Below are 118,550 nucleotides of genomic sequence, written 5' to 3'. Positions count from 1 at the left end.
TGAATAACAGCTATTTGGGAAAATGTCAGAGGTGAAATTCAGCAGGCTCTGACAGGTTCTGGAGAACCAGTAGCAGAAATTTTGAGTAGTTCGGAGAACTGGCAAATACCACCTCTGGCTGGCCCCAGAGTGGAGTGGAAATGGAGATGTTGCAATATCCTTCCCCCAGAAGAGGGAATGGGGATTTTGCAGTATCCTTCACCAAGCCACATGCCCACCAAGCCACATCCACAGAACTGGTAGTAAAAAAAATTGAATTCCATCACTGGAAAAAAATCTGGGCAAAAATTATGCTTCTATTTTTCAACCCCACCCCGAGGAAACATGCTTTATTTCATAAAATGCAGAATAATTTTACTTTAGAGCCAGTTTGATGTGTGGCAAGGCAATCAGGCTAAGAACAGGGAAACTGTGAGTTCTAGTCCTGCCTTGGGCATGAAACCAGCTGTTGGTTCTTGAGCTATTCACTTTCTCTCAGCCTAAGAAACAGACAGTGGCAAACCATTTCTAAAAAACTTGCTAAGAAAATGGCCAGGGTTTGTCCAGGCAGTCTGTGATAATTAGACATGGCTGAATGGAAGTAAAACATGTTTTTACTTTACAATAAAATATGGATTATCCTGAGCATAGGCAAACTGAAGAACAAAGTTGCTGAAGTGGAAAGAGACAGATCTTAGTTGATATATTATTGGGAATTTCATTGTAACAAAGAACAATACAAACTGCAATATGCATTTTCTTTAGTCTTGCAGTTATATTGCATAAATTCTTGTTTACCAACGTAAAACCTATTTTGTTTAAGAAGACTGATAGTTGAACTTATTTCTACCTTACATAAATTCAGCAATCAGTCATCTCTGCTTAGCTTGTGAATTCACTTAACGGCTGAATCTGTACAGCATATTAAGTGAACTATAGATCATTTTATAAATGGTTTACTGAAGGAGTAGACTGGTTCACACAACACTGTCATAACCTTAACTGTGCAGAAGAGAACAGTTGGGGTCACTGTTCTAAACTAAACTAAACCAAAATTGAAAGATGCCTTGGATGTGCAATTTCCTAGTTCATTCTGGCTACCTTTCTTGTTAAGAGAAGAAATAATTGTGAATGAGGGAAAGGCTACACAAGTCATGAAAGAGAATTTCCTATGATACAAAGGTATAGTTCTGTTCATTTGCCATCATTGTTGTTATGTGATATTCACATCTGCATTGTCTATTCAGGTCAGTTTATCTAAAATACCAAATTTAGAAATCTTTTTGGCCATATCCCCAAATTTACATTCAGCATTTTATTCTAACTAATTTTGGTAAATATTTTTGTTGCCTTTAAACGGAAATTATGTAAATATATTATCACTGAAATCCAGCCAATCTTGGCTTACCTCCCTCCAATAAGTCACTAGAAATGGGTCCAATTAATACTTCGATGGGAGACCCAATGTAAATTACTTGTCCTGTCCACTTTTCTCTTTCAATAAGCTATTGCAACAGGCCCATAATCCTGAAATAAGTTCTCGCCTACTATTTATCACACTGACTTAATTCACCGCTTTAAATAATATAAGCATTTCAAACGATGGGAACTAAATGTCTTTTTAATTGGGATATTTTTAAAAAAATCAACGATAGGACAAAGAAGGAATAAATCGAAAAAGACGACCCCGAAAATAATCCTCTGGAGCGGCCGCAGAAACCTTCCGTTCAGGCTGAGCCACCCAAGGCCGAAAGGCAGGGAGCCCGCGCGCGGACTTCTCCGCGACGGTAGCACCAAGCGCATGCGTGAAACATCCCAGGAGCCCCACCTTTCTGTACCGATTGGTCGTAGTCGCTCGATCGTTTCACGGGTGGTGGGACGGCAGATATTTCCGTCGCGGCCTTGTGACGTATTAGGTGGGTGCCAAGGGATCCGGCGGTCGGCCGGGCCGGGCAGGTTGGGAGAGATGGCGGAGTATCTGGCCTCCATCTTCGGTACCGAAAAAGACAAGTAAGTGCCCCCTCCGAGATTTTCCCCCCTCCGTGGTCCCCGAAGTGCCTGGGATTTAGCGGGTGGGGGTGGGCACGAGGCTTGTGACGGCGCTCTGGCAAAGATCCTTCATAGCAATGGATTCCCACGAGGAGCTCTTATTCTTTCTTTCGGTCTGAGATTCGCGCGTGCGCGCTCTTCACCTCTAGGAACCCCAAGCGCGCGAAACCGGTGGCTCTTTCACAACTTGCTGTTGCTTGAATGCCTCGTGCAGACTGGAGGAGCGCTCCAGATTGCAATTCGGCAGCGCGCGCGCGCCCTCTCTTCCTCTTTCTGGGAGGAGGAGCGCGTGGCATAATCGCCCGCGCGTTCTTCCGGAAGAGCCACTCATGGCGGGCTGCTGACTGCGAGGGCTTCCTCCGTCCGGTTCTCGTCTTTGCTTTCCCGTGACCCTAACGGTCCTTTTTTTTTTTTTATGGCGGCGGAAGCACACGTGAGAAGACTTTGTCAGAAAGAAGACAACACTAAAGGCCTCAGGCGGCCCTTTTCAGTATTTTCACTGCAAATAGTTCGGGCGGGAAGTCTTCCCATAAATCAAAAGCTCTTGCTGCTAACATCCCTGGAGAAAAAACCCCCTGCTTTTAGCTAGACATCCCGTCTCAGTTCGGCCGAAGACATTCAAGGGAAGAGGGATTGAAAAGTTTCGCCTGGCCACCATTTTTTTATTTATAATGCGAAGTGAACACTTTAAAGCTTTCTCATAGCCTTTTGAGATCCTCTGAGATTTTAAAGAAATTTTGGCTTGTTAAAACTATATGCTATGCACATTTTATTTATTTGTGGAGGGTTTCTCTCCTTTACTCCCCCCAATATCAAAATATCCCCAAGATAAACACATGCAATTGATACATAGCAACGAAACCATTAACAAACTTATTTGTAATTCAAGCAGTGATTATTACAGTTCTGTTTTATCTATCTTCCTGACCACTAGAACGGATGCCATCCAGAGGTTGGCTGTTCCAGAATTATATCCCAGTGATAAAAAAATAATTATTTTAAATGCACCACATCACATAATAGGTAGAAACTTCAATATTCCCTCTTAAGACAAATGGACCAGATCAGTTTGTTTTACTTGAAAAAGATAGCTTGGAAAAATATAGAAGCCAAACAATAAACAGGTTTATAGATTAAAAGTGTCTTTTTAAATGATACTTAGAAACTTATTGAGAGACATTTCAGTTCCTGTAAATGAGTACTACACAGCTGGAGTAAATTATTTGCCAGTAGACAAGTTGATCTGCCTTTTGATCATTTACATTTTCTGGATAGCTTTAAAAAGCAGTTCCATGGAGAGTACATTCAAGTAATCCGTTTTGGAAATGGTAAATGGATAAGTTACGGTCACCAGGTCCTCCTGTTTTCCATCAAATAAAGCTGGACAGAGGCTTCTGACTGGCTGCCATATCCATACTTGTCTCTAATGCTCTTCATCTAAGTAGAGTACTCTGCATTTGCAGCCTCATATTTTCTATAATCTTCCCTATAGTTGTAGAAAACAGAGATCCAGGAATGCCGCTTCATTACCATCTCCCCTATAGAAGAGCTTATATACCAGATTCATACCCCAGCCCTTGTGGCTTGGAAAAGCCAAGTAGGGTATGAATCACCTAGCAAGTGATGGAGTTCATATAACCAAAATGAATCCTAGGCAATATATTGCAGAAGTTATCCCATCCATGCAAAGTTCAAACCTGAGTGAATGAGCAATTTTATCAGCAAAGTGTGGCAAAACATTCCACAGTGGCCTGTCGAAAGAACTATTTTTTTTCCAAAGGGGAATGGTTCACTAAACAAGGCTTCTAAGGCATATTCTGCCAGTGCAATAAAAGCAACAAAATATGCTTTTTTAATACTTATCTTTACAAAGTAAGCTGAAACATAAATTCATATGTATGTTTGGTCAAGTTCTAGTCTTCCAACTGTTTCAGTTGATTTATTTCCTACAGCTCCCTGAATAACTAGATCTGTAAAAAAGGGAAATGCCTCAGGGCACTTTTATCAACTGCTATGGCCATCTCTGGAGATACTGAGCTTAAACCACAGGTTCAGCAAAATGGTGTGGCAATTTACTGGGAAAATGCTCAATCTCCCACTTTACTGTAGATTGGCAATATTTTATTTATTTATTTTATTTTATTCAATTTTTATACCGCCCTTCTCCCGAAGGACTCAGGGCGGTGTACAGCCAAGTAAAAAAATCACAGTATCAATATTAAAAGAAATTAAAACAAACATATTATAAAGTGGCCAGATTTAAAACGAATTAAAATATTAAAATATAAATAACCCAATAAAATTTTAACCCAATAAAATTTTAGGCCAGTCCCGCTTGAATAAATAAGTGCGTTTTCAGCTCACGGCGAAAGGTCCGAAGATCAGGCACTTGACGTAAACCAGGGGGAAGCTCATTCCAGAGCGTGGGAGCTCCCACAGAGAAGGCCCTGCCCTGGGGCCGCCAGCCGACATTGTTTGGCGGACGGCACCTGAGAAGGCCCTCTCTGTGAGAGCGTCTGGTCGGTGGGAGGCAACGGTAACAGCAGGCGGTCCCGTAAGTACCCGGGTCCTAAGCCATGGAGCGCTTTAAAGGTGGTGACCAAAATCTTAAAGCGCACCCAGAAGACCACAGGAAGCCAGTGCAGACTGCGCAGGAGTGGTGTTACATGGGAGCAACGAGTTGCTCCCACTATTACCCGCGCAGCTGCATTCTGGACTAACTGCAGCCTCCGGGTGCACTTCAAGGGCAGCCCCATGTAGAGAGCATTGCAATAATCCAGGCGGGAAGTTACGAGGGCATGAGTGACCGTGCATAAGGCATCCCGGTCAAGGAAGGGGCGCAACTGGCGCACCAAGCGTACTTGGTGGAAGGCCCTCTTGGAGACGGCCGCCAAATGATCGTCAAACGACAGCCACCCATCCAAGAGGACACCCAAGTTGCGCACCCTCTCCGTTGGGGCCAATAACTCGCCTCCCACAGCCAGCTGCGGCTGCAGCTGGCTGAACCGGGGTGCCGGCATCCACAGCCACTCCGTCTTGGAGGGATTGAGCTTGAGTCTGTTTCTCCCCATCCAGACCCGTACGGCTTCCAGACACTGGGACAGCACTTCGACAGCTTCGTTGGGGTGGTCCGGGGTGGAAAAGTACAGCTGCGTATCGTCAGCGTACAGATGATAACTCACCCCAAAACCACTGATGACTTCACCCAGCGGCTTCATGTAGATGTTGAACAGGAGGGGCGAGAGAATCGACCCCTGAGGCACCCAACAAGTGAGGCGCCTCGCGGTCGACCTCTGCCCCCCTGTCAACACCGTCTGCGACCGGTCGGAGAGATAGGAGGAGAACCACCGATAAACGGTGCCTCCCACTCCCAATCCCTCCAACCGGTGAAGCAGGATACCATGATTGATGGTATCGAAAGCCGCTGAGAGATCTAATAGGACCAGGGCAGAGGAACACCCCCTGTCCCTGTCCCTCCAGAGGTCATCCACCAACGCGACCAAAGCTGTCTCCGTGCTATGACCAGACCGGAAGCCGGACTGGAATGGGTCTAGATAGACAGCTTCATCCAGGTACTGGGGAAGCTGCCATGCAACCACACTCTCTACAACCTTCGCCACAAAGCGAAGGTTGGAGACTGGACGATAGTTACCCAAAATAGCTGGGTCCAGGGAAGGCTTCTTGAGGAGGGGTCTCACCACCGCCTCTTTCAAGGCGGCGGGGAAAACTCCTTCCAACAATGAAGCATTTATAATTCCCTGGAGCCAGCCTCGTGTCACTTCCTGAGTAGCCAGCACCAGCCAGGAAGGACACGGGTCCAGTAAACGTGGTTGCATGTAACCTTCCCAGTTATTTCAATAGTTATGAGTCTTATCTAGATTAGGAAGTACAGTATAGGATCATGAAAAATAACTATATAATATTGCCCATTTCCCGATCATTCTTCTTCAGTGAAGACTCGATTAAAAATACAGCTGCTTCTTGGAGTCTGGCCAAGGATTTATTTTATTTATTTATTAAATGTATGTGTCACTCCTCTCACTGAAAGTGATTCTGATTACTTGGGACATGTATGATGTCCTGAGTCTTTGTAGAGTTCTTTCATCCCAATCTTCCAGTGATTTTGAAATCGACTTGGTTTGCAATGTCATGGATTTTTGGTTCATGGTTGTTTAACATCTAGAGATCTAACAGTAGATCTGTTTCACATCTATTATCAATCAGCATTATGCTATAATATTTAAAGTTGACAATTTCTGATGTACAACAAGCACTTCTGTTATGAAGTAGTATATGTTCACTATATAACTCTTGAAATTAAAAAGTAATTCTTAACTCAGGCCTAATTTGTCAAATACTTGTGCTAGTTTTACATGTCATAATCATCCGTCGTTTGCTTTTATGAATATTGTGCTGTGTCAGGTAAAATCTCTAAATGTTTTTTTCCCAAAAGAAATAACTAGTAACAACATAGGAGTATGGAAGTAGGAGTAGAAGTATAGAAAAGCTTTTTCATTACTCTAAAGGAAGATTCCATTTCTTAGTTATACTAAATGAAATTGAAAACAGCGGCTTGAATATTTATAATGTTTCCTAATATTACCTAGTTTTAATTTACAAGATGTACTATCCATATTTATTGCCCTGAAAATGCTTTATTTGGCTTTCCTGTTATTTTTATTGACAGGAAATAACTTGCATAGATAGATTCAGGAAATTATCATGAAATATTTCCACATAATGTACGGTCAGATTTTTTTCTACTTTATATATTCTGAGAATCTCAAGATCAAATTTGAAATAATAAGGTTCTTCTATAGATCTTCACTGATTTAAATTGTTGTATGAAGCTATATCTAAATTACATTCCAGTTCAACCATATAGTAGTTGGGAATAAGCTTAACTTTGTTTGTGGAACTTTCAAGGAAACCAACCTAAAACTAGATTGTTAAACTAAGACAATAAATTTTGAGAAGTTTTGTTTTATATATAAGTTTATTTTGTTTATATATATCCTGCCTTTATTATTTTTAGTAAGTAAATCAAGGCAGTGAACATACTTAAATTCCTTCCTCTTATTTTCCCCACCACAACAACTCTGAGGTAGGTTGGGCTGAGAAAGAGTGACTGGCCCAGAGTCATCCAGGCTTTTGTGCCTAAGGCAGCACTAAAATTCATAATCTTCTGGTTTTTAGCCTGAGAATGTCCTGTCTACTTGATTTATTATTTCTCTGTATACTGATTTTACTGATTGCTAACTTTCAAAAATTTCTTTATTTTTATTTGATTTCAGAGTCAACTGTTCTTTTTATTTCAAAATTGGAGCATGTCGCCATGGAGATCGATGTTCTCGGTTGCACAATAAACCAACATTTAGTCAGGTTTGTGTATTTTCTTTTTACAGATCCTCACATCTTTTTATGCAGCTGTAACTTCTAAAACTTGAGTTTTATAAATAATTTCTAATTTGTTGAAAGTTCTTTTAATAAGAAATTAACTTTTCTAAAACCTGCCCTTTTAAATTATTTTATTCTGTAGCAGATAAAAATAATATTTCTTTGACTGTGATATGTTAGAAGCCAGTCAGTGATAACCTTTTGGGTCATATTTGGCATAGTAAATAAATGCCTTTTTTAACTGAAGAAATCTAATTTGACTAAAACCACCTTTGATAGTTTTTCTGATAAGTAGTTCTGTAAAATTGCAAATCTGTGTAAATTTGTGCACTTCAAAAAAAAGCTGGCATGAAAATGAAAGGGAAATATAGGTGAAATAATAGTAGGCCTTGCTGAATGGGTTTTTATGTAGCACAACATAGATTTCAGTTTTTCATCTTAACTCTTAAATGTATAACATCTATTCTGACATAGTTGTGAATTATCAAGATAGCTTTGTTACTAGGAGTATACAAATCCTTTAATGCACACATTGTCTTATTTTATTAAACAGCAAACTTTTTAATGTATTAATTTCCATATATTTCAGCTTTTTATCTCTTAAAAATGCTGAAGATTAAAATAATAAACATTTGTTATGAAAACAAGACATCAGGTATTTGTGATGCAAAATTTGCCATACTCAAACACTGCTTAGTAAAGCTAGCTAGGATAAAAGTTGAGACTGCAGTGCTTTTGCTCCCCCCCGTCTGCCCGCCCCCAATATATTTGTGAACCAATGACACCAATGATAAAGGGAAAATATTTCAGCTCCCAGATTGGATAATTTTGCTCATGAAAAGCCTATAGATAACATGACTAGAAAAATCTTCCCTGTTAGTATTGCATTCTTACATATATCTATATCTCATTAAGTTTACAAGAATGTACTCGTTGCTGTTTACTGTTTTTGTATTCCATTTCTAGTGGATTTCTGAGTGGATAACAACATTGTTATCTACTTAGCTTAGAATTAAAAGTTATAACATTGCTTCATGATGGTTTTCAATATTGCAGTCTAGTTTGTATTCCAAGTTAGTCTGCTATCCAAATATTAACAAAGCCAATCTGCTTAGCTTCCAACCCAAGGCGAGATTATTAGGTGTTGCTAAAACTTTCAGTAATCAGACGTTGGGCTGATCACAACTAATTTAACAGAAATATTTAGCCAAGTGATTCAAATAATGTATGATTAGATACATATGGGAGAAGAAATTACTTCAGATTACCTGGCAATAAATTGATTAGTAAATGCTAAAATTTTAAATTGTACCTGGAAAAATGGGAGGCTGTTTGCAGATGACAACTTACTGGCACAACATGATCATAATGATTGGTCCTTGTTAACAAACCTGCTGCTTTATTTATACCTTTTCTGTCTACCAGTAGCATACTTAAGAACTTTATAGAGTGTAAAATAAGATATAAAAAATATCAGTAAAAAAGTAATAAATATTAGCGCAAATCAAAAGGCTTAGCTAAAGAAGATCTTGATTCCTTTCCTGAAAGCTGTAGTAGTTGAAAGGAGGCTACATGGTACTCCAAAAAAAACACACTGTGTAATCTAGAAACAATTTAGCAAATGTTGTTCGTTGATGGGCCTTTGAAAGCATAGAGATCTTGTAGATGATTTCCCCTATATGTTTAATATCCAGATAGATTCATAACTTATTTAGTTTTGGAGCCCTTTACAGGAATATATATTTTTGTTTTCCAACTTTGATCTGCCCTAATGCTTTTAAGATCTTTAATAATCAATAAAATGCATTGTTTAATGCAATGGCCTCCAACCTTTTGGGCACCAGGGATTGGTTCAATGGAAAGAGGTTTTTCCGTAGACCGGAAGGGGAGTGGTTTCGTAAGCTGCCTGCATCCCACGGATGGGGCTTCTGCTTGTTTGCGTGGCCGAGTTGCTGGCATGCCGTGGCCCAGTGCTGGTCCATGGACCTGGAGACCCATGGTTTAATGCTCTACTAGTGCAAGGAATGTAAACATACTGTTTAAAATTTAATACCACTATAGATTATAAAAGATATCAGGTTTCTGTGGCATTACAATTCAGTGACTGTAAATTTAATTTTTAAAAATTGCCTTTTATTGCAGACTAGTTGCAATAGCATTTTGCTAAAAATTGTATTATTACATATTGTATTATTTACATACATGAATTTTCCAACAGCTTTTAACACCAGTAGCTGTTAGATGTAGAACAGAGTACTAGTTTTATATATTGTACAGTGGCACCTTGGTAATCAACTTATTGAATTTTGATGCAAAAATTTTGTCCCGGTACTCATACCCAACTTGTTTGTTGGGTATTCAACACACAAGCTAGAACCTGTAGTGGTTTTCTGCCTCTTGACTCACTACATTATTTGTTATGGGAAAAATGTGTTTAGTGGTCATCATTTTTTATATTCATCACATCTCCTGGAACTAATTAACAATGAGTACTGAGATACCACTGTATAGTAATTAGGTTATCTCTTATAGATACGCTGAAAGGTCAGTTAGCCTGAATTGAGAACTATAAAATAAGGAGTAAATTAATTTAATTTGAATTACTCTGTCTTGGGTGTTTTCCAGTTTTCTGTGACAAGTTAGATATGTAACAAGCAATAGCTCTAACTTACATTATTATGGTTATTGCAGAGGTATATTATTAAAGAATATGATTTTTTTTAAATCATGCAGAATCATGCCAGCTTGCATAAAAACAGGATTAGCAATTAGAATCAATCAGTACAGAAACATCAACAATTGATAAAACAATTATTTTACTGTGGCTAAGGGCCACAGGTTAACACTGGCTGGTTTTATAAAAAGAAATATGCTCTGAAAACAATTTTGTAAATACAGTGGTTTATATCAGCTCAAATAAAAGCTCATGTAAACTAACATTTTTATTAAGTAACGTTGAGCAACTTAAACTAATATGGACAATTCAATTCTGAGATATTAGATTACTAACTTAAACATGGTTTGTTTTTTCAGACAACTTGATATTAAGAAGAACGGTACAAATGTAAGGTTTCAAGTCTGCCTGGGCAAATTCTTCAAGTAGAAAAGTACAAAGGCTGAAAGGAAAATCTTTCTTTAAAGATCTGCAAAAAGTGAACATTTAGAAACTCATATTATTTAAACAGAAACTCCACCAAGAAAAATCTCGATAAGACTGGAGACTGTATGGCAATCATCTTGATATATTGACATATTGTGGGCATTAAGCTGTCATTTTATATCTAAACTGAATGGGTTTAATTTTAAATGAAAAGATGTTCACAGATTGGCTAATGAGTTACTAAAGATGCTGTTCCACTTCTAAGTAGTTGCTTCTTGGTGAATTTAGTAACTGTTTTCATAATATGAATACTTGAATGGTACTTTAAAAACATGGTACAAATACAAAAGAAAATAGCATACAACTTGAAAAAAAATTTAAGCAATTCACAAAAAGTTGTCTCTTTGCAATTGTCTGTTATATGCACAGCAGCCAGTAGAATTCCCCTTTTTATTTTTTTTTCCCCGCAGACCATCTTGATTCAAAACATCTATCGTAATCCCCAAAACAGTGCACAGACGGCTGACGGCTCACACTGTAAGTCCCACAGTTGGAGAAATTTTTTTTAAAGAATGGTGTTAAAGAGCCCATTCCTAAATATGAAAAAATCATGTTGGCTTCTGAGCTGCTGACATAAAGCTGTTGCAAACAGGACAAGTGATGGAACTCTTAACGATCAAGAATTTGTTAAATGCCTAGGATTATGCAAAAAAGAATGGCCTTTAACAAACAAATTGATTAGAATTTTATTTTCTTTAGGAGAATGTGAAACATTGCTTTTGTATTGTTAAGAATAAGCATTAGGCATTTATCAAAAGTCTTGGTCTTTTTGTCTGATATATTTTTTTTTTGCAATTAACGGTAAGTGAAACTTAGAATTTGTTTCACCTTAACGCTCTTAGACAATAGAGATTTCAGGACAACCTTATTATTGTGTGTTAAGACAACCAGTTTCAGACATTTTAACATGATTTTTATGGCATCAAGGATCAATTATTAAAATAGAATTGTTGCATTTGAAATTAATACAATAGTAAAGTGTTGTGAGATCTCTATTTTTTAATGTTAGGGTGGTTCAAAAGGGACACATATTTTTCTCGTGGGAGAAAATAACATTCTCTCTTTCAGCACTGAGACTCAACTAAAAGTGATCACCAGACGGAAATCAGTTTGTTAAACTTATTTTCCATAATATAAAGTTGTTGCGTTTTGTATTTCAGACCATTGCCCTCTTGAACATTTACCGTAACCCTCAAAACTCTTCCCAGTCTGCTGACGGTTTGCGCTGTAAGTTCATACAAGTTCCTTCACTGGTTCCCTGGGCTTGATTGTCAGAGCTCAGTGTCAACTGAAGCTGATCTACCATTTTTAGTTTAACAAAGCAAACTGACCACATTTTGTAAATGTGTCTGAAAATTTTTGTCCTCAAAACTCAGCCTCCCACCCCAAATTTTGGCTACCCACTTATTTTAAATATATACATGTATTGCTTTTTTTAAGGAACAAGTTAAAAGCCTTGAGTCATTGTTCTGCTTCTCGGTCCTTGTCCCTAGAACCAGTCTTTTCAGTGTATTTTTGATACTTGCTGTTATTCAGTGATTAGATCAACAGCATGTTAATTTAATTTAAAGTGTTCCATCTATATTTAGATGTTTAAATCACTTTAATTTGACCTCTCTGTGTAGGTACACTTAAAATTTATTTCTTAATTTGAAAACTGAAATTTAGTAAGTAATGGGAACATGTGGAAATTAATTTGAACTAACTGAATACCTATATAGTTATGAAATATGAAAGTCTTATTTGTCTACTGTATACCAGTAGAAATAAATGATTTAAAAGGGTAAATAATTAAGCCAGTCTATGATTTGCTCTTGAAGCAGTTAAACAATGCAATGATCAAGAATAGTTAAGCACAATCTACAAATTATGGTTCTGTCTCCGTTTCCCACTGCTAAATAATATGCAGTGATATATCATTATCTGAACATATGTTAAAATTTCCTTCAGCTTAAAAATTAATTCATATTTAAGCTATGTGGTTTGCTGTGAAGTTGTTACAATTTTATTGGCCCCATATCTGCTAGCTGAACATTCAGCAGCAGGTATATTTCAAAATAATGTAATAAACATTCAGATATAGTGTTTAAAATTTAGTGTTATTAAAATAATCAACAGCATTTTGCTGTTAAGGAGTTGCATGGTTTGTTAGAAGACAGTTTGGTTATTAAATGTTTACATTGTTTAACTACTGTGCTCCCCTTTGCTGTAGTACAATGGCATCAATAGCATCTAGTAATAGTACTCTGATGTTATATTCATTCAGTCCGGAGTACTATTTTGTAATTTGATTTATTTAGGATTATCTTTTACAAGAAAATATTTTTATTAAATTTAGGAAAATCACAAATGGCAACAATTGATGTACTGAGAGAATCTAAGCAAGTAGATAGCCATTAAGTTACAATATAAATAGCATATTTCAGAACTTTGCTGAGACTCTTTTAATGCATTTTAAAACCTCAAAAAATTTAAATGAGTAGATATATTTATTAGTGTTTAGTATCCAATTTTATATGTGTTGTTTTAATTTAAGTGTAAATGTAGCCATTAACCAGTTTTCCTGAACTGGTTGTCAAACATATATATTGGACTATAGTCCCCACACTTTCAGCATACTGTTAGCAGTTATAGAAGTTATACCACAATATATCTTGAAGGCACTGGACTGTCTGTTATACATTGCTGTTACCTTTATTGAAATAGATCTAAAGTTGATCATAGATAAAAAAAAATTGTGAAGCGTTTGGGAAACAACTGCTTGAATTTTCCCAGACATTATTATTTCAGACTCTTGTTTGTAAAGCTTGTTATTTGAAAGTATAAAATACTTTCAGTGAACTAGAATCTTTTAAGCTATTCCATTGTATTTAAAATTGGATTAAATGGATATAAACAGCATTAATATCTGTTTAGTAAAGGACTTTTGTGCCATCAATTTTTGCCATACTCTTTCACTTGAATTAAGTATATTTAAAACATTTGCATTTAATAGGTGGCCTAATTGCCTATAAAGTGTTCAACTTAAGGCATGGAAATAATATTGCACGGCTTGCTTTAACTGTTATGAAATTTGCAAGATATTTGGAACAAAATTCCTCCTCCAATCAGTAAATGCAATTAAAATGGAGGGCTTATTGAAGGAATGTCATATATGTTGTGTTAATAGCTGTGTTCAATTGTAGGATTGTGAGCAGTTTTATTTGTATCACCCAAAAAAATTTTTTTTTGCTTTTAGGAATAATTTTAATATGATATTCCCTTAGAATTTTTAATATCTTTTCTTATTTTAGTCCTACAAATTATATTTGAAAGATTCTTACAAAAACTGTAATGTTGGAGCCTTTAACATCAGATTAGTTTCCTTAGTTATCACTCAGCTATTATGAAAGTATGCATTTGGGTTGTTGATTGAAACTATAAAAATTGCTGTTTTTTTTTTAGGGACTTGCAGAACTGCTCATGGTCTACATCTAATTTTTAGCTATATTTATTATATATTTTTTACTCCAGTAGACGGCTTCTACTGTCATTTCACTAAAAATAATAAACAGTATGCTCAAAAGATCTTTGTATTGTTACAGTACAAAACAGGTTCTAATTAATGTGACTTGATATTTACAGGTGCTGTGAGTGATGTTGAAATGCAGGAACATTATGATGAATTCTTTGAGGTATGTTATACTGAATAAAGTTTTAGACATTTTTATAAATGTGGAAGATTAAGAACTACTGTAGTTAAAACTATACTTTCTGATATTTATAATGGAGTAAAATATTGAAAAAATTAAATTTCTGCCCAATGCTTTTTAGGCTACACGTTGTGTGCAAACCTGAATGAGTAATTAAGTTTGAATTTATTATGGTTGATCACACAGTCAGCCAGATGTTTAAACTGGATTTGGCACCTCCATTTACCCATTGAACCATTCCCAAGGACATGGAATAGGCAGATGTTACTTTTTGATGGTATGAAAGATACCATTTCAGGATGTAAGCTGTTCCAAGTAAAGCTGCCTTTTGAGTTTATTCTTATTATTTGCAAACCACCAAAGCCATTTGGTAACTGGTTAAAAAAATATAAAATAAAGTTTAAATAAAATAATTATTGTAATGGCTCTTTATGTATTTAATAGTTTTCTTTTTGTGTCATATTGAAAATAATCCAGTGACACTAAGGTTTTTGTCTGTCTAGGAGGTCTTCACAGAAATGGAAGAAAAATATGGTGAAGTAGAAGAAATGAATGTCTGTGATAACCTTGGAGATCATTTGGTTGGAAACGTATATGTAAAGGTAAGATGTAGAAATGAATATAGATATAAATTAGAGAGGCATACTAAATGGAGTATGTGATTTATTTTGAACCTAAACCATGCTGCATTTGCTAGATTATTGCAGATGAGACTATGATTGGTCAGAAGAAAAATATAGGAAGCTTTTGTTATTTCAAGTCTATAACAAAACCCAGAAAAATTGCAGAGTGTTTTACCCAAAGTAGAGAAAGCTTGTTGTACTTTGTCCTTTTTCAGCAGCATAGCATATCCCACTACCTTTTCCCCAGTTTCCCAACACCTTCCATTCCTCCACCTCCAAAAATGCCCTTAGCCATCAAAATTCCTGATAATTTTTTTCCACTCATCTCTACTGCCCTGAAGATATTTTGGCCTCCTTTTTCTCTATGTCTGGAAGAAAACAATCCCAATTTATTTTGTCTCTGAACCAAATCCATATTTCAATATAGGCACAAGTCACCCTAAAATAGCTGTTCTGTGCACAACCCTAATCTACATGAACAACAGGTAAATATCCATGCCTGCTGGTTAAAATGTAAATATCTTTAAATGTACTGCTTTGAATGTCCGTGAAATACCATACTTTTTGAAGTGTAAGATGCAGCTTAGTTTGGGGAGGAAACTAGGGGGAAATAAATAAATAAATAAATTAAATAAAGTATGGTATTCATCTGGCTAGCGTCCTTAGTCTGGTCAACTTCAACACATTAGTTTGCTGGTTTTGTGTGCGCCTTTTTATCCCCTGCTTGGGGATAAAAATAGCTTTTAAACACAGCTGAGAGAGAGCAGCAATGAGAAAAGCAGGCAAAGCAAGAAGATCTCTTCACTCGCTAGCTCCTCGTTAGGACTGAAAATAAAGCTTCTAAAGCACAGCTGAGCATCAGATGCTTCATTTGCTGAAAAAAAGCTACATTTGGAGTATAAGACGCACCCAAATTTTCAGCCTCTTTTAGGGGGGGAAGTGCGTCTTATACTCTGAAAAATACAGTAATAACATTCTTACAAAGTGTAAGAGACTGCACAGTACTCAAAGACAGTTGGAAAAATGATCTTCAGAGTGCCTGAGAAGGTTTCATTGTAAAGCCAGTGATTCTCAATCTATAGATGGTGGGAAATAAGACCAACATAGAGGTGGGTCACATTAAGAAAAGTCTTGTCAGGCTTGCTGAAGCAGTGGGAATCCTGTTGGAAATTGTTCAAGGTTTTGCTCTTTTTGTCTCCACAAGCCTGCAGTGGTGGGCAGCTGCCGTGCCACAAAATTTGAGAAGCCCTGTGATTAAAAAATTATATATCAAATAGTCCTGTCCTTCTGACATATATTTTTGCCCAACTGTAACATTAATTTTATTCATAGGGCAGGCAGGGGGCACACAAATTTATACTTTTCAGAAATTGCAGTACCACAGAGTTCGAGAGTTACTAGCATAATCAGTACATTTCAGGGCCCAAGTTCTTTATCAATAATGCAGAAAGCTCCATATCTATACCTGGATATGTTTTCATTGCCCTTTATAAAGAACTTGGAATCTGAAATACATTCGATTAAACAATAAAAAAGCATTGTTTAAGAATTTCTGGATCACTTCTCTGTCATAAGTACAGTAAAATATACGTCTTCACAGTAACATGTCTTAACTCCAGGCAAAGTCCACTATAAATGACTGATACATTATGCATCAAGTTTTTGTTACAAATTCTCTTTTGAAGAGAATGTTGTTTTTCTAAATTCTGGTTAGAATACAGAAACGTTCTAGAATAATTAGGTTCCAATGAAACTTTGTCTTGGTAACACTGTTGAAACTAAGCAAGCAAAATAAATAATATTCTGTTTTATTTGATACTTTATCCCAGAGGTATTTTTTTCAAGAGGCAACCTGACTTTCTGGTTTTTCTTTGAAAAAACATCTTCAAAGAAAAACCAGAAAGTCCAATTGCTTCTTGAAAAAGATAAAAAAGCACCTTTGGGACAACCGTGACCTAGATGACTGAGAATCTCCATAGACATTTGATACTTTAGTTCTGTTAAAACTCTAGATGCTATTAAAAGATTATATACTTTCTAAAACAGCAATTTCTGACATTCATTCAAAAAGACTATTATCAAAATCTTATTACAGTAGACAATTAAGATTAGAAAAAAAATATTTTCCTCTCCCTTTTGAAGCCTCTAGTTTGAGCTAATTTTCATGATCCCTTTTATTTGTTTAATTTTTGTTATTAGTATTGTCACAAAATATTGTCAGGTAGTTTACTTTAACAAGTCACTTTACATGTATAGAATTAACTGATTTTTATAGTGATAAGATGACATTTAAAAAAAATTCATACTAAGGCTACATTTTCAAAATGTTTTTGAAAACTTCTATTTTGTTAATATTCTGCTATTGATTATTCGGCTAAAACAAGGAGCAGAAAAAATTCGGGATAACAAAAACCATGCCCTAGATTGCAAGAGAAAAATGTCGTATAAACTATAAAATATGCTGCAATCGAAGAGCATGTCAGCTGCAGAGAACCTCTTCTTTTTCACCCTAACTAAATGTACCTTTGCAACACGCACACAATAAGTGTATTGATATATGGACAAAACATTATTTTAATTGTTATGTTTTCAAAAATGCCTAGAATTTTATGATTGGCTTAAATATAAGTATTAGAAATAAATACATGCTTTCCCAATGTCTCATAATATTGGAAAATGCAGGTGTTAAACATTCCAGAGGAAATGTGCTTGATTTAAATTATTATTTTAATTATTATTGATTTAATATATCAATTTATAATATGATATTTGTTATAATGCCTTATGTCTAGGGAGTTTTCAGGAAGTCATATCAAATATTTCTAAATAAACATTAATAAAAGGAATGGAGAAGATACGCTGACCTTGCTCCCATTATGTAGTGTCTTCTATTCCTGTTTCCATAAGTGACATTATTTTAAGACAGCCAAGGTTCTTCTTGTGTTTAAATAGCTATACTCTTTCAGATCCTTACTATTAAATATCCAAGATCAAGGCCCAAAGCGACAGGGACAATTTTTAATCCCATCCAGTCAGAAAGCTCAGAGCAATACTACTTGAAATAGCCAAATTTTGCCGAAATAATTTTCCTTTCTCTTGGAGACAAAGGTGTGAAACCTAAATGTTTTATAGGAGCATCATGCAAAATGCTATGCCTAAATGTTTCAAGGATAAAGTTAAAACATCCTACCAAAAAATATTATGGTATTTTAACATACACTATATGGAAACAACATTGGATAGAAAGTCTCTCCCCCCCCCTTCCACCCCCCCGCCTTCAGTGTGAAAGTTTGCTTTGCATCTTGGAAAAGCCAGCCCCTGTGATATAGGCAACACTGAATTGAATTTTCACTGGCCATGGTAGATGCGCAGACGGGTGGGGCAAAATACCATCAACAAATTATGACTGTGGGGCTGAAAAACAAACTATTCAGCGTATAATGACAGAGTGCCAAAATAGAGCCTATAATGGAGACTTTGTTGATTTCTTATCTGTGACCAATGAAGCAAAATTATATTTAATCTAGATATACATTTATAATATTCTAGATTTTATATTTCATATTTTGCATTAATGTCTCGTATTTTTTATTGAAATGTGATGTGCCACGTGATAATCAAGCAACACTAACATTGTGACTTGAAACACTTTTAGAATGTTTGGGAAAGCTTACTTCATGCTAAAACTATTCTGAAACAAATATTTTGCACACCTCTATTTCTTGCTTTTCCCTCTGATTCAGTTAAATTAAATAGAACCTTTTGTAAAACATTATTTCAGTTTCGACGTGAAGAAGATGCAGAAAAGGCTGTGATTGATCTGAACAATCGGTGGTTTAATGGACAACCAATTCATGCTGAGCTTTCCCCCGTGACAGATTTCAGAGAAGCTTGTTGCCGTCAGTATGAAATGGGGTAATAAACCTGTCTTTATGATTGTTTTATGTTAGAAATTATCTTATGTGACTAACAGTAATTAATAAAATCAGAGAGAAAGTTCTTCATTAATGTTCTTCATTAATCAGTTTATTTTATTTTTAATCCCAGAGAGTGTACAAGAGGAGGTTTCTGTAACTTTATGCATTTGAAGCCTATTTCTCGAGAATTGCGACGTGAGCTGTACGGCCGCCGCCGCAAGAAGTAAGTATTTCTGTATTGTGAACTTTCAAAAGTATTTTTAAAAAGCATGTTATTTAAAAATAATTGTCAAATTGTGCAAAGAAGCAGAACAAACAATAAATAATACACTCAGCTTGTACAAGACGATTGCAGAAACTGATTATAAACAATGACATAACACAGTTGCCCAAATGAGTCACTAAAACATCTGTAAAAATTATCAAGTGCCAGTAATAAAAAATTGATGGGAACATAGAGCAGAAAATGTAGTTGAAAATGAGTGGGTTGAAATATTGTGGGATTTCCAAATAGAAGGTAAAATCTTGGCACATAACATACCAGACTAATGGAGATTGAAAAGAAGAAAGGGCGAACAATTGATGTGGCAATGCTAGAGGATAGTAGAACAGAAGACAGAATTGGAGGTCACAAAGTGTCAAGATCTGAAAGTTGAAATTTAAAGTTTATGGCATAAACCAACTGTGGTGGTCTAGTGGTCATCTTCGGAGGGGCTGTAGAAAAAAATGCTTTGAAAGGGTTCTGATGATCCCAGCTGAGTTGCCTGATCCCCAGAAGCATTTTTTAACAGCCTCTTCCGCCGAAGAGAAAAAATGCTTTTAAAGGGTTCTGATGATCCCAGCTGAGCCACGCAATCTTCATAGTCTTTTTTTTTTTTACTCTTTTTTTTCGGCCGGAGAAAAAATGCTTTTAAAAGTAAAAAAAAAAAAAAAACTTCTGATGATCATGCAGCTCAGCTGGGCATGGGGGTGGGGGGGCAGGGATTTTTGTTACCAGTTCTCTGAACCACCTGCCACCGTCGCTACCGGATCAGGCGATCTGGTCCGAACCGGGAGCATTTCACCCCTGGTTCAGTGGTAATGAGATTTTGTCTGACAGTTCCTTCAGAACCTTGGGATGTAATCCATCTGGTCCTGGTGATCTGATCTCATCTAGGGTAGATAGGTGCTCACTTACGATTTTCTTCCCTATTTTAACTTGGGTTCTTAATCTGTTTTTTGTGGTGCTGTTTTTGATAGGTTGGACTGTTTTTTTTCCCTTTGTGTAAAGACAGGTGCAAAAAAACAAGTTAAGTAGTTCTGCTTTCTCCCTGTTGTTTGTCACCTTCTTGGCACTTTCTCCCAGCAATGGACCAATTGTTTCCTTACCTTTTCTCTTGTTTTTAACATATTGGAAAAAGCTTTTTTTGTTATTTTTTACTTTTGTCACAAGCCTTTGTTTGTTGTGAGCCTTAGCTTTCCTCACTTCATCTTTATAGGCTCAGGCTACTTGCTGATATTCTGTCTTAGTTATTTGCCCCTCTTTCCACTTTTTATACTTGTCCCTTTTGTCTTTCAATTTGTCAGAGAGTTCTTTATACAGCCATGCTGGTTTCTTTTGAGAGCTGTTATTTTTCTTCTTCATTGGTATTGTGCTAGACTGGGCTTTTATAATCTCACTTTTCAAAATTTCCCAAGCTTCTTGAGTTGTTTTCCCCTTGAGGATTCTCATCCATGTAATCCTTCCCAAGCTCTCTCTAAGTTTATTGAAATTAGCTCTCTTAAAGTCCAAGACTCTAGTTTGACTTTGTTGTATTGCTTGTGCTTGCGTAATGTTGAATTCCAATATTGCATGATCACTCCCCCCCCCCAAGGTTCCTGTAGCTTCAACACTTATCATTTCATCTCTGTTAGTGAGAATTAAGTCCAATATGGCTGATCCCCTTGTTCCCTTCTCTACTTTTTGGGAAACAAAGTTGTCTGCTAGGTTTGTCAGGAACCTGTTTGATCTTCCATTTGGTGCAGAGTTTGTCTCCCAGTTGATGTCAGGATAGTTAAAATCCCCCATTACTATTGTGGTGTGCTTCCTACATACCTTAGTTAACTGACTAGCAAAAAGTTCATGTATTTCCTCTGTTTGGTTGGGTGGCCTATAGTATACACCTATGGCAATGCCATTTCCCCCCCCCCTTTTTTTTTTTTTACATTGACCCAAATGCATTCCAGGCAATTTTCATCATTGTTGTGCTCTATTTCTGTAGAGATGTAGTTATTTCTTATATAAGGGCAACTCCACCTCCTCTTTTATTTGGTCTATTTCTTTTAAATAATTTAAATTCCTCTAGCTGTACATTTCATTTGTGGGTTTCATCCCACCAAGTTTCCGTAATTCACCCTGTTTGTTCCTCACACTCTGCATCGGTGTATAGATATTTGAGTCCATTTTGACTGACCCTGTGTTTACTTTCTACATAACCTGTGTTGTCCCCTGCTGCCTTACCACCTATTTGGTTAGTGCGCAGGGTATGGCATTCACTATTAAATTCTTGTTTTTGCTTGACAGCAAGGTTGATATTCTTACCTGCCTTAATATCTGTGTTACATGCACTGATAACCCTATTAATTTTAGATTGCTGGGGACAGAAATGTTCTGTATTAATTAATTCTCTGTCCCTGCTGTTCAGTTTAAATGTTTAACTAGAAAATCTGTGAATTTAATGCCAAGTAACTCAGTCCCTTTCTTTGATAGATGTAAACTATCTCTTTCGTACAGTTTTTCATTGGTCCAGGTGCAGATATCATGACTAATATAATCCAAGCCTTCCTTTTTACACCATTCCTTTAGCCACTCATTAAACTCCGCTATACACCGGCCTTTTCCTTTTTATTCCTTATATACTGGTAATACCTCTGAAAAGGTAAGCCTACAACCTATACTATTAAATTCATACCCCAAGCTCTGGAAATCATTCAAAAGTACATCTTTTTGGGACAGATCATTTGTGCCAAGATGTATAATAGTATCAACATCACAGTTCTTGCTGGCATTCTTGACTGTCTTAAAGATATGCCTCTTGTCTCTGTTGGCAGTAGCACCTGGCAGACACCTGGCCTCTTTCAAAACTTCTGTATCATTACCTAAATTTACATCCCTTACTATTGAATCACCAACCAGAAGGTGACTTCTCTTTTTGGATACCTTGCTCTTCTTGCATGACAGATGTGTAATACCTGATTCACACTTTCCCCTATCCAAAGCAAGTTTTTCAACTTGGACCACGACCCCCTGCTTATTTGAGTTATCATCAATACAACAACCTTGACCTGTCACTTTAGTGTTGCTATTAAGGTCAGCATGGGGACTGTTTTTGTTATGCTGGGACATAGCAAAAGCTTTGTGTTTATGCTTCACAGCTCTCACCCTGCCAGATCCCACAGTGGTCCATACTGCCCTTCTTCTGCAGGATCTTTGTGGTAGAGGGGGCTGATAGCATGGCAGCTCAATAGAATAGAATGGCTGAATTGGATGCCTAATTTCTGCTTGGAGAGCAGAGATTAGAGAATCTAGATAGGTAATCTGTCCATGCAGATTAGTAATCTGTTTACTAGTTACAGTATCCAATTTAAATTTCTGTTCTCACAGAGTGGTTTTTTTTAGCAGCATAGGGTGCTGCTGTAACTGGATAGCTTTTACATGTACCAAAATGAAATAGGTAATTTTTAATAAGACTTAAATATAAACAAAGGTTAAAACAACAAATGAGTATTATGGCTTATGATGATGGCTTATAAGGCCACATTCATGTATATTTAAATATTGCTATTCTTAATCTATTATTTATTTTATGGTTTCATAAAACTAATATTTAATAATAATAAATGATTTGTTTATATAGGCATTAGATTGAGCAGCTCTTTTTACATAATATCTATTTCTATAAAATATTGCTGGAAAAAATTAAGTTTGCAAAGCTTGAATTCTGCCATTTCCTTATCAAAGGAAATATGTGTAGTACACATGTAGTACTGTGATTTGAATGTCCAGCCAGTATCAAATTCCATGTGAACAAAAGTAATCTTGCCTATAGAATATTTAGGGAGGAAAAAGTCACAATAACTGTCTGGAAGATCTTTAATCTCATCTTTCCCAATAAAGTCCAGGACACTTTACTGATTTCAAAAATGTTATTAAGTTTATCACAATATAAAATTAAAAAGAAAATGAAATTAATAGGAAAATGAGAGGGGAAAGGGGAAAAGAAAAAAGTGTAGGCTAAAGGGAAAAGAAAGAAAAGCATTGACTTTTAACACAGAATAAGGTAATATTGCAGTGTCAACTTATTTTTACATAAAAGTCCATGGCACTTTAAAACAATTGCCTCTGGATCTGGAATTTGACATGGTGCATGAACTAACGGCTGCTAAATTGCTGGGGATTCTTCAGAGTGCCTGCTGAAAATTAGGCAAATCCATAAGGAATAATGTCCTAATGGCTCCTACTTCCCTAGGGATGGCGATTGTGGCACCTAAAACATGGTCTGATATAATACCTTACAATTGTTCCAAAATAAATACTAGATCAAGAATATAGCCTCTTCATGTCTTGGGCCCATGCTGATATGGGACAAGCCCACAATATTTATGAAATACCAAATCCACTCTGACCCCAACCCCAGAGAAGAAAGGCTAATATCTCCTCACACAAACCACCCTGGAGAATCAACCATAAATCTTTTGGTGAGATCAAGCAGTTCAGAAAAAAGATGATGTTGAGCAACCAGATAAGCAATTCAACAAGAAGTCTCCCAAAGGATTATTGCCAGGATCTTTCTCTTTCTTACTATTCATTGAGAGTGTAGCAATAGAAGCCAGAGCCAATTTCAGATGGGAAATCCTTGCCCACTCAGAGTTTGATCATATATGACAGAAAAATGGTTTGCATGTTTAATAAGATTGCTGCTATAGATTATATACAGGTGTTGCTGATATTATAATACAATAAATGGAACATCAGATGCAGGCCTAGGCTTCTGTAGCACAGTCAACACACCCAGAAGCAGCTTCTTGTAGTACCCAGTTCCATAAAGTAAAGGGAATTGAAATCACAATGCATTACTTTTCAATTATGGAGCCTGTACTTTGAAAGAGCCTCTTTCTGGAAGTTACAATGGCCCTCCAGAAGGTAGCAAATAATTTGCTTCTTGAGGACATTGGGAAATGATTGTGTGCCATTGAAACAGGATTTTCATAAACAATATATTTGGCTTTATGTCTTTATTAAATTTCTAGGCTGCCTATAAAAACATTTGTGACATTTCATTGATTTAGATAAATGTATTTATTTTATAATTGGCATTTTAACTTATTTAATTCTGTTGTAAGCCGGGTAATCTTAATGTATTAATTTTAAAGATATCAAAAAAGCAAGAAGCCTAAATTGTACTATTGCTATAGGAATTATAATTCATTCAATTCCATTAGTTTTATATCTGGGTATTTAAAGCAAAATACTAAGATTTGTTAAGGCTGCCTTGATATAATTTCCTAATATAAATATTTCTGACTGGAACTGTCATGACCAATTTTAAACAGTATAGCCTCGGACAGAATATTTTTATTTGCACTATCTGCAAAGAGCTGAATAAGAGAACAGTCATTTCCCAGCAAAAGGTCATTGATCTCTGCACATTATAAAGAATACAGGTAAACAGCCTTCAATATTTATGTAGTTATGTAATGATGCAAATTATATTATGTAGAATCCTTGAATTACATTTAATATTTTGCACTTATTCCTTGTATATTAGTTTATGCATAGGCCAAAGTGAAGTAGTTACACACTGCTTATTTTTATTTAATAGGCATAGATCCAGGTCAAGATCTCGTGAACGTCGCTCTAGATCCAGAGATCGTGGTCGTGGAGGAGGAGGCGGTGGAGGAGGAGGAGGCGGTGGAGGAGGGGGCCGAGAACGTGATAGAAGGCGGTCAAGAGATCGTGAAAGATCTGGACGATTCTGAGCCATGCCATTTCTACCTTCTCTGTTAGAAAGTGTTGTAGTTGATTGACCAAACAAGTTCATAATGAAACTTTTTTAAAAAGATGGGCTTCTGAATAAAAATTTGTAGTGATAACAGTTTTCTTTGCGTAACTGATTTCTTATAGAAAAACTTTTATCAGTTTTGACCCTGATGAATGATTGGGGTAATTGCAATGTACTGCAAATACCTGATTTTTACATTTAGATATGGATGAAACTATTGTGTATAATATTAAAGTATTATATACATTAAAATACAGTTAAACAGTTTTAATTTTTTCCTCTTCTGTTTCTGCTTTCTGCTTATTTAGGTTAGCCTAGGCACATCTAAACTAAAGCTGTGCAAGGAGCATTTCTTTACTCAGTCAAAATGCTTAGTTGCATTAATCTGTATGTTTCTTTGTTACTAAGAAAATTGTGCTCTGTGGATGTGGCATTTACAATAAATCCAATTTTTTGATTTAAAAATTTAAAGCCTATTCTCTAAGCATTCCTGAGTAGTTGCTACTCCCAAGTATGCCTCCCCAAACAACCCAATAAAATTATTTTTAGTTACTCTGTTTTGTCATAAGTGCCATAGTAAAGCTAAACCTGTTGGGATAGGGTTATCTTATAAAAGGATAGCAAGAAGTTCTTTGTTGCAATTTGGTTGTAGGGATAAAAGTGACTTGCATTGTTTAGAATATAGATTCGTAATCCAGATTTTTAGGAACTCAGTAATCAAGAGTTACTAGTTAACCCTAGTTGATACCATATTTATATGCTTTCAGTTTATTAATTTTTACAGTGTATCTTCCTACAATTGATTCCAAAAACTGCTAATAATATGAATAATTACACAGAACAGTGGCAATATAGATATTGACAATTTCTGGCCATCATTAAAAACAACAATTTTTCCTGTAAATTCCCAGAAGTTTTCCCGAGCCACTGAGATGCCAAAGAGAGTGAGACTCCACTAGGCTTGCAAAAAATAACAGGTTTTTATTTATGGCCAAAGTAAAAAAAGGTCGGGTGACAAAAATATATTTAAAAAATACAGACAAAATGCATGTAAGGAATAGCTACACTCCTGTGAGAGTGGCTCAAAGTATTATATACATTTTATACCATTAGAAAGAAAGTTTACCCAATCAGAGACAAAGGTTCATTACCAACGTGGTCTTTAAAGCATTCTTTGTTCAGGCCCGTGTGTCCACCTTATCTATGGAGCATTCCTATAGCCTTATGTAGGGGCAGTTTGCTTCCCTGGCCAAGTTGTCTACTCAGCAGAATGCTTTCAAGATTCAGAATTTATGAGGCAGGAAAACTCCCTACTCTGGTTCCTTTATCTATGGGGCCTGATATTCCTGGGTAACAGTTTCTTCTATATTTTCAAGGATGTGCCTAGCTTTGAAGCCAAGAATAGAAGCAAGACACAGAAGCAAGATAACAAACTTTGTACTAATGCTAACCAGTATCAAGGCTACAATTTACTAAGCTAGTATTAGTTCCTAACAAATAATTTATGACAGTATATTATAATATAAGCAGAAGAAAAAAACAAAGCTCAATTCCTAATAAATGATTTCTGGCAGTATATCGTTTCGGAAGCTAACAGCAAATATTGCTTTGATCACTATGCTCCTTCACTAGTAACGTTTAGTGGTACAAGTTTATCTTCATTATAGAAACTTTACATCAGTGAGACACATTGAAATCTTGAATGCTGTTTTTGGAAACTATCTCATTTTAGCTAGTTCGGAAATGAATGGAACAAAATCCTTCCAAATTATCAAAGCTTGCCTAAGCTTTGTTAGTTGATGAAAGATAAGCTGTCAAAGGCAGATTCCTATAGAAAGAAATATGCAGTTGATTGCTCCCAGTCCAGAGCATCCTGTAAGTTACTTTTTGTTAGATTTATACAGTAGTGGCCAAAATTGTGGAAACCTTTGGGGAAAAGTGTATTTTCTAAAACATAACGCCACCTTTTTTTGGAGTGGTACCATAAAATTATGTATCAATGGAAAGATAATTTAATCAAGAATGTAATGCAATAGCTTTTATGAAGGATTTGTACCCTATGACTATTAAGTGTTGTACCTTATGATTCTTGACAAATGTATCTTTTCTTTTATGTACACTGAGAGCATATGCACCAAGACAAATTCCTTGTGTGTCCAATCACACTTTGCCAATAAACAATTCTATTCTATTTGCTATTAGAACAGCAGTTACAGTATAAAGAAAAGTGAAACACGTAGAAAAAACAAGATTAACAAAAATTATCACCATAGAAAAAATGAGCTATACAAAAATTATCACCTCAGTTAATACTTAGTTGGGTAACCTTTAGCATGAAGTAAGGCCTTACAATGTCTTCCCATTGGAGTGAAGCAAGTTCTGCAGCTGTTATAATGTGAAACCAAGATTGAATGATTGCTTCTATTAACTGGGTTTTATTGCTGGGTTGCTTCTGATTATCAAGTTTCTTTAGTCGACTCCATAGATTTTCAATTGGGTTAAGGTCTGGGCTATTCCCAGGCCATTCCAGCAATGGAATATGATTGTCTTGAAACTCCAAAAAAAGTGGTGTTATTAGCCATCAAACCTCAAAAATACATTTCCCAAAAGGTTTCCATAATTTTGACCACCACTGTGTATTTCTTATAGGACTCTTAAGGCAGCAAACACCTTTGGGAGATAGATTGGATTGAAACTAAACCAAACCTTTCCTAGATTTTAGAGAATTATTTTCTAAAAACAAGACTAAGATACTTATAAACCTGGGCTACCTTATTGGGAGTGCAAAAATCTGGGATAAGATTATGCTGCAGCAATGATAAGTCTGTTTTTCCTTGTTGCCATCTGGTGGTATTTCACAAAACTATTACGGATTACTACGCAATAGCAGATTGCCTATTCTGTGGTTTGTGAAATGGAGCACAAGGAAAGGTGGGAACAGTTACGGTGTTAACGACGTACATTTAAAGAAACGGTTGCTTGAACTGCGTCCAAGGATGAATCAGCAAAGGAAGAAACGGGTCAGGTTTTCGTGAAGAAATTAAGGAACCCGTCATGAGTCAGCACAGGCTGACTAGCGAATCGCCGGACAGGAAGGGTGGTTCCGTGTGTAAACGTAATTGTAGACGGAGGTCACTCTTCGCTCTTGCGCAAAAACTCCGCTTCCTCCTCCCTCGAAAAACGTGCCAGAGGCTTAGATAGCCCAGTCTTTTCAGAGAAGCCGAACTGGACGCCTTAAAATAAACCCTTAGGGGCGTCTTCTGATTGGAAGAAGACAACAAAAAACCCCTACAACCTGCATTCCTCGCTGCTGGTGGAAATTTTTTTTGAAAAAAGTATAGAGGAACACGCCTGAAAATGTTAATAGCAAGCCTGACGCTCTGATGTTTAAGAATCAAACCTCTTTCTCTCAGCAGACTTTTGAGGCTACCACACTGGAGACTTAATAAAATATACTAAAATTGCTATATCTGAAAAAAAATTGGCAAATAGGTGGAACACTGTAAATGATGGAATTTGCTACTTCAAGATGAGGTAAAGACTGTCAGCTTGGATGCCTTTAAAAGGAGATTTAGACAAATATCTTAAATCAATGGCTACTAATTATCATAGGTACATATTAGGTACATAAGGCCTCGAATATTAGTTGCTGTAACATCCAAATTGTAGAGCGCCAAAGCATTTGATTAGATGGGTTTTGATCCAGCAGAAGCGAGCTCTCCTAATATTTTTATGCTTGTATGTAACATTTAACCAAATATTTAACAAAGTGTTTAAAACGCCGTTCAAATAATATTTAAATATTTCTATTTTGTCTCTCAAGGTTCTCGAAATGCCTAGCACTTGTACACAAAAATAATCTAAACAGGTAAAGAAGTGCATCAACCATATCCTTTAAATCAAATATAAGATGGTGCCAATACCTGTCTTCTAAGACCCTGGTGATATCTGATGCATTAATGAAAGTGTATAGATGACGCAAGACATTATGAATTCCGACATTCAAGTTCAGTCGGGAACTTCTGAGCACAGGGCATCCGAGAAAAATCTCCCCGTTAGGACCAGTATTCAAAATCAACAGAGGAAAAGGCATATGTAGAGTTATTTAAACGTTAATGATTGCCTGTTGTTTGGCTTGGAGGCGGCGTGGAAAAATGCGATAAATTCAGAGTAACTATAAAGTTCTGAGTTCCACTCTGTCTCAATATTGTCTCGTTTTAAAACCCTGACGAGAAAGCTCTATAAGCCCACCCCACACCCAACAGAAAATCCAATCCCCGTCAACCACTGCCACTCTACCATTTTCATGAGTTTATACATGCACGCTGTGCAGCACGAACAAACCATATGCGCACATTGCTGCACTGAGGCAGTACCTTCTCATTGGTTATTCTCATGGGTTATTGCCCCTCACGCCCTCCTTTCAACCAATCACGGCTTACCCTTTCCCTAAAAGATAAGGTGGGTTGGGAAAGAGGTTCGCACACGCTGAGCTCGCGGTTGGCGGTCGGCCGGCGAATATCTTCTGGCCGGGGAGCGGTTTCCATCTACAGCGTGGAGTCTGTAATCCCTTTTCTCATTTTAATAAAGCAAGTAAGTATTAGTGGTGCAGTACTATTAGAAGGAAACACATTTATGTAATAATTGAGTTTAGGATGTGGCTGCTGTGTTTATTAGGGCACTAATAAAATACAATCCCTATCCCTAGTTCAGCTGATAATTCCTATTCTTGCCGGTGCTGCCTAAGGCTGATAGAAATGGGGAGTATATCAACAGCTAGAAGGCGCGTTTCCCTACCTGTAGTAAAGTACCAGTTCAGGAGCTTATTTCATCTAATAAGGGGAGGGAGGAGAGAAGTAGTGAGATGGGGCAACTGCAGTTCTAAATTTACAGAGCTGGAAAGTGGAGAAGAGTTCTTTGTTCATGAAATGCTTGTGAGAGACCCCTGTTTCTTCTCCTCCACCTTGTGGTTGCATCAACCTGTAGTAGGACAGGTGACCTAGAAGCAGAATCTCGAGGAAAATGTGGCATTCAATAAATGTTTTAATTCTCCTTTTAGTGTTTCCTAAACATTAATTCTTAATGAGCTGTGAAGGCTATAGCATGTTGGAAGATGAAGTTCTACTTTTCTTGATGAGTCCTATATTTCTGCTGCTCTTTTTAAAATAAAACAGGCATGTAAATTGAGAGCTAGAGCTGTGTAATGATGCATAACTCAAATGCCCTGTTTGTGCATTTCCCAGGGTGTGTTTGAGGGACCTCTAGCTGTGAAACAAGATTTCGTAGGTTGATACTACATGGTTATATTTACTCAGAACTAAGTTCTGAGTTCCTTGAGTTAATTCTTAGTTAGCTATATGTAGTTTGGGATACATACCTACAGTTTAAAGATTAGGCTTTAGTTCAGATTTAAAACATGTGGGATTAAGTTACAGTCACCTGTCTCCAATGATTTAGCTCACCCTACTGGAACCAACAATAGTAGCATACTCCAGGTGCTCTTTATTAGGCAGGGTCATCTTGTGGGACCTAAGAATAATGCCTTCTTTGTCATGGGGCCTCCTTATGGAATAGGCCTTTTAGCATGATCTTGTTTCTTCCCATATATCTAGAGAAAGTGAGATCTGCCTTTTTTTAATAATATGAATTTATCAATCAGATGCAGAATTTAATGGTGGTATTGAGTTATATAATCTAATATTAATTTGGATATATAGTACTTGTAAAATTGGGGGCATATTTAGGGATTCTTAATCTTCAAACAATACCAAAATAAAATATGGTGGAATTTTTTGTCAAGTGGAGCCACATAGTATAAGATAATAAGACTTACCTATACTTGACATGTGCTGAGTACATTTCTTACATTTTTAAATTCCTGTGAAGCAAAATAAAAACAGATCCCTCCTTGGATTCCTTTTAAACCAAAAGAGCAAATCCCAACATGAGTGGAACAGGTAATAGAGATGTTGCATGGGATTGCAGGGACATGTTTTAAAATGATTAAGAAGATTTTGGAAGATAATTTACAAAATGTTTAATATAAAGGGATTTAATAGCATCTACCAATTTAATAGCATCTACCAATTTGGTGTTGCAAGGGGTTGCATGCCATACCCACCCTTCAGGCGAAATGTCAGTTAATTCTCAGCTAATATGCCAATGGTGTGGTTTTGTTCCCTACTTTCTGCCAAGAATTTAACATCTGTCACTCTGCCAAGGAGTAGTAAAGTGTAGAAGCTAGTAAAATACAATTCTTTCAAGTTATAAAGATAACGTAATTATGCATAGTCCATTTATTTGTATATAAAATGTTATAAATATACTGTTCTACACAACTGGTTTCAGTAATTGGGAATCTTTAATGAGCATAGTATAGCATTCTTTACCGCTTATTTATTTTTATTAGTTGGATAAAATCACACAGGTCAATGAAATCCATTTTCTGCTCTTTGATAGCAACATGATGCTGTTGTATGATCTGTCCATATTAAGTTTATGACCCTGCCTGCATGTATTTGTTTTATCCTGCCTTTTTATTAATTTAAGGAAGCATGAATACCAAATACTTTTGTCTCCTATTTTTCCCATAACAACAAATCTGTAAAGTGGATTAGGCTGAGAAAAACTGAGAATTGGTCCAAAGTCTCCCTGTGGGCTTTCATATCTAAGGGAAGACTAGAACTTGGTCTTCTAGTTTCTAGCCTAGTAGCTTAATCACCACTCCCAACTGGCTATCTCTTTTAAATCTTTTTACAGTTAAAGCAACTTTGGGTTGAATTATAGTAGTTTTAATTTTAGGATGAATGAAAGTATACCATAGATACCAGAGTTCTTTTTACTCTTCCAGTATGTTATAAAAGTAACTTCTAGTTCTGACCTCCTATTAGTATTTTTGGAGGAAACCTACTGACTTCCATTCTCCAAACATAACCATCAAATAAATACTGATGAATATTGTACATACTCCATTGCATCTGCCTGTTTTCTCTCATCTACACATAAAAATTGTCTCTCCCCCAAATATGCCTAGCTAGAGTGGTGGGTTAGGAACAGAGAATCTCACGTTGTAAATCCATCACAACCACGGAAACATAGTGAGTGATGTTAGATTATTCACTTTCTCTCAGCCCAGTATATCTTATAGATTCCACATGATGTAAAACACTAGTTGAATTTGTTAATACCTCACCATTTGTGATGTTTTACTGTATTCCTTAGATCAGTATGTCTGTTGCAAACCATGTTGTGTAAACATGCAATTCTTACCCATAAAAGTTCTAATTCTACTCTAGAAATTTATTGAACTATTACCGAAATGTGTAAATGAGCAGCATTCAGGGTAGTAAGAAATTTAAAAATGCAAATACATAAAAACATGCCAGTACTGTGGTCTGGATATCTCTTGTCAGTGAATGTGGGAAGTGGAAAATGAATCCTTTATTTTGAATCTATCTCTGTCTGAAGTTTATCTAAGTCTGAGAACCCAAGATGGTTATCATTTGGTGACAGTGCTCTAGGACTAATAAATACATTTTGGGAGCTGTGAAGAAGAAACCCTTTTACATTGAAAATACTAATTTCATGTTCATATGCACAATTCATTTGCATTTGCAAAATGACCTTGTAGCATTAAAGATACAGAGAAGAATTATGTATCTTTATGTTTCTCATCTCTGCAGACTCTGCATTTTGTTCTGGGTCACTTATTAAATTGCGTGGACTTCCCATATATTGAAATGCTGATTGGAAAATTCTGGAAGTCCCCACATCTTAATGTTGTCAAGTTTGATAAGCACTGATTTAGTGGTTTTTCATGGTTTAATAATGATTTCTTTGATTTTAATCTTTTTTAGTGTTAGTGTATTTGCATGGTTTAAAATTAAAATATAAAACTGCCTGGTACGTTTAGAAAGAGTGATACGAAATGGAAAAAAATATAATATTACAGTAATGTAATAATCATGGAATTTATCACAATAATGTAATAGAATATGGAAAGATAACAGTTTTTCTAACTTCTGTTATGGTATAAGGTAACTAAGGCTTCCTCCCCAAAATATTTTTGGCACCTGACTTCAGTTTCTCTTTTCATCTCCAGAGCTCACTAGTTCCGCCCTGTTTTGCCCTCTAGACAAATCAATTCCATCTTCTGTCAGTTAAGAATTTCTCCTTGCACAACATTAGACTGTTTTACCCATTGAGTGCCTTAAGCGTTTTGTTTTGATTTTTTGGGGTGTGTGTGTGTGTGTGTGTGTTATTTATAATTGGAAATCAGACACTGAATTAGAAAAATGTGAAAAAGAAACAAAAAGTTTCATTTACACCAGGGGTCTCCAACCTTGGTAACTTTAAGACTTGTGGACTTCGACTTCCAGAATTCCTCAGCCAGCAAAGCTTGTGGACTTCTGGGAGTTGAAGTCCACAAGTCTTAAAATTGCCACGGTTGGAGACCCCTGATTTACATTATGTACACAGACCAATGATTTCTGGTTATTAATAGAATTGAATAAACACGTTCTTTCTATATTTTTGCTCCCATCTGCCTGTGGATGAATATTTACCATAATCCTGTTTCTGAAGCTATGCTAGTTTTTTCTAATTACTAAAATGCCTGTAGTTTAACTGTTTATTCCATAGATCCATCATTTCATCATAAAAATGCTGCATTACTTGGGGCAAGGAGAGGAGGGAGAAGATGCTTTAGATACAGGCTTTTGATTTTCTGTAACTTAAAAATGCCTTCTTATTTTTATATCCTTTACTTGTTAACAAGTATGTATTTTATTACTGGAAATACTTGCTGAAAATTCTTCCCCCCCCCACAAATAATAATTTCAAGAATTTCAAGGCCACTCCCCTCCCCTTTCAGGAAGGCACAGAAAACAAATATTAATTTGCTTTTCAGTTAAATTATAAACTTTATTTACCCTTTAAAAACATGAAATGTATAAATCCTGGACATACAGCATATATAGTACATAGAAGGAAGCTATATGCCATGAGATGAAGGATTAATTGATTGATTAGCTTTTTAGAATGCTGTAATCTTAAGACTCCCGGTAGTTTTGAAGAATAAAATATCCTTTTAATATATTTAAAACATAGTCCATGAAACAACATAACCATTAATTAAAATCATCCAGCAATCCTAAACAAAATAACTAGCCAGTAGCCTGCTAATACCAGTCATAGGCAAGTCATCTTTACATATCAGGACCATCCTTTCTCTCTTGCTGTGGCATTATGATTGAAGAAAAGAACTTAAAACCCTTCCAAGCAAATTTTTGAAAAGGGAATGACAGTTCCCTTCCCCTAGAATGGCCTACCTCTGTTCCCCCAATGTATTTTACTTAATCTCAATCACTGAGATCTACTCTTTATTTATTTGTTAATCAAATGTATATGGCTCCCCATTTCATGGAAAGTAACCCTGGCTGATGTACAACAATCCAGTACTATTTTGTCCTACTACCACCTCCCATCCTACATCATAAGCCAACAGCCCATTATAGTTAACTTATTCAGAAACTGTAACAACAGAAAAATATGGAGACCAGTGCTCTGGTGACAACATTCAAATTGACACTCCATGTAAGTTTACTACCCCTTGCCTTCTATGCAACCAGTATTCTGAAAGCCTTTGGGCAGTCTCTTCATCTCAGATTGGGAGAGTCTATTCTATACTCCATATTAGCCCCACTAAATAGTGCAAATCAGTGGTGGGTTGGTAGTGGCAGCGGGAGGATCTGCCCACTTGGACGCTTCTGCATATGTGCAGAAGCATTACAGGTGCGAGCGCCCATGAGCCAACCGATAGCAATGGGTTTTGAAACCTACCCCTGGTGCAAATCAGAACATTAATTCCACTGGAAGACTAGAACTGTGCTCTATTAATGTAGACTACATAACAGAATCTTCTAATTATCCTTTACCTCCTCTCCTTATAACCCAGTGAATCAGAGAGATGTATGCCTCAGCTGCTTCTGAATGTCATCTTGCTTTCCTGGTCTTAAAGAGTGTTTCAGTCCTCTTTGCCTAAATAATAATTCTTGAATACTTCTGAGGATTCTGGGGATAGCCATAAGAGCCATAATCTGAACAGGTTATCCATAGTGCTTCAAATATATAGACTCCAAGTAACTTGAGAGGAGAGGAATATCAGCCACCTAATTTTTGAACCATCTTCTCTCTGTTTGGTGCAGTGAAGCATGTAGTATAGTGCCACATAGTCACCAGCTTTGCCTTCCTTGTTCTGAATCTGTTGGAAAGAAGAAATAATTTTTAAAGTCCCCACAAATTCAACCAACCAGTCCAAATGTCTCCTGTCATCACCTCTGATCACTGATTCAGCAAAATCCATTCTGTTGGTGATGGGCCTTCTAGTTGGTAGATCAATGCTCAGAACTCACTGTCCATGCTGCAGTGGATCCCTCCATGTTAATCACTTCATAAGAATTTTGAGGTCTTTGTAGTAATAAATTATTTAAACTTGCTTCCAATCATACGTTTGCAGCCTATTTTGGTCCATAATCTGCCCAAGTTCTTTGTACATTTTCTAATCTCATAACTAAATATATTCCTTAATAGCAACAGATAAGCTTATTCTGATCATACCATAGCCAAAACCCTTACATCCTTAACTAAACTGACCAGTCACCAAACAAAATGGGAAAACATTGTACATAACATTTGATGACCTATATGGCCCGTTCCAATTTTATGATTGTTACATAGGTTTTGAACATAACACTGTCAAATGTATGTTGAACTAAAATCAGAGTTACTCAGTACATTTATTAATCTGTGGTAGAAAGCCAATTCACCTAAATAATTAACTGTAGACTGAAGTAGTCAGTTTTATGGTTAATATGTGAAAGGTACAAATAATTTCAGACTTCAAACCTTGAGAAAAGTCTGACTGGATACTCACCCACTTTGTAATAGAAAAGCAGAACTTTTTTAACTTCTCTGTTTAGCCTTCTTGCATCATGTCCATCCTGTTTTGTTTTACAAATTTTCTTTTCTTCCTTTCCTAGTGTACACCCCTGCTTCCCCTTATTCTAGCTCAATCCTTTCTTTCTTTTCTTCCTCCCTTCCTCTTCCCGTTTTAACATAAAGTGAACAATTAATTATGTGAGATATTTTATTTTACTAATCAACTTTAGTCAATTTTATAATTTTATTTAACTACTTTGTTTTGGCCAGGCCTTATCCTCTTTTGGCATGTGGCTTCTGGCATGATATATATATGTATTGTGTGTGATACTTGCTTATATGCACATGTGTGTCAGATGCATATAATTATGCAAAGGAGAAAATCTCCAAGATTTGTTGCAGCTGAAATTGGCAACCAAGGTTGACAAGTTATAGAAGCTGAGTATTGTGAAGAATTTCTGCCAAAATTTAAAAATGTATTTGGGATGAAATCATTTTCAACACAGAGTTATCTTTATGTAAATACAATATAAATTATTTCCTCTATACAGTATTACAAAATACCTGGAAATGGTGCCAGTATTAATGTAGGAATGATAAGATAAAGGTAAATAAAAAGGAATAGCCAGATTTCTTTTAGTTTAATCAATGAACCGTATCTAGTAAATTAAGGTGCTTTATAACTTATAGTATCTGTGTTTACAGCTAGTGTTTGAAGAGCAACAAAAGCTTGTTCAGAAATTTGTTAACAGTTCAGAAGTTTGTTAACCTCATGGAACTGAAATGGCTCATTTAAGTCATCAGGCCCTGCCTTTACTTAATGTAGAATACAAATACAAATGTTTATCTAACCTCTGCTTGAATATATTTAACAAAGGAACTCAAGAACTCTGTTTAATTATTTCCTCTTCCTGCCCTCTCATATCATGACGATTTTTAATGGGAATGTTTTTCTGAGCATTCCGTTGAAATTTCCATGTAAGACAAGTTATGGCTTGCTTCTCTGGCAAGATTCTCAATTAGAACTGAGAAGTACTGTATCCATCCTAGCCCTCCATAGCTGCTGAATGAGTGGTCATTAAACAAGACCACTTGTCTAGATACAGTAACTATTGGCAGTCTGCAATTACACCTGGAAGCAAACTGTTAACCAGTGCATCTTAATGATACCCAGTTATAAATATCTAGGCTACCAGGTGATGCTATGAAGATTACTTTTTCAGTGTCTGGAGGCAGTGTGGGTCTGGCTAGAGAAAAAGAGGCTTTGGTTCAAACTGAGCAAGATCAAGTGGTTGTGGACTTTTTGATTCTCTGATAAATGGATGTGATTGTATTCCCTTAGACAGATTTGGTGTGTAATTTGGTGGTCCTCTTGGACTCTCAGGTCCTACAGGAGGAGCAAATGGTAGCCATGACCAGGAGAGCTTTTGCCCAAATCCATATTATACATCAGTCTGCTAGTTCCTAAATTGGGTGGCCTTGTTCATAGATACTCGTGTCCTGTGCACCTCCTGTATGGACTAGTACAATATAATGTATATAGGGCTGTCCTTCAAAACCACCTGGAAACTGCATTTGATTCAGAATGTACTATAATGGTACAAATGGTTATAAGTCCACTTTGGTATAACCCTGCAACACCACTGCTTTACAAGCTGAACTGGTTAGTTTCAGCATCTGCACTCCATATTTTTGGCAGATATGTTAATCAAAGAGGATTTGATATAATCCCTTTGTTTATATCTAAAACAGTTGGTATCCAACATAGAAGTCAGATTCTTACTTCAAGCAATGAAAGTATGACAAGATAATTTTGTTACCCAACCCCCACCAAAAAAAAAAGGATTGTAATGCATTTTCACTCTTAACTGCCTTGGATTCTGGTTGGCAAGAATTCTGATGCAAGACTGATGGTCATTCATCTTAATACTTCAGAGGAAAATCCACATGGCTGTCATGGTGCTGCAGATCACCCTTCCCAACTTGACCCTCTTCAGATGTATTGGGGCTGAGTCTGTGGGCGATCAAAGGCTGTATAATTCTAAATAACATCTACTTTGTTATAATACACTGTATACATCAGCTACTGTTTTAGTACCTGCATTTACCTAGATGTATAAAAGTAAGAATGGAATTACCAAGCAGAAATAACTAACAAAACGCTTATAGTGCTCATGAAAGTCCTAAAAACAATTACTACCAACCTGCCTTCTATTGAAGACCTGTATACGGCATGAGTCAAGAAGAGGGCTGTGAAAATATTTACAGACCCCTCATATCCTGACCATAAACTGTTTCAACTCTTACCCTCAAAATGACGCTATAGAGCACACTGCACACCAGAACAACTAGACACAAGAACAGTTTCTTCCTGAACACCATCACTCTGCTAAACAAATAATTCCCTCAACACTGTCAAACTATTTACGCTGCACTACTATTAATCTTCTCATCATCCCCATCACTTATCTCCTTCCACTTATGACTGTATGACTAACCTTGTTGCTGGTATCCTTATGATTTATATTGACTGTTTCCTAATATGATTTCATTGCTTGTTTGTACCCTAAGACTATCATTGAGTATTGTACCTTAGGATTCTTGACTAATGTATCCTTTCTTTTATGTACACTGAGAGCATATGCACCGACAAATTCCTTATGTGTCCAATCATACTTGGCCAATAAAGAATTCTATTCTATTCCATTCTATTCTAAGAAGCCTGCATCAATGTTTACATTTAGCCTGAGAAATAGATAATGCCACAAATACAGGAAAGCTGCTTACAATAGCAGTTAGAGGAAATAAATTGATGAGTTTCAAAAGTCCAGATTCCTCTTTCTCTCCCTGCCCCACCCCCAATTTCCATCGGATATGTTCTAAAACTAGGACTGATATTGTGTGAGGTGGATGGTAGGAAGAAGTAGAGATTATTTACCAGCCTTCTGGGATTATAGCCAACAGACACTGACAAGCACTCTGCTGGGGTGGGAGCTACAGGCTTGAAAGAGATTGGACCAGATGAAAAGGCTTCTGGGGCCAATTTTTCCATAGAGAGCTAACAAAGCAGGATTAGAAAAAACTGATTTCTTCACAAATAAGCAGCTGGGGGGAGGAGGGATCTTTGATGCTGGATTGTATTCCCTTAGTTGGTTTTTTCTTCACCACTACCTCCCCAAAAGGTGGCTAAATAAATATATGGTTTTTTTAAAAAGCATGAATATATAGTATGTGTTTCTGCAGATGCATTTCTGTATGAAAAATTGTGTGTGTGTGTGTGTGTTTTCTTAGATGTCTTTTTTGGGATGCCCAATGGCCAAAGTTAAGCTGTTCCCCTTAAATTTGATAATAGCCTGGAGGGCTTCCAGCAGGTATAAAGTGAAGAGAGGGAAGAAGGGTGTTATTAGCATAGCCCTCAGCAATCCACAGTATCCTTCATAGATCTTAGCTGTTGATCAAAACATTGCTCTGCAACAGGCTTCCCTATGATGGAATCCCCCAGAATCATGCTTGGCACAACCTTGTCTTTTTGAATCAAAGTAATGTCAGTTTTATCCTTCTGAAACTTTTAATAAACCCTGTTTATGCAACAAAGGGGTTTTTAAATTAATCTCATTTCTGATATTATAGTTTCTACTAAACTTTGGCTGTTCAGTTATTTGTCCAATCTATTGAAGTTTTACTGGATAAGACTGAGACTGATCTGAAAGTGGATTTAAAAGTAACAGGTTACAAGAATGGTAAAAGATGCTACACTGGACATGCAAAGGAAACTGCCTGATGTTTTAATAATTAAAAAAGATGTACAAATAACAAAGAGTGACCTTGATAACTTTCCTATATTGGATTTACAAATGAGACTTGTCAAAGTCTTGAAGAGTTGTATGGGAACATAGAAATCAACAGGACATTATTTAAAGAGACTAAAAATAAGGTTTATTAAAAGTAAAAGAAAGGAATGTAAAATTGGTTTACTTTTTTTAAGAGTAGATATGTTATCTCTGATAACCCTTTAAAGGACTTTTGTTGATTAGGACTGAACAGTGAGGCTTCAAGGATTTCTTTACACAGGAAATCCTTGACTTGCAATCTTTTGTTTAGTGATCGAAGTTACAACAGCACTGAAAAAAGTGACTTACAAACCCTCCTCGCACTTACCACCATCACAACATCTCCACAGCCACATGATCAAAATTTAGGAGCTTAGCAACTGGCATGTATTTTGGATGGTTGTAACCTCCCGAAGTCACACAATCGCCATTCCCAGCTGTCTTCCATCAAGCAATGGTGAAGCTGGATTCACTTAATGACTGCCTAACACAGTGATTCGCTTAACAACTGTGGCAAAAAATAATGTAAAATTGGGCCTGATCCACTTGTTTAACAATGGAAATTCTGGTCCCAACTATGATCGTAAGTCAAGTACATAATTGTACATAATAGTTGGGATATGAGGAAATAATAGTTGGGATATGAGGAAAAAAGATCATTAGCTGTATTTTAAGAGCAGTTATTAAAATTGTTTATACTTTGATGAAGGAGAAGGTCATTTATGCACAACACACACACACACACACACTATATTCTTATTTTTTCTTCCTATTTTTTCTTTTTTCCACATTCTATTTTTAGTTTGTATTTGTATATTTTTAATTGTAATTTTTAATAAAATTACTACTTTAAAAAGCACACACATGCTGACATGTCAGCTCTTTCCATTTGTTGTCAAGTGAAACATTCTGAGTGAGAAATAGATTTGTTTAAATGTTTGTGTGCCTGTAAATCTTAGTTGTTAAATTTTTCTCATATCTCAAAACGCAAACAATTTTACGTCTTTCCATCCCAGATGTTATCACAATAACCCAATATCTATATCCTTGATGGAACCTACATGGATTCTGAAACAAGTTGTACCTCACTGGTTACAGGATTATGGAATGTGAAATCAAGCAGGTTCAGAGTGCAGCAGTCTGAGGAATATTGCTTTCTTAAATTTGTCTGATATAGAATTACCTGAAACATTATCCACATAGCTTAGCATCTTGACAGTAGACAGTAGCAAAGCTATTTATAAATACTTTACAGGCAAAAGAGAACTATAATTTGTTGCTATATTTTTTAAATTAAATTTGGGATTGTCCATGTTTATGTGCTTTAGTCATAATGATTGTTAGTCCTGTATCGGAATACAATTGATCTCTTGTTTCCCCCTCTGGTGTAGGCACAATGCCATCAATCCCTGCTGAAACTGAAATGGATACAGTGACTTGCACTCATGTTTCGGTTGACTGCATACCCAATGGCATCTTGGAGAAGGAATCTTGTAATTCAACAGAAAAGGAGAGGAAGTGGATCCGGCCTGATGCCATCAGCAAGTGTACCTGGGAGCTTGGAAAATCTCCTTCTGAATCGCCCCATCACCATGCTGCATTGTAAGTGGTCATTCGGTCAATAGACAGGTGGAGGAAAGGCCTGTTTGGAAGGTGGCTTTTATTGTAAACTGGCCATTTGGTTCGATCCATTCTGATGTTAGTTGGGGATAATGAATTTTAGGATTGTTTCCTAATATTGTATCTCTTTTTCTTTCTGGTGTAGAAAAAAGACTACAAAAATTATGCCGGATATCCTGAAAAACATTGGAGATACTCCCATGGTGCGTATCAACAAGATTGGAAAGCTCTATGGCCTCAAATGTGAACTCTGTGAGTATTTGTTATAGTGATGGTTACTTGGAATTGTAAATATAAAGACGTGCATTCTCACCATCAGAATTATCGATAAAGGGGCCCTTAATTTCAAAGGACCAAATCAGTCAGGAATTTAGTAGACTTTGTGACATTATTTTTGAATAATGAAGCTGTTTATGATATTACTGTGCTTTAAGTGCAGCAGTTGGAAACTGACCTACAATCACCTGCTTCTCCAGTCTGAGTATTGCTAGTGAGGCTTAAAACCCTAAATTGTATAAGAACAATTTTAAGATGTTGCATGAGGAGTGTGTTGGATAGAAGGAAAATTTATTGGGAAAGAAGAGAAAGAAATGTCTTGATAAGACCACATTTGGAATACTGCATCCAGTTTTGGTCACCACAATGTAAAAAAGATGTTGAGACTCTAGAAAGAGTGCAGAGAAGAGCAGCAAAGGTGATTAGGGGACTGAAGGCTAAAACATATAAAGAAAGGTTGCTGGAATTGGGCATATCTAATTTAATGAAAAGAAGGACTAGGGGTGACATGATAGCAGTGTTCCAATATTTGAGGGTCTGCCAGAAAGAAGAGGGAGGCAACTTATTTTCCAAAACACTTGAAGGCAGGACAAGAAACAATGGATGGAAACTAATCAAGGAGAGAAGCAACCTAGCACTAAGGAGAAATTTCTTGACAGAATAATTAATCAGTGGAACAACTTGCCTCCAGAAGTTGTGAATGCTCCCACACTGGAAGTTTTTAAGAAAAGATTGAGTAACCATTTGTCTGAAATGGTATAGGGCAGTAATGGCTAACCTTTTTGCCAGCGTGTGCCAGGAAGGGGGGTGGGCGGTGACGCACACACGTAATTTTATGTGCCCCGCCCCCACGCATGTGCGTGGGACCCCCTCCATGCTTCCCCTCCAGCTCTTGGCACACAATGGCCCGGTAGGCCCATTTTTCTCTCTCATCTGGCTCCAGAGCCTTTCTAGGAGTCTGGGGAGGGTGAAAACAGCCTTCCCCACCCCATCCCGGAGGCCCTTCAGAGGCCAGAAGTGGCCTGTTTGCCAACATCCAGTGGGACTGGAAGGCCTGTTTTTTGCTGTCCCCAGCCTCCAGAGCCTCTCTAGCAGTCAGGGGAGGGCAAAAATGGCTTTCCCCACTATCCACCCACCCCCCGAGGCTGAAAACAGCCCGTTTGCCAAGTTTGCAAACGGGCTGTTTCTGGCATCTGGAGGGCCTCGGGGGGGGGACGACAGCAAAAAACGGGCCTTCTCCCCCCCAGGCCCTCTGGAGGCAGGAAACAGCCTGTTTCCCTACTTCTGGTAGGCCCAGAAGGCCCGAAAATCAGCTGCGTGCACTGGAGTTGAGCTCACATGCCCACTGATATGGCTATCATGGGTATAGTGCTTCGTGTCTCAGCAGGGGATTGGACTAGAAGGCCTCCAAGGTCCCTTCCAGCTTTGTTACTTTGTTTTCGGTTTTTCAGAACAAAAAAAGTTCTGTATATGTCTGGTTTGAGATCTGAGCTTCTAGAAGAGGATTGTCCGACTATGTGGGTGCTTATGGAAGGTACAGGATATTGGGCTAATCCAAATCTAGCTTCAGAATTGATTTATCAGAAGCTATTTGTTTAGTTCATTATTCAACTAGGATATGCTATCTTATTGTATCTATAAATATGATACCTATAGATATATATGTAGATATCTGTGCACATGTTCAGATATGCCTTTTCTTAAAATAGGGGTAGATGAAATTGCATTTGCCAAATCCCTTGCAGAAGGTTGATGGGTGTGTTTTTCTTGATTCATCTGAAACATAATCTATTTTAATTGTGGTATTCAGTGGCCAAATGTGAGTTTTTCAATGCTGGAGGAAGTGTGAAAGACCGAATCAGTTTACGAATGGTGGAAGATGCTGAAAGGGATGGGATTTTGAAGCCAGGAGATACCATTATTGAACCAACTTCAGGAAATACAGGTAAATAAATCCATTTGAACTGTGGTATCAAGAAGTGAGTGGAATGGATGCACTTTGCTGAATAGGGTCACTCTTCTCATACCCCTGGCCTCGTCAGATAACAAGACTAATAACAGATTTTAAAACTGTAAGGAAACAACTGGATACTGAAGTGAGCGGGCATTAATTAAAAATGCAATTTCCCCTACTGGTTCTGTGGGTGTGGCTTGTTGGGAGGTCATGTGACTGGGTGGGCGTGGCCAACTCAACATCACTCAAATCGAGAGGCTCCTCACTGTCCCCCTCCCCTCCCAGCCACTCTTTGTCGCGAATGGCAGGCAAAGAAAATGGGAGGGCATATTCCTGCCTACCATTCTTCCCTCAAGTCTGTGCTGAGATTGAGGAATGGATGACAGGCAGGAAATTTCCTTTCCCCATTTTCTTGCCTTTCACAAAAATGGCTCCATTGTAGCTGCTCCTCCCCCTTTCCCTCCCTCCTGGGGACTACCTTAAAAGGGAAAGATTGCAATAGCTCTGTTGTGAATGGAGGGAGAAATGTTAGCATTTTCTCTGCTGCATTGAACATTGAATTCTGTGTAATATCAAACGGCTAGAAGAGATATGCGGCAACCGGGCGTGGGTGGGGCCAAGGAGGGGTAATTACTACCGGTTAGGCGAACTGATGCCCATAATCCCTAGCAATTCGCCCGAACTGGTCCGAATTGGTAGGATTTCACCCCTGGATGAGGGAATGTTAAAGTGGTGCATACACAGTTTGGGACTATAATCCCATTCAGCCATGTAGGTAGGTCAAGAGAAAAACATATGCTTAGATAGAGATATATGAAAGGACTGCTTTACAACTCAGCCATCTCTTCCTCTCTTTATCATTATGAGATCTAGCTGTTCATAATGGCAGGACATAAAGCATAAAGCCTGGAATACAGGCTCTTTGCCAGCATTATCATATCTTGTTAGGAGGGTCATTTTATACATTAGTCTTTCTCCCTAAAATACCACATTTAACTCAAACAGGGAGAGCTGCAACCGATGCGTAACTGAGAACAGGTAGAGTGATATCTTTCCAGAAGTTTTATACCATATATCCCATTAGTATCAGCCAGAAGGATTAACAGAGAGACTGGAAAATATCTGGAGGATGTTAAGTTGTTTATTCTTGGTATACATATGGCTTATTTTAGTGACATTTTTCTTGGTTTCAGGAATTGGACTGGCCTTGGCAGCTGCAGTGAAAGGATACCGTTGTATTATTGTAATGCCAGAGAAAATGAGCATGGAAAAGGTCAGAGCTGTTTGTCACTGGATGATCAACACATGGTTGCATTAGTTTACTGAGGCACCTTAAGTCAGCAGTGGTGTGTGTGAGAAAGCTAGATTCAACTTGCCATTTTAATATTTCATAAGGTTCTGCATGAGTTTTGTTAATGGAGCTAAAATAGCTGGTCTGGAACAACATTTGGTTTTGAATTGGCTCCAAGCCTGCAACCGCTTTAATATTCCAGTTGCGTAAGCATTGCCTATGCACAGGCATAGACATTTTGGCTAATTTTGATTGTTGTTCTTAAATAGGTGGATGTGTTACGAGCCCTTGGGGCTGAAATCGTGAGGACTCCAACAACTGCTAGATTTGATTCTCCAGAATCACATGTTGGAGTGGCATGGAGATTGAAAAATGAAATCCCCAACTCCCATATCCTGGATCAGGTAACTTATTGAACAAGAAAAATGGCTTCATTGTTAAAAATAGTTTCTTTTAATTTATTCATGCACTGCCAATATAAAGCAGGAAAAAATGCTCATATATTAAGGAACAGAATGAGAGGAAAAGGCACTTACCTTACAGGTAGCAGGTAGTTTATTGTCTTCACTTGGATGGTGGTAACATGCTATCTTCTATTATCCATTGATGCTTTGTGTCTCTTCCTGCAGATCACTTTAGGCCAATCATTGCTTAGATCATAACAAATAAATAGGGTGAAACTGGTTGTTGTTCACCTTTTTGACTGGTTTCAAGTGAACTTTTGTGTAACCTCTTTCTCTCAGATGGACCGGCTTTATAGGATTTTAGCTATTAAAAAGGAGACACTCTTGGCACATAATGATCAGCAGAATATATAATATTTTTTCCAATATAATATAACAATTACTGTATAAAGGAAGGGGAGGGAAGGGAAAGGAAAGGAAGGAAGGACATTTGTGCTCGATGTTTGAGTTAGAATGGTTTTCTTTGTGATATTTAGTACATTAATGTTAAAAGCATTAATTTATTTTCTGTTTTCAATGTTTCCACCAGAAGATTAATTTAAATAAAAAATCTACAGCAAAACATAAAAATAGCATAGATATAAAGAAGCCAAAGGAAATAAAACAGCAACTCAAGCCATTTAAAATTCACTCTATGGTGAGGGGGGGGTTGTCTCTGTGTGTCTGTATGTGTGATGTATCTTGCATCTGCATTATTTCTGAATTGCATCTGCACTGCTAGTGAACTAGTCAACCTGTTTGTTGATCCGACATTTTCTCCATTATCTCTCCCCCCCCTCTCTTTTTTATACAGTACCGCAATGCCAGCAACCCCTTGTCTCATTATGACACAACAGCAGAGGAGATTCTTCAGCAGTGTGAAGGTACATTTTATGCTTTACAAATGCCTCTGTCATGGAAATGGGAGCTACTTAGGAAACAGAAGCTATGTTAGGAGAGATTGATTAATAAGAACATGAGAGCATTCAGCCCAACAGACAACTTACTTTTGCAGATAATTTGTAGGACTCGTCCAGTGACCAAGTTACTTCCTCATGCAACTTATTCATTCCACCTCTTAAAACAAAAATGTAAAAAAAATGCAAAAATCTTAGATCTGAACCATTATTGAAATTCGTAGATAGTTTAAAACAGATTTAAGAACCATAGATTTTCAAGGTAGAATATGTTCTGCAATCACCCCAAACCTGAGAAATAGTTGTCTAAAGCCTATACTGCAAATTATCTGTACTGTGTGTATATATGTTCATTTGTGTATAAGTCAACGCAAATCTATATCAAAGCAACACACATACACAATCCACAAATCAGAGTTTTACCATCCTCCTTTCTCTGCTGCATGTTATGAGTTCACCATGAAGAGAGGGTTTTCTTAAACTTCACCTGACCTTGTTGGGCAGTATTCAGTTGAGTACTTGTGTAGCTGTGCTTTGAATCTCAGCCTGAGTACTCCCATGGTACAGGGAACATTTTTCTGTAACTGGTAGCATTTGTTTATGTTCTTGCTTTGGGGCAAAGGGGAAGGCTAAGATTCCCATATTGGCATGACCAATAGACTAGATTGGTTTTGTGGGCGAAGATGCCCCATTCATGCTACAGCTTTGGGGCCAGGCGATCTTTCCATTTTTGCCTCATTTATTCTTAAAAATAGTATTTATGTGCAGCAGGTTCAATTGAAGCCTACTTAATGAGATAGTTGCAACAAGAGTACATGCTAACCATATATACAGAAGATGTATCTATTGCATGATCCAGACTGAAGAGATGGCAGAATACCAAAGAGTGCTGTAGAAGCGTTATAGCTAAACAAGAATTTGGATTTGGTTTAAATGAGATACTAAACCCCATACAAATGATATTGTAGCTTGGTATGTTGTATGAAACAAGAGCCTGAGTTTCCCATATGCAGTGGCCAATTTAGAAAATATATCAGGTATTTTCTTCAAACATTACTAAAAATAGCATGAGGACATGGTTGGGGAAGCCCATGTGTGCTTTGAAATATGTGACTTTGGGGTGGGGGGGGGCAGAGTGGAGGCTCAATGTATTTTGGAAAAAAATAATCCAGTTACAGCTGCTACTCATTTAGTAACTATCTTGGTTAGTGACTATTCACAAATCAACAATCATAAACTGTTGCTGCTGGTCTGCAACACGTATTTGTTGTCCTAGGTTCCCTGTTGATGTTGTCCTGGGTTCCCGCAGGAACGAGTCTCAGCCCTCGCCAAGACAATTTAGGAGGTCCTCGCAAGGACAAAAGAAGCCGAATAAAAGACACCACACCAGAAGCTTTTCAAAATGAGAGAGCACGAAAAAGGGGTTGTTAAAAAAGAATCCCCTTTAGATCGCAACAGTCTCTTTTATTATGCAGTTTTAGCAGGGAGGGGTAACTACAGCAAGGAGGGAATTAGCATATAGAAAGTTACCAATACCAATCAGCGAGCGTTTAGAGTATACGTATTAGCAAAATACCACGTGGTTTTCAGGAAATCATACATTTTACCTGAATAGAAACCTAACTCAGGGAAAGCAAAACTAGAAACTTAAGGAGCAATGCTATGGGTACTATAAATCATGTCTGTCATGTAGCACTGAAAAAGGTCAAGTCAAGTTCTCCCGGCTGTGAGGCCTAAGAAAACCTGAACCAATGATATATCCATATGTCCTCTGTTTTTATTTTTTAAGATGGGTAAATGATATATCCATATGTCCTCTGTTTTATTTTTTAAGATGGGTAATATTCTTCTAAAGCTATGACATCCCCAGTGGATCCCCCCTCCGGGAGAGCCCGCAGGGAGCCAGTACGCTTTTCCAAAGGAATGGTTCCCGATTCAGAGTCTTCATCAGTCTCAGAGGCTAATTCTAAAAGAGGTTGTTTATATTCATTTTCAACAGTGTTCCTTAGCAAGAGGACATCATCTCCAATACTGTGTAGTCGTTGTTTCAAGAATGCTAGAACTCTCCCCATGACACATGGGCCAATTGTACATGCAAGGAGCAACAAAATCAGAGGACCAACTAGGGCAGAGAGGAGGGTGGTCAACCAGGGAGAGAGATTAAACATTCCCTGATACCACGTGTGGGATTGAGAACGCTCTTTTTCTCTATCTTTCAATCTGCAGTTGATAGAGTAGTGTATATTATAGTCCACCCTCCAGTGTCAAGTCCTAGCCTTTCTTTGGATAAGTATATTGTGCAGGAAGTATAGGCATTCGAGGAGGCATTGATACAATAGTGAGAAAAGTTAGAGGGTACATACCCAAGGCAACAACCTTGACCTTCAATTGAGGATACCATTATAGAAGAGTTAGACTACCTGCAACCAGTATCTGAGGTGCTATTGGCAAAAGGTAGGGCGGAACCTATGGCCTCATTAAAAGGGGGTTGAGAAGACAGACACAGCCAACACCTACTATCATTGTTAGGAAAAGTACGGGCTGCCACAAGGGCATCATGCGCAGAGGAGACCAAGGACACCAATGGATTGTTGCTTTTAATCAAGGGCTGTAAAAAGGGCGAATTGACTTGTTTGTTTGGGCCCACTGGTGGGGATGTTTCTAAGGACATGGTAAGACGAATTATGAATATATTTCCTGGATGTCTGTATCCGGAATTATCGTTCGACCTTCCCCCCCATCTTTTCCCTTTAAGCCATTCAGTAATCGGAAGACTCCTTCCATGAGATGTAAAAGTAACAGTCATAGGATTGAGGCGAACGCCGCAGCAGGCCCAATTGGAGCAGGAATTCCAAGGCAAATTGTTATCAGGGCCTAGTATAGCTTTGATATAGTCAGTAGTATAGGGAGCAGTCCACCAAATCTTTCCGGTTGACACACATTGCCAGGACTTGCAGTACCAATCAGAGATGGTCCCACATTCATCTAGGTGGGAGAGATCAGAAAGATGTCCTGGGCAGATATACAGGCCTGGACCAATTGCCCAGACGTCCCGAGGGGAAGGATCACATTTTGTTTTATGTTTAAATCCATGGGCGCCGACCAGCATTTCAGCAAAGTCAAAGTAGAGTGCAGGAAACCAAGGCCACAGAGTTCGATTAGAGATGGAATGAAGGACGCTTCCTTGGAAGTCCAAAATAGTCCAAGTATAATTTGCGGGATGATGCAGGTTCTGCTGTGCTCCGGATAAGGAGCGCTGCGAACGGAGAGCTGCAGGGGTAGAAACGTGGGAAGAGGGCAAGGAGCGAAATATGCCAGAGGAGAAATGGGTAGCAGAGAGAAGGGAAATTTTCATGTACATTTAGGAAGAGAGGAAGAGGCATTAGAGACAGAAGAGGCAAGAGAGATCAGTGATAGGATCAGGAGGATCTTCATCTTTCTTTTTTGGTTGATTGAGATGACAGGGGCGAACACAGCGAGCCGGAACCCACAGGACTCGATCAGGCAATTGAACTGCAGCGTAGCCTTTTCCCCAGGTAATCAATTGAGCTGGACCTTTCCAAGCTGGATCCGGAAGATGCCTATAATATACCAGAGGACGAGAAGAGGGAGGGAGGAGGAAAACTGTCTCGAGGCGGCAGTGGAGGCAGGAGATCCAGTTAGATTAAGAAAATTCAATGAATACAAGCAAACATTTAATACATTTTGCAACGCCGGGAGTGTCGGGGGGCTGATGCCTTTTGACCCCAAGTGTTTGTCCAAAGCCTGTTTAAGAGTCAAATTCGCTCTCTCTATAATGGCCTGGCCCTGGCTATTGAAAGGAATGCCGAATTTATGGATTATTGACCAGCGATGGCAAAATTGTGCAAAGGCAGAGCTCGTATAGGCTGGTCCATTGTCAGTTTTTAGAGTTTTTGGACATCCCAACGTTACGAAAGTCCGAATACAATGATTAATTACTTGTTTTGCGGTTTTACCCCTTTGCAAGGTTGCCATGATGAAACCTGAATATGTATCAATGGAAATATGAATGTATTTCCAAGGGTTAAAGGATGGATATTGAGTTACATCCATTTGCCATAGTTGACAGGCCACTGTTCCTCTGGGGTTGACCCCCATCGGAAGAGAGTTACCTTGGCGGCTGCAAGTAGGGCATTGATGTCAGATGCCTCAGCAGCCGTGAAGCCAAATTGTTTCATGAGCGCCTTTTTGTTTTGATGAAAATAGGAGTGACTGTCCCAAGGAGAGACAGGAGAAAGTGTCAAAAGAGAGGAGGCAGAGGCCGCAGCGTCTGCTACATAACAAAATAGGGATGTGTACGTTTGTAAATGAGAGACTGTAAAGTTTTGAAAAGAGAAGTGATTAGAATCAAGAGAAGGGGACAAGTAAGATTGAAAAATAGTTTTTACTATTTGAGTAACATATAGACTGTCTAAGATGAGGTTGAAAGGTACTATGTGGAAGACAGAGAAAAAGACAATCAATCAATAAAAACCCAACTCCCACCCTTTTCTCTGAAATAGTTATGTGGAAGTTGGTCACTAACAAATCCATGCTATCAAAAACTTCCAAAAACAAACCACATTCTTAGCAAAATCACCATCTGTCTTACTTTACTCATACTTTTCTAACTTCCTAAAACCTTCTCAGCACTAGTAACTCTCTCTTCACATTCTGTAACCTTCTAACTTATCACATCCTATAACTTTCTAACTCACCTCTGAAATAGTTCCTAAAACAGGGCACATATTGTGCTGCTAAAAAAGAAAAAGAAACAATACAAACAGCAAATAAGGGGCACACTGAGTCAGATTCAAAAAAGAAAAACATGGCGGAAGCTTAGGGTGAGTCTGTTTATGTGGAAAACCTGAGTGCATTTTCCAAAAAACAGATCTACGCTTAAAAAAAATGCATCCATACATAAGAAGATAGCCATGTGTCTGAAATGCTGTAGGGTTTCCTGCCTGGGCAGGGGGTTGGACTAGAAGACCTCCAAGGGTCCCTTCCAACTCTTATTATGTATGTTAACAGCTGCAAAAATACAAAGCTAAATGAAACATTTTTAGTCAACTCAGTGCTTTGAAAACATTTATAAAGGTATAGGTTTAATCAGGCAGGTTAAACCTCAAAAAGTTCCAGAAAAGATAAAAAATTAAAATTAAAAGCAAAATCAAAATTGTATGCATGATTAAAATTAAAATCAAAATTGTTTCATGGTGAAAAGAAAATATATCTGCATAGTTTTTACATAGCTCTTTGCAAAAGCAATGCTTCCAGAGAGCCTAATTGTCCCTCCTTCTCAGACAAGAAAGAAGAGAGAAAAAAATGGAGTGGGGTGAATGGTTCTCCCCGTAGCCCACCCTTTTCCTGGCACTACAAGGAACAAAGGGGAGTAGTTAAGATAAGCCAGCGAGGGCAGAGAGAAAAAAAGTTAAAAGTAACTCACTGGAAAGACACTCTCATGCATATGAAGAGAAAAAAAAATCCAAAAGTAACTCACTTGCTTGCAAAAGGAAAGAAAAATGTTTTATTTTTTTTTCCAAAAGTACCTGGCTGCTTGCATACGGAATTTAAGCAGACAGATACACACACAGACACACACATACACATATGCAGAGACAATTTCTCACACATGCACACATTTCTTGCAAATCCAAAAGACAACACAGAAATTTCACACCTTCTCAATGAGTTTTGCACATACACACATTCCATGCAAATCAAGCATCACAATTATCTCTACAATTCTTATGCAGGTCTGAAAATGATCACATACATACATACACAAGCACACACATCATCAAACAACATTTACAGACCTGGGGAACTTGTCTGAGAAAACTCAGCAGTTTAAATCATGACTGTGATTGTGGATCCTTTTAAGTCATTTTTGATAAGGCAGAGGTCCTGATTCTCTAAGTGACGTCTGCAAGTAAAATGAGGCATTCAAAGATCATGTGCCAGATGGACAAAATTTTTACAGGGGCTCTTGGACTTTCATGGAAAAAGGTTCCCAATTTTTCCCATGTAGTCACTGTGAGCAAATTCTTTTCCAGATTGTTTCCAGATATAGAGAAATAATTGAACCAAATCAGTTGCTGGTTAATGTGAGCGATCGCACCCATGGGGGAAAGAGAGGGGTGCTCTGGGGGAAGGGAGGCAGGCAGGGGAAAGGAGGCAGTTTTCAAAGCAGGGATGGAAGAAACAGGTATTTGGTACAATATGCTTTCTAGCTCAATATGCTTTGAAGGTTCAGAGTGGGGGGAAAGGGAGGAGGAGGGAAAGGAATGAGCAGGCATAGGAACTGAAGGAACGGAGAGTGAATGCCTGCCGTAGGAAGTAACAGCTTCTTTTAAATTTTTAAGCACCCGGACATTGATGTTCTCATGTATCGGCTGTCCCCCTCCTGCTGGATTGAGGTTTAAAGGGTAAGCCGATATCGGGGGTTCAGTTCTTAGAGAAAGAGCAGAAAAGGCAACCAAGGCAGAAAGAGTGCCTGCAGCCGTGTCTGTATCCTCCGGCGGAGGGGGAGACGCTGCAGAAGGAGAAAGAGCTGTGTCTGCAGGGGGAGCAGAGGCAGCTACAGAGACAGAAGGAGACTAGAAAAGAGGTAAGAGATTTCTTAGAAAGAGGATAGACAGTGGTGCCATTAACTTTTTGCAAACAATTAGCCTTCTTCACCAGAGAGTAAAGCTCATCCTATGCAATGATGAGACTTTTGAGTTCAAGGAGCCCATTACTTACGTGTGCACATGTCGCGTCCCGACGGGTAAGCAATGAGGGTGAAGGTGACACACCGCTAGACAACGATCGCGCCTCTGGACAACACAACAGGACAGGACGAGCCCCCAGATGTTGCTGCTGGTCTGCAACACGTATTTGTTGTCCTAGGTTCCCTGTTGATGTTGTCCTGGGTTCCCGCAGGAACGAGTCTCAGCCCTCGCCAAGACAATTTAGGAGGTCCTCGCAAGGACAAAAGAAGCCAAATAAAAGACACCACACCAGAAGCTTTTCAAGATGAGAGAGCACGAAAGAAAGGGGTTGTTAAAAAAGAATCCCCTTTAGATCGCAACAGTCTCTTTTATTATGCAGTTTTAGCAGGGAGGGGTAACTACAGCAAGGAGGGAATTAGCATATAGAAAGTTACCAATACCAATCAGCGAGCGTTTAGAGTATACGTATTAGCAAAATACCACATGGTTTTCAGGAAATCATACATTTTACCTGAATAGAAACCTAACTCAGGGAAAGCAAAACTAGAAACTTAAGGAGCAATGCTATGGGTACTATAAATCATGTCTGTCATGTAGCACTGAAAAAGGTTAAGTCAAGTTCTCACGGCTGTGAGGCCTAAGAAAACCTGAACCAATGATATATCCATATGTCCTCTGTTTTTATTTTTTAAGATGGGTAAATGATATATCCATATGTCCTCTGTTTTTATTTTTTAAGATGGGTAAATGATATATCCATAATAAACAGTAATAAAAAAATAAATTCCTGGCCAATGCCTGAATTTGAAAGCAAATTTCCTGTGTCTCTACTTGTGATCGCCAAATGAAGAGAAGCTATGCTAATTCTGTTACTAATTGGAAACCAGTAGAGGGAACTCCTACATAATAAGTCCTTGTTTTGCTTCTGTGTAAGACATGCTTTGAAAATAAGTCAGAAGAAGCACTTTGAACCTTACGCAGGCCCAGAGACTTATTACAAGTTTCCGTGTGAACACGAAGGAAGGTGTTGCTGTTTTAAAACTTGTCTTAGTGTTATCAAATAAGTTCTTTAAGCAACATCATCTGTTTGTGTCACCAAGCTTGAAAAATATTGGGCTCCTTTCATGATGACCAGCAGAAAGTGCTGCCTTCATGCAAGGTCCAAAGCATTTCTTCCCAATAAGTTTTAAAGCGTGACCACCTCTAACGTAAAGCAATTCTTATCTTAGATTTTTTAAGTGAACCCACTTCTAGAATACTTACCTTAGTTTTAGTAGCTGAAGTATTGGGAAATTGTTTTAAACTTCATGTTGCAATTTAAATTAAATAAGATGCATGGAGATGCTTAATAGATGAAATTGATCAGAGATTCAAGTATTTTGGAACAAATCCAAAATAAATATAATTGTGTCAGGGAAATGAGATAAATACAGGCTTCTTTTGCAAAAAAATTGATCAAGAAATTAGAAAATGGATCTTTGCATCTTATGTTAGCAACTATAGGAACTTTCTAGTTGCAGCCTAAGAATTTTGTAGCTAAAAGTCAAGAATCTTATGGCACCTTAAAGATAACCTAATATATTATTGCATAAGCTTTTGTGGATCATTATTTCATGAGATAGAAAGGAATATTATATATCCCCAAGCTGTAGCTAGACAGGAGGAGAGAAAAGGCAGAAATCATGTAAGGAGAGGGTAGAGATTTGAGTGAGTGAAATATTCATTCTTACATTTACAAGCTGATTATAAAATGTGATACAATAAGACCTGAGTGCTTTATCAATCAATGTTAATATACAGGTAGTCTTCAACTTACAACAGTTCATTTAGTGACTGATCAAAGTTACAATGGCGCTAAAAAAAGTGACTTATGACCATTTTTCACACTTAGGATCATTGCAGCATCGTTATGGTTATGTGATTTACATTCTGATGCTTGACAAACTGACTCATATTTATGACGGTTGCAGCATCCTGGAGTCATGTGATTCCCTTTTGCGACTTTCTGGCAATCAAACTCAACGGGGAAACCAGATTCACTTAGCAACCATTTTACAAATTTAAGAACTGCAGCAATTCATTTAACAAATGTGGTGAGAAAAGTTGTAAAATGGAACACTTAACAAATTTCTCACTTAAGAATAAATTTCGGGCTCTATTGTGGTCGTAAGTTGAAGACTACCTGTAATTGCTACAATTTATATAAGACATATTGAGTAAAGTGTGAGCGGAAAAAGAATAGGTCAGAATAATCTTATACATAAAATATCTAAAATATGAAATGCTCATCAACATTGATAGGCTGATGGAAGTAGGGATTGTAGTAAAGTGACAAATATGCAGCTACTTCTCTTCCAATGATAGCTTTCAGAATACGTAATAGGAACATGAGACATCCATTACTGTATCCTCTTTTTCAGAGTCACTAATGAAAAACCATCTTGACTTAAATAAGAGCATTGTGAATGTTTGTTATAGTTCGTTTAGATTCAGCTTTTTAATATTGGTAAAATATTTATTTCTGCCTCTTGAATAGGTCAAGTAGATATGATTGTGGCTGGAGCTGGCACAGGAGGCACCATCACTGGTATTGCCCGAAAAATCAAGGAAAAGTGCCCTGGATGCACAGTAAGTCCCAAAGAAGAACATTGGGTTCACCACTTTTTTTTTTTTTTTGCATTTATATCCCGCCTTTCTCCAAAGACTCAGGGCGGCTTACACTATGTCAAGCAATAGTCTTCATCCATTTGTATATTATATACAAAGTCAACTTATTGCCCCCAACAATCTGGGTCCTCATTTTACCTACCTTATAAAGGATGGAAGGCTGAGTCAACCTTGGGCCTGGTGGGGCTTGAACCTGGAGTAACTGCAAGCAGCTGCTGTTAATAACAGACTGTCTTAGCAGTCTGAGCCACCAGAGGCCCTAAGTTACTAAGTTACTTAAGTTACTGATAGGGGTGTCTCTGTGTGTGTAAACACATGTACTTTGAAGATTACCTTATAGGCACTGTTACAAACTCTGCAAATGGCAGGTGATTCAAAAAGGGTATTTCCTTCTCCATGCAAATTGTACAAGAGGCAAATAAAATGTTTTATCCTGCTGATTACAAAGGTGATTGACAGTCATTCCTTTATTTATTTTATTTTTATTTATTTATTTGTCACAATATTTATATAAGCATAAGCATGAAATAACTATACCATATATAAACATATATATAATCATAAGTATGTAATAACTATATCAAATTGGATACAATCAAAGGGAACATTAGGACAGGAACGCTAGGCACGTTGGTGCTCTTATGCAGACCTCTTAGGAATGGGGTGAGGTCAATAGTAGATAGATTTTGGTTAAAGCTTTGGGGATTTTGGGGATTTATGATTCAAATAACGTTTATTGAGATGGCAACTGTTTATAAACCTGATTGCTCTTGAGTTCATTTGCTACATTTAGCCATGAGAATGTGTCTGCAGAGAATTTGGACTGCATGTATGCTCAGTCCATTCCTATAATGATTACACTTCTTCAAGCACCAAAAGAAATAACTGTGGCATGTTACCAAACCTAGTAACTTTGCAATCATATTAAATGAGTGAACAGACATTCATGGTGTATCTTACGTGTGTTTTTTGGTAATTTCTTTCCATTAGCTGCTGGCATAGCACTTATCCAATATGAAATTTCCCATTTATTGAGAACCGTACAGATGGTTATGCTCACTTTTTGAGAAATAAAATCAATGCAGAGAATAGGACCAATTATAATGAAAGAGTCTGGTATTGCCCTATGCCCGTGATGGTGAACCTATGGCACATGTGCCCAAAGTAGCACACGAAGCCATGTCGCCTGGCACATGTGGCCTTGCCTGTTCGTCTTCCGGGTTTCTGGCATGCAAACACGACGATCGGCTGTCCTTCGTGCACGCAGCAGTGCCAAAAACAGTTGTACGCATGTGCACCAGACAGCTGATTGTCGGGTGCGCATGCATGCCAGAACCTGGAAGTTCAGCTTTTCCGGAGCACGATTCCTTCACTCGCACTTTCATTGCTGAAAACTGGCCTGCGCATGCATGCCAGCCAGCTGACCATCAGGCGTGCATGCATGCTACAACCCGGAAGTTTGGCTTTTCCGGAGTGCGGCCCGAGGAACAAGTGCACAACATTTCCACACAACCTTTTTGGCACTCAGCACTGAAAAGATTCACCATCACTGCCCTATGCAATCCTTTGTTATATATAGTTGATATTAAAACAATCCACTTCTGTTTGTTATTATACCTAACGCTTTTGGAAATAAGATTTTGGTTGCTAGTGTTGTATTGACAAGAGTGGAGTGGGTTAACATATTTCTGTATAAACTACTGATCTCACGTTCCAGGTAAACATTTAGAAAGGAAAAAATGAATCAGAGTTCCATAATGGATAGGGAAAATAAGCACCTAGGAAAACTTTTGGTTAATAAAAAACAATTCCAGGAAAAGTAAGGTGTTCCATCTCCACTGTACGTCTATATTAAAATTCACTAACTGCCAGGATAATTTTCTGTTTTGGAAGCAAACAACCCAAGGAGTTGTACTTTCCTTATGTATGCTTGCATGAAGTATCTTATTTGCTCTCTAAGATGATGAATACATACGCATTTTACTTTAATTTCTTTTCTTAAATTAAGAAAAGCTGTGCCAAGTTTTGTGGGAATTCAAATTTGATCCAAGTAGGAAATTATTTCTTAGGACAATTATTTAAAAATTGTCCTGGATCATGGAATTATGCAAGTATCAAATTAATAAGGGCAATTGTTTTTTATTTATTTATGATTCCAGACTGAAAAATGGAACACCTGCACAGTACTTAAATTTTAAATGAAGTACCAAAGTTCCATTATTCAGCTTAGACATTTCCCAAGGCATAACTGCAGAGGCACCAGTGATGCAATAATTTTGGTTTAGTCATTTCTGTGATTTTATTTAATTGTTTTTTTTAATATCTGCTTTTTAACATCAAAATACTGTTTCTTTCAAATTGCTCTGCAGATTGTAAGTGTTGATCCTGAAGGATCTATCCTAGCAGAGCCTGAAAAATTAAACGTAACTGACAAGACAACTTACGAAGTGGAAGGTATTGGATACGATTTTATACCCACAGTTCTGGATAGATCGGTAAGGAAGGTTTCATATATATCCTTCATTGCTGTGATTTTCAACCATGGTAACTTTAAGATGTATGGACTTCAATTTCCAGAATCCCACACCTCTTAAAATTGTCACACTTGAGAAACACTGCTTTAGTGTGACCCTCATTGAAATCCTTTTTGTTCTTAAGTGCAGGACTAATCTTTTTTCCTTCTTATTTCTCTGATCCAAACTTAGCCTTTAATCTTTGTGATATTCAAGTTTTATTTTGATTCCTGAGCTTTAATGCATCTGTTCCTACTTTTGTCAATTTCTGAATTTTGGAAGATAAATTATTATTACAGGAATTTTCCAATATTTATCAGGACTATTCATAGTAAAACATGATTTAGGTGCTCTTTTTTAAGAGCAGTCTGCTTGCTTTATATAGCTTGTGTAGATTGGCTAGACTTCCTGGAAGTGAATAGCGGAGAAAAAATGGAAGATTCAGAAAGGTATTGCAAGGTACTTAAATGGGAATATTTGAGGATTCATGGGGTACTCTGTCGATATAAGGGAAAAATCCTGGACTACTGTATTTTAATTGTACTGTAATTTAATTGTATTATTGGATCTGGAGAATGTTTTTTTCTGAAATTTGTATCAGTGTACCTAAAAATACACTGCTAAATCCATTCCTCCTTTCCATACATTTTCTGACATAACTAATACATTCTGGTCATCCCAAATGAGATTGAACCAAAGCAACCAGCAGGGTTTCAACAGAATAGCTTGCCTCCTAGGGTTGTGGGTGCTTAATCACTGGAGGTTCTCAAAAACAGACGGGGCAACCACTTGACCAGGATGGTATAAGATTTCCTGCCTTGAGTAGGGGGTTGGACTAGAAGACCTTTCAGTCCTATGATTCTAAGTTCTAGTACCAATGGATGACTTGTATGAAACAATAGGTCTAGAATAATGTTTTTGTGCACTTTCTTCCTTCCAGGTGGTAGACAAATGGTATAAATGTAATGATGAGGAATCTTTTGCCTTCTCACGCATGCTAATCAGAGAAGAAGGACTGCTATGTGGTAAGCATAGGATTATGGCCACCTTTTTACTCTTGATATCAGTTGCTGCATTTTACTTCCATACCAAACAGTTTTTATGAAAAATGCAAACAGTGAATTTGGTTCTCATGGATTTTACTGAAGTCTACTTCTACAAATCATCCAATATGCATCGTATCGTTTAAAGCAGTTCTGGACTAGCCTGATTTTTATTTTTATTGGATGGGTTTTTAAAATTGTGTTATTTTACAGGGGAGTATGTTTTTTAACGTTTTGGGCATTTAAATTAGTTTTTTAAGGGTTGTTTTAAATTATTGTGTGTATTTATATTTTATCTGCCTGTTCACCGCCCTGAGTCCTTCGGGAGAAGGGCGGTATACAAATTAAAATATTATTATTATTATTATTATTATTATTATAAGTGCTATAAAGTTTGTAAAATGCTGCTTACGCCATTAGATCTCTTGAGTGAGGAGGATTTAGTCAAAAATAATATTAGTGACTAAATAATATTTAGAAGAAAGGTATCATCCCAGGATATAAGCTCTTTCAAGTGAAACTGCCTTTTGCAGTTGATTGATGGTGATTTTGTCAGTGCTGTTGATGTTCAAGTGGTGCTCCAGATGTTTTGGGATTGCACCCAAGGTGCCTATTATTGCTATTACCTTTGCATTTTTTTGCCACATTCTACTTCTATTTGTAGGTCTTCGTAGCTTGTGATTTTCTCCAGTTCCCTTCTGTTCTGTCTTCAGATACTGCCACATCCCCTGTCCAGACATTTTTTAAATTTTTCTCATCTATATTTCTTAAGTGTGAGATGCTTTGTGGTTGGTGCTTGTCTGTTTGCATTCTAAAGTCCTAGACCATTTTCTATGACTTTGTCTATTTTTTGATCCCATCAGTTCATGCTTGCAGGCAAATGATATTTTTCTTACAGATGTTCCAGTGTTCCAAATTTTGCTAATTTATCATGCCATTGTTTACAGTCTGTGTGATTTTCTTGTAGCGGCTAACTAGATGTTCCAACTGTTTCTTTATCTTGTTTGCAGATATGTCATTTGCTGTCTCTTGCATATTATTATAACACAATAATGTGAAACCACAGCTGCCAATTCTTTAGCTGGTATTGCCCTCCATTCACATCAAGATCTTTCCAAGACTGAGGATGTCATAATATATTGGCATAGAATTTGTGTGGATCCAAGTTGTGTAGCCTTTTCAATTGACAAATGGAAATGCTGTCAATGTGCAGAGTTCCTAAGTGCTGTCCAAGATTTGTATGAGAAGAATAGAGCTCTACTTACTTGTGAGCAATTCAGAGGCATCTTCATGGCCAGTGTGAGAAACAAAATGCTGGACTAAGATGGCCTGGGCATTAATTATACTCCTATAGTTATTGAATAGTGCCTGCCAGTAAAAGAACATTTTTTGATTATTACAAAACTTTTCTAAGAAACTATTACAGTGCTTTAAACAAATTTTCAAAGTGTGCTTAAATTACTAATTAATAGGCTTTGGCCTAATACTTTATTTCCTTTTTCTTTCTTCTTCATACTGTGCATTCCAATATACTTGAATTGTGAGAATCTCCTATGTCTTTTGACAGGTGGCAGCTCAGGTAGTGCCATGTCTGTTGCTGTCAAGGCAGCCCAAGAGCTAAAAGAAGGTCAGCGTTGTGTTGTCATCCTTCCTGACTCTGTCAGGAACTACATGTAGGTACCCTGCCTTATATCTCTCTTCCTTCCCTACACTGATTGAGATACGGCTGTCCAGCAATCCAAAGTCAAAGAAAGGGAAAAGGTGATTTGTAACTCCTTAGATATCCACATCTCACCTGTCTGCAATTCCTTAAAGTAGCTGTACCATTTTTTGGGTTCATAGGCATAATCCCAGGAAAACAGATTTGGTTTCAGGAGATACGGGTCTGGATGGGGAGAAACAGGCTCAAGCTTAATCCCTCCAAGACGGAGTGGCTGTGGATGCCGGCACCCCGATTCAGTCAGCTGCAGCCGCGGCTGGCTGTTGGAGGCGAGTTACTGGCCCCAAAGGATAGGGTGCGCAACTTGGGTGTCCTCCTGGATGATCGGCTGTCGTTTGAAGACCATTTGACGGCCGTCTCCAGGAGGGCCTTCCACCAGGTTCGCCTGGTTCGGCAGTTGCGCCCCTTCCTTGATCGGGATGCCTTATGCACAGTCACTCATGCGCTCGTTACCTCTCGCTTGGATTACTGTAATGCTCTCACATGGGCCCCTTGAAGTGCGCTCGGAGGCTTCAGTTAGTCCAGAATGCAGCTGCTGGTGATAGAGGGAGCTACGCGTAGCTCCCATGTACCACCGCTCCTGCGCAGACTGCCCTGCCTGCCTGTGGCCTCCCGGGTGCACTTTAAGGTGTTGGTTATGACCTTTAAAGTGCCCCATGGCTTAGGACCTGGGTACTTACGGGACCGCCTGCTGTTACCACACGCCCCCCACCGACCCGTACGCTCCCATAGAGAGGGACTTCTCAGGGTGCCGTCCGCCAAACAATGTCGGCTGGCGGCCCCAGGAAGGGCCTTCTGTGGGGGCTCCCACACTCTGGAACGAGCTTCCCCCGGGTTTACGCCAAATACCTGACCTTCGGACATTTCGTCGCGAACTCAAGACTCATCTTTTTATCCGCGCGGGGCTGGCTTAAATTGGGATTTTAATGTTAAATTTATTAATTTTAAACGGGTTTTTTTTAGTATGGTAAATTTTAATCACTGGGCTAATTTAAATAAGTTTTTTAAATCGTATTTTAAACTTCTATATTGTATTGTCGGTTTTATTATGCCTGTACACCGCCCTGAGTCCTTCGGGAGAAGGGCAGTATAAAAATCAAATCAAATAAATAAATAAATAAATATGATGTGCAGGAATGATATGCTCACGTATCCATGCGCCAGATCATCCTTTTGGTTTTGAATTCAAATTGTTTTACAGGCCAACCCTACTCTAAAGGAAAGATTCTGCTCATATATTTTTTTTGAGATCTCTAAAAACCTATTCTACTAGAACTTTACAGATTCATTCAGAACTTGGGTGGGTGGGTTGGTTGGTTGGTTTTGGCCTATCACCACTGCTAAAAACACACAAAATAGTGTATGTTTGAAATCTGTCTCTTACATGCTTTCTTAAAAGATACTTTATTTTGCATACTGAAATAGCGTGCAAGTAGTCCTCATCTTACGTTCACTAATTCAGTGACTGTTCAAAGTTATGCCAGAGCTTTAAAAATAGACATACAGTATATAAGGTCGTTGAAGTTCCAGCTGTTGCAGCATTGCTGCAATTACATGATCGTAATGTAGGTGCTTGGGTGCCCATCTCACAATTACAACATTGCAGAGAACAGCAGTTACGTGCCTGCTATTTGTGACCAGCTTCACACAATCAAAGTCAAAAGGTAAACTGGTGGGGACAACCTACATTGGACTTCCAAGCTTTTGATTCACAGGTGACCTGCACTGCGCCTCCCAAACCTTCCAGCCTCTCCTCCCCCCCACTGCATCAGTAGTGGGTTCCGCTTACCTTCACTACCTGTTCGGAACTGGGAGCGCGTGCATGCGCTTGCTTGCTTCATTCGCATGTGGCCCTTCTGCGCATGTGCAGAACCTTCTGCGCATGTGCAGAACCTTCTGCGCATGTGCAGAACCTTCTGCGCATGTGCAGAACCTTCTGCGCATGTGCAGAACCTTCTGCGCATGTGCAGAACCTTCTGCGCATGTGCAGAACCTTCTGTGCATGCACAGAGCGTCTGTGATGAAGTCCAGACAGGTGGGCAGAGCCTCCCACTGCCGCCACTACCAGTTTGCCTGAACCAGCGTAAACCAGTAGAAACCCACCACTGCACTGCATGCTCTTACCTGGGATTCCCGTCAGATTATGATGACTGCTAGATTGCTGTTGCTAAGCAATGCAGTCATATGATTGCATCGCTTAGCAATGGCAGTCCCAATCCCATTTGCTATAATTGAAGAACTACCTATATTTATATTTAAAGTAAGCTCTTAAGGCAAGGACATTCATGAAGGGAAGTCAAACTTTTAAGATGACAACTGTGACTGACTGATCAAAGTCCTGTTCCTTTTTTCCATGCATCACACATTAAAAATTACTAGTTTTTGATTGCACAGTCACAGGTGCTGTCTTGACTTTTTAACCCCCATGTGAGCTGTGGGTTTGACATGGCAGGTGAGATCAGTGAGACCACATTCTAATGTGGCTGTTGCTTCTTCTCAACTATGGCAACAAGAGGTTGCTACTGCTCCATTCTACTTTGCAATCTAAAATCAAGCTTTTCAACATCTCAGCCTACCCTTCCCATTGATGCTTTTAAATGCTTTTGGCTATCAGAGAGAAGTAATAGTAAAGGAAACAGTCCTGTAAAAAACTTGTTTGATCTATGAGAGAATCAACCAATAAAGCTTTTCTGCTAGCTTTAAAGCAGATATCAGCTAAATTGATGTTCATGACTTACTTTCTTGGCGATTTTTAGGTCTAAGTTTTTAAGTGACAAATGGATGATCCAAAGAGGATTCATGAAAGAAGAGGATGATGATAATAAGAAGCCTTGGTGAGTTGATAAGATCTATCATAGTTTAATTAAAAGTGTCATGTTTCCCCAAGTTTTAAAGCTAATGGAAACATCTTGTTGGCTTTTTTCCTTGCTTTCTCCAAGTATATGGGTATACTTTAATTTTTCTTTTCTCTCAGCCTGGATCTGTGCATACCAGTTGAAGGCAATACTTCATGGGCCTGAGAAAGTAGACTCTAATGAAAGTGTTAGTTTTTAAGCCAGAAAGAGCTTTTTAAAAATATTGATAGTTAATCCTTTCAAACAAGATGTAAAATCCAAGCTAGTAATTCATTCATAGATTGAAGATTCTTAATGGTTAGTTCAGAGGTATACATGTCTCCATTCCAGTTGCTAGAGAATATGAACAGGGAAGTGCTGTTGTGAAAGTTCTTGATTGTGAACTTCACCATAGCATCTAAATGGCAACAGTGGGAAAGATCAGAATGGATCTTTGGTCTGAACTCAACTTATGGTTGATGGATGCCAGGAAACATGCTTTTTCTGTCATGGTACCCACCTTTGTGGTACATCCTTCCCTCCAAAGTTAGATTAGCTCCTTTTGATATTCTGAAAGGCCGTCAAGTCCTGGTAATGTTACCAGGTCTGGAGCTCCTGGGATGCTGGAGACTTGCTGAGATGGTTTCCATTGTTGAGATGGCCATTTTTATTCCTCTCATTACCTATAGTTTGTATTTTTGGTTTTTTATATTTGTTAATATGGGACGTTTACACTTTATATCTGCAGCTTTTTGCATTGTTGTTTTATCTTATGTTTGTGTACCACCCATAGCCTTTCACTTTTGGTGAAATGGCAGCTATATAAATTTGATAGATAAATGCATAAACAAAATTAACTTAATGAGCATTTATATATATTCCTTATTTAAAGAAGGAAATGGGTTTTGCTAAATGTAAGCATTGTGTAATACAAGCCTCTATATCTATAGATAAGGACACATCTAAGAATGTAAGAAACTCTTTTTAAAAATTATCATTTTTATTTCTCTCTCTTTCTTTAATGTCAGCAACAATAAGCTGTCTGTGCAAACTATGCAGCATCCTGTTTTGCTCACTATGATATGGTGATGGTATACACAAAATGCAAATAGAAGCATACATTCAGTTTAAATGATCTTTCCTAGAAGTCAGTCAGGGATTAGCTCCTGCATTTACTCTTAAATATTCTGCCATATAGTCTTTTCAGAAAAGCTTAAGTATGCAAAAATGCCATACAGTTTGTTCTTCAGTGCCTGAACCAGGGGTCAAATGCTACCGGTTCGCCCCAATTCGGGCGAACCGGTAGTAATAAAAGCTACCAGTTCAGGTGAACCGGTAGTAAAAAAAAAAGCTACCAGTTCATCCAATCTGGTATCTGGTATTTCCTGCTATCAGCTGTGCTGCAGGATTTAGCAGGAAATCCTGCTTTCTAGCAAATCTAAATCGTGCAGTACAGCTGTTCCCTCCCCTCACTGTTCTACTTACCTCCTTTTTTCACATGAAGTGTACATTTGATGTGCATTGCACGTGCACATGTGCAGTGTGTGTTTTGCACGCACTGTGCATGTGAACGCAATGTATGGCGCGCACTGCACATGCACACATGTGCAGTGTGTATTTGGCACACACTGCATGTGTGCACGTAGCACATGTTTGGCACGCACTGCGCATTCTCAGGCAGCAAACCGGTGGTAACCCATGGAGGATTTCACCACTGGCCTGAACTATTATGATATTTGCTCATTTCCTAGGTGGTGGCATGTGAAAGTTCAGGAATTACGCCTGTCTGCCCCTCTAACTGTACTGCCAAGCGTTACCTGCGAAAAGACTATTGAAATACTCAGAGAGAAGGGATTTGACCAAGTGCCTGTTGTGGATGAATCTGGGTTTGTATAGTCTTCAATATTTTCTTCCTTTGTTCCAAATAAATCCACTTTCTGAAGAGTATAATGTCTGTCTCTGTCCGTTGGGAAGTTATTTGTCTTATTTGATTTTTTCAAGCAACATCATGTCATTCATGCAGTGGGGTTTCTGGTACAAATTGCTGCAATATGATTGAATGGCAAAAGGATACAATATAAATGTGGATGTTGCTCCTTCGGCTCTCTGTTAATTGAACTTGTATTCAGTTAGCAGAACATAAGAGCCCAATATGGGTAAAGATTAGAGCCTGATGCAGGCACTTGGCATAAATGAAATGGGCTAATCAGCTGAAGCAACAGATTTTCCAACCCTATTTGTGTCAAGTCACAAGGGCTGCATGATAGTATGGCACTTCCTTTAGTTTAAGGGGAAAGTGGAGCTAAGGTTGCTGCTTTTAAAATCGGCTTTTAAAGTTGTGACATGGTTTATTATCTTTTGAGAGAACTGTTATCTCCTAAAAATGGCCCATAAAATGATTAACCAAGGTCTTATTGTATAGACAGGTAAATAAAAAACCAGTGGGATGGCCAACCTGACCAGGACAAATTGTGATCTGAGCAGGGTTGTTCCCAAAGTTCACCCCAGTTTAATAAACAAGGTTTGTTTAGTAAGTCTCTCATGTAACCTGTGCTAACAGTAGCTCAGATGTAAAAGGTCCTGTATTGTCTGACCCAGACAGTATAAATTGTAATGAATGGTAAACAATGAGGAAGATGTAACAAAGAAATATCATTATACTCTCACCTAGTCTGGCAGATCTATTTCAAATTATCAAAAGCTAACTTCTCCAAAGTTTTAAGAGCTATGCAAACACTAGTTAGCCATAAACTTTGGTTTAAAATAAGGGTGCCCAACCTAAGACTTGTGGACTTTTAAGTCCCAGAATTCCTCAAGCCACTTTTGTTTGCTACAGTTTTATCCTGAAAAGATTCAAAATACATGTTTTTTAGAGGGCAGCAATTTAAGTGGAGCAGGTCAAGGTGGGGAAGAGTCAACCTCCAGCTAATTGGGAATTTCAAAATTCCCTTCTCCCCTCTGAAAATGGGGGTGGGTTGGTAAAAGAAAATAACAGTGTGAGATCAGTGTACTTGTCATCTGAATTAGTGGAAATGTTGATGTAAAGCTTTTCAGCAGGAAAAAAATGTTGATACAACTCATTCAGTGTTCTGCTTGGGGTGTCCTTTTTTTAGACTGATTCTGGGGATGGTTACTCTTGGCAATATGCTCTCTTCGGTGCTTGCTGGTAAAGTACAGCCTTTGGATAAAGTCAACAAAGTAATCTACAAGCAGTTCAAAACGGTATTGTGCCTTTTATATATATGTTAGTTTCTATTTCTTCCCCCACCTCCATGGTATATAGAAAGAGTTTCTGAAAATCTCACCTATTGATGCAGGTTAAGGAAATTATGCACACGTGTCTCAGTCAGAGCAAAATTCAAAAAGGATTATTTACATGCTTCAAGTACTGGGGACTAAAAAGAAGTTGTAGTGGTACCAGTGAACAGAGTGTTAAGTATTTAGCTTCTAAAGCCTGATGGAAACAACATTTCAGTGACTGGAATACCTTTTCTGTACACTGAAAATACCTTTGGATTGAGGTTTTAAAATTATTAATAATACTACAGAGACTCTATAGAAGCAAAATACATGTAAATTTAAGGGGCAGAAACAGCAATCATTGTTGTTGTTTTTTACTTAATTGAAATTACATGAAATAAAAGCAAAATCCTCCTTGTAAAAAATGTATCTCTGTACTTTTTAATATGCAAGTGTTAAGAAATTATCTAAATCTGAATGACATGTAAGAAATAATAGCAATGTCTTTTAAAATCATGCAACTTTCTGTTACAGATTCATTTGCAGGACAACTTAGGAAAGCTCTCTCATATTTTGGAAATAGATCATTTTGCTCTGGTGATACATGAACAGATTCAATGTGAGTATAAGGTTATTATTTATTTGCTGTTCCAAGTCGGTTTCTGCCATTTTAACGAGTGTGTTTAGGATTGTAAGTTACTGAATTTCTAGTAACTTACAATGATTTAACATTTTCCATTAAATAGATTCAAATAAACCCATAGCCATGAAATAATGCTGCTTCCAGCTTCTCCAGTCCAGTGGGTTGAGCTTTTTTAAATCTTGGGTTGGACTGAAAAGAGTAGTCTATAAAATGTAATATCTATATTAATAGTGATACAATCAAAACTTTAACTGAAGGGTGTTTTTTTAACTTGAGCAGTTGTATTGATTCTGGTCCTGCCCTCATTACAATGCTACGCCAGCCTGTCATTTATTTTTAGAGAAAATGGATTGTGCACTGATTTTTACCTCAGTCTTCCGTAACAGTTGTCATAATTTCTAGAATTATCTATTATATGTATGTTCTGGAGTATGAAAACCCTCTTACGCTCCCAATTTAAATCCTGGCATGAATCTGGATTTCTTCCAGCTGCTTTCCATGATTAATACGTACCATCAGAAGTTAATGGGTGAGCAACTCAAGACAAGGAAGATTAGGATCTCTGACTGATGTATATACAACAGCATTAGAAGTAGTCTGCTCTTTCTTTAAAGTAACCCATATAGTTACTAAGTGACTTTGTCTTCAAGGTCATTGTTAATGTATAACTACATACATTTTTCCAATACATTTTTTCTAAGGAATCACAGCTGCACTTTACATTTAATTGATGTTTTTCAAATACAAAAGCATATGCTGGAACTACATAAATAATTTCTTTACTGAAATTTCCTAGAAACATTACAGTGAAAATAACATAATTCTTAAGAATAACTTATTTATCATTTAAACTTTATTGTAAAAACTTGTATGATAATAAGCTGGTTAGTCTTTAAGATCTCAGAAAATTCCGTTATGGCACTTTTTGCCACTGTTGATCCTTGATTTATTAGTTTACTTTATTTTTAATTTTTATTTATTTATATAAAATAAAAATGCTTTCATGCAGTTATCACTTGAGATTCAGAAACTCTCCATCTATCTCTATATATTTACTATCCTTTTGGCAGAGTTAGGCAGAAAGCCTACCTTTAAAATATATTTTAGCTATATATCTTCATATATATTGAATCCAACTGTTACATTTTGAAACTGCTTCAAATGTTCAATCAGAAGGTCCAATTTTGTTAACAGGGTTGCACTTAATGTTTATTTTTTGAGGAAGGAGGATTGAGGTCTACAATAAAAGAGCAATATGAAAATTGGGCTGATCTCCTGCCATGTACGTGGGCAGAGCCAGGTTTTTCTGCATAACACAATGTTTTGTGTTAAATCTTGTCTTTTGCTATTATTGTTTTTAAGAATGCTCTAAACTTATATTAAAATATTTTTGTGTCTTCCTCCTCAAAATAGCAGGAAACCAGAACCTGGGGTGGAGAGGGTAGGCTAGGTGGAAAGGTATGCAGAAAATCCGAGGTCACATGTAGTCTTCAATCATAATTTGTGTAGCCTGATTTTACAGCAACAAAAAGTCACAAATATAACATTCAAAGAATAGGCAATATTTCTCAACCTCAACAACTTTAAGACATGTGGACTTCAGCTCCCAGAATTCCCCAGTTGAAGTCCACAAAATTAAAGTTGCCGGGTAAGAGAAACGTTAGAATAAACAACTCACCACAAAAAATGCCCCACTTTAAATCCTAAATTTTAGAGTTTTCTCACTCACTGTTAACAGTATGCTCTTTATTATTTTAAAGTGGCTTTTATCTTTCAAATTAAAGCTGTGGCTGCCACAGAATAAGCCAAAGCTAGCAATTCTACATCCAAAAGAATGCTTTTGCTGGATGGCAGGTTCTGCAGAGCCTAGCCCAGTTTATCCTCAGAAAAACCTTTTTTGCACTTTGTGCAGAATATGGAACTGAAATCGATACAAGGTCATTTTGTTTTCTAAAAAAATGTGTATAAATTGAGCGAGTGGCATCCCATAGATTTGTACCGAATGGAAGCAGACACCTATCAATAGCATAAATTGGCCAAAAGCAGAACAAGGAAACAAGGCAATTCCTAAATTGCTATCATCTTGGAGTACTTTCTTTGTTTCGGTACACGGGACTTTCTGACTAGGAGCTCTAGTAGATACTCATCCAAGACATTAGGAAGGCATATGTTGGGAAAATCTAATGTTAGATAACTATGTGCATGTATAATTTATCTGTAAGTGCAAGATAGGAATTTTATGTTTTAAGGTGCTCATTGGAAACAGTTTCACAAAATCAGACTTACTGTGTTCTTTTGTGTCTTCTAGATCACAGTGATGGTGAATCTAGTAAAAAGCAAATGGTGTTTGGTGTTGTTACGGCAATTGACTTGCTGAACTTTGTGACTGCTCAGGAACAGAAGAGAAACACAACCTAAGTGCAAGAAACACATCGATAGGGCTTGTTTCATTCACTTTTCACATTAAAAAAAAGTCTCTCTCTTCTCTTTTGCTTCTTTTGTTACAACAATCTAGGGAAAAAATCCTTTTGGTCAAAGTGTATACCATCAGAGTCTTTATAATCAATTGTTAGCTTTTAAAATGTTGTAATTTCTAGAATGTAGCAATCACACTGAAATATAAGGACATTGGGAAGTTTTAGGATTAATAGTTTCAGGGAAAGAATTGCTTTGTTTGCACATACAAAACTTTATATTGTGAAGGCACAGCTGAGTTGGAGGACTAAGACCTGAATGATCAAGCCATCACAATAGGATGCTATGTGACAGTTTCCCAAAGCCCACTGCTGGTCCTGCTTCCACATTATGGTGTGGTGTAGTAACTCTTCCATTTCTTACACTATGCTGTTTTGCAACCTAGAATTGGTATTAGGTATCTTAATCTTTAATCCTATTAGAGCTTGACCAGTATTAAACTTACTGGCTGTCTTCTAGTGCACAGAAGAAAACACAACTACTTCCTAACCCAATCTTCATTAAGGAATTGTCTTCATATCTATCAAGGGATTGAAATATAAAATTAAATGAGCAATAGGGAAAGAAGTCTGAATACAACATCTCCGTTCTATGACTATTTTAACCTTTTTTATAGATACATTTTTGTTTATGCAGATGTTTCTGCTGAGTTCCATATTCCACCCATTTTTCCAACTCTCAACACTAAAATGACAAAACATCCCTTATCCCTCCTATTTACAGATTTCATTTTCTGAATGCTTAATAGCAATGTCCTTCTTTATTCTGGTTAAATTATGGGAGCAAGGGGAATAAGAAATTGCTTTACCAGTTAGTAAAAAAATGAGGGGGAAAACTCTTAACTAGTACATGCAGTTTCCATTCCTCTGTGTACATTATGTGTAATCAAAGAGAATTTTGTGTACTTGAAACACTACCAGCTCATAGCACGACCTATGGCAGCATCAGAAAACACTGTATTTTCTCTACTGTTAAGTATTCTAATGTTCTATTAAATCTGTCATTGGCTAACTTGACTGCTAATATATTTATTCCACAAAGACCAAATCAAAATATTTAATAAATCAAAATATGATTCGATCTGCAAATTGTTTTAACTGTCCAGCATCACATTGGCCAAGTAATTGTTATCTCTGCTTTGTTCGTGAGTATGTTATGTTATTTAAAATGATACCTGTTTAGCTGGTCATAATAATCTTAATGGGGAATAATTGCAAACAAATTTAGCTATTTTCTGATTCTTTTGGTATTCTCCTTTGATGCAGGATTTTCTTTTCTTTCCTGGTTTACTTTAACTTCTGTTGGAAGTTATAAAGAAGAGTGCTATTAATACTGTACATTTTCCAGTCGCAGCAGTACTTATTTCATGCCAGAAAAACCTTGACACAAATCAAGGACCCAGTTATCTGTACAGAAGTTTCCTGTGTGTGTATGGAATTCAGATTATGATATAAAACCACTAAAAGGCTACTGTAATATAATAAATGAGGAATTACTATTTGGTCTCAAAAATATTGCTCCATATTCAACATTCCAGTAAGCATTTCTGGTTCTTTAGGACCATGAAAGAGTCTTCTGTCTGTTTTTAAAGTTTGGATTTTGTGTCATGTTTATTCCAAATTTACTACAAAGAATTAAATTTTTTGATAAGCTAGTAAAGCTGGAGTCTATCTAGTTTGTCTTAGAAGTAATTCTGATGTATTGGGGATGGGGGACATGTTTGTGTGTGTGTGTGTGTTTGTATAAAAGTATGTATTAGTTAATAGCTATTAAATTGTTTTAAAGGTAGATAGTGACATAAAATAAGACAAAAGAAAAAGTGAAAAAATTGCAAATAAGGGGTGGGGGAAATAAAAGAAAAATATGAAAAATACCATCTTTACAGCAGCTTTATTCTGTTTAGAATGTAACTCTTCTTTCTATAATCCTGTCTACTCATAAAAAACTATAAGTTCATTTCATGAGGGGTTTCCGGTCAGTAATAAATATAAATATTGTTTTTTTCTGTGTTCAAAGAAGCCAAATTAGTCATCTCCGCAACTTTCATCATCTTCACCAATCATTCCTCCATTGTGGGTAGCATGAAGTCTTTGTACATACAACTATCTTACTGCAGTTATTGCATACAAAAATGAAGTCCCATAACTTTTTTCCAGCTATTTGTCCATCAGTTCTAAAGATAAACCTTTGATCTTAATTGTTTAAAATCCTCTGAAGCTGTGCGTAATTGAATCAAAAGATTTTAGCTTCTTTACATGTCCACAAAACACAATAAATGTCCTTTCTTCTTCACATTTTCAGCATGAATTTGAAATGCCTTTATATATTCTGAACCATTTTTCTGGTAATATATAGCAATGGTAAACAATTTTCTTCTCAAATTCTTTGTGATCATAACATAGTTATATAGAAATTCCCTCAACTTCTGGGAAAAATTCAATTGAAATCTCTGCTGTTTAAAAGTAAAGTAAAAATCACACCTTCCCATTTAAAATGGGATCTTTTTCTGCTTTAATCTGTCAATTTTTTTTCTCTTTTACAAGATACTAATAGTAATTTTTCTAAGAACAATTACATCTTCTCAACACAATCCAAAAAATAGGATGGAATGTGCAGCTAGAGAAGTACTGTGTGAGGGAGACTTCTGCTTTAGTTTCCAAAATTTCTACTTTGTCATTAGTTTTACATCTTGTTTTATAGGACTTTCTATCTTTTATCTCCTCTTTCAACTTTACAGATCTTTTATCCATTCTTTTTTCAAAAGCAGACAATTTAGCACAAAGTGATTCAGCTATCTTTCTACCCTTTTGCATAAACATTTTCTGAAACATCTACCTGTGCTCTTAATAATTCATCTCAAATGGCACTCTGTATATACAATCAGTGTATATTCGTGTGTTTTCGTTTTGTAAAATCCAATTGTCCGCACACTTTAGAGAAAACATCAATGTCAGTTTGTTTGCCTGTTTTAATTCCAATGTATTCAAAACCACATGTTTGTTCTGTGCTAAGGCATAAAAAATGCTGAAATTACATAAATCATGGGAGTTTCCTTAAGGACCAGATAGTAACTGACAGATTTCTTTTTCTGGGAGCAGAGACACCCATCTTTTGAGAGGAGAATTTGACCTCAGAAAGGGCAAAAAGGAGTCATGTCTGGAGCGGCTGCCAAATTCAAAGCCCTTTCATGGAATGGAATGGAATTGAGAAGAAAGAATAGGGAATAGGAATTTGTCTCCAGTGTAGAAGTTCTCAGTGTAAATACAAACAAAGTAACACAAGATACCAATAGAAAGTAGTAGAAAAGATGAGAAGGATAATAGTAATACAGCCATGCTACATGGGTAAATAGCCTTTCATATGACAGTGCTGTGGTAATTGGGTGCTATGAATGCTTTGAATACTATGAATATGAATATTGTGATTCAGAATTCCAGGAATTATATCACTTCATTAGCTGGCAAGGCTTAGTTGCTTCCCAGTAGGATTGGTATGACAATTAAAAGCAAATTGCAGAGCAGGGGAAGGGAAGGGAAGAAAGAGAAGAGAGGAATGATGCTCTATCTGATAATGGAAGGAATTGCAGTTCTTCCTTGGATTCCCTTCCTCCTGCATCCAGTAGGTGACCTTTTGTGGCCTAAGAAGTAGATTCAAATAGAACCATTGAGTCAGATTGCCCTCTTTCACCCCTACTGCAAGTACACAAAACACTATGCCTAAGCTGAGCTCAGCATGTTCCATTCAGAACGTGAATGATAGATAAATAAAGGACTTCAATCCAGTGTATTACTTTCATAAGAAGTAATAAATACCCCTCAAGGTCATAAAAATGTAATGCAGCATAAAGAGAATCAGTAGTTTTGTTTTTACTTTTCAGTAACTGGGTTAGCTAGAGAACCAGAGCTCAAAAACATTACAACTTTTTATCACACCATCAGAAAAACATAACTAGGCATAAAACCAATCTGTTGTGCAGCAAACTTTAAAACACACATTCCTATATTATATTTCACACTGGAAATTTGTGAAGAAAATCATTGTGCCATTTTGGGGAAACAAAAGTCAGAATGATACTTCTACTTGGCTAGAGCTGTTTGTGGATCTTTGGTGAGATGTTGAACAGAACTCGTATCACAATCCATCTTTCATTCCTTGAATCTCCCTTTGAAGTAATTAAGATTATTCAACATCATCAATACTGAAGTAAGTTTCAGATGCCATCAGTATCATCTTGGCCTTTGCCCAGGTAGCAAAATATCTTGGATTAGCGCTGCATTAGCCTTAAACAGCTTGGGAAGAGAAGTCACAGAGAACTCGTGAGGAATTATCCAATTGGAATCCCATCATTTAACTGCAATTATAGGCATGGTTTCTATTCAGGAAAACATTTTTTTAAGTATCTTGAACAGAAATAGCTTAATATGGGTTATCTTTTATTTATTTGAAAAATAAACTTTTGCCTTGGTAACTTGGAAATATGCACCTTATAGAAGTTTTGACATTTAGAATGTGCCTTAATGCCTTGAATATAGGCAACTAAAAGTGCAGTAGGTGGAACCTCTCTGCAGTAGGTGAAACCTCACACAGCTGTCTGGATTAGTCCCTGCAATTTTCTTGGTGAGATTTTTCAGAAGAAGTTTGCTATTGCTTCCTTCCTAGGGCTGAGAAAGTGACTGGCTCAGAGTCACCACAAATTGTCTTTGTGCCAAAGATGAGATTAGAATTCATGCTATCCTGGTTTCTAGCCTGATGCCTGAACCACTACACCAAACTGGCTCTATGACTAGTTCAAGGCACTGAAATGAGGATTATGTCTCTAAATGAGTATGCTACCCAAGACATCTCAAGGAATGGCTAAAATTCAGCCCAGTATCCAAAGGGCAATGGCAGAATATGTGGCCTTTTTATTTTTCTGATCTTCTGTCTTCCTCCCTTGCCACCAGATCAGTACTGTTTTCATTGCACATCATAAAATTGGATTTGTACCCAAAAGATAATAGTTTTATAATATAATAGTACTATTTGCACAATTAAAGTCCTTGAGTTGGCATGAACTGCCTCTGAGGCTGGGATAGATGTTTTAGACTTACAATGCTCTTTTATATCTATTTGCCTTTCTTGGCAGCCAATGAAAGAAGCAAATAGACAAAGTAAAACAAAGCTAATTTTAACATGACTATCACCAGTCTGGGTTTTATGAAATGGCTTTATGATTTTTACATTCATTATGGTTTCATTGAGTTTTATGAATATGAACCTGATATAGTTGCTTTGAGTTTTACAATATATGGGAGAAAGGAAAGATAGTGGGAAGGTGTTAAAGCAGGGGTGAAATCCAGCAGGTTCTGACAGGTTCTGGAGAACCGGTAGTGGAAAATTTGAGTAGTTCGGAGAACCGACAAATGCCACCTCTGGCTGGCTCCAGAATGGGGAGGGAATGGAGATTTTGCAATATCCTTCTCCCAGGAATGGGGAAGGGATGGGGATTTTGCAGTAACCTTCCCCTGGAGTGGGGTGGGAATGGAGATTTTGCAGTATCTTTCTCCTGCCATGGCCACCAAGTCACAACCACCAACCACGCCACCAACCACCAAGCCACGCCCACAGAACCGGTAGTAAAAAAATTTGGATTTCACCACTGTGTTAAAGGTCTTAAATTGAGTTACAATTGTCATTGTCGTAAGTTCCCTTACTTTCTGTAATTCCTATATTCTAAGACTTGGGAACAAAGTCTTTGTAGTGTGAAATTGTGCCCAATTATACTGCAGAGTCACTGCTGTAGGATCTGGAAGTCATAGCATATTAATACTTTATTGTATTGGTTATTAGATAGAAATGAAGTCATGAAGATATAAATATGTTTTCCTATTGCCAACATCTGAAGTAAGAAGCTCAGTGTATTGATGCATTGCTCACTTGCTCTTTTGCTACAAGCAGCATCAGGCATTTAGCTAATCAGCTCTGATTTTGAAAGCAGACATGCCAGTAGTTCAGAACTGGGAGCGCTCATGTGCAGCGCTTATGCATATGTGCAGAACCTTCTGTGCATGTGCAGAGCGTCCATGATGACGTCTGGATGGGTGGGCGGAGCCTCCCTCCACTGCCACTACCGGTTTGCCCGAACCGGGGCGAACTGGTAGAAACCCACTATTGAGACATGCCTTTTTGCCAGGAAAAGACATAATGATGACATTCTTACATTATTTGCACCGCAGTCAAAAAATATAGAGCAGAGAACATATTTCCCTGTAGATATGCTCACTTGTAAGATTATTTACAATCCTCAGGTTTGATAAATCCATTTATATTCCATCATTATTTTTATAAACAACTCAAGATGATGAACTGATCCAATAAACCTTCCTCTTCCTATTTTCCCCACAGCAACAACCCTATAATTCTTGAATACAGCTTGCCTGTCTGGAACCCATACCTCATTTCGGACATTAATACAATTGAGCGTGTCCAGAAATATTTTACAAAAAGAGTTCTCCACTCCTCTGATCACAACAAAATACCTTACGCCATCAGACTTGAAATCCTGGGTTTAGAAAATTTAGAACTCCGCCGCCTTCGACATGACCTGAGCTTAACTCATAGAATCATCTGTTACAACGTCCTTCCTGTTGAAGACTACTTCAGCTTCAATTGCAACAATACACGAGCACACAATAGATTTAAGCTTGATGTGAACCACTCCAATCTCGATTGCAGAAAATATGACTTTAGAAACAGAGTTGTTAATGCCTGGAATGCACTACCAGATTCTGTGGTCTCTTCCCAAAATCCCCAAAGCTTTAACCAAAAACTATCTACTATTGACCTCACCCCATTCCGAAGAGGTCTGTAAGGGGCGTGCATAAGAGCACCAATGTGCCTACCATTCCTGTCCTAATGTTTCCTTTGATTGTATCCAATTTCATATAGTTATTACATACTTATGGTTTTATATATATATTTATATTTATATATCGTATAGTTATTTCATGCTTATGCTTATATATAATGTTGTGACAAATTAAAAAAAAAGATGAGAATGATGGACACGATTATCAGCTGATTTTCATCCCTAAAATGGGACTAGAACTCTGCTCTAGCTTTCTAGCTTGGTGCCTAAATCAAACTGGCAGTAACAAATTGCAGCTCCCTACCATCTGAAGTGAGAAAAGATACAGTGTTCTCTATTAGCATGACATTCTGTTGTTACTTATGCAAATTTTGTGGCACTACAAAGAGTGTGGCAAAGACTATATATGGTATTTTTAAGAACCACTGTTTTGAAATCCATGAGTCTTAGTGGTGCTCATTAGCCTCTGGAGTGTGTTTGGTTGTATTGATTCAACAGTAGCAGGCAGAATAAAAATAAAATGCTCTGAGTATTGATCTGAGCTTGTTCCTTTGGGAACTCTTGTTCTTTTATAATCCAGATGGAGTGGATTTTAATTTATAAATGTGCTACAAATTGCCCTGCTTTACCTGTATCTATTTTTATATACAAATCTGCAATGTAGTGTATACATTTTAAGAAAACTTCCTCTCAATTTTTCACTTAAATGTAATAATTTCTTTCGCCACTTCCTATAAATGCAGACAGTATGTTCACCAAATATTTGAACAGACAAAGGAGGACATGAATAATTGGAAAGAAGGACAAACAGAGGCAACAGAGAACACGTTAACTGTTTTAACTTTCATGGCAGCTACAACAAAAACTACGGCATAAAAACCATGACAAATTGAAATCCACTTCATGTGTATGAAATTATTTTTGGTAGCATCAGAAAAACTAGTTTTTCAGTCTTAATATTTTTCCAACAAATCTTTATTTTCAAGAATATGCAATCATATAGAATCAGCAAAGGTAACTCTTTTAAATTTCATCATAGAAAAGTGTGACATATCATGTGATCTCTAGACTAAAGCGATCATAGGTTTGAAGACTGGATTGAAATTGATTGCTGGAATCAGGTGAAATATTTATTGCTGACATGGCCTTTTTACATAAAAGAAAAAAATGAATTTATGATTTATGGTTTTGATGATTAGATAAGATAGAGTAAAGAAAGAAGACAGTCATGTTGCAACTGTGGAGTAATGGTAAAATTATAATTTATAACTGCACTTATAACTGCTATAAAAAAGATTGGAAGCTTTTTTCTTTCTATTTTTCTATGCCTGTTGGATGGAAGATGGGAGGACAAAAAGTAGGGCATACTCTTCTTTTGCTGGATGTCTGGTAATTCTAGCCAAGAGTAGTTGCTCCAGATTAACATGTGAGCCAGTATTTCAGTTTAGAACATGGTAAAGCCACAGAAAGGCTCATGAAGCGACTTCCGGTTGATGTCGTGGTGATATCAGACACGGAACAGGTCTCCACATTCCCTGTGCTGAGTTCTCCCTGTTTGTGGGCTCCAAGAAGAGCCAAAGCTGCCCTGTAGACACCCTGTGAGGTCTCCTGTCTGACCCAGGGTTCTTTTTCCCTCTCAGCCATGGCGAGGAGAAGAGATAGCCTAAAGATGGCTACCACAAAGCTAGAACAACCGAAGAACAACTAAAACTGGTGCTGGAGTGAAGTAGGTGAACTGTGACTGGAAATGGGGGAGAGGATTCCTTTTTCCCTTAAACTTAACCCCAAGGAATAATTTAGAACTATTGGCTCAGAGTTATTTGTTAAAGCGTTCTGAGAAAATACCAGACCGGAAGGGGAAGGTGCAAGAGAGAAAAATAATAAATGTTGAAATATACAGAAAATTGGACTCTTAAACTGGGAAGACTTGGTACTGGGAAAGCATTTTAAAATGCTAGAATCATTTACTTATAAAACTTATTCTGCTTTTATAATTAAAATGACGACTGATTAGTGGCAATACTGAAATCTAAGTTGAGAGTGCCACCTGCTGACAAAAGGAAAAATTACAAGTCTGGGAATATGAAGGACAGTGGAAATATTTACTGGATTATTCCCAACTGCCCCATGACTACTGGAGACTCAAATACGAAAATAAGGAAGCTATTTAATTAAAGGGACCCCTGAATGTTATGCTAGAAGATTGAACCTGTAAATGGATGCAAAGAGGCTTTTGATAACCTCTGGGACTATTTAAATGGAACTGATTGGTTACCTATGGGATATAAAGAACTGTGATTAGTGTACTCCTTGAAGAGCAATTTAAGAACTGAATAAATAGGGGGTTTTTTGAATTTTTTTTTATTTTTTATAAGCATAATAAAAAAATCATTGTGAACAGATTATTGGTCAGGTACATCTTTAAAAATATTAATTTTCATCCTCCGTTATAGTCTAATACAATATATTTTCTTTTCTTTCTTAAATTTAATTACTATTTGCACATATATATAAAAAAAGTCAATTCCATCCCATTCTGAAGAATATTTAAATGCAATCCAGTCCCCTTATTTAATTCCCCAAAACATAATTATTAAATCTTCTATTAACTTCAAATTTCACAAATCTAAACCTTAAATCTATATTACTTAATCAGAGGCCACCATCTAACAACTCTCTCTTAAAAATGCCCAGAGATCACATAGACAATTTCTTCCTCACTCAGGAATAGTCCTGGATTCACAATCTTCTCTGTCTCTAAATAACATATATTTAAAAAATTTTTTTCCATCTAATCAATTTTAATACAAAACAAAAATTTAACATTTTAAAAGGGTAATTACTGCTTATTTCCCCCAGTTATTCCTCTATTGTGTTTAACTGTTTCCTTAGAAGTTTTTTAACACCAATCATTTTTATTACCTGACTTATTCTTAAAAACAAGTGAAAAAAAATAACTTTTCCCCTGCATAATAATGCTCATTTCCCTCTTATCCCAATTTATTCTACTATTTTTCCCTCCATTCCCCAAAACATCATTATTAATTTTACATAATTGTCACTTGTATTTTTACTTAAATATTAACATAACTCTGAAAGCAGCCATTATGTTAAGATTGGAATATTAGCAAAATGATTTCAAAAAAACTTTCCAGATTTTGCAGAATGAGGGTACCATTCATGTGTGAATATGTATATCATGAGTTGTTCCTCACCGTCTATAACAGTAGTAGTCAACCTGGTCCCTACTGCCCACTAGTGGGTGTTCCAGCTTTTATGGTGGGCGGTAGGGGTTTTGTCTGATACCGAAGCACTTTCCTTTTTTTTAATTTAATTGACTTTTTAAAAAAATTTCATAGCATTATTTAAAAACATTTTCATTAGGTTTTCATAAAATTCCTCGTGACAATTTAAATTTCTGAAAATATACTATTTGTATCGCCTGTGCATACGTTTAGTTTATGTTATGTAAGTGAAACTAAATGGTGCTATAGTACGACGGCAAGCAAAAGAGCCTCGTCTCAGAATAGCTTGCGGATCTCCCCCCACACCACCCAGCTCTAACAGGCAAGCAGAGCTGGTAGGCGGCACCCCCCCCAAACCCAATCCATGGTGCGTGAGAGGCATGTGCAGACAACGATACACAGCGCATTACTGTGGAACCTGTGGGCGGTTAGAAAATTTTAATACTAACAGAGATGCAAAAGTGGGCGGTAGGTATAAAAAGGTTGACTACCCCGATCTATAAAAATCCATCCCTTGAACTCTGCCTTTTTATTTGAACCCAATTAAGATACTTTTTAAAAAGTGCCATAATTAAACAGATAAATCTGTATCCCCCTTACAGCAGGATGTTTGCTCTTTTGAAAGTGATTGTATTTCAAGTCTGAAAAAACAACCTAAAAGAAGCTGAAGGGTCAGGAGAGCCAACAGCCGTCCCACATGTCTTGCTCCAAGGTAGTTTATTGGTTCTGGAATCATAAAGCATGGATATAAGTGAGCAGAAAAGGCTTTTGGGCAATCATAACAAGCAAACTGGTGAGAAGGTAAGCATTTCTCCAGTTAATGGCTCATTACATTTCTTTACTCTTTAGCAGATTTGATAACATGTGCAGACTAGGTATTTAGATCTGACTACTGTTTACTGATGAATTTGAAAAGGAGACTTTAAGATAAACATTTAACATAGTGCAGTTACAGGAATGACAAATTATTACACTTGAGAAAATCAGTATCTTAAATTATCCATACAATTATCTAAAGATTAATAGAGTCCATCTGTGATATAACCTTACGCTTTCTGCTGATTAACTAAGCAATTCAATCTTTTTGCTTTTCTATTAACTTATTATTTTTGAAAAGGTGCTTTATGTAATGTGTTTTTTAGGTATATTTGCTTTAAAGGATAACCATGTATTTAATCAATTAGCAGAGGAAGGAGTCAATTAATTGCTAACAACATTGTGGTCCCATAAAAGACACGTACAATGCATGGGCTAAATAATAAAATTAAGGCTATTGGATCTGAAGTACTACAAACCTCCAGATGACCACTGAAAACTAGACCAGAGATCTGATCTCATATTTCTTTTTCACCATCTAGTGTAGTCCAACTATTTGTACTCCATATCTAGAAGTCCTAATAAAATACATTAGGAAAAAATATTATTACAGTTACTGTAAATACAGACCAATAGATTGTAGGACAAAAAATGCCAACTTGATTATATTTATCTGCCATTAGATATCAACAATATATTATTTATTTATCCTCTCTGAGATAATTGACTTCACATGGAAAAGTACTATATTAGAAAACTTGTCTGTCTGTCATTCTTTCCTTGTGTTGTGCTAGTTGTGTCTTCTTTGTAAATTCTGTGACCTCTTCCAATACTTCTGTTGGTAGAAGTGATTTCAGCTCTTGGAGTTTGCATACCACTCTCTTTTTCAAAACCTCACTTGTAAAATTAATTTGTCTTCTTCTTCCATTGAGAAGCTGGAGCTGTGCTTTTTGCAGGATATTTTCTGCCCTGTGCCCTTTCACAGTTGAACATAGGTGCAGGCTGTTGGGGATGAGTCTGTGTTGTCTGCATCTCAAATTGAAATGGTTCCTGTAATCTGCAAGTTTTCTTCAATGAAAAAAACAAAAAACAAAGTCCAGTTGCCATTTGAAAAGCACCTTTGGAACACCTATGACCTGGATGATTGAGAATTTCCATAGATATTGTATAGGCTTCCTGACTGTAAGCTATCAACCCACTAGTGAAGTGATGAAGACCTTCTTTGCTGAAGGTCTTCAAATTGAGACTAGATATCAAAGATGCTTGTGTGATCCTAGACAGAGCAGAGAGTTGGACTAAATAACCATCAAGGTCACTGCCAACTTTCTATGAGAGAACATGCTCTGATATGGCTAACAAGGGCTGCAGTGGTATGAGTGCAAAATTAATTACTGTCCCACCAACTCTGCAGGAGAGTCTGAAATGAGAAGCAATTGGGCAATGGAACATGTACTTGTTGATAACAAGTTGTCTGCTAGGAAACTGCAAAATATACTCATAAAAGTTTCATGTGATGCAGAAGGGAATTATGAGTGTAGCTCCGTGCTTTGGTTTATAGAGCAACAGGCTGTCTTAAAGAAGCAATTCAAAAATCTCTGCATTGAAATGGGTTTTCAAAAATCATACAAACAGGACATGTTACTTCAGTTTATCCTGATCTACTGTTTGCCTAAACTATAAAAGTTCTTGAATCAGCAATAAGTTACAGTTATACCCATTTCCATTAAAATTTATTTCCAAGGAAACAGGCACAGTTTTGTCCTGAAAGAAAGATTTATCTTATTCTACATCTAACATGCCAGCTTTTTTGCCAGTGATTCACCCAAGCCATATTTGCACTAATGAAAATTTAAGAGACTCATTAACTCTGGTGGGATGTCAAGGGGCCACCAATTTGTGGACTACACCTTTTGTCAAAAGCCTGGTCGAACTAGAAAAGACATGCTGAAAAATAACATGATAAACAGGCTGGCATTTATGGTGAGGATGCTACCACATTAGCAAGTTACTCTTCTTGTTGTTCCAGTCTTGCTCAGAGAGCAACAAACATTAAACCAAGTTAACCTTGGATAACTTCAATAAAGTTCAGTCAGGAGAAAAAAAATCAAAGGCAACAAGGTTCATTCATATAATAGGGCTGTAAAGATTTCCTTGGACATGGGTAAAAACATAGTCATGCTTTCAATTATATGCATTATGTTGCTGTCCATAAATTGGCTGCCTTCAAATTCCAATTCTATTGAAAGGTAAGCTTAAGGTAGTTCCTGAACCACAGAAGCAGACAGTAAAATGAATCTAAGTTTTATATATCTAAACCACATTCATTCTGAAGTCGCTTGGGCCTATAGAGTTTCCAAAATGTTACCATACAGTGTTATCCCTCCTCTGAGCTGATGTTATCTACTGTAAATAATGGAGTAGTCTGGCCATCTGCTAAATAGTTTTACCCAATAAAGTTTTGGCGGTGGTCATAGTAAATCTCCAGACAATAATGAAAAAAAATCCGTTTCATGTGTGTCTAGAAGGGCAAAAGCTATTGTTGGAAAATTCTGGTTTCTTCCTGGATTCTGTGCCTTTAGCTGAAACAAAGTTACCGTGAAAATGTCAGATATAGCAAATCTTTTGATGAGTAGTATTCATGCCTGTTAAACACCGGAAAGCGTAGGGAACATATAAAAAAATTAAAATACCATCTTGTTATATTATTTTGTTCCTGAGTCAGTCTTAACTTTTGGAGACTGCATGGATTAGTCCCTGATGTTTTCTTAGCAAGCTTTCAGAAGTGGTTTGTTCTTTTCTCCTTCCTAAGGCTGAGAGAGAGTGACTGGCCCAAGTTTATCCAGATGGTTTTGTGCCTAAAGCAGAACTCACCATCCCCTAGAGTGGGAGGGAAGGGCAGGGGAAAGGAGAAGGGAGAGAAGGAAGGGAAGGGAAGGGAAGGGAAGGGAAGGGAAGGGAAGGAAAGGAAAATCCAAAAAGTCTGGTCAACTGTGTAAATCATAGAAGCTTCTGTTCAAAGCCAATCCCAAAGTGGAAGTAGTTATAGAGATTATATTTCATAGCTGCTCTTACTCAGAAAGCACTGATATTGGGGAGGGAAACCCTTCTTCAGACAATGGGTTTCTTAGGCTCCTTTAAAAAAAAAAAGTATAATATCCCTCTCCACACTTTCCCCAGTATAGATAGTTATCTGGCTAATTTTATATCTACTTTGCCCCATAGTTTTTTTAGAGTTTTGTCTTTGACACTTTGGCATTTCTCAAAAATAAAAAGAAGAGAAAGATTTATTTCAGTATAATAAATGTACTGTATTTATATTTAAACAAGTGTTAGTAAGTGTTTAAACAAATAAATGTTTTCTCAAATGGTAAACATTAGTAACAATAGATTATTGATGATTAGAAAAATATTCAAATAAAACTATGTTTTTTATATAAATAGTTGCTATTTTCTTGGATGAAATGCAGCTAAAGACAGTTTTAAAATTCAAAATAGGTTTGTATCTTCAAAATAATATGTTAACTTGGGAGGTGTTTTGACTTTGCTGAGTGAGTGATTCCTTGCAGGATGTCAGTGATAATACTATACAATTGTTTGCTTGCACCTTGATCCTGTTGAACTCATCGTTCAGGAAGTACTTTGAATTGTAGTTGAAGTGGGAGATCTTTCTTAAATAAACTTTGAACTCAGAATGAAATGAATAATGGAAAATGCAAGATAATAACTTTGAAGACAGCTTGGAATAATATAATGTTTTACTATTGCTAAAATGTATTACTACAGTATGTGAGAAATATTCCTTCAACTTCAACAAAAATTGCCATGGTGCCAGATTGGGGAAGCGTACCACAATGAGTATTGATTTTGGAAGTACAGGGAGAGTTCACTGTGAAAATTGTAGCTCTTGAGACTTCCGGAGGAAGAAATGGTGGATTGAAGGAAGCCCCATGAAGAGCGGAGCCAATGATCATGGCGAAGGATGAAGAGTCAGTGAAATGCACTGACTCTTTGAACTTCTCCAGACAAAGAGAGGATGGGAGATCCCCCATGGGTGCTCCAGATAGCTGCTACTCCCAAAGAGGCTGCAAGATTGACGGGTTTTCAGCACTGAGAGATGAGGGAATAGCCATCTTGCTTAAACTGTAGTAGCACCTTTAAAAGACACTAAGTTCATATAGCTGCTTTTCTAATCACATTTGGAAATTGCTTATTAGCTACTTTTCAATTATTAGAAACCTTTGGAAATACGAGATGAGTCTGCCTTCAATTCTTAATGAAAGAAACATCTGACTACAAGCTTAGGAACTGCATTTTTTTTTTTAAAAATTAAAGGTTGATTAAGATGTTGGTTTTAGAAAGCTACAAATCCAGATAAATTTGAAATAAATGCTTTTGTTTTGATTTTTTTTAAAAAAAACAAAGTTGTAAAAATTGGATACTAGAAAGGATTAAAGATTCCAAGTAAAGGACAAGAACACATAAATGTGATGAATTGTTATGGAATGGCATAAAATATTCTGATGCTGCAAATATTGAAGAATACTTTCAAAATGGGAGTCAGAAATTAGTATTGACACTATCGACAGCAATATTTGCTTCTATGGCTAGATTTTGTATAAAATGTATTATGGAAGAAGGCAGGAGTGGTATTCACTTACTTTCGCTACCTGTTCGCAAATGTGAGCGCATGCGCCACCTTCACTCATGTGCAGGGCCTTCCACACGTGCACAGAGCGTCAAAAATGGGATCTGATGGCAGATGGGCGGAGCTTTCTGCAGCTGCCGCTACTGGTTCACTTGAACCAGACAGAACCGGCTGAATATCACCACTGGAAGAAGGACATATGTTACTTGGCAAGACAGAGACCAAGTTGAAAGTGGACTTATTTTACAGGCTACAGGTTACAAAGTTGACATGAAAAAAATGTTACACTGCACTTATAAAAGAAATCAGTTGATATTTTAATAATTAAAAGTTCATACCAACAATAAACCAAGAGAATGATAATCTTTCTTACAAAAGAGACTTAAAATTTTGATTAATCTTGTGAGAAGGGACAAAGAAATGAAATCTAGTTCTAGATCATGATTTGAATGAACTAATGATTAAGATTGTTAGAAGTATACAGAAGGAATATAAAACTGATTTATTTAATCAAGATTAGAATAGATACATTCATATTTCTGGTAACCCTTAATGGTCTTTTATTGAAACTTGGGAGTCACTTCTTTATATATTTCTTCTATTTTTCTTCACTATGCTTTTACTTTTATCTCTTCTTTTTTCCAGGATTTATTTCTTTTCTAATTTTTCTCTTTGCACCTTTTCTTCTTTTTTCTTCTTTTATATCTTTTAGTTTGTATTACCTTGTACTATTCTAATTATAATCTTTAATAAAATTATTTTTAAAAAAGAAAATTGTAGCTCTCTAGTCATTGTCTTACAAAACAGCAAAAAACATGGTTGATAGTAGCCCTGTAGAGATGATTGTCAAATACCTATGAAACTCTCAAAGGATGTTGGTTTCCAGAAAGGAAGAGAGGAATGAATTCATAGCCTATAGATCCGTGATGGCGAAGCTATGGCACGTATGCCACAGGTGGCATGCATAGCCATATTGGTGGACACGTGAGCTCAGCTCCAATTTTCGGGCCTTCTGGGCCCACCAGAAGTAGGGAAACAGGCTGTTTCCTGCCTCTGGAGGGCCATGGGGGGTGGTAGGGAAAGCCCGTTTTTTGCTGTCCCCTAGAGCCTTTCTAGGAGTCTGGGGAGGGCGAAAACAGCCTTCCCCATCCCCCCAGAGGCCCTCCGGAGGATGGAAATGGCCCGTTTGCCAACTTGCCATTTTTGGCCTCCGGAGGGCCTCCGGATGGGGGGAACTCTGTTTTCGCCCTCCCCAGACTCCTAGTAAGGGTCTGGAGCGGGGGGGGGGTGTCCAGCGCATTCGCAGGGGCAAGGCACATAGAATTATGGGTGTGGGCATGCGTGCGCATGACCCACCCCCACTCCTTGCATGCGATGGCAAAAAGGTTAGCCATCACTGTTATAGATGATTGAGATGAATATTCTGCCTTTACCTGCATTGATGTCATCATATAACCAACATGCCTTTCTTTAATCTTTGGCTGCCAAAAATAAAAATAAAAAATCAGCTGTAAAATGCTATCTATTGCAAAAGGTGGTAATATCATCTATAATACATAAAACATATATATTTGAACATGGTAGATTCTTTCCACTGGGTATGCTTTGTTTTACTGGAATTCAAGCTTTTGCTGAAATGCTTGTTTTTCTATATTTCCTTTTTAGCTTATGATGGCGTCTGTTTATACTTCAAATAAAACAATCAGAGTTTGTCCTTTCCTGAATGGTGATGTGGAAAACCCAGAAGCAAAAACCAGTAATACCTGGATTAGTCCCAATTTGCCTAGCAGATGCACTTGGAAACCAGGAAAATCCGTCTCAGAGTCACCTCATCGCTATGTGCCTCAGTAAGTAGCAACTTAAAGTAATGCCTGCTTTACAACTGTGTCTGAAACAGGAAACAAAGATACCTTTGGCTCACAGGCAATATGATGTGCTAAGAATTTGCTTCTGATAGAAGAGAGTTCAATCCCCTAAATTTCCCTGTCTTCTAACACTTTAGAAGATGTATTCTTTATACAGTGTATTCCTTCATTTCAGTTTTTATTATGAAAGTAGAAATAAATTAAAATCACTTTAGACCAGAATTCTGAAATGAGAGATATAGACAGCTATGACCTGTCCAGCTTCAGCATATTCCATGAAATGTATGCAACTTTTTATATTTTCATATATCGAATGGTGTGAGCAACCCTTGTCAAATTAATGACATTGGACTTTGAACTTATTTGGCAACAGCTTAGAAACAATCAAAGCAAAACTTTAAATGTATGTTTAATTTAAAGAACTAATTAAGGAGTGTTGAAAAAGCATGCACAGATATTGAAATGGAATTAATGATGAGTACAGATTTTGATAGTGACATATGTCAGAAATACCAATTCTGTTCCAAAACTCATCTGTCAGTAAAGGTACAGATTAGTGAATACTTTAATATTTTGCTCACTCTGGCTTTACCTGACAGATGAACAGTACTGGAAATGATCTTGCATGTACAGATCCCCTGCATAAGATTCCTCAACTTGGTGACGGAATTCAATGTTCCTTGCATAGAGAAGGCCATGGGTTGTATTCATTTCAGTGTGAAGCCAGTTGGACTTCAGCCCCTCACATATGCTTTCAATGCCTAAATTGAGGCACTTTAGGCACGTAAGATTCACAACTTACTAGTGTACTTAAGAAAATAATATTTTAATGGAAGATAACCTTTGCAGTTCTTCTGTATTGCTAATATTAATGACATCTGCCATATTAGCATTGATTTGAAAAATAACAGGTATAATCTGAGCCCAGGGTTGCTATGCAATTGAAGAATGGAGATTGCCTCATCAACAGAGACTCGTGCAAGTTTTTACCCTTTTCCAAATCATTATAGAACCTGCAAGCTGGAAGGAAAGATGGTAGCTATCCTTTATGAGTACAATAGCTAATCAGAGACAAATTGTTCTACCTCTTTTAAAAAAAAATCCCTTTTTGATCAGCAGATTCATGGGTTCTGTAGAGAGGGGGGTGTCTAAAAAGTCAGGATAGTGGCCACAGCCATATGATCAAACAGTCTTTTTTAAGTCTGTCAAGGACTATATAAAAAAGTTTTTATCAGTGGTGAAATCCTCCACAGTTTGCCACTGTTTCACTACCCGCGCATGCACGGTGCATGCCAAATATGCACAGCGCACATGCATGCACAGTGCATGCCAAATGCACACTGTGTGCACATGAGCAGTGCGCACCAAATGCACACTGCATGGGCATGCATGCACAGTGTGCACCAAATGTGTGCTTTGCATGGAAAAACGATGCTTAACAAGGTAAGTAGAACAGCGAGGGAGGGAAACAGCTGTGCCATGCTATTTAGATTTGCTAGATTTCCTGCTTTCTAGCGAATATAAATTGTGTAGCACAGCTAATCGTTAGAAATACTGGACCAAGCGGTAGCTTTTTTTTACTACCGGTTCGCCGAACCAGTAGCTTTTATCACTACTGGTTTGCCTGAACCGGTGCAAACCGGTAGGATTTCACCACTGGTTTTGATCACATGGTAATGGTCACCTTAACTTTTCTTCCTGTCAATAGACACAACTCCTGTTGCTGTTTTTTTTAAAAAAACCTGCCTTCAAAAATGCCCTATTTCGGAATAGTAGGTGGTCTTTCCAAGGGATGCCCTTCTGAAGAACTAAACCCTATTATGTTACTTTTGGACACATGGAATATAATACAAAAACAGTCTGATGGACCACTACACAAAATATTTTGATTTTTCTCACTATCGTTCCTCATGTTCACTGTTAAAAATAAATCAAAGCCAGGCTTTACTTTAGTGCAGGGGTCTCAACCTTGGCAACTTTAAGACTTGTGGACTTCAACTCCCAGAATTCCTTAGCCAGTTTTGCTGGCTGAGGAACTCTGGGAGTTGAAGTCCACAAGTCTTAAAATTGCTAAGGTTGGAGACCCCTACTTTAGTATATTGGTTCTCATTGGAGTCAATAATGCATTCCAGGGTTATGTTGGTTTTATTCTTTTTCCTTGTGCAGGCAAAAAGAACCAAAGATTTTGTCAAACGTCTTAGAGAAAATTGGACACACTCCTCTGATCCGTGTCAACAAGATTTCAAAAGCTTATGGTCTCAAGTGTGAACTTTGTGAGTATTTCTTTGCCAAAGTTGTCTGAAATGCTGTTGAAAAGTTTTCATTCCAGTATATAGATTGGCTGTATGATGGATTTTACAGCTGACACCCACCAAAGTGGCATAATGTGAGTGGAGTCCAAAAAATGTGTGGGACAGAGTATGGGTAAAACTGGGACAAAAATGAAATGTGAGCCAACTTAATTTAATTGTTTAAATAAAATATATTAATGGTTGTTAGTAATATTTTCTATTTTCTACCACATTAATAACAATTATTGAGTGAAGATTTTAGAGGGATCTCACATTGGCCACTGTGATCTAACTGACGCTTAATAAGAAATACTGAGTATAGAAGTAAAAAGAGATGAGGAATGATGGACATTTATTAGAAGACAACTCTGAAATCCTGGTCTCAAAGGTGCTTTTTCAGGAGGCAACTGGACTTTCTTGTTTCTTTTTTTTTCTTTAAAGACATTTCACTTCTCATGCAAGAAGCTTCTTCAACTCTGACAAGATAGTGAGGAATGGAAGGATTTCTATTCCTTGCAGACAGCTGGTCATTTGCATCCTTTTAGAGGGTCATTGAAGCACTTGGAGGTTTATCTGAGTCCTCGGGGTCACCTAAATAGTGTTCTGAGTTCCTGTAGTCTGCAATTTTTCTCTCTGGAAATCCATTCCTATGGTGCTCCCACACCATTCAAAGGGTGTTCATCCAAATCGAAGCTTCTTGGATGAGAAGCGTAACATCTTCAAAGAAAAAACGAAAAAGTCCAGTTGTCTCCTGAAAAAGCACCTTTGGGACAACCATGACCTGGATGACTGAGAATCTCTATAGACTCTTGAATCCTGGTGTGTATTAGAACTCTAATGTGTAAAATATATAATAAGAATATACACCTGACATGTAGAACTATAATACTTTTACAAATGCTTCATTGGTTGTTGGCTAGTAATTCTATTGCCCAATTTTGTCCTTTCTAAGAAGCATTCATTTTCTCTGATAACTCATTAATTAGAAATATCCCCTTCATATGTTAGATAGTAAATCTATGTAATTTGGAACCAAACTATACATTATGCAGGTCAGCCCCAATTCAAGTGACTGATAAACTGATTTTTTACTAGGAAGGGTGGTAAAAGGGACAAGATGTTTTATACTTTCCTCCTATTGTTTCTCTCCTACTTCAATACTATTTGTCTTATGGAGAAAACAAATGTTTTAAATTTAAATTTGAAAACAAAATGTTTTAAATTTGCCAATTATATAATAAGTTTTTTAATCTCTGTTTTAGTTGTAAATTGTTATTGTTTTATATTTGGCTGTGAACCGCCCTGAGTCCTTCGGGAGAAGGGCGGTATACAAATCTAATAAATAAATAAAAATAATAAATAAAATATTTTTCACAGAACAAAATCAACATCCCAGTTTATCAGAGAACCAAACATACACATTAAAATTGCAATAAAGCCTGCAAATGGTCTGACAGTGCAAAATGGAAGACTTTATTTGCATTGGGCATTTGTTTTCAATCCTGAGGTTGATCAGAAACAGTGTCTCTTTAAGTATCGGTCATTAAGGAATAACAAGAAGAATAACAAAGTTTGCCCTCTGTATATTTATTTTTCTTTCTGGCCAAAACACTCAAATAATAAGTGCAGATATAATCTAAAATTTGGCATTAGATAGAACAGTTTAACAGACAAAGATAAATATAACATTTAAAATTAAAACTTAATGACTTGTTAGTCACAAACTTGTTTTTTATAGCTGTAGTTAAACATTTGGCTATTGCCACTGTAATTTTGGAATTTTATCTGCAAGTAGAATTTTAACATATTGAGAAACATCTCTTCCTGGTCTGATTGCCCTCTCCAGTGAAGCCCTGTCTAAAGATAGATAGCTCAGATAATTGAATACACTTCCGTCTTACAAACACAGGATCCCATGGAGGAGAAATATATGAAGAGTAGCCAATGGAGATGGCTAATTCTTTTTCCCTAAAAAAAACATGGGTTTTTTTTAAAATTCAAGTGAGATCTTAAGGAGAAGGCAAACAAGCAAGAACAGCGTATTGAAATGGAAGAGGGGGAAGGCTATTCACATATAGTTCCAAATCAAAGCTTGGGCTGTCAGGAAAAAACACAAGCACAAATATTATTCTTTATTTTCTGAGTGTTATTTAAGACTCATTTGTGACCTCTGATATTTATTTACTCTGCATGAGCTTGATTATCATGTGTTTGGTAATCTGCCACAGTCTCCTCAATTATAGGCAAATGTAGCCATCTTGGGATCTGCCAATCACTTTATGATCTGTGGAGTTTTTGGTGTTCACTGAGTTTAGTTGTTTGCTTGCAGACATTTTATTACATGATTAGGTAGTATCATCAGTGCTGGTGAGCACGGTGTTTTCTCCCTTTTATATTGAGTTATTATTTTTCAATATTATTATTGAGTCTGTCATAACTGTCTGGTTTGGTTCTGCAACTGAACCATACAGACACAGACTTCAGAGGATAAGTAGAACTGCAGAAAAAAACAATTGCTACCAACCTGTCTTCCATTGAGGACCTGTATACTGCATGAGTCAAAAAGAGGGCTGTGAAAATATTTACAGACCCCTCACATCCTAGTCATAAACTGTTTCAACTCCTACCTTCAAAACGACGCTATAAAACACTGCACATCAGAACAACTAGACACAAGAACAGTTTTTTTCCGAATGCCATCACTCTGCTAAACAAATAATTCCCTCAACACTGTCAAACTATTTACTAAGTCTTCTCATTGTTCCCACCACCCATTTCCTTCCACTTACGACTATATGACTGTAACTTTGTTGCTTGTATCCTTACGATTTATATTGATATTGTTTCCTAATTGCTTATTTGTACCCTATGACTATGATTAAGTGTTGTACCTTATCATTCTTGATGAACGTATTTTTTCTTTTATGTACATTGAGAGTATATGCACCAAGACAAATTCCTTGTGTGTCCAATCACACTTGACCAATAAAAAATTCTATTCTATTCTATTCTATTCTATTCTATTCTATTCTATTCTATTCTATTCTATTCTATATACTAGTTTGCCTGGGGGTGTTTTTTTTTCCCCTTGGTAGCTTGCAGTTTAGGGTATTGTGAGGGTGGAGGTTCATTCTCTGAGCTTGTAGGTTGGATATTGTTTTCTGCTTGATTGTTTGTCTGATGTTAATCCATGCTTATCTGGGTTTTGGCTGCTGGAATGGATGTTTTTTTATCTCTTTTTTTCTTTCTTGGCTTTTTTAATTCTCTCTTTCAAATGGTCTGCAATTGTGATTTATCTCTATGTGTGTATTGATGGCTGATTTGTCTGAATGCCAAGATTCCAGGATTTCCCTAGCATTTTTGGATTTAACTTAGTCTAGGATGTTCATAGTTCTCCAGTTCAAACTATGTTCGGTCTGTCCATGTGTTGTGAGATTATTACTGAAGGATAAAGAAACCTACTTCCCATAAACACCAACCCAATATAAAAACTGCATAACCTGATGAATCCACTCACTTAAGCCAAGACCAATGTGCTGAGTGTCTAATATACAAAATACTGGAATATAATTTCAGTAATATAAATGGTTAAAAGTTATTCATTTGTCTATCTTTAAAATCTTTTCCATAATATTAGAATTGGGTTTTTTGGAATTTTGGCAAGAATAACAGAGATTTTGCCTCCAAATTCAAATTTGTTCTTGTTCTGAAATTGCAGTGGCCAAGTGTGAATACTTCAATGCTGGAGGGAGTGTAAAAGATCGAATCACTTTAAGAATGATAGAGGATGCAGAAAAAGCTGGTATCATAAAACCAGGAGATACACTCATTGAACCTACATCAGGAAATACAGGTATAAAATATGAGTAAGGTAGAACAGTTTTTTTTAAACTAGCCTCAGTGTCAGAAAAAGGTTGTTATCCATTCCACAGCTTGGCATTTTTCAGATATTTAGGGTTCATAATATTGTTTGGCAGTTTTGGGAGTTACGGTGCTAACATATCTAAAGTGCCCAAGGTTGAGGAGCTGATTTAGATCAAATGCAACAGCTTACATATGTACATATATACTCATTGCACAGTTTCCTTTTAGGGAAAGTTAACATGATGGAAAGTACAGAAAAAAGTAATACTGTTCACTATAAATTTCCATAAATTTCTATCCTTTAAACCATCCAAACACCAATTCATACAATTCCATTTTTTCTTTGAACTTTTTGAGAATCTCATCAGCTTCAGTCAGCCATGACTTTCCCTGTCTTTCTTTTATTCTTGACCTGATCACTCTTCCTTCATATATTTTATTTTGTAATTTAGTCCTCATTCATTCTTTCTATGAAGTTCCGCTTCAATGCACTTTTCTTGTACTGGTTACTTTCTCTTGTATTTGGTCTACATTTTTCATCACCCATTCTTTCTTAATCTTCAGTATGTATTTCTTCCTGCTTTGCCACACATTTTAAAGTAATCCCATTCCCATTGTGCATAACGTTTATGCTACTAACATACATAAAACTCATTTCTATGTAACAAAGTAAGGATAAAAGCTTGCTTTTATATGCAGCCATTTTTTGCATTTTTTACAAATATTTCTTGCAACAAGACCTCAACATTCATTACCTTTGTTCCAGGATTTCAATGTCTTCACCCATTTTTAAAAACTTTAGTAAACTATATTCCAAGTCATTCAACTTCATTCACCTACTTCATTTTTGATATTTGTATAATTTGCAGCCATTGTCTTCATTTTCCACTTCAAAAAAATAACTACCTTGATCTTCAATACATTAATCAAATACATCTTCCTTTCACATCATATAATCTAACATTTATTAGAAATCCTTCAGATTCCCAGGTGACAACAAATCATTGTCTATATAAGAGACTAAGAGCCCCATTTTCAAAAGCTATATCATTGGTATGGGAGTCACATTGATTTCTGAGGAAGTATTATTTTTGATGGCAGGTGCCGTGATAGAAGACACACTTTCTGGGTCCTGACAAGACCTGCAATTTACCATCTCTGCCTGATCTTACTACATCAGCAGAAACCATGAGAGATGCTCTCTCAAATAACCTGGCCCTGTCAGATGAAGGGCTTTATAGGTGATAAGCAGCACCTTGGATTGTACCCAGAAGGTCACATTGTAGCTTGTGGAGCAGTGATATTACATGGATACATGAAGCCATGCCTAATACTGCCCATGCTGCTGTATTCTGGAACAGTTGTAGCTTCTATGTGGTCTTCTAGGGCAGTTGCAAATAATCCAATCATGAGATGACTAGGGCATGAGTGACTGCTTGAAAGACTTCCCACTCCAGGAACTGATGCAACTGAGACACCAGATGAAGCTGTGCAAAGGGCACTTTGACCACAGCTGCCCCTTATTCTTTGGGCAGGAACTGTGAGTCTGACATGATTTCCAATACTAGTGCTTAATGTCACAAATGCAACCAAAGATCACTTTTATTCAATGCATTATCATCATACTGTTTTATCCAAGTTAGAATTTTTAAATTGAGTATTACCTTACACGTCAACATACTGTTGTCTGCATTCTAACAACTAGGAAATACTTACAGCATACTCAGGCTACAAATATAAGAACTATTTTTATAAATGCTTTACTACCAGCTGGGAGTACTTATAGCATACTCAGGCTACAAACATAAGAGCTATTTTTGTAAATGCTTTGAAGTACATGACAAAGAAACTACAAATTGTAGGAAAGTTATTTCTCATAGTAATTGTGTAGGTTTGTTTTACCTCTTGCACAAACAGCTGCTGTTAAATCTTTAAATGTTGTTTCCTTATCACCCATTCCCTGCAGTATTGAAATACAGCTACATAGAGTTGTAGAATGAGCTTAACATTGGCACATTTTTAACCTAAAAAAACAAATTAGTACAGTGTGTTTTCAATCCTGCAGGAAACCCAACCAATCTTTTTTATCCTTTTTATTTTAGCATATATGGGAAAAACAGCTGAAGAAAAGATGCCATATCCTTTTAGAAAAGTCAGTGTGACAGATTTTTCCAACATTTTAAGCTAGGACTCAGGAAGATTATTATGACAGCTACTGCAAGCTGTTCCAATCTCCTTTGCGTTAGAACCTAGTGTATGTATCAGTAGATAAATTGCTTTATGCATTACAATATCTCATATGCAACCTCAGCCTTTCATCCTTCTGAAGTTGTAAAATGACGGCCCAGATTGTTGGGGGCAATATGTTGACTGTGTAAACTGCTTAGAGAGGACTGTAAAGTGCTGTGAAGCAGTATATAAGTCCAAGTGCTATTGCTATTCATTTTTAACTAAAAATAGTAAAAGATCTGGAGATTTTAAAGAAGAGCTCTGGAGGTTTTTAAGATGAGATTGGATGACCATCCAAAAGGGTATAGGGCTTCCTGCTTGAGCAGTGGGTTGGACTAGAAGACCTCCAAGGTCCCTTCTAATTCTGTTATTCTGCTATTCCATTATCTTCAAACTGAATATGCAGGAACATTCATTCTCCTCCATTTTTTTAAAAGTGAAAATCTGAGAGCTGCTCCATTTAGAAAATGGAAGAGAGAGAGGATTTGGAGGTTTAGTGAACTTGTAGTTATAATTTCTACTTGCCTTATTTCTTATTCTTTTCACCACCAGGAATTGGACTGGCTCTCGTAGCTGCAATGAAGGGTTATCGTTGTGTCATTGTCATGCCAGAGAAAATGAGTATGGAAAAGGTGAAAGTCCCCTAAGTGGCTCAGCAGAAACATAACCATAGTCTAGTTATTTTTCTTTTCTTCACTTAGCACAAAGCCTGTCTCTTGGGCAATTGAGTTCAAGTGCAGTAGTGAGTTTCAATTTTGGCCGCTACTGGCTCACTTGTGGGCGCATGGGCACTCACGTGCGCATGCAACACTTCTGTGCATGTGCAGAGATGTCTGGGCTGGTGGGCGGAGCCTCCTGCTGCCGCTGCTACTGGTTTCACCCAATCCAGGGCAAACCGGTAGCAACCCACTACTGATGAAGTGGGGATAATCTGTTAATCCCACAGAACACAGAATTTTCATCATTCTTGTGGGAAGCTACAGCAATTACATAAGAGCAATTTATTTTCTTTATTTTCATGGTGGGTGATGAAAGGTGAAGGGGGTTGGGATGTGTTGTAGCTCAGGCAAGTTAGATCATGCCTGGTTAATGAATTCTGCCCTGGAAATGAGCATTGATTGGCTTATGGTGTTGCCTGCATGTTTTCAGAATTCCAAAGGCAGCAGAATTAAAGGTCACAGGTTGACTTCAGATTGCTTTGTCAGAGATTGGGGAATGGAAATAATGCGGTTTGGAAATACTTATTGGTTGGGGATCATTTGAATAGCTGATAAGAATCTATAAATGAATGACCAGAGGTAAGTAATAGTTTGCTAGGAATTATGGGGTGTCTTAAAACATGTAAAAAGTACCTGATTAGAAATAGTGACAATAAACTATAAGGTCTTAATTTTAGTTTTATCCCAACTTTTGTGAAAGAAGAATTGTCAACTTAGTGTCAGGGTTCCCCCAACAAAAGAAAACTCCGAGGCTTGAGTTTCTTCAAAGTTCCATTTTATTAGAGATGTCATGTTGGCACATCTGGGAAAACCCGAATCTCAAAGCTTCCAGGTTTTCCCCACCCAAAAGAAAGTTCAAGTCCCTGCCCAACATCCACATGTCCGTCACATTGTCTAACCCAAACACCGTTCCAACTGGAGATGCCTCCCAGCTCCAGCCGTCCAGGTGCAGGGCAAGATGACCTTGACTTTCTGAGAAAGGAATGTTATTATGACTATATATCACCCTGGTTCCATACAATCCCCCCTCCCAGTTTCCCACAGTAGTGATTGTGGCAGGCCTGAAGGCCCAACGAAAAAGATGACTTCCAGGCCTAACAGTTATGCACGTGCAAGGCATATATATCACACAACCTTTTGTGTTCAGCAGTGTAATGTGCATATTAAAATTTCAATTTTAATTTTTTTAAAAAAATTCAATCATGAAGCAAAACTATGTACATGTTCCTTTGTGTGGACAGATCTGCAATTGTTTTCCTATACACTCTTCCCTGGGAAATATCACACCAAGTATAGTGAGTCTTAGCTCAGATCAAATAGGCAATTAGCCAGCATAAATGTTAACTTTCTGGTTTTTAGTGGCCACAGTTAAGCCAGTCGTATTATTAAGTGATACTTTGTGTTCCACTTGTTTTTAATTTACTTTTTTAAAAAAAAAAATTCTGAGCTACCCAGAGTCAGTTGGATTTAGATAGTATCAAAATTGAATAAATAAATATTTTGTGAGATGGACTATTTCATTTATTTATATAAAGCATTTATATATTTATCTCAATTTATATTAACTAATACAGTGCAGATAATTAACTTAATTTCTGGTTTTTACATCATCCTTCCAGGTAGATATTCTGCGAGCACTTGGGGTTGAAATAGTAAGAACTCCCTGCACCAAGTTTGATGATCCAGAATCCAATATTCGTGTTGCTTGGAAACTGAAAAATGAAATTCCAAATTCACATATTTTGGATCAGGTATAGATTCCTGCTTCTGATTTAGAATGGATCAATATATTTTGGAATTATTTTCCATCCAGTTGCTTTACTCAACCTGGGATGCAAAACTATCTGTATAGTATTAATTTGAAAAAAGCTAACCTTCTTCAGAAGTCTTATGAAAGGAGGGAAGAATGGGCATAAGAGATTCTGAGTATAAAATTAGGGCAGAACTGCAAACTTTCTAACCTTCGGCAACAAACAGACTTGCAGTGGCCCCAACCCTAAATACATAGACATTGATTTCTTTCATATGGAAGGAAGGAGTTAGGGAGGAAAGTGATAGTTTTCCAGTCTCCTCTGCAACATCTGAGTGGTTTAAAGCAGGAGTTTCCAACATCAGCATGGCTGGCTGAGGAATTCTGGACACTGAAGTCCACAAATCTTAAAGTGGCCAAGGTTGGAGAGCCCTGGTTTAAAGAAATATCTAATGCATGGCCAAATTACTTATCCTGTGCCATGTGCTGCCAACACAGAAAGGTGTATTTATTAATTGGAGGGAGGAGGGATTTTCCATGCTGTGTGAGCAAACCATTCAGATATTCTCCATCAGATTACTAGGAAGCAAGGGATGGTGTGTCATATATTTACCCCAAAGTTCATAAAATTTACTAAATGTATATACAGATTAAACAAATCCCTATATTATACCTGATTAATACAAAATAAAGAGAGTTTTAAGAAGTAAAAGAACAAGAAGATGAAACAATTATTTTGTTTCCTGCCTGGGCAGGGGGTTGGACTAGAAGGCGTCCAAGGTCCCTTCCAACTCTGTTGTTATATTATATTATTTAAATGAAACTTGTTTTTTAATGATAATGAGTTTGGAAAGAAAGCTGCAGGATTATGGGCTGGTAGGTGACAATTTCAGAAAAAGAGGAACCAGATGGCATGCTGGTTTCTTGGCTGAGTTGATAGGGTGGGCAATGCTGCCTCTATTTTATGTATTTTATTACACTTATGTAGCAGGCAATAAATATTAAAATATACCATCATTACTTTAGTTAATACCTGTTAAGTTTTAGCTGAACCATTTCCCACATTATTTTCAAAGGCAACATTGCATGTGACATTGTTTTTCTCACTGTATTTCACTAGAGTAACCATTCAATATATCTTCAGTAGCAAGTAAACAATACTTTATAAATAAATATTTATTTATAAAGAAAGAGTACTTGTATAACAACAATGCTTCTCTATTGCGATACTTTTAGGGGTATATGGCTTAATACATACATTTTTATTTATTTATTTATTTTTGTCACACAGTATATATAAGCATAAGCATGTAATAACTATACAATATATAAGCATATATATAAGTATGAGTATGTAATAACTATATTAATTGGATATAATGAAAGGAAACAATAGGACAGGAACGGTAGGCACGCTTGTGCTCTTATGCACATACATATACACTATCATCTAGAAACCTACAACTGATTCCACCAATTTGAGCATCAGATGTTTTTCTTTTGACTCTGTTTCTTTCCCACAATAGTATCGAAATCCAAGTAATCCGTTGGCACACTATGATACCACAGCTGAAGAGCTCTTGGAGCAGTGTGATGGTATGATTAATAATCCTTTGATCGATATAATGTGCACATTTCCTTTAAATAAAATAAAAATATATTCTACTCAATTTATTAGAAATCTTGATTGTGAGTTGCCATTTCTCACGCCTAATTTTCTTCTGCCATATCAGGATTTCACTTGGATGTGAATGTGGCAACTGTTAGTACAAGCTACAGTTTATGATTATTACAATAAAATTTAGGAGGGATGTAATTCCACATGTGTCTCTGCACTTGCAGATCCATTACCTCTGCTTGTTTATTTGAAGCCTACATTATTCCAAGTAATAAATAATTATTTTTGGAGTAAATAAATAGTAAAATATTAACCCTCATCTATTACCTGGTAATAGGCAATGTAAACATACATTGTTAAAAAGAAGCTGTTCCCAAAATATATTAAGAATCACTGTATTGTCACTGTAAAATAGCAGAATGTTCTGACTGCTATAGAGGATTTGGTTGAAAGCAGAGGTGGGGCTGCATTTACTTTAACAAAAAGTTCACTGATTGTGAGCACTCGATTTTCTCCCTTTGGGAGAGAAACAGAGTGTCAAACATGCTCCTAATCAACTCAGGCAGCTCCAGTGAGTACAGCAGGGGTGGCGCGGATCACAGCTGGGCCAGCCAATGAGCCAGAAAGTTAGTTATAATTGGAAAGCATAGCACAAGGGCAGGTGCATGGGCCCACCCAGCGATCAGAGCTAAGGGTTCGCCCGAACCCTTGCGACTATGCAGCAGCCCACCACTGGCTGAAAGGCAACTAAATTTAAAGCTTCCTTCAAGTTAAGCTTGATCTTGCCGTGATTACACAGACATTTTCATATACAGTGGTACCTTGGTACTCATCGTTAATTGGTTCTGGGAGATGTGATGAGTACCAAAAATGATGAGTACCAACCCATTTTTCCCATAAGGAATATGTAGTGACTCACAAGGCAGCCAACATTAACAAGTTCTAGTTTGTGCATTAAATATCAAATAAATGATGAATACCAAGACAATTTTTTTGTGTCAAAATGCGTTGAGTACCATATTCAATGAGTTTCAAAGCAGTTGAGTACCAAAGTACCACTATATCATTATCTTTGGCAATAATATGAAAGTGACCTCCCGTTGTATTCCTCTATGATGTTACTGTAGCTTGTTGTTCTTGTTTGCTTCCCAGCCTGGCTTTTAGTCCAGGATTCTGGTGACCTTTTATCTTAGTATTAACCAGATTTATTTATTTTTTTCAAGTTTATATAGTTGCCCATCTCACAAAATAAACTACTCTGGGTGGCAGAGATATTGTCATACTTTTCAAGATCAGCCAAAGTCAGCCAAGTGCTGCTACCTGCTGGATATAAAAGACAGATGCAGGTCATTAAAAATAGAAGTAAGTGAAAATAGGAGTAAATCACATATAGCTAATAGTGGTTAAATGACTGAATTTATATATTAGTGTGAACTCTTGAAATATAGTTACATGATTTTTGTTTGATTGTTTTATTTTTCTTAAATACAGGAAAAATTGATATGTTTGTGGCTGGAGCTGGCACAGGTGGTACTATCACAGGTGTTGCCAGAAAGTTGAAGGAGAAATGCCCTGCATGCAAAGTACGTGGGTCTGGCTTAGTTATTTTGACCTGGATCAGCTTTTTGGTTTCTTGAGAGTCAGTCCCCAACCTGGCCTTGGGAGCTGCTGCAATTTCTGAAGTTCTGGTGGTGCATTTTCTGGGATATTGCTGGGAATGATAATAGTGATTAGCTTCTCAATGACTGTCATGTGCCAGGTGGGCCATCACTATCATAGGTGGGCTATGTCGAAGTGCGACCTTCTTATTTTTTTTTATTTTTTTATTTTATTTTATTTACATTTATATCCCGCCCTTCTCCGAAGACTCAGGGTGGCTTACAGTGTGTAAGGCAATAGTCTCATTCTATTTGTATATTTACAAAGTCAACTTATTGCCCCCCCCAACAGTGTGGGTCCTCATTTTACCTACCTTAAAAAGGATGGAAGGCTGAGTCAACCTTGGGCCTGGTGGGATTCGAGCCTGCAGTAATTGCAGGCTGCTGTTTTTTAATAACAGGCTATCTTACAGCCTGAGCCACCACGGCCCTTCTTCTTTTTTTTAAATTCATGTTACCTAATCCTAAACTTCCACCTTCTAACCTTAGCTTATTTTTAATTATAATAAATTCTATTATCTGTTAGTATATATGCTACTATTTTCCCTATTTGTATTTTCTACTTTTTCATTTTATTGATATATTTTACACTATCCATCATCTCTTAATCTTTTTGGAATTCCATCATTTGTTGACTTTTTAATCACCTTTTTATTTCTCTCTCTTGGAATTTTATTTAAAAAAATGATACTCATTTTATACTCATTGAGTATTCCCTTTGGGTTGCCCTTTGTCTCTTTCTGCTGTATCATTTGGACATCTATCCATAATTTTTTCTTTTTTTAAAAGATATTTTTCTTTTTTTTCTCTAGACCGTTCTTTTTTTTCTTTCTTTTTTTTTGTTCTATTATTAACTTTTAAGGAATTATCTGTTTGATGCCTACTCATCAATCTTTTCTCTTCATTATCTTTGTCTTTTTGCATCTCATTTTGATTTTTCTCTTCCGCTACTGCTTCTAATTTCTCATCTATTTTCTGAATATCATGTTCATCTTTTTTCCCCAGTTGTTGAGAGGATTTTACACTCATTTCTTTATCTTTAGACAATCCCCTTGTCTCCTTATTGTTCTTTATAGTTTCATGCATGCTTTTGAGCATCAAAATTATTTCATAATATACATCTATTATCCCCTGATAATCCATTTTGATAAAAATTACTCAATAAACCTCTATGGTTCCAATGTCTCAATATTTAGCCAGTTATTAATAAGATTTAGTCAATCCCATAGTTATACCTCCAAATCCCCTAAATTTATAATTTTTAAAGTTCTTTAGTATTTTACAGCCTTTTGGTTTTCCAGTTGCCTTCCCAATTGTCCAAATTTTAAAGTCTTATTTAACTTTTCTTCTTTCTCTTCATTATCTTTGTCTTTTTGCATCTCATTTTGATTTTTCTCTTCCGCTACTGCTTCTAATTTCTCATCTATTTTCTGAATATCATGTTCATCTTTTTTCCCCAGTTGTTGAGAGGATTTTACACTCATTTCTTTATCTTTAGACAATCCCCTTGTCTCCTTATTGTTCTTTATAGTTTCATGCATGCTTTTGAGCATCAAAATTATTTCATAATATACATCTATTATCCCCTGATAATCCATTTTGATAAAAATTACTCAATAAACCTCTATGGTTCCAATGTCTCAATATTTAGCCAGTTATTAATAAGATTTAGTCAATCCCATAGTTATACCTCCAAATCCCCTAAATTTATAATTTTTAAAGTTCTTTAGTATTTTACAGCCTTTTGGTTTTCCAGTTGCCTTCCCAATTGTCCAAATTTTAAAGTCTTATTTAACTTTTCTTCTTGTCTCTCTTCTTCTATTACCTTTCTTTTTTTACCTCGTAGAGTGTTCTGTCAAATAGCATTAATAATCCAAATCCAAATTAATCCACTAAATTTCCTCCAATCTTTCAAATCCACAAATCCAGTTTCAATAAAGTTTAGTTATTTGCAATTTAGTTCATCTTAAACCTTCAAAAAATAAAAGAAACTCACTAAGTATTTCAAAATATACAAATCGCCTTTAAAATTGAATCAAGGTCAGGTGTTGTTTACTTTCTTCTGTTATGTGTATTAGACATTCCTCACTCTCATTAAAAGTTCTCACACTGTAGTGCTCCTCGTCTTCCAGTAGATGGCTCTCCTGCTTCAAATTTCAACATTAAATAGTAAGTCAAAAACAGCTGATTATCGAATAAATCCAGGAGGTTTAAAGATACAAATAAGAAAGATAATTTCTCCCAAAAATCACCTTTCAGATTGTTTAAGTTTTTTCCAGGTTTTCTATGTTTTAAAGCTTCCTTTGGGCATTTCTTTTGCCTCATAGTTTTCAGTCTTTAGTCTTCTCCATGAGTCTAATTGCCGTTTCCTTAATGCTTGGAGATTATTTTTTGAAATTCTTGTACTTGTTAAGTCTTTAGAGTAGGAGTTGGAAGTTATCTAACCCAGCTTTAATGCTCTGTCCACAGACTGCTCCAGCACAAATCTTATGGTCCCGGCTGTCCCACCTTGTGACTAGCCAAAAATGGCTGTCGTCCCTGCTGCCGTTCAGGAGAGCTTGCTTCGGACCTAATGAGGAAACTGAGAGTTCCTCCTGGTCCATGAAGCGCCTGTCCTTCCTTTGCTGCCCCTACAAGGTGGCTTTGACTCTGTAGGGTCTCCCGACAGCAGTTACCAGCTGGATTTTGCAGGGCTCAGCAGAGCCCACTATTTTCCAAGCCGTTCTTGCCATGATGTCAACCAGAAGTCAAAGTGCAACCTTCTGACAAACAAGTCAGTGGGGAAGCCAGAGTCACTTAACAACCGTGTTACAAATGTAATTGCATTGATTCATTTAACTATGACAAGAAAGGTTGTAAAATGGGGCAAACTCATGAACAGCTACCTTGCTTAGCAGCAGAAAATTTTCAGCTCAATTGTGATCATAAATTGAGGACTATCTGTAAAGGCTTCATAAGACTACAATGATTTGCCTCCAATGAAAGTTATCCCTGTGAAAACTCCCTTAACTTCCTACCACTTCTACATTGTTATAAAAAATTGTGATCATTGTGTGTCCAATCACACTTGGCCAATAAAAAAATTCTTTTCTAAAATAATTGATTGAAGAAATGAATGGCATTAAATAGTTTATCTTCCTTCACAGATTGTTGGAGTAGATCCTGATGGCTCCATTGTTGCTTTGCCCAGCTCATTAAATACAGTCTCAGCCAAGGATACAACAATGGAAGTGGAAGGGATTGGTCACGACTTTATCCCAACTGTCCTTGATAGATCCGTAAGTCCAGTGTGACAAATGTCACCAGACATAGGAATGAAGTGTGTGATGCTAAGAATAAGCAGCTTCAGGATCCACACAGGATTCATTTAAAATCACTTACTGATGTTGATGTATTTATACATCTGCACAGGAGCAATCTATAGATCTATATTAAATATATAAATGTACTGTATATTCTCAAACATATACACACTCAAACCCTTATTTAGTGGTCAAGTTCTGTTCCAATGACCAATCATTAAATGAAATGGTTGCTAAGTGAACAGGTGATTGACATGCTGTGAAGATCGCTTTTTGATTCCGTCTCATTTGGATAAAGTTCTCTCATACAGTTACACCAATATTACTTTCACTCCAGCATACGTTGTTGTCAGGCACATGGAATTTGATCATAAATGCACACATTGATTGGAATTTTTTAAAAATTATTATTGCAATATTTGCAAATGGACACTAATTGAGGTAGTCACTAAATGGAGGGTGGGTATTCATTCATTCATTGTTTTGGAAGCTGCTAATTCAACCAAAATGTATCTGTATTTGGAGATGATGGTGGTGGTGATGATACAAAACACATTATATTCCTTGCCTTTATTAGACCAAAATTGAAACATGTATATATTAAGAAAAAAAATTATACAAAAGGAATTCCATGTAGTTGTTCAGAAGGACAATTTAAAAAATTATAAGTACCGTATATACTCGAGTATAAGCCGAGTTTTTCAGCACGTTTTTTGTGCTGAAAAACGTCCCCTCGGCTTATACTCGAGTATATACGGCTTATACTTGAGTTTTTTTTTTTCTTCTTTTTTTCACATTATACCGGATGGTGCAAACTTGGCGGGCTTTTGCATTAGCGCGGGGAAGCCCTGCCGGTGCAGTGAGAGGGCGGGGCGGGGGAGCCGCCAGCCTTCTCGGCTGAGGGAGGGAGGCTTTCCCTGACCGGTAGCTGCCTCATTTCCCTCCCTCGGCTTATACTCGAGTCCCCAGTTTACCCCAGTTTTTTGGGGTAAAATTGGGGACCTCGGCTTATACTCGGATCGGCTTATATTCGAGTATATACGGTATGTGGAAATGAAGTAAAATAAATGTAAGATTGATCTCCTTTTTGCATATGTTTGATTTCTGCCTATGGGATAAAATCATCTTGTCATCCCAAGAGTTTCCCTGCATCAACTATATCATGAGAGTCAAGGAATTATGGTCCAAATCCTAAGCCAGGTGAAAACCTCATGTCAGTTGTAACCAAAACTGACATCTTGTCACTTGTCTTTTACTATGCAACCCTCTATGATGCATTTGTTGCTAAAGTGGGTGAAAAAGATTTACCCATCATTATTGAAAGATGCGGAAATCCATTTTTTTTCCTTTTGTATTATTGATAGGTAATAGATCAGTGGTGCAAAAGCAATGATAAAGAATCCTTCCTTATGGCTCGTAGATTAATTAAAGAGGAAGGCTTGCTTTGCGGTAAGTATTGCACAGTGATAAACATCAGAAAAAATTACTTCGCTCCTAGGCGTAAAAATAAACCAAAATTTTAAAATATAAGGACCACACTGTTCTTATATTGATGGAATAATTATGTAGGTATTAACTGTTTATTTGCAGTGGCAGGGGAGAGAGGGATACAACAAACAGCAGACAATCTTGGAGGTGTCCAGGCCCAGAACCATGTACGATTTTAAGGGTGACAACCCAAACTTTGGACCTCATCTACCGGGCAAAGCAGCTCCCATAATAGTGGTGAGGTGTATGAGCAAAATTGTTGTGCCTCGCCCGCCCTCCACTCCGCAGCTGGGCCCCTCTCATCTCTTGTTACCTCAGCCAGGGACTGATAGTGCAGACGAACGGCCTGGCATGCCTCCAGCCCCCAGTCCTGGCACCATGCCCGGACAGACGGAGCAAGACGAATGGCCTGGCATGCCTCCAGCCCCCAGTCCTGGCACCATGCCTGGACAGACCGAGCAAATAAACCCCTCCCCCACAGCATGTGAACATGAGGAGCAGGAAGCCAGTCACGAGCTGGAATTGCCGGCAGCTGGAGGGTGGAGGGATCCACGCTTCCGGAGAATGGAGAGGCGCCGTCAGCAAAAGGAAGGGAGGGGCAGGCCTGGATAGGTGCTGAGTCATGGAGCCACACCCCATGGCCTATATAAAGGATCTGCTTTCTGGCATTCTTTGAGTCAGGCAAAGTCTAATTTGGATTGCTGAAGTCACATCTTGGACTCCTGCCTGCCCTGAGAACTCTGACAGAACTTTGGCAAAGCTGCAGAGGCTTTGTGGCCACGCTTGATACAGACTTCCCCGACCTGGCCGTCAGAGGAGGAGTGGGACACGACAAAAATGAATGTGTCCATGACTTTTGCAACTGCTGCACATTATAGCAGTGGAAATTTCTGAAAGATTACTGTCATGTTGAATGATTTGGAAAAATTCCACCGTGAGGCGATAAAGGCATGACAAAGCCTCCTCTTTAGAAATGGATGTCACTGGCATACAAGATGTAGTTGTGCAAAGTTCCTCTTAAAACTTCAAACTCTTACTTCACATTATAGAATAGGCTTATATATTGAATGTTTTGCATCTCAGGAAGTCTGTCCTCTATCTGTATACCATAGAGAAAAATAATGTAGACATTACCTTAAAAAGGTGTGAATACCTACAAGGCTAACTCCTTGAGCTGTGGTGGCACAGTGATTAGAATGCAGTATCGCAGGCTACTCTGCTCACTGCCAGCAGTTCAATCCTGAATGGTTCAAGGTTGACTCAATCCTCCATCCTTCCAAAGTTGATAAAATGAGGACCCAAATTGTTGGGGTCAATAAGATGACTCTGTAAACTTCTTAGAGAGGGTTGTAAAGCACTATGAAGGGATATATAAGTCTAAGAGCTATTGCTATTAACTTATAGTAATGCCCATCATTTTTACAAACTTTTGATCAGAGTATCTACTAGATATGAAAACTGTTTATTATTTTCTTATTCAGGAAAGTTTTTTAAATGGAATCACGTCCAATCCAAAACTGAGTCCCACAACATTAGGGTATGAACAATTCTGAGATTCAGCATCCACAAATCTCCATTGCTGGATTCTTAGATCAATACAAGAATGTCAGAGTAGAAAAAGTCCTTACTCAATGCAGTACTACTCATCATGCCCTTTTGCTGTAAAAACGTGGTTAAACAGGCAAGGCTGCATTTATGGAATTCAGTTTACTGACGTAAAATCAAGATTGCTTTGACAAGGTTTTAAAGGCTTCAAAAGAAGTATGCTTGATATGCTGCGATACTGCAAGCATCAGAATGAATAAACATCAATTATTGTTATTATTATTATTTTATTATTGTTTATTTGTCAAGCATATATAAGATAACAGGTAAAAGTATAAACATAATTTGAATACATGAAAAGAGTAAGAGTAAAAAAATAAAAAGGAATATTAGGACAGGGACGATAGGCATGCTGGTGCACTTGTGCACGCCCCTTACAGACCTCTTAGGAATGGGGTGAGGTCAACAGTAGACAATTTATGGTTAAAGTTTTGGGGGCTGGGGAAGAAAACACAGAGTCAGGTAGTGCATTCCAGGCATTGACCACTCTGTTACTGAAGTCGTATTTTTTGCAATCGAGTTTGAAGCGGTTTACCTTGAGTTTGTATCTATTATTTGCTCGTATATTGTTGTGGTTGAAGCTGAAGTAGTCATTGACAGGTAGCACACTGTGGCAAAAATTTTATGTATTATGCTTAGGTCAGACTGACGTCGGTGTAGTTCTAAATTGTCTAAGCCCAAAATTTGAAGTCTGGTGGCATAAGGTATTTTATTGCTGGTAGAGGAATGGAGGAGTCTTCTCGTAAAGAATCTCTGGACTCTCTCAATTGTATTTATGTCCAATATGTGTGGGTTCCAGACAGATGAGCTGTACTCAAGAATTGGTCTAGCAAATGTTTTGTATGCTCTAGTTAGTAGTACCATATTACCAGAGAAGAAGCTATGCAAGATTAGGTTAACAATTCTTAATGCCTTTTTTGCAATGTTGTTACAGTGGGCTCGGCACTTAGCCCTTTAGAAATGAGCCCTCCAAGGTCCTTGACAGAGTGAGGGTCATCTACAAGGTCATGTCCATCTAATTTGTATTTTATGTTTTTATTTTTTTTGCCAATGTGCAAGACAGAGCATTTGATGGTTGAGATTTGAAGTTGCCACTTGTTAGACCAATCTGACACATAGTCGAGGTCTTTTTAATTAATATTTTTTAATATTAATATTAAAATATTTAAGATTAATATTTTTGGGGAAACCTTTACAAGTTCACATTGCTTTATTCTTTTTATGTTCAGTGTTTTGCTATTGCTTTTCCTTGTTGAGTAATGTGTCTAACATCTGGCTTCTATAATAGGAGGCAGTGCAGGCAGTGCGATGTCTGCAGCTGTGAAAGCTGCCAAACAACTAAAAGAAGGTCAACGCTGTGTTGTCCTCTTACCTGACTCTGTGAGGAACTACATGTAAGAGAATGGCTTTTCGTTTCTTTATGACACATTCATTGGAATGCGAAAGGGATCATGTTGATTCAACTGCCTGCCGAAAGAGTGCCTAAAGATCCTCCCCTTGCTGAATTCTACCTTCTTCCTGAAACTTCACACTTCTGAGAAACATATTGGATCCTTTCCTTGCTTTCTTCAAATTGCCCCATGACTCTTTATACATGGAGAAAGGGATTATTGACCCTTTCTCTTTGCACAGAGAGGCATGAGGGATCTATTTGCACTAGGCAGGATGTGGATTTTCTGGGAGAGGAAGAACCTCTGCTCGGCCTTAAGGAGAGAACTTGCAAGCTGCTTTCTACCAGGGAAAGGTGCAATATTAGCAGCTGTTTCTGATTGTAAAATATGAAAAAAAGCCTCTGATATCAAGATTTCTCTGTCATCAATAGATTATGGAAAGATTGGATTTTCTGGTAGATCTCTAGGATTTGCAGTAAGGTTTTCTAATTCCTAATACTATTACTAATAGCAAATGTACCCAAAGTTTTGCATTAAAACATCTGCTTTAAAGTATTTCAGAGGTTGGTTTGTAACTGTACCAATGATGTCTTAGTAAAGGAAGTATTTGACTTCATTTTACCTCTTTCCTTGACAAATACGGTTTGTAGCTGAATCATATTAAACAAAGCCAACCCAAAACACTGTGTTGTTGGCTAAAGCCACCCAGAGTTAGTTGGAAGATGGATGGCTATATAAGTATTTTAAATAAATAAATAAAGCAGAAAAACAAACATTGCTTGTTCAAGTCAAATGCATTAAATCCAGAAGTTCCCTCTTGTTAGGAATAAAAATAAAATAATGCATAAAGGAAGTAACTGCCTTTTCATCATATCTCCAATGAGCTGACTGTTGCATTTTATTATATTATTATTATATTATATTATATTATATTATATTATATTATATTATATTATATTATATTATATTATATTATATTATATTATATTATATTATATTATATTATATTATATTATATTATATTATATTATTATATTATATTATATTATATCATATCATATCATATCATATCATATTATATTATATTATTTATTGGCTGACCATCTTACCACAGGGTAACCCTGGGTGGCTTACAATATCAAAGTTAAAGTTGCCTAACAGTAAGGCCAGCTATTATTTTATACAAGTTTTCAACTTTATCACCAACTTCTTAATAAATCCATTCCACAGTTGCTTCCAAAAATACCTTCTATCTTGTTCCTCCCCCACCCCAACTATAGCTAATTTGCTGATTGGAACCCAATTTTAAAGATTATTGTAGTTTAAAGATTTAAAATGTAGTTGTATAGATTGGTTCAGTAATAGATGCAGCAATATCAGCAACAAGGCATCAAAAGAAGCCAAGATGACAAATGTGGTGTTAAATGCAAGCCAATGCCCCTTTGTAGCAGTGTTGACATCACACACATGTACAAAATGAGCAAGGCTTAGATTGTGAAGTCAGGTTCCTGTTTTGATCCCCTGAATTAGGACATCTCAAAATTGAACACAATGCCTTCATTCTTTTTTCATTGTTTCCAGGTCTAAGTTTCTGAATGACAAATGGATGGCCCAGAATGGATTTCTAAAAGATGTTCAGGAACATTATCCTTGGTAAGTTCAAAGTACTTGACCTGTTTTGATACTTCACCTGTTTTCCCACCACCATCACCCAATATAGGTCTATATTAAATGGGTTTTATTCGCAGCACAATGGAAGTCCAACTGACCTTCCCAGTCCTTCAATATTCATTCTGTGCCAATGATGAGATAGTATCTGCCAACAGAAAGACTCCATAATCCTTAGAGAAAAATTAAACTGAAAAGGAAGAAATCAAATAGGGAGATTTCAACTGAGTGTTATATTTTTTTATATCCTTTTCTGTATTCTGTAAACCAGTTACACAGAGAGGTGCTAATATTCCTTCATGGGATGTGTTTAAGGAGAGGCTAGACAGCAGTCTGTCAAATATACTTTAATAAGTGGTCATCAACCAGTGGTCCACAGACCACTGGTGGTCTGTGAGAAAATTTTGGTGGTCCGCGGCGCACCTGGGTGGAGGAGCTGCTCCACGATGAGCAATGGCCAGTCCTGTGACTAGAGCTCTGGAATATGGGACTGGCCAGGCTGCTCATGGTGGGGCTGTAAATCTCCGCCATAGAGGGAGGTTCGTGCAACTTGCAACTTTGCAGCACAGCCCTCACCAGCCGGTATGAGGTAATGGTGCAAAGGTGTGGCAGTGCAGGCAGGCCAAAGCAACGGGTGGCGGCAACCACAGGCTGTTTCTTCCCCCTGCTGTAGCTTCCTGTTGGCTGAACCCACCAGTAGCTGTCCCCATCCCTCACCCTCCCTTCCCAGTCACTCCTCGCCTGGCTTGAGAAGGGAAGGACGGGGGATGGAGATTCACTCCATATTCCAGAGTGGGAGCGAAGCTTCGTCTCTTGCTGGATCTTGCGGGCGTTTCTTCTGGCCCTTGTTGGTGCTCCGTGTGCCTCGGTCTTCAGGGAGATGCTTGACTTCCTCTCAGCCCCAAGACAATGGCTGGCTGATGAGATGAGAGAGAATCAGAATGAGACAGAGAGAGAGAAAGAGAGAGAGAAAGAGACAGAATGAAAGAGAGGGAGAATGAGAGAAAGAATCAGAGAATCAGAGAGAGACAGAATGAGAGAGAGAGAGAATCAGAATGAGAGAGAAAGAGAGAAGGAGAGATGAGAGAGCAAGAGAGAATGAGTGGGAGAGAGAAAGAAAGAGAGAGCGGGAGAGAGAGAGCTAACAAGAGAATGAGAGAGAAAGAGTGGGCAAGGCAGAGAAAGAGAGAGGAGGGAGAGTGCCTGAAGGACCCTATCCTGTCACTGGGAGTCCAGGCGCTTCAGCAAGCGGCAAGCTGGATTCACATTAGCGGTCCGCAGGATCTAAAATTATGAACTTGGTGGTCCCTGAGGCCCAAAAGGTTGGGGACCCCTGCTTTAATATATATATTTGCACAGAGCAGATTAGATTTGATGGCTTAAATGTCCCCTTCCAAATTTCTTTTGGTACCTGTAATGCTCCTAAGAATGGAATCAGTTAAATACAGTTAATTTATGAGGACTTCTTCCAATTTGGGTATTGTTTATGAAACTTGTTGCCATTATTTAGGAGAAGTGGCATCCAGGCTATGGATAATTGAGATATTTTCCTATTTGCATTGCAATTCCAGGTTTTTGTGTGTGATTTGCCTTGTATACTTGTAGTAAAATATGTGGGTTAATATGTGTGTTTTAATTAGCAATAGTTACAGTGATGAATGTTTTATATTACTTCTTATAAAGAGGCACACTTTGAAAAGAAAAAGAGGAGTTATCGCTACAGGAAATGGCATGCTAAGGACAAATATTTAATCTCATTTTTAAATTAATTAAATAAATCCCTTATATCTATCTCAGTCTTCTTTCATTTAAACTGTGTACATAGAACAATAATCAAGGAAGACCTGAACAGATTCTAACTGCAGAGCACTAACAATATATAGAATAGAATAACAGAGTTGGAAGGGACCTTGGAGGTCTTCTAGTCCAACCCCCTGCTTAGGCAGAAAACCCTACACTGCTTCAGACAAATTGCTATCTAATCTCTTCCTAAAAATTTCCAGTGTTAGAGCATTCACAACTTCTGCAGGCAAGTTGTTCCACTGATTAATTGTCCTAACTGTTCTCCTTAGTTCTAAGTTGCTTCTCTCCTTGATCAGTTTCCACCCATTGCTTCTTGTTCTACCCTCAAGTGCTTTGGAGAATAGTTTGATTCCCCCGTCTTTGTGGCAACCCCTGAGATATTGGAACACTGCTATCATGTCACCCCTAGTCCTTCTTTTCTAGACAACTAGACACACTCAGTTCCTGCAACTATTAGTCATATGTTTTAGCCTCCAGTCCCCTAATCATCTTTGTTGCTCTTCTCTACACTCTTTCTAGAGTCTCCATATCTTTTTTACATTGTGGCGACCAAAACTGAATGCAGTATTCCAAGTGTGGCCTTATCAAGGCATTATAAAGTGGTATTAACACTTCATGTGATCTTGATTCTATCCCTCTGTTTATGCAGCCCAGAACTATGTTGGCTTTTTTGGCAGCTGCTGCACACTGCAGGCTCATATTTAAATGGTTGTCCACTAGGACCCAAGATCCCTCTCACAGTTACTACTATTGAGCAAGGTACCACATATACTGTACCTGTGCATTTTGTTTTTCTTGCCTAAATGTAGAACCTTACTTTTTTTACTGTAGAATTTCATTTTGTTAGATAGCGCCCAATGTTCAAGTCTGTCAAGATTCTTCTGTATCTTGATCCTATCTTCTGGAATGTTGGCTATTTCTGCCAGCTTGGTATCATCTGCAAATTTGATGAGTTCCCCATCTATCCCCTCATCCAAGTCATTGATGAAGATGTTGAAGAGTACTGGGCCTAAAACAGAGCCTTGGGGTACTCCACTGCATGCTTCCCTCCATGTAGATGAAGTTCCATTGAGGACTACACAATGAGTGCAGTTGGTCAGCCAGTTATGAATCCATCTGGTGGTGATGCTGTCTAACCCACATTTATACTGCTGTTTTTTCTCTGACAGGTGGTGGAATATTAAAGTCCAGAAGTTGAATCTTTCTGCTCCTCTGATTCTTCTCTCAGATGTGAACTGTCAAAAAGCAGTTGAAATCCTGCAAGAAAAGTCATGCAATCAAGCACCAGTCGTTGCAGAATCAGGGTAACTTTCTTTTTAGTGTGGGCACAGGCAACTGATGTTGGGCGGGATGTGTCTTCATTTTTCCAAGGGTCCATTTTAAAAGTTCTTTTAGAACTTTATGGAGCAAAATTACCATTACATCCTGAAGAAGTTCAATGTAATCATTTAACAACTTCTGGGGAAACAAAAGTAAAAAAAAAAAGAAAAGTACTACCAAATGCCAATAGCACAGGGTTTTTTTTTGGGGGGGGGGCGACCAACTGGTGGCTAGGAGTTATGCACTTCTGCCTTGTTTCAGCAGTAACTTCCCTTCAAGATTTCATAAAAGTTTATGCCTAAAGCAGGAAAGAGTTGTCCATTATTCCCTTAAGAGGATCCTTAAATAGATACTAAGCATGCTAGACTCAGTATGGACTCAGTTCCTGCACATGGAGAATTTGGTAGAATTTCCACTTTGTCTTCTTCCATGTCTGAATGTAAAAAAAATAAAAAATGTTTGTTTTCTTGAAGCGTCATCTTGGGAATTGTAACTATTACCAACATCCTCTCCTCAATCCTGGCAGGAGACACACAGTTCTCAGACCCAGTCATGAAAGTCACTTATCAACAATTTTCAAAGGTATTTATCATTACCTTGTTGAAAAATTCATAACACATCAAGGTTTGCATCATCCATAAAAGTGTCTAATGAACAGGACAAGGAAGAGGCGGAAATTATGGATACAGTTTGAGAGCCAAAGAGGTTACGAGAGAAAGGGCTTTACCTCATAAGTAATGTGATATATCACTTAGTCCTTGTGGCCTTCATTTGTGTTTATGGTGCCTTGCTTACCAAATGCATTAACTTCAGGATTTGTATGCTAGTCATGTTGTGACTGATCAATGTCTGAAGTACAGTATATCATAGCTAGTATATCCCAGTAGTCTATTAACTAAAGAAAGGGGCACAATCTTTTTCTTCTCACATGCTCAAGCCACACCTCTGTATATTGTAGCAGGTCACCTGAGCTCACCATTTTTAAAATAGGTGATGATGCAGGTTTTTATACCGGTAGTTGTTAAATCCTGTCAGTTTACAGAAAAAAATGGTTTTGGTGTTCAAGTATTATTAAGTTAAGAATGAACCAAAGATTACAAAATATTGCTGTAAATTTCAAATGAGGCAAGGTCAAGGGGAAAGGAACAGGATGTCCCACCTATTGCATAAAGGCACTTTTCAGATCAGTAGCAGGGGTAGAATCTGAACCTGTTTGCTACTGGTTTGCTGGCCGTGCACACAAAATGTGTGCCAAGTGCACGCTGCACACCGGCATGCGGACCAAACACATACTGTGTGCGCATGCGCAGTGCACACCAAACGTGCTCTGCGTGTTTAAAAAGCTACTGGTTCAGGTGAACCGGTAGTTAGCTATCATGTACTGTGCGTACTGTGATGCGCCAAAAGGAGGTTTGGGAAGGTAAGTACAACAGCAAGAGGAGGAATCAGCTGTGGGGCACAGTTTAGCTTCGCTAGAAAGCAGGAAATCCTGCTTTCTAGCAAAGCTAAACTGCGTGGCACAGGTGGTCATTGGATTGTAGCTTTTTTTAACTACCAGTTCGACTGAACCAGTAGCTTTTTTAAAATCGCTACCAGTTCCCCTGAGCCAGAGCGAACCGGTAGCATTTCACCCCTGATCAGTAAGAAGACGAAGATACAGTTCTTTTCTTGAGATTTCTCAAAATAACATATTCTCTGGATGCAAAGAAGATTTTTATGTCTGTTATTCCTTGACTTGATGGATTTTTATGTTGGTTCACACTGACATGAAAGAATTATGAATATAGAGTACAGTACAGACAGTTTTAAAAATGCTTTTATTAACTGAATACAAAAAGAGCAAGCAGAAAAATACATAAAGTTATGAAGAAAGAAATAAGGTATAAGCTTAGTTGAGTAAGCATGTACACATATAGTTGAAGTACCTGAGTTTAGGGACACAGAGAACACACTTACGAGTATGTAGGATGCAAATGAGATTTCAAGACAGGATCTTTCCTTGGTTTTGAGAATTTCATCACCACAGCTTCTTATAAATTGGGTTCTCTATGCTGTAATCTTATTTGCACCATTTCCCCCCTTTCTCAGGAAACTTGGGAAGTGATAGGTGTTGCTGCTGCAGCAAAATGACTCAGATTCCCTATGTAAGATTTAGTTTATAACAGGACAATATGGGGGAGGAATTTTGAATGGTGAACTTGATCTTGGGCTCCTAGTAACCATTTGATTCACTTGATTATTTGGGATGCACAGATTGATCTAGATGACACCCTGGGAAAGCTTTCACGTGTCCTGGAAAATGAACAATTTGCTGTTATAGTGCATGAAATGGAGCAATGTAAGTACCAAGGGAGGGAATTTATATGGCACTGGGGATTTTCAGTCAGCATTCTGGGTTCATTCTCACACCACCCTCACTTCAGCATGAACATGCTCCAGTAACCATTTTTATATGATGTGTCTTTATGATATTGACAAAATATCTGAGATACTTTAATATGAGATGTTTCACTGCTGGTGTGGCAAACAATATAGTTAAATATGGGATTGTTCTGTTTCCCCCTTCCACCACTCCCAAAACAAAAAGTCAGTCAAAGGCCTTCTCCCAGTTTATTTACACTTGGCTGGATTCCTTCTGGCACAGAGATGTTCTGGACACATCTCCCCACACGCCTGCCAAAATCCCTGGAGATAACCAGAAAATTATAGATAAAGCACGATTCACTCACGAACAGATTCTTCTATCCATGAAACAGTTTGCTCGCAGAAATTCATTGCTTTATCCAAGACAAAAAGCCAGGAAGCTCTGCCTCCTGCTTTATAGCCCCTGTGGGTGTCACTCCGTGACTCATCTTTCTCTGACCCTGTCCCAATGCCTCCTCTGCTGCGCGCACCGGTCACGTCTGCACAATCTCGCATCAAGCCAAGATTGTTCTTGGGGCGTTGCCAAATCAGAAGAAGGCCCGGGGGGAATCAGGCCTTGCCAGCCCCTCCTCCTCCTCCTGGGTCAGTGTCAGGGAGGGAGAGGGCCCAGGGGAAGCAGACCTTGCCAGCTCCTCCTCCTCACTCTCTGAATCCTTCTCCTCCAGGAGTCCGAGTCCGGGAACCTGGGTCACAACAGGGATCTTCTTGGTATCGAATTTTATGCTACTGAAAGCATGCACTGTTTGGACATGCACCCAGATTCTAGAATAGCCATTCATTGTTACTTTGGATTGGATTGCAAGGAAGAAACCAGACTCCTGGCTTTCCTTAGTGCCTCTGCCTATTGACTTGAGCTTTTGAAGTCCCTGCCTTGTCTTACGTGGACCTCTTTATGTGCACAGGTTTAATATTTTTTGTGGGGGGAGGGGAATCATCTAGATTTTCCAGCCCAGATATCTATCCCTGTGATAATCATTGTAATGGTCACCTTAACAGCAATGTCTGTCCCTAATTGTCAGTGATCTGGAGATGAGGGAAGAAATTGAGCTTTGCATTCCAAACCTTTTGTATCCCTTGGAGCACAAAAAGATATGATAAGCTGCAGGTTTCTTCCCTCCCCACAATCTGGCAGGAAAGAGGGTGAGGTCTGAGGGACTACATGGAATCAAGGAGGCATGTTCATCTGTATGTTTTGAGTCAGAATTTAGTCTTAAATTAAGAGTATATCATTGGATGCATTCTTTCATTCCTGTTTCTTTTCCAGACAATGCAAAGGGGTCCTCCTTGATGAAACAGATGGTATTTGGTGTGGCCACAGCTATTGATCTGCTCAGCTTTATCACACCAAAGAACAAACCTCAAGATCTAAATGCATCACTCACATCTGCTTATGAAAGGACTTTTTTAGAATCAGGAAAAAATAACTATGATGTTTAACAATGGTTTACAATATGGCAGGGGTGGTCAAAAATGTTAAAATGTAACTGTGATGGGGTGACACATCATAACTTAATCCATCACTCTCCACTTAGCGACAAATAAACTACTCTCTGATAAAAAATTTGGTTTCAGGAAAAAATCATGTAATCTGCAACTCATACAGTGCAAAAACATCTGCACCTTTCAACTCGATCTGGGCAAAGCAATAGACGCAATAGACTTCTATAAAGCCTTTGATTCAGTAGTGCACGACAAACTACTTTGAAACAAAAATCTTATGGCATTTCTGGACCCCAACATAACTGGATAGCTGCGTTCCTGTCAAACAGGCAACAAATGGTCAAAATAGGCAGCACCCTATCAAATCCTGTACCTGTTAACAGTGGTGTTCCCCAAGGCAGCGTTCTAGGTCCAACACTCTTTCTGCTTTATATTAAGACCGTTGTGATCAAATTATAAGCAGCTGTGTCCTCTTTGCCAATGAAACTATTCAACACCACAGACAATTCTACTACCCTTCAAAATGACCTAGACTGTGTATCTGAATAGTCAAACAATTGTCAACTCCAAATCTCTGCTAACAAATGCTCAGTCCTGCACATTTGCAA

At 37.5% G+C, this 118,550-nt stretch overlaps 3 protein-coding genes across 6 annotated transcripts; all 3 read left to right on the top strand.

Moving 5' to 3' along the window:
* Positions 1-1,841: 1,841 nt before the first annotated feature.
* Positions 1,842-25,093, top strand: U2AF1 (U2 small nuclear RNA auxiliary factor 1). Of its 4 annotated transcripts, XM_058186097.1 has the most exons (9): positions 1,842-1,989; positions 7,323-7,410; positions 10,459-10,489; positions 10,996-11,062; positions 14,210-14,259; positions 14,781-14,879; positions 18,682-18,815; positions 18,948-19,040; positions 24,658-25,093. In XM_058186097.1, the coding sequence occupies exons 2-9, from the start codon at positions 7,364-7,366 to the stop codon at positions 24,812-24,814; spliced, it is 678 nt and encodes a 225-aa protein (XP_058042080.1). In that variant the 5' UTR covers positions 1,842-1,989; positions 7,323-7,363; the 3' UTR covers positions 24,815-25,093. The 4 variants fall into 4 exon arrangements, with proteins under 4 accessions (XP_058042080.1, XP_058042077.1, XP_058042079.1 ...); XM_058186094.1 differs by lacking the exons at positions 10,459-10,489; positions 10,996-11,062 and adding an exon at positions 11,746-11,812 and having other exon boundaries at positions 1,919-1,989; XM_058186096.1 differs by lacking the exon at positions 10,459-10,489 and having other exon boundaries at positions 1,919-1,989.
* Positions 25,094-29,298: 4,205 nt separating this feature from the next.
* On the top strand, positions 29,299-69,964 carry LOC131199649 (cystathionine beta-synthase-like protein). The gene is made up of 16 exons (XM_058185631.1): positions 29,299-29,430; positions 40,997-41,207; positions 41,371-41,477; positions 43,312-43,446; positions 44,649-44,728; positions 45,016-45,150; positions 46,004-46,073; positions 55,356-55,447; positions 57,856-57,981; positions 58,940-59,024; positions 60,610-60,715; positions 63,519-63,596; positions 65,348-65,482; positions 66,710-66,818; positions 67,371-67,455; positions 69,788-69,964. The coding sequence occupies exons 2-16, from the start codon at positions 41,002-41,004 to the stop codon at positions 69,895-69,897; spliced, it is 1,659 nt and encodes a 552-aa protein (XP_058041614.1). The 5' UTR covers positions 29,299-29,430; positions 40,997-41,001; the 3' UTR covers positions 69,898-69,964.
* A 17,211-nt stretch (positions 69,965-87,175) lies between these two features.
* LOC131199606 (cystathionine beta-synthase-like) lies at positions 87,176-118,030 on the top strand. The gene is made up of 15 exons (XM_058185558.1): positions 87,176-87,354; positions 89,539-89,645; positions 93,382-93,516; positions 96,309-96,388; positions 98,095-98,226; positions 99,752-99,821; positions 101,335-101,426; positions 104,648-104,779; positions 106,168-106,252; positions 109,185-109,290; positions 110,869-110,940; positions 113,928-114,062; positions 114,552-114,660; positions 116,332-116,416; positions 117,767-118,030. Exons 1-15 carry the CDS (start codon positions 87,176-87,178, stop codon positions 117,937-117,939), a joined length of 1,692 nt encoding a protein of 563 aa, XP_058041541.1. The 3' UTR covers positions 117,940-118,030.
* Positions 118,031-118,550: the final 520 nt, after the last annotated feature.

The sequence above is a fragment of the Ahaetulla prasina genome, chromosome 5, assembly GCF_028640845.1.
Source record: "Ahaetulla prasina isolate Xishuangbanna chromosome 5, ASM2864084v1, whole genome shotgun sequence".
Lineage (NCBI taxonomy): Eukaryota > Metazoa > Chordata > Lepidosauria > Squamata > Colubridae > Ahaetulla > Ahaetulla prasina.
Note: the sequence above shows the minus strand (reverse complement) of the source record. Positions and strands in the feature narration are given on the sequence as shown.

Excerpts from the sequence above, each read along its gene's own strand:
- U2AF1 (XM_058186094.1), top strand. The coding sequence starts at position 1,946 with ATGGCGGAGTATCTGGCCTCCATCTTCGGTACCGAAAAAGACAA. Across the intron at positions 7,411-11,745 it reads ATAAACCAACATTTAGTCAG|ACCATTGCCCTCTTGAACAT; the intron begins GTTTGTGTATTT and ends TTTGTATTTCAG. Across the intron at positions 14,260-14,780 it reads ATTATGATGAATTCTTTGAG|GAGGTCTTCACAGAAATGGA; the intron begins GTATGTTATACT and ends TTGTCTGTCTAG.
- LOC131199649 (XM_058185631.1), top strand. The coding sequence starts at position 41,002 with ATGCCATCAATCCCTGCTGAAACTGAAATGGATACAGTGACTTGCACT. Across the intron at positions 41,208-41,370 it reads CCCCATCACCATGCTGCATT|AAAAAAGACTACAAAAATTA; the intron begins GTAAGTGGTCAT and ends TTTCTGGTGTAG. Across the intron at positions 60,716-63,518 it reads GACTCTGTCAGGAACTACAT|GTCTAAGTTTTTAAGTGACA; the intron begins GTAGGTACCCTG and ends GGCGATTTTTAG.
- LOC131199606 (XM_058185558.1), top strand. The coding sequence starts at position 87,176 with ATGATGGCGTCTGTTTATACTTCAAATAAAACAATCAGAGTTTGTCCT. Across the intron at positions 99,822-101,334 it reads GCTCTTGGAGCAGTGTGATG|GAAAAATTGATATGTTTGTG; the intron begins GTATGATTAATA and ends TCTTAAATACAG. Across the intron at positions 114,063-114,551 it reads CCAGTCGTTGCAGAATCAGG|CGTCATCTTGGGAATTGTAA; the intron begins GTAACTTTCTTT and ends GTTTTCTTGAAG.